At 40.5% G+C, this 119230-nt stretch overlaps 1 protein-coding gene across 2 annotated transcripts; it reads right to left on the bottom strand.

Annotated features, from left to right (window-relative positions):
* Positions 1-14365: 14365 nt before the first annotated feature.
* EPSTI1 (epithelial stromal interaction 1) lies at positions 14366-112751 on the bottom strand. 2 transcript variants are annotated; one of them, XM_030311438.1, is made up of 13 exons: positions 112451-112751; positions 95807-95865; positions 93751-93834; positions 91448-91521; positions 90727-90810; position 90100; positions 80320-80392; positions 60691-60784; positions 52634-52666; positions 50215-50298; positions 27675-27748; positions 21172-21311; positions 14366-14882 (listed from the first exon to the last, which is right to left on the bottom strand). In XM_030311438.1, the coding sequence occupies exons 1-13, from the start codon at positions 112627-112629 to the stop codon at positions 14755-14757; spliced, it is 1107 nt and encodes a 368-aa protein (XP_030167298.1). In that variant the 5' UTR covers positions 112630-112751; the 3' UTR covers positions 14366-14754. The 2 variants fall into 2 exon arrangements, with proteins under 2 accessions (XP_030167298.1, XP_030167308.1); XM_030311448.1 differs by lacking the exon at positions 52634-52666 and having other exon boundaries at positions 14366-14892; positions 21212-21311; positions 112451-112747.
* Positions 112752-119230: the final 6479 nt, after the last annotated feature.

The raw sequence follows: 119230 nt of genomic DNA, 5'->3' as shown, positions 1-119230 counted from the left end.
CTATTAACAGAATGACTGGTCCGGAAGCAAACCGAGCACTGACTGCACAGCTGCCGAACAACCAGGGAAAGAACATCAGGAGACACAGAGACGTGGTAAGTAACTTACCTTACCGGAAGCCCCACCTCAGCCCCGCCCCCTGACACTGCGAAGGGCAGTGGGGAAGGAAGGAAAGCAAGGGAGGGATCAGAAACAGGTCCTTCTGGGCACAGGAAAAAAGTTGGGTTTAAAAGAGGAACTAGTACAGAAAAGAGTGCTAGAACTCGGCCAAGCGGTAGGGGAGTGATGGGAAAGCTCTCCAGGTACACCCTTCATGGTCCTCCCTTACCTTACAAGCCTAGACCAGAGCACGATGGGGACCCCCCAAGGGGTGCGTCCGGTCCTCTCGGTGAGCTTGCAACCGTAGCAAGCCCAGGGTCCATAACCCCACATCAGCCCACCTCTACAATAGGGCACAGAAAAAGCAGGTGGTGGGGTTAAAAGAGCTCGGGAGCTGTAGGAACACCCTCTCCCCTGTCGCTTTAAAAGCCCAAACTGATGCAATAAGGAGGGGGTCTCAACACCGTAACTGATGGGTCAGATCTCACAAAAAGCTTGCAAACCTCCGCAAGCCCAGGCATTGCAGGCCCACACCAGCCCAGGTTGTACTGGGACACCGGAAAAGGCCAAGGTTTCAAAGGGCCAAGGAATTGCTACAACGCTCTCTCCCCCTCCCCCTTAAAAGCCCCAACTGGAGCCGGGTCTGGCTGCCATGGGGCTTTCTAACCCTTCTAACCTGCACTTTTTAACCCTCACAGGGAGCTTGCCACCTCGGCAAGAACAGGGCCCTCAAGCCTACACCAGCCCCAGTCGCGCGTGCGCCAGCGCTGGAGAACCGCAGAGGTGGGAAGCCGCAGTTTAAAAGGGGCGAAGAACCCCGGGACTGTTCTCGCCTCTTGCGCCTTAAAGGGCCAGACCAGAGCAGGGTCCAGCACAGGGTGAGCTGTGAGCTTGCAACCTCAGACAAGCCCACACCAGCCACCCTGTAGTGCGAGGGCACAAAAACAAGTGGTGATCTTGTGGGGGGTTTACATTTTTACTTTATTTTACTTTTAAAAAGTTTTTTTTTTTTATTTTGGGGTTTTTTTTTGGGGGGGGAGGGGTTGTTCTTTCTTGTTCTGTTTTTCTTTTCTTTTATTTTTTAATTCTCCCTGTAAAAAGTCACAGTTTAAAAGAGTAACTAGTACACACAGTCACAGCTCCAGCCAGCCAGCAGTCACAAAGCACACAGTCTGCAGGAGGGACATCATCCACAAGACCACTCCTTCAACTTTAGGTGGAGAAGCCATTTTGTCTAATCCATAGAACCAAACACAGAAAGACAAGCAAAATGGGGAGGAAGAGATATATATTTCAACAGAAAGAACAAGAAAAAAAAAAGCTCAGAAAAAGAACTAAATGAAACAGAGATAACCAATAATGCCTGATAAACAATTTAATAACTGTAAAGATACTGCACTAGAGAAAAGAATGGGAGAACTCAGTGAAACCTTCAATAAAAAGATAGAAAATATTTAAAAGAATCAGAATTGAATGCAGTAACTGAAATTAAAAAACACACTAGAAAGAACCAACAGATTAGAGGATGCAGAAGAATGTATCAGTGATCTGGAAGACAGGGAATTGGAAAGCACATAAGCTGAGTGGCAACAAGAAGAGAAAAAAAGAGGAACGTTAAAAAATGAAGGCAGATTAAGAGATCTCTTAGACAACATCAAGTGAATACATCACAGGGGTCCCAGAAAAAGAAGAGAGAGAGAAAGGTGTAGAAAACTTATTTGAAGAAACCATAACTGAAAACTTCCCTAACCTAGGGAAGGAAATAGACCTCCAAACCCAAGAATCTCAGAGTTCCAAGTAAGATGAACCCAAGGAGGTCTTCTGTGTCTCCCTCTCTCTCTGCCCCTCCCCCACTCACACCCTGTCTCTCTCTCTCTCAAAAATAAATTAAAAAAACATTAAAAAATGATCATGACACAGAAGAAAAATATGAAAAAAGGATGTAAAATGATAACATACACATAAAATGTGAAGGGAGTAGAAAGGGAAGAGAACTAGAATAACCATTCTTTTTTTTTTCTTTTTTGAATGTGTTTGAATTTAAATGACCATCAAATTAATATGGACTATTATTTACTTAGGATGCCATTTATAAACCTCATGGTAAACACAAACCCAAAACCCATGATAGATGCACAAAGAATAAAGAAACCCAAACAAAACACTAGATACTCATCTATCACAGAGAAAGACAGCAAGAAGAAAGGAACAAAGAATTATAAAAACAATCAGAAAAAAAATTTTTAATGCCAATAAGTATATACCTATCAATAATTACTTTAAATTTAAATTGCCTAAATGATCCAATCAAAAGACAGAGTAGCAGAATGGATAAGAAAACAAGACCCATATATATGTTGCCTACAAGAGACTCACCTCAGACCTAAAGATGAATATACAGACTGAAAGTGAATGAACAGAAAAACATTCATCATGCAAAGGTATGTGAGAAAAAATCCAGGGTAGCAATACTTATGTTAAACAAAATAGACTTTAAAACACTGTAATAAGAATCAAAGAAAGGCATTACATCATGATACAGGGGTAAATCCAACAATAGGATAAAACAATTGTAAATATCTATGCACCCAACACTGAAGCACCTAAATACAAAGCACTTAAAGCAAATATTAACAGACATGAAGAGAGAAACTGATGGTAATACAATATCAGTAGGGGACTTTACCACTCCTCTTACATCAATGGATACATCATCCAGACAGAAAATCAAGAAGGAAACAATGTCTTTGATTGATACAATGGACCAGATGGACATAACAGATATATACAGAACATTCTATCCAAAACCAACAGAATGCACATTCTTTTCAAGTGCACATGAAATGTTTTCCAGAATAGATCACATATGATGCCATAAAAAATACCCCAATAAATTTAGAAGATTGAGATCATACCATGCATCTTTTCTGACCATGACGGTATGAAACTAGAAACAAATCATGAGAAAAAAAATAACTAGAAAAAACACAAACATGCAGAGACTAAACAACATGATACTAAACAACCAATGGGTCAAGGAAACAATCAAAGAAGAAATTTTTAAAACACATAGGGACAAATGAGAATGAAAACTCAGTGATTCAAGATCTCTGGGACACAGTAGCAATGCAGGCCTACCTCAAGAAATCAGAAAAATTCAATCTAATCTTCTAAAAGAACTAGGAAAAGAAGAACAAAGCCCAAGGTGAGTAGAAGAAATGAAATAATGAAGATCAAAGCAGAAATAAATGACATAGACACTAAAAACACAATAGAAAAAAAAAAATCAGTGAAACCAAGAGCTGGTTCTTTGATAAGATAAAATTGACAAGCCTTTAGCCAGACTAATCAAGAAAAAAAGAGAAAGGATACAAATAAGTAAAATCTGAAATGACAGAGAAGTAAAAACTGATACCACAGAAATGCAAAGGATTATAATACTATGAAAAAGTGTATGCCAACAAACTGGACAACCTAGAAGTTTGGATTAATTCCTAGAAGCATACAATATTCCAAAACTGAATCAGAAAGAAATATAAAATCTGAACAGAATGATTGCAAGTAACAAAATTTAAATGGTAATCAAAGACCTACCAAAAAATAAAAGTCCAGGACCAGATGGGTTCACAAGTGAAATCTATCAGACATTTAAAGAAGAATTAAAACCTATTATCTTCAAACTATTCCAGAAAGTAGAAGTGGAAGGAAAATTTCCAAATACATTCTATGAGGCCAGCATTATCCTGATACCAGAACCAGACAAAGACACCACAAAAAAAGAAAACTACAGGCCAATATCCCTGGTGAACACAGATGCAAAAATCCTTAACAAAATATTAGCAAACTGCATACAACAATACCTTAAAAAGATAATTCACCACCATCAGGTGGTATTTACTCCTGGGATGCCAGGATGGTTCCCTATTCATATATCAATCAGGTGATAAACCACAACCACAAAACAAAGTATAAACATTATATGATATCTCAATAGATGCAGAAGAAGCATTTTAGAAGATTCAATATCCATTCAGGATAAAAACTGTCAATGAAATGGAATTAGAGGGAATATACCTGAAAATAATGAAGGCCATATATGAAAAACCACAACTAACATCATCCTTAATGGTGAAAAACTGACAGCTTTCCCTCTAAGGTAAGGAATAAGGCAAGTATGCCCACTCTCACCATTTTTATTCAACATAGAAGAAGTGATAGCCACAGCAATCCGAAAAGAAAAAGAAATAAGAAGCACCCATATTGGTAAAGAAGTTAAACTGTTACTATTTGCAGAAAACAGGATAGTATACATAGAAAATTCTAAATATTCTACCAAAAAACTACTAGAGTAATAAACAAACTCAGTAGAATGGCAGGATACAAAATTAATACCCAGAAATTTGCAGCATTTTTATATCTTAACAACAAAGTTGCAGAAAAAGAAATTTTAAAAAACACATTTATAATTGCACCAAAAAGAATAAAATACCTAGGAATAAACTTAACCAAAGAGGTGAAAGACCTGTACTCTGAAAAATATAAGACACTGATGAAGGAAATTGAAGATGACACAAATGGAAAGATATTCCATGCTCACAAATTAGAAAAATTAATATTGTCAAAATGTCCATATTACCCAAATCAATCTACAGATTCAGTGCAATCCCTATCAAAATACCAACAACAGTTTTTCACAAAACTAGAATAATACTACAATGTGTATGCAACCACAGTAGACCCTGAATAGACCAAAGTAATTCTGAGAAACAAGAGCCAAGCTGGAGATTGCAGATTTCAAGATATACTACAAATTCCAGATTTCAAGATATACTACAAAGTTGTAGTAATCAAAACAGATGGAACAAAAATAGACACATAGATCAACAGAACAGAATAGAGGGCCCAGAAATAAATCCATATTCATATGGTCAATTAATCTATGACAAAAGAGGCAAGAATATACTAAACGGTGCTGTGAAAACTGGATGTACAAAAATGAAACCGGACTACTTTCTAACACTGTACACAAAAATAAACTCAAAATGGATTAAAGACCTTAACATAACATCTGAAACCATAAAAATTCTAGAAGCAAACACAGGTAGTAATTTCCCTGACTTCAGCTACAGCAACATTTTTCTAGATAGGTCTCCCAAGACAAGAGAAACAAAAGCAAAACTAAACTATTGGGACCACATCAAGATAAATTTTTTTGCATAGTAAAAGATCTGAAACCATAAAAATTCTAGAAGCAAACACAGGTAGTAATTTCCCTGACATTAGCCACAGCAACATTTTTCTAGATAGGTCTCCTGAGACAAGGGAAACGAAAGCAAAACTAAACTACTGGACCACATCAAAATAAAAAGTTTTTGCACGGTAAAGGAAACCCTCAACAAAACAAAGAGACAACCTACTGAATGAGAGAAGACATTTGCAAATGACATTTCTGCTAAGGGGTTAGTATAGAAAATATATAAAGAACTTATACAACTCAATACACACACACACACACACACACACACACACACACACACACACACAGAGCAATCTGATTAAATATTGGGCAGAGGACCTGAATAGACATTTTTCCAAAGTAGATATATACAGATGGCCAATAGATACATGAAAAGATGCTCAACATCAGTATCAGAGAAATGCAAATCAAAACCCCAATGAGATATCACCTCACACCTATTAGAATGGCTAGAATAAAAAATACAGGAAACAACAAGTGTTGGTGGGGGATATAGAGAAAAAGGACCTCTTGTGCACTGTTGGTGGGAATGTAAATTGGTACAGCTACTGTGGAATACAGTATCAAGTTTCCTCAAAAAAAAATTAAAAATAGAAATATCATATGATCCAATAATTCCATTATTGGGAATATACCCAGGGAAAACAAAAATGCTAACGTGGAAAGATATATGCACTTCTGTTATTTACCATAGCCAAGACATAGAAGCAAACTAAGTGTCCACTAATAGACAAATAGATAAGGAAAACGGTGTGTCTGTATATGTGTGTGTATCCATACATGTATGTATATACGTATACACACACATACACATACTATGTGATATTACACAACTACAAAAAAAGAAGGAGATCATGCCAGTTGAGACAACAAGGATGGACCTAGAGGGTATAATGCTAAGTGAAAGAAGTCAGACTGAGAAAGTCAAATACCATAGGATTCCATTCATAAATGGAAGCTAAAAAAATGAACAAAAAGCAGAATCAGAACTATAAATATAGACAGAAAATGGATGGTTGCCCAAGGGTAAGGGTATGGATGCAGGGCAAGGGTGAAGGCGAGAGGGAGACACAGACCTCCAGTTATGGAATGAGTAAGTGACAGGAATAAAAAGCAAAGCATAGGAGCGCCTGGGTGGCTCAGTCGGTTGAGCGTCCGACTTCGCTCAGGTCACGATCTCACGGTCCGTGAGTTCGAGCCCCGCATCAGGCTCTGTGCTGACAGCTCAGAGCCTGGAGCCTGCTTCAGATTCTGTGTCTCCCTCTCTCTCTGGCCCTCCCCCCGTTCATGCTCTGTCTCTCTCTGTCTCAAAAATAAATAAATGTTAAAAAAAATTAAAAAAAAAAAGCAAAGCATAAGGAACAGGGTCAATTATATTGTAATAGTGTAATGAGACAGATGGTAGCTATACCTGTGTTGAACACAGCATAATACATAAACTTGTCAAGTCATTAAGTTGTACACCTGAAGCTAATGCAACATTGTGCGTCAACTATAATCAAATAAAAAAATTAAAATTAAAAAAAAATCTATCAACATAAGACCAAGAGGAAACCACAAAGGAAAAAAGACTGATATATCCAAAGACATAAATATTTAAAACTCAATACTAAGTCAAATAATGCTGTATTAAAAGATCCATAAAAATTAGAATATTTACAAGACAGTATCATTACATAGATCTTTGATAAATCAACTATACACAGGGGCACCTGGGTGGCTCAGTTAGTTAAACATCCAACTTCAGCTCAGGTCACAATCTGATGGTTCAGGAAGGAGAGCCCTGCATTGCGCTCTGTGCTGACATCTCGGAGCCTGGTGTCGGCTTCAGATTCTGTGTCTCCCTCTCTCTCTCTGCCCCTCCCCCACTCACACCGTCTTTCTTAAAAATAAAAACATTAAACAAAAATCAACTGTACACACACACACACACACACACACACACACACACAGAAGATAAAGAATGACCAGTAAACCTGTGGAAAATAGAACGGTTAAGCTCTCCAAATGATGTGGGGTTTTTTTGTTTTTTTTTTTTGTTTTTTTTTGCCTAGGATATAAGCAACGACTTACAAACCACTAACAGTATTAGCTATAGGGCATGCCTCTGGTGGTAATAAATATTTGTGCCACCTTTTGAGAAAGTAATTTGACTACCTACATTAAAACCTCTATAAATGCGGATTACTTTAAACCACCAATTCTAATTAAGGTGTTTGTCCTTATCCAATCTTCAGACAAGTATCTGCAAGGATTTTTATTGCAGGGATTTTGATATACAATCATACAGAAAAGTATCTGAAAGGGTGCATGCCAAAATAATAACTGTGGTTATTTACAAATAACCTGAAAAAATCACTAGTTTTTTGCTTTTTATTACTCCTCCATATGTCTACAGTTTCTGTAACAAACACCTCTTTTGTAACAATTTGTCTCATTTTTATTCTCTTTTTCAGAAGAAGAAAGCACTTCAAAAGCATAGAAATTGTGATGAGAACTTTGAGATTCCTTTCCAAAGTTATCCACAAGTCAAAATTTTATTCAAATTGATTCAACAGGGCAGATTAAATGTGAAAAGCTGATGGGAGGCTCCCTTACACAGCAACTCGTGTGTCTTTTCTGCTTCCTTCCACCTACAGAGAGAATTGTTCAAGGAAGATGTTTACAACCCCATACATATTCTAGATAATTTTGGCCACGAAGTCACAATTTTCCCTACCTGCACAATGGCACAATGGTTTTTTTCTTTTTTTAGTGAGACCAAAGACCTGAACAAAATCTTCACTTGGGGAGGCAGGATACAGCAGGCAGGGGAAGAGAAATTCATGCCAACTGTCCTGAGGTCCACTAACGTGAGAAGGCATCGCTTTCCCCTACATCAACTCCTGATTACATACTGGAAAATAGCAGCAAGTGAAGAATGTTGGCCCTAGACGCAAACACCAGAACATGACTATGGACTCTGAGGTAGCCAGGCTGGCAGGTGTAGGGCTTAAATGGCGGCATGCCACAGCAGTAAAATGCCTGCAACATTCACACATTTACAGTCGTTTTGGCGATGCTTCCAGCCCAGGCTGAGGGATTTCGTTTTCCCCATATTAGGCAATGACAAAGACTTCAAATGGACCAAACATTTTATATTAGCGTCAACAGCACTAACGCAGCTTCAGCTGGCAGAAGAGAGGAAAACCAAGCGTATCTACCTTATTTACTCCAGAGAAGCTAGCTGAGCGCCATCTGTTCTCAGCCCCCACCACCCCCAATGCAGCCCTTTATATACTATACCTTTGTCCTGCTTCGATGAGCCCCCTCAGTCTTGGCCTTAGAACCTGAAGTCCCCACGCTTCCCTGGATACACATTTGGAAAGTCAATTTGAAGAGTGATTGGCAGCACAGGAGATCTCTTAATGCTACGAAGTATTAGTTTTGGGGAGATTTCCACAAGATGGTGGCATAGGAAGATCCTGAACTCACTTCCTCCCAAGGACTCACCAAATCTACAGCTACATACGGATCATGTTTTTTCTTTGATAAAGATCTGAAAACTAGATGAACTGGTTCTCCACAAAAAGGATAAAAAGACCAACATTGAGATGGGTAGCAAAGTACAGGCACAGTCTCACCAAAAGACCCCACCCCCAGCTTGGGACCTACAATAGGGATCTCACCAGTCTGGCACTTCTGCTGGAGTGAGGGGTTGGTACCCAAACCCCTGGGATCTGCACCAGAGAGATGAACACCCGCCTCCACCAAACATCTGACTTAGAAAATCAACAGGGCTGACATTCAAGGGACTCAAAGTACTGTAGGAGACTGAGATTTTCCATGTAAAGGGCTCAATACGGTGTCATTTGTCCCATGACCCAGCAGGAATAAACAGCAGTTTGAAAAGCACCTAGACTATATGTGAAAGAGATACATTTACTAACCTAAACATAGCTGCTGGAGGGGTAGGAGACAGCTGAAACGCCCCCCAGAGATGGAGGTATTGGCAGATGTCATTTTTGGACCCTCTGTCTAGCCCGCTGGCACAGATGGGTGAGCCTGGACACAGAACCCTCCCAGCACTTTGCTAAGACAGCCAGAAGCCAGTGGTCACAGCACTATCTTACCGCCTTGCTGACGCCAGAGAGCACAGGTGGCCATAGCATTCCCCTAGTCCCTGGCTGGAACCGGCAAATTTGAACAGTGGCAGCATTCTCCTGTTCCCCAGCTAAAGTCTATGAAGTGTGGAAGGTTGCAATACTCCCCCAATCCTTGGCTGGGGCTAACAAGTGTAGCAGTCATGGCATTCTGCTCCCAGCCTAAAGCTGGTACATGCACACAGACAAGGCACTCTGTCGCTGCATTTCTGAAGCCCCTGGGGCACATTCAGTCAAGACATTTTCTGAAGCCAGAGAGCATTCCCCACCCCACTTTCCACTGCCTAGCTAAAGCCAACAGGGACACACAGGAATTCCCCTTAATCACTTGGCCCTGGTGGCCAAGGAGGCTAGCATTGTGAGCTTCCCAGGAATAGAACAATAAGAAAGACAGTTCTTGGAAGCCCATCACCCCCAGGGTACTGTACAGATGGCAGACTGAAAAACAACCCAGTCTTCCTATGAAAAGGCTTATTTACTTAGCTTGGAGCTTCAGCCTGAGGGACAGGCTTCCAAAAAAAATTGAAGACAATGCTTTCAAACTCATTTTATAAGCACTACCCTGACACCAAAACCAGACAAGGCCATCACAAAAAAAGCAAAATTACAGGCCAACATCCCTAGTGAACACAAATGTAAAAATGCTCACCAAATTTTAGCAAACCAAATCCAACAACACTAAAAGGATCATATACCACAATTAAGTGGGATTTATTGCAGCGATGCAAGGATGGTTCAACACCCACAAATCAATTGCAATATACCACATTAATAAAATGTAAGATAAAAATATGATCATCACAGTAGGTGCAGAAAAAGCATTTGATGCAATTCAACATCCATTCTTGATAAAACCTCAATAAAGTGAGTATAGAGGGAACATTCATAACCCACAGCTAATATTAGAGTCAATGGTGAAAAGCTGAAAGCTTTTCTTCTAAGATCGAAAACAAGAAAAGGATGCTCACTCCCCCCGCCTTTTATTCAACATAATATTAGAAATCCTAGCCAGAGCAATTAGTCAAGAAAAAGAAATAAAATGCATCCAAATTGTAAAGGAACAAGTAAAACTGTTACTATTTGCAGATGATTTGATACTATATATGGAAAACCCTAAAGACTCTACCAAAAAAAAAAAAACTATTAGAATAAATGAATTCAGTAAAGTTGCAGGATACAAAATTAATATATAAAAATCTGTGGCATTTCTATGCACTAATAATGAACAATAAGAAATTTTAAAAATGATTCTATTTACAATCACATCCAAAAAATAAAATAGCTAGGAATAAATTTAACCAAGGAGGTGAAAGACCCATACACTGAAAGATGTAGGACACTGATGAAAGAAACTGAAGACAACACAAATAATGGAAAGTATTTTGTGCTCATATGTTAGAAGGAAGAATTAACATTGTTAAAATGTCCACACTACCCAAAGCAATCTACAGATTCAATGCAATCCCTATAAAAATTCCCATGGCATTTTTCACAGAACTAAAACAAATAATTCTAAAATTTATATGGAACCACAAAAGACTCCAACTATCCAAAACAATCTTGAGAAAGAACAAGCCAGAGGTATCAGGCTCCCTGATTTCAAACTATAATACAAAGATGTAGTAGAGAAAGACAGATACCATATGTTTTCACTCTTATGTGGATCCTGAGAAACTTAACAGAAACCCATGGAGGAGGGGAAGGAAAAAAAAAAAAAAAGAGGTTAGAGTGGGAGAGAGCCAAAGCATAAGAGACTCTTAAAAACTGAGAACAAACTGAGGGTTGATGGGGGGTGGGAGGGAGGGGAGGGTGGGTGATGGGTATTGAGGAGGGCACCTTTTGGGATGAGCACTGGGTGTTGTATGGAAACCAATTTGACAATAAATTTCATATATTGAAAAATAAATAAATAAAAAATAATAATAAAAAAATACAAAGCTGTAGTAATCAAAACAGTATGGTATTAGCATAGAACCAGACACATAGATCAATGGAACAGAACAGAGAGCCCAGAAATAAGCCCGTGCATATATGACCAATTAATTTATGACAAAGGCAAAAATACACAATGGGTAAATGACTGTTCAACAAATGGCGCCAGGAAAACTGGAGAGCTACATGCAAATAATAATAATGAAACTAGACCATTATTTTATACAATAAACAAAAATTAATCCCAAATCAATTAAAGCCTTGAATATAAGACGTGAGACCACAAAACTCCTAAAGGAAAACTTCTTTACAGTAAGCTCCTTGACATCAGTCTTAGGGATATTTTTTCTGACTCCAAAGGCAAGGGAAACAAAAGCAAAAATAAACAAATGAGACTACATCAAGCTTCTGAATAGTGAAGGAAACCAACAGAATGAAAAGGCAACCTACTGAATAGAAGAAGGTATTTGCAAATCATGTATTTAGTAAGGGTTTAATATCCAAAATATATAAAGAATTCCTACAACTCAGTAACAAAACAAAACGAAAAGCTCAAATAAGAAATGGGCAAAAGAGTTGAACAGACATTTTTTTTTTTTTTCAACGTTTATTTATTTTTGGGACAGAGAGAGACAGAGCATGAACGGGGGAGGGGCAGAGAGAGAGGGAGACACAGAATCAGAAACAGGCTCCAGGCTCTGAGCCATCAGCCCAGAGCCTGACGCGGGGCTCGAACTCACGGACCGCGAGATCGTGACCTGGCTGAAGTCGGACGCTTAACCGACTGCGCCACCCAGGCGCCCCATGAACAGACATTTTTTCAATGAAGACATAAAGATGGCCAACAGGCAAATGAAAAGATGCTGAACATCATTAATCACCAGGGAAAGGCTAATCAAAACAACAGGAGATATCATTTTACATCTGTCAGATGGCTACTACCAAAAGACAAGAATTCAGTGTTGGCAAGGATGTGAGAAAAAGGGAAACTTCGTGCATTGTTGGTAGTGATATAAATTAGCTCAGCCACAATGCAAAACAGTATGGAGTTTCCTCAAAAATTTATAAATAAAACCACCATATGATCCAGCAATTCCATTACTGGATATCTATCTGAAGAAAATGAAAACACTAATTGGAGAAGATGTATGTACCCCTATGTTCATTGCCACATTATTCACAGTTGCCAAGATATGAAAACAGGGACACCTGGGTGGCTTATTTGGTTAAGTGTCTGACTTCAGCTCAGGTCATGATCTCATGGTTCATGAGTTTGAGTCCTGTGTCAGGTTCTGTGCTGACAGCACGGAGATTGGAAGCCTGCTTCGAGTTCTGTGTCTCCATCCCTGCCCCTCCCCTGCTCACAGTCTCTCTCTCTCTCTCCCTCTCTCAAAAACAAACATTAAAAAAATTTTTTTAAGGTATGAAAAGAATGCTTAAATGCCCATCAATGAATGAATGGATAGGGGCACCTGGGTGGCTCAGTTGGTTGAGTGTCCGACTTCGGCTCAGGTCACAATCTAGCGGTTTGTGAGCTCGAGCCCCGCGTCGGGCTCTGTGCTGACAGCTCAGAACCTGGAGCCTGCTTCCAATTCTGTGTCTCCCTCTCTCTCTCTACTCCTCCCCCACTCACACTCTGTGTCTCTCACCTTCAAAAATAAATAAACATTAAAAAAATTCTTTAAAAAAATGAATGAATGGGGGCGCCTGGGTGGCGCAGTCGGTTAAGCGTCCGACTTCAGCCAGGTCACGATCTCGCGGTCCGTGAGTTCGAGCCCCGCGTCGGGCTCTGGGCTGATGGCTCAGAGCCTGGAGCCTGTTTCCGATTCTGTGTCTCCCTCTCTCTCTGCCCCTCCCCCGTTCATGCTCTGTCTCTCTCTGTCCCAAAAATAAATAAAAAAAAAAAAAAAAAAAAAAATGAATGAATGGATAAAGACAATGTGGTAGATATATATAACAGAATACTACTCAGCCATAAAAAAGAATGAAATCTTGTCATTTGTGACAACATATGGACCTTGAAGGCATTATTCTAAGTGAAATAAGTCAGAGAAAGACAAATACTGCATTATTTCACTTGTATGTGGAACCTAAAAACAAAACAAATAAACAAAACAAACAAACCCAAACACACAGATACAGAGAACAGATTAGAAGTTGTCAGAGGAGTTTTGGAGAAATGGGGGAGTGGATGAAAGGGATCAAGAAACACAAACTGCCAATTATAAAATAAGTAAGTCATGGAGATAGAATGTACAACATGGAGAATATACTGAATTATATTGTATTAACTTTGTGAGATGATAGAGGGTAACTAGACTAATTGTGGTGATCAGTTTGCAATGTATACAAATGTCAAATCACTAAACTATACACACGAAACTAATGTAACATTGTATGTCAACTACCCGTCATTAAAAAAAACAGTATTAATTGCCCACCTGCAAAAATTATTTGCTCTTCCAACTTTCATTCTAAGACTAAATGCAATGCTTTCCTATATACCATGGAGTGGGGTGGAGCATAAAGCATGGAAAACCAATATTCTTACACTCTAAGGTTTTTTAACTTGGTTAAAGGTCATAAAAGTAGAATAGAGAAGCCTACTGAATTAGCTATCATAAATAATAAATAGGTTGCATAGAGAAAAGACAGGATTCCCAAACACCTATAAAGCACACTTTGTATCTACATTTGTATCTAGTTGATTTTCATATAAACAACATCCTTTCAGGGAATTAACTGAACCGCTATGAAAAAGCAGAGGAACAGTATTAGTAAGTAAATCAAGACCAAAGGCATATCCGATAGTGATTAAGGTCTTACAATTAATCTATATGAACTACGAAGAATATAAAAATGAGACCCATCAAGAGAGAAAAACTCAAGAGCCTTTCATTAAAAATAAAACAAACCATTTACACAGAAGTATTTCAAAATTTATTTAAAAGTGTGTTCAAAAGAATATAAAAGATTTATTTTTTATCTTTTTCTCAAGTTTGTACCCTGGATTAAGTAGAGCTTAAAATCCAAAAAAATGCCCAAGATTCCCCAAACCTGATCTGAGAATTACGTAAGAGTTAGCTACTCAAAGAGATAAGCCTGTAGCACCCGTATAGCTCTTATACACCTGAAAGCAGCAAATGATTCCCTCCTTTTTCATCTTACTAACATGGCTGTAATTATACTTCCAATAAGATGTGAAACCAATGAGAAAAACAGTGCAACATTTCACTGGAAGTAGAAATTAAGTATGAGCTCAGCAATCAGCTCCTGCAAGCATGTGTAAATAATGACAGGGGAAAACGGGTCATTCCCACGTGTTCAGCTGAGTGAGTGGGCAGTTGAAGTCAAGGTGAAAACAGTAAGGATAAACAAAGCAGCATGAAGGAAAAGCATTGAGTGATGTTCTTCAAGGTCCGTTGACAAAGGACAGATGTAAGTAAATATTTCTCATACATCCTGGAAGCAAAAGAAAACAAAAATTAGTACAAGCAGCAAAACAAAATTCAAAACCTTTTAAAGTCCAATCTGAAGCTCCTTCAAAGAATACTCTTACTATATTGAGTTTAATGCCTATTTTTTTAATGATTTAATGTCCCAGTGACATGTTTTAATTTTCAAGTCCCATTGCATTGGATTCACAAAATAGTCTCTGTCAACAATGTAATGGCTTGTTGAATGACAGCTCATCAGCTGTGTTCTTAGAGATAGGCTAACATAGGTCACAAATAATAGTGTTCACAAATATCGTCACCCACCTCCATAGTTACAGCAAGGACAGGACAAGCACAGTGTGAAGCAGAACAATTTAAATGGAAATGTATGGAGTAGAATGGCGCCATATTATACAGCAGAAAGCTGACTTCTAAGGGGACCTTGAGTTAGGGAGATGGACTAAATGAGTTCCTTCTGCCCCCTACCATGTGCAAACGATCAAGAATTCTCCATCAGGCCTCCAGAATGCTGGGGCCAAGTTACACTTGGCATCCAGACTATCGCTGTTCTAACATTCTGGGAAACTAAAATCTCAGGTTGCCTCATAGGTCATGGCAAATGCTCAAATGCCCTTGAAGACATAGGATTTAGGGTTCCACAGCATTTCAAAGGGTCTCACCTACTGACATCAAAGAGAATTTGAAGTGATTCTTTCAACATCCTACCCTACGTACATCATGAAAAGTAGAGGGGTCGAGAAAACCAAAATTGTTTTAAATGTAACAGCAATTTTAAATTATCAAAGAAAAAAATACATATATATAAAGCAATATGAGAAGAATGTGACTTAAATGTTAAAGATTTAAAGATAAAGATCAATCTCATTTGTCTACCCAAAATATACTTATTAAAGGCCTGCTACTTAAGTGCTTATATGATGTTTCAAAAATCAAGTTTTTCTCTCTTTGGCTTTCATTATTGTTTTGTCATATTTTCTGCCTTCTTCCTTTTCTTCTTTTTGAACCTTTTACCGATTCCAGTATTTCCTCCAAGCCCTATCTGTGAGCTCCTCTCGATCATTCCCAGGGTAGCTCAGGTGTCAGCAACCAACTTCTAAATAACTGACAGAGTCTAAACACCTCTGTATACTAACATTTTGTCCACTTATTTAAAAAATCTTCATATGTGACTTCTTTCTTTTGTACGGTGTCCTTTGATGAACAGATGTTTCATTTTAATGCATATTTATCATTAGTTTTTGGTTTATACCTGGGGTCTTACAAAATCCTCAATTTTGTAGTCTATTCTAAAATCTAAAAAGTCTTCATTTCTACTTATAAGCCTTAATCCACCTGGAATTAACTGGTTACAATGCCATGTGGGTTCTCAATTTGTCCCGCCAGCAATTTGTTAAAGAGTTCATCTTCCCCCAATGATGTGCTCTGCCTTCTGTCATACATCAGAATTCCAGAAATGGCTGGGTCCACCTGGGCCAATTCCAGACCATATTAAATATTTAACTAAATCCCCGTACATATTTCTTTATCTTTAGGAGTGAATTGGCTATTCTTGGTTCTTTGCTTTGATTAGGATTTAATGAAATCTATAGATAATTTGAGAGCTCGTTCCTATTTCTACCCATTAAACAAGGTATAACTTCTTCATTCATTTGTTCCTTAGGGTCTTTCTATAAAAAATTTATATATATTTTTAAAGGTTATGTGCATTTTTGGTTTTATCTTTTTATTAAATTTTTTGTTTATTCACAATGTATAAAAATGAAGTGAGTTTTTACATACTGATCCTGCATCTACCAACATTGTTGGCTCCTCGTTTATTCTAATAACTTAAATATCAATTCCTTCAGATTTTCTGAGTAAATGATTGTATCATCTATTAATTATAAATGTTTCTTTTCCTTTCAACCTTTATATATGATTTAAAGGAAATGCTTTTGATGTATTTTTATTATACAATTTCGATCAGTTTATTAGCTAAAGAAATGTAATTTCTCTTCCTCCTTTGTTAGCAATTTTTACCACAAATGAGTATGGATATTTATCAAGTTGTTTCTTTTTCCTGTATCTATTGAGATGATCATATGGTATTTTTCCTATAATTTATGAGATAAACCATCTCAGTTTTTTTTGTTTTTTAATTTGTGATAAATCTGTCAAAATTTGTGATATTTTCAATCTGTTTATGAGTGAGCTTACATACATATATTTTTTTCTGTATAGTGTTTGTGTAATTTTGATTCAAGTTATATTCACTTGCTTAATCCTTTGAGAGAAAATTTTCTCTTTTTTCATTTATCTGGAAAACTTTCTAGACATTTGAAATTATCTGTTCCTTCAACGTTTCGTACAACTTTTCTGCAATATGTCTAGGTCTGGTTTTTATTTTATGAAAAGACAGTGACAAATTAATTTAGATAGTGTTTACATCATTTTGAATTCTCACCAACAGTGTGTGAATGAACCTTTATCCCCACAGCCTTGCCAACAGAGTATATTGCCAAACTTTTGTTCTTTTGCCAAAATAATAGATGAGAAATGGTATTTTGATTTAGTTCCTAATTCGAATTCCTTTTATTGTGATGAGTTCATTGAGTGCTTTAATTCCAAAGATTAAATTTCTTTATTCCTAGAAGTTCTATTTTGTCCTTTTTTCAAATCTTTTTGTTTGTCTTTGTCTCTTGTTTTCCCTTATTGTCTCAAATCCAAAATTTGGTCCATTGAATGTTTTATACATAGCTATTTTCAATTTGGTATCTAAGCATTTTGGTATATCAAATCATTTGGTCCTAAATCTTTGTTGTTTGGCCAACCTTCAATCACAGCCACCTGTTTCCTTGTGTCTGTGCTAAGTTCCAATTACTGTTTTATGCTTGGGATAGATCAGTGAGCAAAACAATCAAAGGACCCTGATTGACACAATACGGAACATGCATTATCACAGGGAGAGACTGAGAGTAAACAGTCAACAATATATATAAGCAAATAATATTAGAAAGATGTAAGAAATTGCAGAGTGCCAGAGAAAAGGAAGTGGAGGTTGGAAAACGTATGGCTAGAGCCAGGGATGAGGGCACAGGTGGCAGCATTAAATAAATGGCCAAGGAAACCTCAATGGGGTGGAATTCTACAAAATGCTTGGAGAATAAATCATATGGAGAAAGGTACAGAAGGAGCAGTCAGTGCAAAGGCCTTAAGGTGAAAGCATCCAGGTCCTTAAGTTTTCAAAGAGAAGCAAGAAAACTAGCATGGCTGAGAGGAATGAGAAAGAAGGGCAGTGGCAGGAGAGCACCAGCGGGGTAAAGTGGGGTCTAGATCAGGTAGCACCCCGTAGGTGACTATATGGACTTTGGCTTTCACTCCATTGGATTTAGAGAGTCATGGGAGCCACTGGGGGATTTTAAGCAGGAAAGTGACAGGATCTGGCTTCTGTTCCAAAGGGATCACTCTTATATTGAGAATAGGTTCTAAGTGGCTAAGTGTGGAAGCAATGAAACCATCTTGGAGACTTTTTCGAGAATCTAGATAAACACAATGGAGGTTAGAAGCAGGGTAATAGTGGTGGAAGTGGTGAGAAGCTACTGGATTGTATATATTTTGAAGGAAAAGAAAAAAAAAAGATCTGTTGATGGATCAGTTATGAGATGTGAGATGGGTTGTACCATTATATAAACAGCAAAGAGTACAGATGGAGCCTTTGGGTAGAGCGGATCAAAGGTTTCTTTAGTAGGACAATCATGTCCTACCAAGTTTTAGACATGTGAAGGCTGAAATGTCCATTAGACATACAAGTAGAGATGTTGTGTGGACAAATCGATAATGCAAGTCTGGAGTCAAGGAAGAGGTAGAGGCTGGAATTGGAAATGTGAGAGTATTAAGGGGTGCCTGGGTGGCTCATTCGGCTAAGTGTCTGACTTCAGCCTAGGTCATAATCTCGTGGTTCTCGAGTTCGAGCCCCGCGTCGGGCTCTGTGCTGACAGCTCAGAGCCTGGAGCCTGCTTCAGATTCTGTGTCTCCTGCTCTCTCTGCTCCTCCCCTGCTCATGTGCTTGCTCTCTCTCTCAAAAATAAACATTAAAAAATTAAAAAAAAAAAAGAAACACGGGAGTAATAAGCACAAAAATTGTATTTAACGTAATGATAACCAATAAGGCCACCAAGGTATTAAGTGAACATAAAATTCAGAAGGCGGTCCAAGGTGGATCTCTGAGTGCTCCAATGGTGAGAGGACAAGATGCAGGGGATTCAGCAAAGGAGAATGAAAAGGAGTAGCCACTGAGGTTGGTGGAAACTCACGACAGACTAGTGCCCCAGAAGCCAAGTAAACAGTTTCAGAGAGGAGGGAATGACTCGCCATGACAAATGATGCTGGTACATCAAAAGACGAAGATTGAAAAATAACCACCGGACTTTGTAATGTGGACATTGTAAGTGACCGTGACAAGAGCATTATGGTTGGATGGATAAGGTCTAAATTCTGATTTCAATAAGTGTAAGAGAAATGGGAACAAAGAAATTAGAAAAGCTGAAGGACAGATACCTCTTGGAGTTCTGCTTGAAAGAGGAACAAAGAAATAGAACAGTAGCAAGAGGGAGGGGGATATCAATATAATTTGTATCTCTATTTTATGCTGATGGGAATTTTCTAGTTGAGATGAATATTTGATGATTCAGAAGAGAGGGGAGTGTCATTAGAGCAAAGTCCCTCAGTAGGTGGAGGAGTAAGAATCTGGTCTCCAAGGAAAAATAGGCATATAGGTAAGGATGTCTATAGGGAGGTGGAGTCGGGAGCCTGAAGAAACTCTCATCTTTGTCACAGCTTCCTTCAAGTAAGGGAAGAGCCGATAACCACTTTGGACTTGGTTCTGATTGTCCTACTAAGGAAACTTTAATAGCCTTCACTCCTATCATGAGAAAATGGTGTTCCTTTCTTTTTACCCATGAAGAATCTAAGCAGAGATTCATAGCTCACTTCCATAAGGCCTACCAATGGTCAGTGGTGAACCAGATTCCTAAATTCTCATTCCCTTAACAGCAGTCCATGTGGTATTCATTTACTCTCTCCCATTATCCTCCCCTCAATCCCAGGTATTTTTCTAAGTAGTTTCTAAATTTTGAGAGTTGGTAGGTAGAGGAGAGAACCTGCAGACAGTTCCCAAGTCCTGTCCAAAATCAAACTTCCAGTCGTGTTTCACAACATACAAATTCCACGAATTTGGATAACGTCTCAAACTCACTCACAATGCCCCATTTTCCACATGACTCCTACTCATATATTCTTACAAGGAAGTCAATAATTTGTAAATTGTAATTCATGATGGAAAGATACTGTGTTTTGATTCTTTTCTTGTTCTTCCATCTTGTCCCTATTCTCAATGCCACAGTGATACACATGGGCACGCATTATGGAAAGACATGCCCAGTGTATACGCTGAAAACTGTTAGATCTATCCATCAATTTTAACTACTAAATGCCTTTCAAGAAAACATCCATAAGATTTCCAACAGATTGTCTTCTCAAAAATTATCTTTTGTCCATCAAATATTTATTAAAGGGTGATCTCTAGAGTTTCTGGGCCAGCAAGCACTTGTTTTGTTGTATTTTACCAGTTTAAAGATCTCTACCTGTTCCATTTCTTTTAGTAGGTACATATGTACTTGGCTTAAATTAAATTATAAAACCTACTATAGTTAGTTTTGATTCTGTACGCGTTGCAAACCCTGCAATCATACATTCAGAAGATCTGGTGTGGGTTCGATGATATATTGTGCACGCAAAACACATTAAACACATATTACAACACAGTTGCAATGTTTTCTTCACAGAAATCCAGAAAGACATTTCATTTTCAGAAAGTGCCTTTTGCTGTAGGGTTTTTTAAAAATCATTTTGTAGTGAAAAATTAAATACTGGTTTCTTTGATGTGGTAGTTTCACCGAAAGACTATATTACTAGAGAATGCTTACTATTTTTATAACCATATTGCACTTAAAGTCTTCTTGAAAACATTTTTTTTCATTTGTTTTTGTTGTAGCGTCTGGGAAAGGGGTGATAAAAAAAAATCCTTACAGTCCAGGCAATTACCCTGAGAGCAAAGGGCAGGTGTCATTTTTTATTGTGATTGGCCAGAGCTGAAACCTGGACTTTCTCCTTCTCTCTAGAAACTATTGTGGAATTTACAGTAATCACCCTGGCTGAATGCCCATCACACAGCTGAATAGCACACCAAAAAAATAATATCTTGGGAGAAGGCCCAACATATTTTTAAAATTCTCATTGTTTTTACTTTTCAAAGATTTTTTTTTAAGAGACAAGAAAAAACTCACCCAGCTGTTACCACTATTCATATTCCAATGGCCTCCAAAGTGCTCGAAGCCACCTGGTTGACTTTTGCCTTGGAGTCGGTCCAGAAAAGCATTATTTACCCTTTAAAACAATGAAAAATGTGTGTAAGTGGAAAGCGTGCTACAGGGCTGAGAGATTTTTGAGAACCTAAGGTGCTGTAAGAACTGACTGTGGGGATTGCTTTCCCCTACCCCCACCGCTTAGAAGAAATCTACAGAAACTTCTTCTCACATTAACCATATGACAATATGACAGGCTGTTACGAGCCATCGGCTGGAGCTGGTGCCAGATGTGGGCAGAGGGGGAACAGTTTTGAACTTCAGAGCTTCATTCCCTCATCTTCTACCAGTTCAACAAGAGCTTTGTTCCCGAGCAACTGTCTCCTTGCGGGCCATGCCAGGTGTGAGCTCCGGAGGCTGAAGGAAGACAGAAGCTTCAGCAAGACCTAAAACGTGAAGGGGAACCCGAAGTAGCTCTGTGGCATTGCTGCTGCAACACAGATGTCCCTCCCGTATGCCCTGTACCCCACTGTCAGTCTCGCTAAAGTAAATCCTGTAAGTGAAGAGTAGAAGGAAAATGGGAAGAGAGCATAAGAAAGGGGAAATATCAGAAAAGGGAAACTCGACCTTTCAAAAGAAAGAATGGGCAGAGCTTTCCCTCGTGTTTGGTGATGCTTGCAGCAACTGATTTCAAAAATTAAATTTAACACATAGGAGTTGACACCTTAAGGAAAGGCAAGAAAATGATTATCATAAAGGTCAGAATACAACCGATGGTTGTATTCTACTTCTAGAGCTGGCTACTTAGAGGCTCCCCCCATAATTAATCCATGGACTTTCCTGTGTGTTACATATTACAACTTTTGAATTAAAAAATGTAAATTAGGGGCGCCTGGGTGGCTCAGTCGGTTAAGCATCCAGCTCTTGGTTTTGGCTAAGGTCATGATCTCATGATTCATGAGCTCGGACCCCACATTGGGTTCTGTGCTGGCCGCATGGAGTCTGCTTGGGATTCTCCCTCCCTCTCTCTTCCCTCCCCCACTCATACTGTGTCTATCTCAAAATAAACAAACAAACTTAAAAAAAAAGTAAATTAGGGGCGCCTGGGTGGCGCAGTCGGTTAAGCGTCCGACTTCAGCCAGGTCACGATCTCGCGGTCCGTGAGTTTGAGCCCCGCGTCGGGCTCTGGGCTCATGGCTCGGAGCCTGGAGCCTGTTTCCGATTCTGTGTCTCCCTCTCTCTCTGCCCCTCCCCCGTTCATGCTCTGTCTCTGTCCCAAAAATAAATAAACGTTGAAAAAAAAAATTAAAAAAAAAAAAAGTAAATTAAAGGCAACACCATGCTCTCAGTTGCCCATGTATTGTTGAGTCAGGGACGTGGAAGCTGAAGAAACAATGCTGTAATAGGTACCCTATGATGTCAACTGATTCTTAAGGAATAGCATCATTAAGACCGTAAGCTTCTTGGCAGAAACAGGTCTGGCGCACCTGGGCGGCTCAGTCAGTTGAGCACCCGACTTCAGCTCAAGTCATGACCTCGCAGTTCGTAAGTTCAAGCCCCATATCTGGCTCACTGCTGTCAGCCTGTCAGTGCAGACCCAGCTTCAGATCCTCTGTCCCCTCTCTCTGCCCCTTCCCCACTTGTGCTCTCCCCAAAATAATAAAATATTTTAAAAGAAAAGAAACACAGTGCCTGATGCATAGCAGCAGATCAGTATATGTTTACGGAAGGAAGGGTAGGCAGGCCCCATTCACAGCCTCCTTTTCAGTCATGAAGATTAACAGAAAGTAGTCATGGTAGGTGGCTATAAGTCAATGACTGGGGAATTTGGGAACCTTGAGGATAATGACTGCTGGGTGGCAAAGCCAGAGGCTGAGTTTGTTTTGTGCCTAGCTGAAATGTTCAGTGCTAGCTAAAATGCCAACTGCACGTTGACCCAGAATGCTCTCTCTGGCTTACTGGGCTGCTATTTTCTCAACAACTTCAAGACCTATCAGGTGGTAGTCACATCTTAGCTGCTAGAAAGGTTTTTCTTTTTTCCTCTCTCACCATAAAGTATACCCAAGTGCCATATTCTAGTCAGCCTGGTTCACTGAAGAGTATGATATTTATGTCCCCTTTTCTAGACTTCTCAGCATGCAGATTGAACAGTATGTTACTGAGTTAGAGACCTGAATATTAAGAGAAATACGACCGTTAAAAGTAGATCTACCCCCTATGATCAGTAATTGTGCTACTGGGTATTCACCCAAAGAATACAAAAACACTAATTCAAAGGGAAACATGAACCCCTATGTTTATTGAAGTATTATCTACAATAGCCAAACTATGGAAGCAGCCCAAGTGTCCATTGATAGATGAATGGACATACATACACACACAAGGGAATATTATTCAGCCATCAAAAAGAATGAAATCTTGCCATTTGCAACAACACGGATGGAGGTAGAGTTATAGTGCCGAGAGAAATAAATCAGAGAAAGACAAATATCATGTGATTTCACTCATATGTGGAATTTAAGAAACAAAACAAGCAAAGGGAAAAAGAACGAGAGAGAGAGAGAGAGAGAGAGAGAGAGGAAAACCAAGGAACAAGCTCTTAACTATCACGAATAAACATGGTTACCACAGGGGAGGTGGGTGGGGTATGGATAAAATAGATGATAGAGATTAAAGAGTACACTTATCATGATGAAAAAGAAAAGAGAGAAAACTGATCCTCATCCTCCTTAACCACACAACCAAGGGTATTCTGGATTGCCCATGTACCTGGGACTGTTTTCATCTAGTATTTTTGTCAGCAAAGATGGGCTTTCCTTCAATATCCCCCATCCACCCCACATCCAAACCACTAGAAGTTTTGTTGACTCTACCTGCTAAACACATCCTGAATTCACCCATTTCTTTCCATGGCCATCATTCTAGTCCAAATCATTATCCTCTCAGGCCTGGCTTTTGCTTCCACTCCCACCCTCTATGATTTGGTCTCCACACAACCACCTGACTAAATTATAAAAGAGATCATGCCTTCCTTTTGCTTAAAACCCTCCTGTGATTTCCCATTAGTCTTAGAATAAAATCACTGGCTTCCAAAACCTTGTACTTCCTGGCTCCCACCAACCTCATTTCACCGTATTCTCTTCCTCACCATCTACAATCCAATCACTAAAGACTCAAACTCCAAAGTCACTCCCACTTTAGGGCCTTTGCATTTTCTCCCATACCAGATGACAGGGGACATCTAAGTGTATACTTTGGACCCCAATCTCTATGTGATGGTCTCTTGTCCTTTCATGTTACCTCTTCATGGAGGAACTATGACCTCCCATCTCTCCCTTAATCTCACCCCGGATGTGTTCCTCACAGTACATATCATTGTCTGAAATACCACTGCTATCAACTTGTTGACTTCTATTTCTTGTCTCCAGATTGTAATTTCCATGCAGTCAGGGATGTTCTCTATTTTACGCCTGTTCCCAGTGCCTAGAACAAAGCCTTCACACAGTGTGCCTTGATACGTAAAAGGTGAATAAATGAATCATGCAGGTGCGTGGTCCCCACATCTGTCTGCTTCTGTGACTGCAGTTGCATCATGAAACCCCCAAAGGTGGTGAGTACCGGCTGAAGAACAGCCCGTCATCCACTGCTCTCAGTTTGCTCACACACTGGGAGGACTGATGGCTTGTCATGTACGCAAGTGGTATGATTCACTTTTGAGCACCAGTTACTAAGAGGACATCACTTACTAAAAAGATTGAATTCTCAATAGGAATCAAGAAAAACAAACAAAAGAAAAAGTACCTGTTTATATAGTTTTGTTTACTAGCGTTAGAAAGTGCATGCCCTTTACTGCAGTACTCTGGATTTTCTTCTAAGGGTTAATGTCGACAAAAACTGGGGCACCTGGGTGGCTCAGTCGGTTGAGCGTCTGACTTCGGCTTAGGTCATGGTCTCACGGTTCGTGAGTTCAAGCCCTGCGTCAGGCTCTGTGCTGCCAGCTCAGGGCCTGGAGCCTGCTTTGAATTCTGTCTCTCCCTCTCTCTCTGCTCCTCCCCTGCTCACACTCTCTCTCTCAAAAGTGAATAAAGATTTAAAAAATATATATATATGGATAAAAACTACTTAAGGATGGTTCAAGTTTCAATAAATTGATTCAATTCACTCCAGTTTGCAGCTCATGGCCCAGATCCTTTCAAGTCCTTGACCCTCATGCTCTGTCTTTTCTTTCTGAGGTTTCAACTTTCTTCTCTTACTCAAAAAGTTATGATGGGTCAGGTCAGGTGCAGCCAAGCTCAGTCAGTATTGGATACACTGAAAAACTTGTGAGGAATACCATAAACTTTCTCTTATAAAACTCACCTCTAAACAGTAGAAAGCACATTGTCTTTTTGACTCCAATAAAATTATGTCCCTGGAGAAAATCTAACTTACGTCTCACACACACACACACACACACACACACACACACACACAGTTGGTGTTGCTGCCCTCAGCAGAAATGGTCACAGCATTTTATTCATTATAAGACTACTAAATGAGTATTTTCATATAATATGGGAAAGCTCACTATAAACTCTAAAGCCCAATACAAACACACACTGCCTTCAAAAACTGATTGAGAACATAAAATATGTGTGTAAAACCTTGATCAGTTATCTCAAAACTGGTTACTGAGTTTATTGCCCAGAGAGATTTCCTATTAAATTTGTATCTATATTTAACTAGAATCCATAAAAAGAGAAAATAAAGTATAGAAAATAAATAGTCCCCCCCCCCCAATATTTAGGTATGCAGCAGTATGGAAATACACTTAAAGAATGAGGACCAAGTTTCCTATAACAAGAAAGTAATCCTTTCCACCTCTGATCAAATAACTTGCATTTTTATTGGAGGCCCATTGAAGATGAATTTCTTAGCAACAGGGCCTATTAATGTGACATATCACACTATCTTTAAGATGTTTAAAGCTTTACAATCCAATCAGTCCTCAGAAATAAAGAGAAATGGGGGGGGGGGAGAAATAAAGAAAAATAACTGGCTACCACTAACAACCGGTGTTAAAGAAATACACTATTTAGCTTTTTTAAATTTTTTTAACATTTATTTATTTATTATCGAGACACAGAGAGAAACAGAGCATGAGCATGGGAGGGGCACAGAAAGGAGGAGACCCAGAATCCGAAGCAGGCTCCAGGCTCTGAGCTGTCAGCACAGAGCCCGACACAGGGCTCAAGCTCACAAACCGTGAGATCATGACCTGAGCCGAAGTCGGATGCTTAACCGACTGAGCCACCCAGGCGCCCCTATTTAGTTTTTTTTAATAGAAAGAATTTTAAACAGAAAATGAGAAAAACCAATAAGAGACTAAGCTAGTTTATAACCTATTTTATTAAAATAAAAACAAAAACAAAGGTAGCAGTAACCGTTACCCCTTACCTAACAAAATAGCCTAACCAGTGTCTCAGAGTTTTGATGTTTTCTTTTAATTGGAAAAAAAACATATAAATTCACATTTGACATTTTAAAACTATTTTGACTGGATTATGGAAGCACAATAATAATCCAGTCAAAAGAATATGAGTACCATCCATAGTTCACAGCTCCAGCAGAATTGGGAGCTTCCGTGAACACTTTTTAAAGTCTCAATTACAAAATGAAAGCACCACAATTTAAAACCACACATTAGCAACAGTGGGAAGGTTAAACCTGTAAGTGAAAGCACTCGGTTTTAGAAAAAGAATTTGCTCCTTTAGATCACGAGAGCCTCTACATTAAATACTTCTGAGATCTTCAACCACACTGCAATAAACTAGGATAACCCAAGTGCTCCCAGGAGAATCCTAGAATAAGGACAGATATGGCAGGTATCTATCATATCAGTATACCAATGTGAGTCAGTATACCAGGCCAATATCAGTATGATATTTTACTGGGTGTTAGGAATAAGACAGAGAGTACTTGAAATTTGCTTAGTGGTTCTATTTTAAGCTATTTTCCCCAATATTAGTCAATATAAGATAGTTCTTGTCTGAGCTTTCGTATGAGTATCTCATCATCTGGATGAGTTCAATTATTCTAAAATGGTCTACAAACAGTAAAGGATCATCTCAAAGTATTAAAATGCTTTGTTCCCTGGGAGGCAAATTAAGTATAACCCAAATAAATAGCTTGAGAGCATGATTCTGTTTTCTAGTGTGAATTTATGCCACCTATCCAGAAAAACTGGATTGTGTGTGTGTGTGTGTGTGTGTGTGCGCGCGCGCGCCCACGCGTGTAACAGTGGGCATCCTCATATACATATAATACCCAATAATATAAAGATTAAAAAGGTAATACAGGTTCTAAAACACATTCAATATAACTATAGTGATGTCTTAAAACAACTGCAGAAACTTTATAAGCAATTGTTTTAACCAAAGATGCTAATTTTATTAGCCATTTATACCTCTTGTGTTCAGCCTGGTGGGTTCTGGTTCTCTCTTCCTCCTGTTGCTGCCGGTTAAATTCCAGTAATTCACTCTAAGAACAATAAAAGTTTTAAAATATGGCTTTCGAGTAACATGGTTGTACAGAAGATACCCAAATCAATTACATATTTAACCTTAGCTGGTATAATATTTCATTTTGAAACTTTTACTTAAGTACCATTTCCATGTGAATTTTCTTACATAAGTAGGTAGCAAAAATGATTGTGCCTCAGTCAAACAATAGCTCTGTGAGTGTAAAATCGTAAGATTAAAAAGCCAGTGTGCATGCTCAAGATATTAGACTAATAGGTGCAACATACACAGAGGAAAATGCAATGTGAGTCAAACTCACCTGTGTCTTACAAAGAAAAATCAAATTGGTTCTTGAAGAAATGCCACACAGTACTATTTCCGGGTATTTCTCTAGCATTTCTTTCCCCCCAAATTTATAGTAACTTGCAAATAAATGTTGGACTCAATTTTGTAGTACAATTCCATTGGTAAAACATCCTTCATCCTGGAAAATAACCAACTTACCGATTATTGACTCGTTACTTCTAATACCAGCAGAACTCAGGACTCCCTGGAGGGGTACTTTGCTTCAGGTAGGAGATCATGTTACTACAACTAGATCTCTGCTTCTGACATTCCAATTATTCTCTTAGAAGAGGCAACTTCCAAACTTTGTTACTCTGTTTCTGATATTAAACCAAAGAACTAGGTGCCAGGATTTCTCCAGTACTCAACTGCCTTCCTTGAGGCAGACTGATTTTTAACCTCTTCTCAAAAACAGAAAAAGGCAAAGGGAAGAGCGTGATCAGGACTGTGTCATAAATTAATGCCTGAGTCAGAGAATTTTCTGGTAGAGAAAATACTGACATGTCTTGATAAAAACATACCAACACATGTATTTTTAACCCTAAAACTTCCTTAATTAAAAGTATAAAGTAAATCCAAAGTCCAGACTGACATTTTGTGTTTTTTTTAACTTTATTCAAAGGCCTTCTGACATGCTATAGTCCTCAAAATAAAGAGACTGGTTTTATATACTGTGATATTCCACATATATTACTTGTCAATCCATAAAGCACACTATTTAATTCTAATTCCTATCTAGCACCATCAACAAGGGAAAAAGAGTTTTCTGAATAATATTCACTTAACTATTCTATAGGCATTTATGCAAGCCTTGTGCTAGAGACTCACTTTTCTACAATGGCATGAAGTCATTTATTTCATTTTATTTTTTGTCACTATAATACATGTACCTAGTTTTAAAAGTCTACCAAGCAACGTGCTAGTTATTAATACTACCAAGGCTTATACAAAAATAAAAGGGGGCACATGGGTGGCTCAGTCAGATAAGCGACCCACTAATTTTGACTCAGGTCATGATCTCACAGTTCTTGAGTTCAAGCCCCGCATTGGGCGCTGCACTGGCAACCCAGAGCCTGCTTAGGATTCTCTCTCTCCCCCTGCTGTCTCTGCCACTCCCCCACACACCCTGTCTCTGTCTCTCTTAAAATAAATGAATAAACTTAAAAAAAAAAAAAAAAGAAGCTCCTGTCCTCCCCATCAACCACAGAATCACTTTCTTTCTTTCTCTTTTTTTTTTTTAACATTTATTTATTTTTGAGAGACAGAGTGAGGCAGAGTGCGAGTGCAGGAGGGGCAGAGGGGGGTGGCGCACAGAATCCGAAGCAGGCTCCAGGCTCTGAGCTGTCAGCACAGAGTCCGATGTGGGGCTCAAACCCACAGACCACGAGACTGTGATCTGAGCCGGAGTCAGACGCTAAACCAACTGAGCCTCCCCGGCGCCCCTCCCACAGAATCACTTTCAATTCCTGTGTGTCGTTTCACCTCTCAATTGCCTCCTTCTTAATAGCATGCAAAGTCTTCTGTGTCTTAACTTTTAAAAAACATATTATCTTTTGACTTCCTGCTATAGGAGAAGATTTATGTCTCTATTACTACCCCCATCCCAGTCCCAACTTCCCGTCCCAAGTACATCACCTTCCTCAGCCCTCATCTTTACCATGTTTTCCAACATTCACTGTGGCAAGGGAGGGGCTCCTGGGGTCCTACAGGTCCTCATTTAGACTTTCAATTCATCATCATCTTTTCAACCCCAGCTCTGGACGCACCATGCCTCCAATTCCAGAATGTCACTGGGACTGCTTCAACTGGCACCTCACTACATCTTGCAAATGAGTTTTGGCTTTTTCTGCTCTACTTTTCAGCTCCCGAAATTCTGCCGATTTCTTTTCTTTGCTGCAATTGCGGGCCTGTTTTTTGTTTTTGTTTTTTTTTTTTTTTTTCTCTTCCTGGCTTATGGCTTTAATTTTTTTTTTCCTTTATCATCTTTTCGATGGGATTTGGGGAGAGGGGGACCGGAGGTAAGCAAATGAAAAGTTTTTCAAGGAACAATGCTTAACCAGGACTTAACATTTTCAGACAAAAATGTTACCAGAATTCTGTTATTTGTTCCTTACAGTAACTCCCAAAGGTAGGCAGAAAAATAAGGTATTATCTGATGAGTGAATGAATTGAGTGCAGATTATGCTCGTTTTACAGATGAGGGAACAAGATCAGAAACTCAGTTTAACTTATCAAGAGCTAAATGGCTCATTAGTAGCAAAAGAAAGACTAAAGTTTAGGCTTTTTTTTGTATCTAGTGTCTCTTGCAAGATGCATCCAAAACAGGAAGTTAAGATTAAGGATAACTCGTCAGTAGTTCATCACACTCAAGTATAAACGCCACATCCAGAAATATAGCACCCACTGACACTCAAAAGTTCTAACAGAGCATATCCAGCCTAAATCAAAATCCCTCTTGCCAAAGGATGCTAACTCTTCTCACATGCATTTCTCCAGCAAGCAACTTCTGATATCCAGCCCATCCTAAGTTTAATAACATGAATTCTGAACAAATTAAATTCTCATCAGCTCAAAACATGAGACAAAAACTATACAAGGCATATATTCTGAGTATATGTGAATACTATTATGCATTGCTTTAAAATATTTTTTCAGCCTTGGCAAAATGATTCTGAAATTCATCTGGAAAAAAGCTAATAGGCAATCATACCAAGAAAAACAGAAAAGAAAGGAGAGAGATCAGCTTCGCCAAACATGAAAACATATCATGAAACTGCGGCAATTAAAACAATCTGACTGAGGCCAGAAACCCATGGAAATGTAGTTTACCATAAAGTTGTATGCTAAATGCATGCAGGAGAGCCAATTCAACGAGTGACAAGGAACTAGCCAACTGTTGTGAGAAAAATTAAAACTAGATTTTTAAAATATCAAAATAAATTGTATAGACGTCTAACACTTGAACTTAGAAGATGGAGCCACAGAGTCTTTAAAGGAGGCAGAGGTAAATTTATTTATAAATGTGGAACAAGGAAGTTTCTGAAATCATCAAGGAAAATTATTGATAAATGTGGTTGCATAAACACTTCAAAGCTGCCACTGGGAAAAATTCCACAAACAAAATTAGGAAACAAACAAAAAATTTTTATAACCCATGTAGGCTAATTCAATTCTTCTTTCATTCACTCAACAACACCTGAATGCTTATCATGAGCCAGGTGTGCATCTATGTGATGGGGATACAATAATGAACAAGACAGATGAGATCCATGATTAAGAGTCTCTACTCTAGAAAAAGAGAAACCCACAAACAAGTGGGAAAGATATCCAGTTGTAATCCTATGCAGAGGATTAAACACACTGAGGTGAGACTCAGTTACAATTTTAGATCAAGGCTCAAGAAAGGTCTGAGGAGGTTGATAAGACTTCATCTAAACTAATGAGAAAAAACAAAAACAAAAACAAAAAACAACCAAACAGAAAAAGAACCAAAGGATGGGAAGAGAATATTCACAAATAAAGTACAGATTGCTTATAAATTCAAAATGGTCCTCATCTTCACACACAATCCAAGAAATATTGGAACAAGGAGAGAAAACTTTTCTATCATACTGGCAAAAACTAGAAAAGATTGACAGGGAATCAAGTACACTCAAGCACTTTGCTGGTACATCTAAATTAGTGAAAACCAATTTAGTTTTTGAAGGACAATTTAGCAACAACAATCAACATGGAAAACATGCACATCCTTTGCAGAACTGTTCAAAGATATACGTACAGGGATAGTCACAGTTGTATTACTGAAACAGTAAAAGTTCAAGAGAAGTCTCTGCCCATTAATAAGGAACTGGACCAGAAAGTTAAACCATCTACATAATGTAATACTATGCAGGAGATACAAAGAATAAGGTAGATGGGAGAGAAGGAGAGGTACCTATGGAGGGATCTCTAAGATACATTAAGTAATAAAAGGTTTAGAGAACAAACTGATGGTTGCCAGAGCGGAGGGGTTTGGGGTTGGGGAAAATGGGTGAAGGCTCCCGGTTATGGAATGAACAAGTCATGGGAATAAAAAGTACAACATAAAAATACAGTCAATGATATTTTTTTTAAATTTTTTAATGTTTATTTATTATTGAGAGACAGAGAGAGACAGAGCGTGAGCAGGGGAGGGGCAGAGAGAGAGAGGGAGACACAGAATCCAAAGCAGGCTCCGGGCTCTGAGTTGTCAGCACAGAGCCCTACGTGGGGCTTGAACTCACACGCCGCGAGATCATGACCTGAGCCGAAGTCAGACGCTTAACCAACTGAGACACCCAGGCGCCCCCAGTCAATGATATTTTAATAGTGATGTACTGGGACAGAGGGTAGCCACACTTGTAATGTATAACGTACAACATTATAAACTTATCAATTTACTAAGTTGTGCACCTAAAACTAATGTAACATTGTGTGTCAAGTACTCAAAATTTTTTATGGGACAAATAAATAAAATAAATAGAAAAAAAGGTAGGTTCAGAGCACTTTTCTTGGGACTGTTCCGCGTAAATAGAGAAGATATACATATATCATTTCAACTTTTATCTATAGATGTGTATCATATTTAAAACAATTTTATAAAAAAAACATACACCAAAATGTTAACTGTGATTATTGCTGGGGAGAGAAGCGTGGAGTGCATGGGCAGGGTAGGAAGCTTTAACATCGTATATAATTTTTGCTTTCTGACTTTTAATCCATGTGCATATATTACTTTCTCATACCAACCACAGAGGTTTATCTGTGTGGGAGACCATTTCCGGTTCTGTAGGTTTTCCTCTATTTAAAAATCCTAATGAGGGCCACCTGAGCAGTTCAGTCAGTTGAGTCCAACTTTGGCTCAGGTCATGATCTCGTGGTTTGTGGGTTCGAGCCCCACATCGGGCTGTGCACTCCTTGGCATTCTCTCTCTTCTCTCTCTCTCTCTCTCTGCCCTTCCTGCAGCTCTCTCCCTAAAAATAAATAAACGAATTTTAAAAAGAATCCTCATCAATTCATACAGTTTTTAATACATGAAGGTGCAAAAAAGGAAAAACACTACATTACGAAGCCAAGAACTGCCAGGCAGGAAGAAAAGAGGATGGGAAGAGAGTGACATGCATCATCCTATGACAGAGCAAGGCCAGGGAGAGGAGAAAACCCAGAGCAGGCGGGAAACCAGGGCAGAGCTGATGAGGCATCACCATGCAAGAACATTGCTCCAGATGGCAGCGGGGAGGCTCTGGCGTCACCACACTCAGGGTTATTATTCTATATCTAGCAAAGCGTATTTACTAGGAAGAGGCTGGTTCTCCTTTGGTACCACGAAGGATAATTTCGACTAATTCATTTGTTCTGCTGAATTGATAGCCACTGCAGATGCATCTGCATGCCTTATAAACACATCCTTGGTTCATTTACTGGCTTCTCATACAGAAGTGCAATATCTAGTTGGACAGATACAAATAAGTGGTTCTTGTTCCAAGGGCTGAGCTTTGGACGTTAAGGAAATCAAAATGCTTTAAGCAGGAGGAATGTGACACACGGCATCTGAGACGCTGTCAAGTCCTGTCCCGCTCCACACCGATTTGCTAAGCAGCGAGCATTTTCCAGACACCCGGATTCATGCTGAAGGTACAGATGCAAACAGACACAGCTCCACCCTGAAGGACACCAAAGTGCAGTGAGGGAGACAGACCCAGAAGCAACGATGAGACAGAGCCCAAAGAAATGTATTGCTGAACACCAGTTCAAGCAATAGGGCCTGGGGCTACACAGGAAGGGATGCCGAGAAACAAGGAGTAAATGGTGCTGGATGTGGCTCAACAATGCAAGCATGTCGTGAAGACTCCCAGAGGAAAGAGACCATGTCTCCCCACGCTTCCCACGTCTCCCTACGTTAACAGAGCTCCATGTTAAGAGGGCACTAAAGAAATAGGATAAATAAAATACCATTTTGGAGATGCTAACAGCAGAATCTGCTGTGAACATTGGCCAAAGTGGTGGGAGGAAATTCAGACAACACAGCCATCCATGCCTCTCCCTTTGCTCACGCTTCCAGGGTGTGTGTTGGGCGGGGGGGGGGGGGGGGGGGTGTTGCTCTCGCCAGAGGATGGGCTACAGGGCTGGGGAGCTCTAAGGATCAGTGCCGGGGCCCAAGCTAACAGCAATAAGTAGAGGGCTCACCACTTCCTGCCAGAGGTTGTAGAAATCACTTCTCTGTGGTCCATTGAACCAAAGGGTCAACCACACAACAGCTAGGTGTGTGCAAGTTGGACGCTGGAGAAACCTGATGAGGCCAGAAGGACAGGGATACTCCAGAGGAAGGCTCTTGTGCAGTAACTTAAGACGAAGATAGGGTCATTTTGAAATCATGTCTGAATCCCAGTGAGGCGCGTTCCGACATGGTTCAGCTTGACCGCTTTATGTAAACATTGAAGTGCCATCGCCTGGCCAGGACAAACTTTTCCCAGAAGAGGATGTTCTCTCAACTCAAGAGGAAGAGGACAGTGGAAGCAGGAGAGGTGATGTCATGAATGTTAAAGAGCCCCTTCCTTTGAATGTTTTTTAATAGAAGAGACAGAGTTCCAGGGGGAGGGGGCAGTTCAGAGAACTCCTGCTTTTGGGGTCCCCCACGGGAATACCTTTGCCCAGAAGGGCAAAGATGGCCTTCACTGGGGAACAAAGTGGAAACTACTTCAAGAAATTAAGAGGAGATAACCAAATCAGAGGAAGTAAATATTAATGGGTAAAGTAGGGGAGTCAAAAAATAGCAATAATGTGCATTCCCCTTTTACCTATTATTGTTAGTTCTAGCATTTTAATCTAAAGACATATGGACTTCCAGCTACTAGTAATCATTGAATCACACAGCTCTCTCTCAGCCCAGAAATATTGCCTGTCAACTTTCTTCTTTTAAAAAAATATTTCTCATAAAAGTTACTTATTCATTGTAGAAAGCGTAGAAAGTACAGAAGCGATAAAGCCAGACATAATAATCACTCATAAAATCTCTCTACTGATAACATGTCAGTGTATTTCCTTCATCTCTTGATTTATATACACAGATTATAACTTCCTATCAGCACCCCAGGTCGCATTATCACGTGCTTATCACGTGCCAGGCATTAAGATAAACTTTCTACAAGCTTTCTCTCCGCTGACCCTAGAAACAGTATCACGGGGCAAATAACTCTCGTACATAATAAAGCTTAGGGGGATGAAATAATCTGCACAAAATACAAGAAGAGGCAGTCTTCAAAATTCACCCAGAGTCTATTTTTAATAAAACTTATTTGTTTCATTTTTATATGGGTGATCACATTCCCATGTCATTTAAACACAGCAGTTGCGGGAGGGGAAGGAAAAAAAAAAAAGAGGTTAGAGTGGAAGAGAGCCAAAGCATAAGAGACTCTTAACTGAGAACAAACTGAGGGTTGATGGGGGGTGAGAGGGAGGGGAGGGTAGGTGATGGGCATTGAAGAGGGCACCTTGTGGGATGAGCACTGGGTGTTGTATGGAAACCAATTTGACAATAAACTTCATATATTGAAAAAAAAATTTTTTTAATTTAAAAAAATTTAAAAAAAAAACCACAGCAGTTGCGCCGTGGTATTCCGAACGTCAAAGTCCTCAAATCCTCTCTTACCTCTTGAGCAAATGGTTTCAAACTTTCCAGTAATATCATTTTGAAAATAAACAACACTGTATGTACACCTTGCGTTCATCTCTGACCTCTGATTGTTTCCACACAACAAACTTACACCTTTTATACCTAATACTTTCACATTTAGGAAACTATAATTTGATATTGTCAAAGAGCCCTTCAGTTCACCTCTTATGCACAGCAGTACAAGGGAGTTTCAGATATTTTTAAACAGCTAATACCTTAAGCTCTCCTTGCCCCAGCACACACACAAATTATTATCCATATTCTGTAAAGCTTCTTGTTTAGTCTTGTGATTATTCTCATGGTTGAAATGTAGAAACAGTCTTTTCAAACCACCTCATTCCCCTGAAAATTTTATTGGAGTTGCACTAACCTCACAAATTAACTTGAACAGAACTATAGTTATGACAATATTGAATTTTACCACTTGGAACCATCACCCATCTCTATATTATTCAAACTGACATGATCATAGGAAAGTTCTGGGGTTTTTTCTTGGCTTACTCACTTTTTTTTTTTTTGGAAGGGAGGGAATGGAGTAATTTCTTTACATAGTTGCTTTTTGATAAGGACTTTTTATTCTATTTTCTAATTAATGTTTGCTGCTATTTGAGAAAGTTGTTGATTCCTCTATTTTATAACCAATTCTTTTATTTCATTTGCTCTAATCATTTTTCAGTAGACTCTCTTAGGCTGTACAGGCAAATTGCTCTCACCCAAAAATAAGAACTTATTTCCAATAATGAGAAAAGGTCCGTTTTGTATTTTTGCCTTATCAAGTTAGCTAAAACAATTCCCAAACTTTGTTCCATGCTATGTTAAGAGTTTTCAGCTTTAGGGGCGCCTGGGTGGCGCAGTCGGTTAAGCGTCCGACTTCAGCCAGGTCACGATCTCGTGGTCCGGGAGTTCGAGCCCCGCGTCAGGCTCTGGGCTGATGGCTCAGAGCCTGGAGCCTGTTTCCGATTCTGTGTCTCCCTCTCTCTCTGCCCCTCCCCTGTTCATGCTCTGTCTCTCTCTGTCCCAAAAATAAATAAACGTTGAAAAAAAAATTTTTTAAAAAAGAGTTTTCAGCTTTAAAAAAAATTTTTTTTCCATCAAATAACTTTAACCCATGAAGCACTAGGTTAGAATTTCCAGAACAATACTGGTTGGTAGTAGGTGTTGCAGATATCCTGATACTGTGTAGTGCTCTAATATTTCACCATTGAATTAATGTTGGTTATTGGTTTGGAAAACTATATGTATGTTAACACAATCTTTTAAATATCTAGTTCATGATAATTGTTTTTTTGTTGTTAATTAGTAGTAAAGATTAAAATTTATCAATGCATTTTTTTGTTGTTGTTGCTAAAATCCAATGGATTTTCTTTCATAACCTACCCTACCGGAGGAAAAAGATATAAAAAGTTATAACATATAGCTAGTCATCTTTATGTTCTTAGAATAAACCTTACTTTGCCTTGGTAAACGATCTAAGAGAAAAAAATATCATTAAAGTTTTCTTTCAAATGTTAATTTCTACAAGTTTCCATGTTTGTGCTCCCTTTATCAGGCTGTGACATATAGAGATTCGAGTTCAATATTAATTCTACATTAATCTCTTTCCTTGCTCAAAAACCATTTGTAAAGCATAGGAAAAAAACCCTGTTCCTTGAAAATTCCAATGAACTTGCCTGTAAAATTTTCCAAGTTTAGCTTGTTGAGGGAGAGTAATTCTCATAAAACTTTACAAATCACATGCATTTGCAATTGTCTTTATGTATTTTAACTCTGAGTCATTTTAGAGTTTTATATTTTCCTATAAAATCTTTCACTTAATCCACATATTCAAATTATTAGCATAGCATTATCTCTAGTAATATAAGCTTAATCTTTTCCAAATGTACGGTCCTGGCTCCTCATTTCTAATGTTGCGTATTTGCATTTTTACTCATCTCTTCTTGATTGGACTTGCCATAGATTTGTTCATTTTGTGACCTTATCAAAAAACAAACTGTTGGATTTTTATAACAGCTGTTTCTTGAAGTTGTTATTAATTTATGTTTCTTATCTTAATTACTTCCTTCAGTGTCGTTTATTGTTCTTGTTCTAAATTCTTAGATTGGGTGCTTAATTCATTTCTTTTTTAGTACTGATTGGATTTAAAAGTTACGATTTTTCCTTTCTGAGTACAACATCTCAAAATACAACTTTGCAAGCACGCCCCATAAAATGCTCTCATAATTTTTTGATATATTCTACAATAATTTTCTCTGCCACCCAATTATTTCAGTGTTTTCTTACTTTTCGGCTTGTTTTTACTTTCCAAATGGCTACATAGAAGTCAATAAACATGCAAAATAGGTACGTGCAACTGGCCTATCAGAAGTTTAAGTTCCTGAATGGTAGGAAGGAGGCAGGATAACTTACACAGGGAAACAAGTGTGTAGGATAAACTGGACTGAGTTAGCTGTGCTTCTGAAAGAGCTCCAGGAGGGAATACTGAGGTGGTCATTAAGAGGATGAGTTGGAGAAGTGCAGTGAGAGCAGCTGGGAACTGGGCCCTTTCTCCTCCCACACTTGCACTACACAGGAGACAGCATGGACATGGCCCACTGGCTAACCAGTGAATAGAGGAGGGGTGTCCGGGCTCAGAGAAATGGGATGATGTCCCTGACGCCTACTGACTGTAGGAGGAAAAGAGGCTACTCCTCCCAGAAGCTGAGCTCCCACATACCCCACTTGACAGCACGCCCAAAGAAAGAAGATAACCAAGAATCATACATTTAAGAAAGAAAACCACAGGAGATAAAACTTAAAATGGAAAGGAAAAGAGTACAGCTAAAATAGTAAATTGAAAACTTCAATGTTGGTGTAATTACCCTCAATGAAGAGACTAGAAAGAATATGGCACTGTTAAAACATAACGTGGTCATGAACAAATCAGCAATCTTGGTAAAGAAACAAATTCAATACATGTGCCAAATAAGCAGAATGGAAACTTATGAAATAAATTAGTGAGCTGGATGATCTAATCAAAGATTTCTCCCAGAACACAATGAAAAAGGCCAAACGGACAGAAAGTATCAGGAAAACAATTAAGAGATATAAAGAACAGATTTCCAAAATCCATTTGATACACATCCCAATAATAAAGAACAGAGACGATATAGTAGAATAAACATAAGAGAAATTTCCCTAAAGTGAGATATATATTTTGAAATTAAATGGGTCAAAAGTCATACAAGATTAAAAATAAAAACACTGAGGTGGAGGGGCCAAGATAGCAGAACATCATGGAAGGTTTTTTTTTTGCGCCTCTCATCCCTGAAATACAGCCAGATCAACACTAAACCATCCTGCACACCTAGAAAACTGATTTGAGGATAAACACAACAATCCGCACAACCTGAACCACAGAACTCTGCAGGTACCAGCAGCATGGAGAGGTGAACCAGGGGAGACAGCTGCAGAGGGCAGGGACCTGTTTTTGCTTGCAGAGAGAGGACAGAGAGAGGGGAGAGCATGGAAAGCACCCCCCTCGCCACCCCCCGCCCCTCACCCGAAAGCAGCTAGAGAGAAAAGAAAGAATACACAAGGGACTGGAAAAAAAAAAGGGAGAAAGGAGAAAGGAGTTTAAATCCCATTAAGACTCTATAAACAGGGAGTGCAGAGTCTGAAACTCTGCAGCTCGATACTGGTGGTGCTCTGGTGGGAAGGGCAAATCTCCAGGAGCAGAGAGCCAGGTCCGAGGGGTCCTCAGGCCACACGGGCAGAGGCAGTTGCCCTGCTGGGAGGGTATCTGGTAGAGGCTATTCAGCATCCTCACAGGCAAAGGTCCCAGTGAACCCCAGAGAACAGCCACATTACCTGGAGATGGAACAAGGACATTAAGGGGGAAACCTGGCACCAGATGTGTGTTGAGATTTTCCATAACCCCCGAAACGCCGCTGCTACATGATCTTGGAACTTTTTCTTGAGTGGGCTAGCACCCAGCCGCAGTCTCTGGACATCAGCAGCGCGGTCTCCCAAATGTTCCTGGGGGTTGGCTGGTACTCGGCTATTGCTTAGTGAGACCCTCCCATAGAGGGACTGAGCACGTCAAAGCCACAGTCCCTCAGAGGTGAGGGGTTGGGAAACTCAGCCGCAGCTGAAATAAAACTTAGGAGGGAAGTGCCGCCTGGCAGCCTAACAGATTGGTCACAGACAGTGTAGAAGCGGGGAGTGGATGGAAGCCAGAGACAAAAGAGCATGATTGCTGGTTGGGGAGAGCAAAGAGTTCTAATACTAGAGACTGGGTAGCTGGGTGATGCCATTTTCCCCCTCCCACACATGCGCATACACATCTTACAGGTGCCACAACAATCCACCCCAGTAAGCTGAGCAGCACCATCTAGTGGAGAATGGAGCCATTACACTAAGCCCTGCCCAACTTGGACAATCTTGCTCTTCAGGAACAACACAAGTCTCTCCACCCTGCTTAGTTTATGGACTACAAAGTGCTTCATAGTTCGACTTCTACGGGAAATTGATGTAATTTCAATTGTACTTCAGTTTGTTTGCTGGTCCATCTATTCAATTTTTTTTTCTTTTCTTTTCTTATACTTGAATACAGAAAGAGAAAAAATTTATTTTTTATTTCCATTTCTACTAAAAATATTTTTCTTTAATTTTTTTTCCACTAAATGTTTTCCTTTTTTGTAAATATTTCAAATTCTATTTTTATACTGCCACAATTTCATTTTATTCTATTACATTGTATTCATTTTTTCAAATTTTCAAACATTTTCCTTTTTTTTTCTTTTCTTATCTTTCCCTTTATTCTCTAATCTATCAAGCTCCTTTCAACAACCAGACCATAACACACCTAAGATCAAGCATCCTTTATTTGATTTATTTTGTGTTGTTTTTAATTTTTTAATTTTAAATTTTTTTTACCTTATTAATTCCTTTTCTTCCTTCAAAATGACAAAATGAAGGAATTCACTCCAAAAAAAAGAATAGGAAGAAGCAATGACAGCCAAGGACTTAATCAACACAGATACAAGAAAGATGTCTGAAACAGAATTTAGAATCACAATAATAAGAATACTAGCTGGGGTTGAAAACAGATTAGAATCCCTTTCTGTGGAGATAAAAGAAGTAAAAGCTAATCAAGATGAAATAAAACATGCTATAACTGAGCTGCAATCTCCATGGATGCTGCAGCGGCAAGGATGGATAAGGCAGAGCAGCGAATCAGTGATATAGAGGACAAACTCATGGAGAACAATAAAGCAGAAAAAAAGAGGGAGACTAAGGCAAAACAGCATGGTTTAAGAATTAGAGAAATCAGGGGCGCCTGGGTGGCGCAGTCGGTTAAGCGTACGACTTCAGCCAGGTCACGATCTCGCGGTCCGTGAGTTCGAGCCCCGCGTCGGGCTCTGGGCTGATGGCTCAGAGCCTGGAGCCTGTTTCCGATTCTGTGTCTCCCTCTCTCTCTGCCCCTCCCCTGTTCATGCTCTGTCTCTCTCTGTCCCAAAAATAGATAAAACGTTGAAAAAAAAAATTAAAAAAAAAAAAAAAAAAGAATTAGAGAAATCAGTGACATTAAAAAGGAACAACATCAGAATCATAGGAGCCCCAGAAAATGAAGAGAGAGAAAAAGGGGTAGAAGGGAAAATCATAGAGGAAAATTTTCCTAACCTGGGTAAAGACACAGACATCAAAATCCAGGAAGCACAGAGGACTCCCATTAGATCCAACAAAAACCAAACATCAACAAGGCATATCACTGGCAAATTCACAAAATACTCAGTCAAGGAAAGAATCATGAAAGCAGCAAGGGAAAAACAGTCCTTAACCTACAAGGGAAGACAGATGAGGTTCAGAGCAGGCCTATCCACAGAAACCTGGCAGGCCAGAAAGGAGTGGCAGGATATACTCAAATGTGCTGAATCAGAAAAATATGCAGCCAAGAATTCTTTACCCAGCAAGGCTGTCATTCAAAATAGAGGGGGAGATTAAATGGTTCCCAGACAAACAAAAATTAAAGGAGTTCGTAGCCACTAAACCAGCCCTGCAAGAGATGTTAAGGGGGACTCTCTGAAGGGAGAAAAGACTGGGGGTGGGGGGACGGTGGGAAGCAACAAAGACTAGAAAGGACCAGAGACCACCACCAGAAACTCCAACTCTACAGGCAACATAATGGCAATAAATTCATATCTTTCAGTACTCACTCTAAATGTCAATGGACTAAATGTTCCAATCAAAAGACACAGGGTAACAGAATGGATAAGGAAACAAGATCCATTTATGTGCTGTTTACAAGAGACCCACTTTAGACCTAAAGACACTTTCAGATTGAAAGTAAGGGGATGAAGAACCATCTATCATGCTAATGGTCACCAAAAGAAAGCCAGACTAGCCGTACTTATATCAGACAATCTAGACTTTAAAATAAAGACTGTAAAAAGAGATGAAGAAGGGCATTATATCATAATTAAGGGGTCTATCCTCCAAGAAGACCTAACAATTGTAAACATTTATGCTCCAAATGTGTGAAAGCACCCAAATATATAATTAATCACAAACGTAAAGAAACTCATTGATAATAATACCATCATAGTAGGGGACTTCAACACCCCCCTTACAACAATGGACAAATCATCTAAACAGAAAATCAACAAGGAAACAATGGCTTTGAATGACACACTGGGCCAGATGGACTTAACAGATATGTTCAGAACTCTTCTTCCTAAAGCAGTGGAATACACATTCTTCTCCAGTGCCCTTGGAACATTCTCCAGAATAGATCACATACTGGGACACAAAGCAGCCCTCAACAAGTACAAAAAGATTGAGATCATACCATGCATATTTTCAGACCACAATGCTATGAAACTCAAAATCAACCACAAGAAAAAGTGTGGAAAGGTAACAAATACTTGGCAACTAAAGACCAACCTACTAAGAAATGAATGGTCTAACCAAGAAGTTAAAGAAGAAATGAAAAAGTACATAGACCCAATTAAAATGATAACACCACAGCCCAAAACCTCTGGGACACAGCAAAGGCAGTTATAAGAGGGAAGTTTTGGGGCGCCTGGGTGGCGCAGTCGGTTGAGCGTCTGACTTCAGCCAGGTCACGATCTCGCGGTCCGTGAGTTCGAGCCCCGCGTCAGGCTCTGGGCTGATGGCTCGGAGCCTGGAGCCTGTTTCCGATGCTGTGTCTCCCTCTCTCTCTGCCCCTTCCCCGCGTTCATGCTCTGTCTCTCTCTGTCCCAAAAATAAAAATAAAAAACGTTGAAAAAAAAAATTTAAAAAAAATAAGAGGGAAGTTTACAGCAATCCAGGCCTTCCTACAGAAGGAAGAAAGGTCATAGATACACAACTAACCTTACACCTTAAAAAGCTGGAAAAAGAATAGCAAATAAAACCCCAAACCAGCAGAAGACAGGAAATAATAAAGATTAGAGCAGAAATCAATGCTACCAAAACCAAAAAAAAAAAAAAAATGATAGAACATATCAATGAAACCAGGAGCTGGTTCTTTCAAAGAATTAACAAAATTGATAAACCCCTAGCCAGTATGATCAGAAAGAAAAAGGAAAGGACCCTAATAAATAAAAAGCAAGATTTAAAGAGGAGAGATCACAGCCAACACAGCAGAAATACAAACAATAACAAGAGAATATTATGAGCAATTATACGCCAATAAAATGGACAATCTGGAAGAAATGGACAAATTCCTAGAAACATATACACTACCAAAACTGAAACAGGAAGAAATAGAAAATTTGAACAGACCCATAACCAGTAAGGAAATCAAATTAGTAATCAAAAATCTGCCAAAAAACAAGAGTCCAGGGCCAGATGGCTTTCCAGGGGAATTCTACCAAACATTTAAAGAAGAGTTAACACCTATTCCCTTGAAGCTGTTCCAAAAAATAGAAATGAAAGGAAAACTTCAAAACTCTTTCTATGAAGCCAGCATTACCTTGATTCCAAAACCAGACAAAGACCTCACTAAAAAGGAGAACTATAGACTAATTTTCCTGATGAACATGGATGCAAAAACCCTCAACAAGATACTAGCCAACTGCATTCAACAATACATTAAAAAAATTATTCACCACGACCAAGTGGAATTTATACCTGGGATGCAGGGCTGGTTCAATATCTGCAAAACAATTACTGTGATTCATCACATCAATAAAAGAAAGGACAGTGCTTACTTCGGCAGCACATATACTAAAATAAAAGAAAGGACAAGAACCACATTATCCTCTCAATAGATGCAGAAAAAGCATTTGACAAAATACAGCATCCTTTCTTGATACAAATCCTCAAGAAAGTAGGGATAGAAGGATCATACCTCGAGATCATAAAAGCCAAATATGGAAGACCCACTGCTAATACCATCCTCAATGGGGAAAAACTAAGAGCTTAAGGTCTCAGTTCCATAAGGTCAGGAACAAGACAGGGATGCCCACTCTCACCACTGTTATTCAACATAGTATTGGAAGCCTTAGCCTCAGCAATCAGACAACACAAAGAAATAAAAGGCATCCAAATCGGCCAGGAGGAGGTCAAACTTTCACTCTTCGCAGATGACATGATACTCAATATGAAAAACCCAAAAGATGTCACAAAAAAACTGCTAGAACTGATCCATTAATCCAGCAAAGTTTCAGGATATAAAATCAATGCACAAATCTGTTGCATTCCTATACACCATTAATGCAGCAACAGAAAGAGAAACCAAGGAATTGATCCCATTTACAATTGCACCAAAACCCACAAAATATCTAGGAATAAATCTAACCAAAGAGGTGAAAAATCTACACACTAAAAACTATAGAAAGCTTATGAAAGAAATTGAAGAAGACACACACACACACACACACACACACACACACAAGGAAAAATATCCATGCTCCTGGATAGGAAGAACAAATATTGTTAAAATGTCAATACTACCCAAAGCAATCTACATATTCAATGCAATCCCTATCAAAATAACAGCAGCATTCTTCACAGAGCTAGTACAAACAATCCTAAAATTTGTATGGAACCAGAAAAGACCCTGAATAGCCAAAGAGATCTTGAAAAAGAAAACCAAAGCTGGAGGTGTCACAATCCCAGACTTCAAACTGTATTACAAAGCTGTAATCATCAAGACAGTATTGTACTGGCACAAAAACAGACGCTCAGATCAATGGAACAGAATAGAGAACCCAGAAATGGACCCACAAACGTATGGCCAACTCATCTTTGACAAAGCAGGAAAGAATATCCAATGGAGTAAAGACAGTCCCTTTAGCAAGTGGTGCTGGGAAAACTAGACAGAGACATGCAGAATAATGAACCTGGACCACTTTCTTACACCATACACAAAAATAAACTCAAAATGGATGAAAGACCTAAATGTAAGATAGGAATCCATCAAAATCCTCGAGGAGAAACCAGGCAAAAACCTCTTTGACCCCGGCTGTAGCAACTTCTTATTCAATATGTCTCCAGAGGCAAGGGGAACCAAAGCAAAAATGAACTACTAGGACTTCATCAAAATAAAAAGCTTCCACAAAGCCAAGGAAGCAATCAGCAAAACTAAAAGGCAACTTACAGAATGGGAGAAGATATTTGCAAAGGACATATCAGATAAAGGGTTAGTATCCAAAATCTATAGAGAAGTCATTAAACTCAACACCCAAAAAACAAACAATCCAGGGAAGAAATAGGCAAAAGACACAAATAGACACTTCTCCACAGAAGACGTCCAGATGGCCAACCGACACATGAAAAAATGCTCAACATCACTCATCATCAGGGAAATACAAATCAAAACCACAATGAGATGCCACCTCACACCTGTCAGAATGGCTAACATTAACAAGTTAGGCAACAACAGATGTTGGGGAGGATGCGGAGAAAGAGGATCTCTTTTGCACTGCTGGTGGGAATGCAAGCTGGTGCAGACACTCTGGAAAACAGTATGGAGTTTCCTCAAAAAATTAAAAATAGAACCACCCTACAACCCAGCAATTGCACTACAAGGTATTTATCCAAGGGATACAGGTATGCTGTTTCGAAGGGGCACATACACCCCCATGTTTATAGCAGAAATATCAACAATAGCCAAGGTATGGAAAGAGCCCAAATATCCATCAATGTATGAATGGATAAAGAAGATGTGGTATGTATATGTGTGTGTGTGTATGTGTGGAGTATTACTTGGCAATCAAAAAGAATGAAATCTTGCCATTTGCAACTACGTGGATGGAACTAGAAGGTATTATGCTAAGAGAAATTAGTCAGAAAAGGACAAATATCATATGACTTCACTCATATGAGAACTTTAAGATACAAAACAGATGAACATAAGGGAAGGGAAGCAAAAATAATATAAAAACAGGGAGGAAGACAAAAGATAAGAGACTCTTAAATATAGAGAACAAACAGAGGGTTGCTGGAGGGGTTGTGTGTGGGGGGGGGGAGTGGGCTAAATGGGTAATGGGCTTAAGGAATCTACTCCTGAAATCATTGTTGCACCATGTGCTAACTAACTTGGATGTAAATTATAAAAAATAAATAAGTTATAGAAAGTAAAAAATAAAATAATAAAACACTGAAATTTCTTACTACTGGGGAAGGGAGCCAGGGGAAAGGAAGGAGGAGAGGAAAGAAAAGAGGAAAGGTAAATAAATGGAACAGAGAAAATTCAAAGAGTCAAAAAAAAAAAATAACAGAAAACAAGAAAATATAGCTACAAAGTAAATTATGTACCAAGAATATGTGCAAAAGCACTAGTAATCACAATAAATGAGAATATACTAAATTAAAAGAGACTATGATACTGGGTAAGAAGAAAACCAGCCACTTTTTATCACTAGAAATATAATTTAAACCAAATGACACAGAGAGGTTCAAATTAAGTGATAGAAAAAGATATCGCCAAATTCTGACAAAAAAGCTAGCAGAGAAAATATTAGAATCAGACAAAATAAAAAGACAAAAAAAGAAATAAAGCTGAAAACCACCGAATAGGAAGACTAGTCCATTTCATATTGATAAAAATCTGAACTAAATGACAGGTTCCCTGTAAGTCTCATTGTTTGGAACTATTTCCTATGTCCATAGCTGAACCAGTCACGTTGAGGAGAATGGAACTCCCAGGAGCAGTTAGACCCTTTGGGATTGGATCCCTGGAACCGGGAAGTGCCTACCTTCTCTGAAACATGGCCCATGCCAAGTAAAATGTATACTGAGGAAAAAAAATCAGTGTTTTAAGAGAAAGGCAGGCAATAGATAGCATTCAATACATCACCCTGAAGTTATCACAACACACAATTTATCCCTTCACAGCATTAATTACTACAAAGTGATTGATCACTATAAATTTAAAAATATAGTGTTTTATTTCTCTGTCTCCTTTTAATTGTCTATCTCCTCCATTAAAAAGTAAACTTTGGGAGGTTAGGGTTCTGGTCTATCCTGCTCTAGCATCCTACAAAAGACTCCAAATATAATAGGAGCTCAATACATGTTTGTTGATTGGCTGGCTGGCTGGCTGAATACTGGGATAGATTACTCTGAGGTAGATCCACCAGAGTAATAGAGTGAAAAAAAAAAAGCCAGAAAAGGAAAGCTTTAAAGTGGTATTAGGGGCGCCTGGGTGGCGCAGTCGGTTAAGCGTCCGACTTCAGCCAGGTCACGATCTCGCGGTCCGTGAGTTCGAGCCCCGCGTCGGGCTCTGGGCTGATGGCTCAGAGCCTGGAGCCTGTTTCCGATTCTGTGTCTCCCTCTCTCTCTGCCCCTCCCCCGTTCATGCTCTGTCTCTCTCTGTCCCAAAAATAAATAAACGTTGGAAAAAAATAATAAATAAATAAAGTGGTATTAAATACTGTTACAGAGTTAGAGAGGGAGACAGGGATTGCAAAAGACCACTGAATTGAATGGTCAGAAGGGATTTACCTTTGGAGAGCAGTTTCAGTATGATCATTACTAAATGTAAACCAGAACATAAGGAACAAAGGGCAAAATGGCTAATAAATATGTGATTACAGGAAGATTACCTTTGTCTTTGTCTTTTTTTTTCTGGTAGAAACAGAAAAGATAGTATCTCTGAGGATAGCAGAATTAAGGAAGGGGTTATTTTAGAAAGGCAGGAGTAAGTGTAACTGTTCACACACACACACACACACACACACACACACACAAAGTAGTGAAAAGAGAAGAACATATTGAGTGTATAGGGGGAAAGGGAAATTATAAAAAAATTTCTAGAAGAAACTGAAACCTTAAGGAAGAACCTACTGTTCCCAGAGTAATGAAAGAATATGAAAGAGACACAGAACAAAATAAATGTGCTATCATCTCAACCTAACCTAGATTATTTGCTGATGACTCACTTCATGGCGGGAATTCACTAAATATTTGTTGAATGAATGAAAAGAACAAACACATGAATAGATGTGATGTTATACATGTTTTTTTTTTCCTGTATCTTCTTACCATAAACATGATCCTTATTTTTTTAAGCTAAATCATTGAAGTGATACGGAATGAGACTCTACCAATCAAGAAATGCCCTTCTGTGGACATGTAAATAATAGAGTGGAAAAAAGTAGAGAAATAAAAATAAGGTAAATACCCTCATATATTCTACTGATACTGAAAACTCTAATGATGGAATTATGTGTATGTCAAAGTTATTCATTTTACTGAAAGCTACAGTAAGTAAAGGGAAATAATTTATGCAAAAGAAACATACGCTCAGTCAATAACCAGAAAATATGTATGTATCAATATTTGTCTAACTCTAGAAGAAAAACAAGATTAAGAAATAAAAAGCTTAATTCTCACTGTTTAAAATAACTGCTCAACCTGAAAATTAAATCCCAGATCTGATTTTCTAATCTGTTGAGCATTCTCTTTGTGAAATGTTCTACTTTTAATGGTTTTCACGTTCCAAATATGCTCCCAAACTTTATAAAGTACTATTTAAAATTCACTAGAAGTTATTTTTATATAAATCATATCCTACGCTGACTTCACAACATTCTCCTCAGTATCTAAACACCTCAGGATTTGATACTGACTTCAAAGGTCACAGAAACAGACTAACATTTACATATCCCTTGACAGACATTATTGAAAATACACCACGAGTATATACCAGACTTAGCTTCTATGTGCTAATTACTGCTGACTGTTACTATAATATTATTTAATTGTGCTTTCATTATGAGGTCTTTGTCAAAACAAAGATATTAAAAAAACACCAAGGAATAAAAATGTTTTCTGGTTTCTTCCTTTTTTACATAGTAACTTAATAACTAAATACACAACTTACATTATTTCCTTCAATGATTTAATTATTACCTCCTATGCACAAAGCAGTTGAGTGACACAGTCATTTAGACTGCATGCTGGCAGAAACAACAAACAAGGAAGGGGGGGACCACTGTTGGAAGGAGGGTAGCACTTAGAAGGGTCAAATTATAGCAGTGACGATACATACAGCCTATTTCATAAAACGATTTTACACACAGTTGCTATAATAAATTATGTTGTGCAGCAAAGGCATAAGGAAAATAATTTGAACTGAATCAAGGAAATCAAATGGGAGTTAGAAGTCAAGTTAATTGTACAAATGAAGAAATGGCTTTGAGAGAGATTCTGGACAAAAGGACAGGATTTATCAGCCACCAATATGGCAAGTTGGAAAATAATGGTGGGGAAGGTAATGGTGTCCAACTAGCTGAATAGTCTATTTTGCTTCTTTAAAGGATCTGGAATGAGGTGGTGCCTTGGAGCTAACCACTGATCATCATCTGATCCCTTGCTGAGGAGCCGCTGGCCCCATCTGAGCAGATGTAGGAAAGGCAGGTATGACCATCAAGTCACGACATTGAATGTTTTCAGTCAACATACCAGAAGTTTTAGATTCTAACGAGAATTACCCTTTAAGCGCTCTTCTTACGAAGCTCTGCCTTCATTTCCCTGATTTCTGTTGCTCAGAATAATTTGGAATACCTCACAAATTCATATATATGTGTGGAGTATCTTTCGTTGTATAACAGGTGTATTTTTAGGTGAACATTTAAGCCAGTTTCATAACTTTGTATGGATATCTATTATTCATTATTCTATGGACATGATTTGTAATTTCATACATCTTTGGTTTGAAAAAACGGCAGTGACAGTGATTGCATTTTGCAAATCAGAACTTCTCTGCAAACTGCTGGCCTCCCTCCAGCACACATACTAGATGGCAAACCCCATGAGGCTAAGTGTCATGAGAGTTTTGACCCAAAGTTTTGACCACACCCCACCATACTCTTAAAACACACCAAAATCTCACCTTTTATATTTCATGGGTTTTTTTTCACAATTTTCATATATGTAAGTATTTCTGTTCAGAAAACTTTAAAAATTATCTAGTATTACAAGCAAACAATTAGCAGTGACCAATAAGGTCTTGTGACTACCTTCTGACGTTGTTCCTCCTTCATCTTTTGCAATTTCTTATTTTCTCCTTCCTTTAGAGAATCCTTATAAGCCCAGCTTCTGGCCTGTGAATGTACAGGAAAAAAAAACCCATAGGAAAAAACATCACCACCACAATTTACTAGTCTCCCTACCATGGGACTGGTTCTAATAACTCAACCTCTGTACTAAGCATACACTAAGCTCTCCATACACACTTGCTTACTGAGTGATTTATGCATATCATCTGAAGATGTCCCTGGGGATATATAAAAAGAAGGCTAGTATAAGCATAATCATCCAGCACATTTTAAAGGATGATCTAAATGTTTGTTTAATTAAGCTTAAAAAAAATGTCCCCTCAGAGATAATCAACATGGTTTATTCTTCTAGTGATAAGGATTGAAACAGAGGAAAGTTAAATATGTTTTTCAAGGATATTCCAACTAACTGGCAACAATTCTAACTAGACTCTGGTAAGGAGAGAGCACAGAGATCCAACTGGACTCAGAATAAGCTAACCAAGAAAGAGGAGACTTTACATCGCTTACGGCAGTGTCAATGCATTAAACTGCCAGGCATTTTATTTCTATTATTTTATTTAACCTTTAAATTCTATGAAGTAGATATTATCCTCATGTTGTGAATAAGGAAATGGACTTGGATACGTGAAATAACTTGACAAGATCATGAGGCGAAGATGGATCTAAAACTCCTGTTTATCTGACGCTGAAGCCCCAAATCCACTGTTCTCATCCTTGCCTGGAATGTCCTTCCTTCAGCCCTTCGTACTGCTTTGCTGCTCAGCTAAAATGCTGCTGCATCCAACATACAGAGAACTCAAACAATGCCTCACACGTGTAGATTCTGGAAGGTGGGCCTTGCCCAGCAAAGGTATATTCTTCTGTATGTGTGTGTGTGTGTATGTGTGTGTATGTGTGTGTGTGTGTAATATATATATATATATATATATATATATATATATATATATATATTCCAAGTAGCTGATCAGTTAATATCAGAGATAAGCAATAGAGACAGTGACTTTAGAATCACTGACATGCCTACTGCTCATTAATGGTACCCTACTAAATAGCTTGTCAACTGGTGACTGATACCATAGAATTCCAGAGACGCATTTCTTTCCAAGTCTGTGCCTCCCTAAGCAGTACCTGAAGCTTATTTTTATTTCTGAGAAGAAAAACAAAGGCTGTTCAGGAACACAGGAGTCATTACTTCTGGCTGAATTAGAGTCTCAAGGGGCGGTCTTAGGAAGACCAGTACATGCAGTAAGGTGTCCTTCAGCCCCACTGACCCACCATGGCGGGGTTTCACACACTGGCAAAGTGACCATGCATTCTGGAATTTATGAGATTCCAAGTAGTTTGTCTGTTCATTTGTCATATGCTTTCTCTGCTCACAGTGATTTGTAGCCCACCCTCTGCGGGCAGCCTGATAAGCTAATACGTAGGAAATTCCACTGTTGTCATAAAACTACCAGCAGGCATCATGGCAGCAGACCACATATTTCAGGCCTAGTTCTTCACACTAATAATCCATAAAGCTTATGAAGGCTGGTTCCCGCCTTTTTCCTTACTATAATTTTTCTCAAGCACTTCTTAATTCATTCCCCCATTTATGTCACTGTAAAAACCCATATTCCATCAAATAATAGGCACTTGCCAGAAAGAGGGGAGGCTTTTGGAATGGGATCATCTACAGCACTACCAACTGGAATGTTGGAACTCCAGCTGTGTTCAGAAAGTCCTCACACATTCAAACCCTGCTTCATGGGACAGACAAACATATCCTCGGATTTTCTCTTATCTAAGTCCTAAACACAGGAGGACTGTGATAAGACACTGAAAGCGGAGAGTGGTTCTCCGGTGACCTCTTCGCTTTACACTAGAGAGAGCTAGTCTTTGCCACAAATACTCCATATACGACCTCAAAGAGGAAAATGGACCAGGGGACACAACTTCTGCTCAAGAGGTGAGAACCTAAATTCTATTTGCATACCTTCCTTTTAAACTTAACCACTTAGGGACCCCTGGGTGGCTCAGTCAGTTGAGCATCTGATTTCCGCTCAGGTCATGATCTCACAGTTCATGGGTTCGAGCCCTGTGTCAGGCTCTGTGCTGACAGCTCGGAGCCTGGAGCCTGCTTCGGATTCTGTGTCTCCCTCTTTCTCTGACCCTCCCCTGCTCGCACTCTGTCTCTCAACAATGAATAAACGAAATGAATGAAAAAATTAAAAACAAAAAATTTAACCACTTAATTGGTCTTTTATCAGAATATGGGTGCTAGTTTTTGACTCAGAAGAAAAAAGGAGGGATTAGACACAAAATGTCATTTAAAAGGGCAGTCACATGGCACATCAACTATGAAGAGTTCAAAGTTACTTGCTATCTTAAGGCTTACCGAGGTAGGATTCCCAGGCAGGACAGGAAGTTTCTGTTCAAAAATAACAGGGAGGAAAAAAAACCTTTGATCACTATTTTTCTCAGTTCTAAATCCCAGAAATTTCTGTCATTGTGTTCACGTACACTAAGTATTACTGTGCTGAAAACATTGTATTCACTACCACTAAGTATTAGTATAATACTAATACTAAATTTTTGTTATTCAATTAAAATACACGTTTTTACTTGCTTTACCCCAAAAGCTATGCTTATAATATGTCCAGTCAACAAGTAACATTTAAGCCTCTATGTGCAGGCACTGTCATAAGACATGATCTCTCAGACAGCAAGTCACTAATAGCCTAGTGTGGAAGGCTGATGCGAGGACTGAGGATTGAAACACAGCGTGATGGGTATTATGCCAGAAGATGCTAAAAAGGACATTTAATTAAACGGGATCAAGAACACCTCCTCAAAGTGGGTGACACTGAGTTGTGTTTTAAAGAGTGAATAGGAAACAGACTGAGCAGGGGGAGGGGCAGTGTGTGAACAAAGGAAAAATAGCATTGCAGTAGTTTGTTAAGGGTTGCCGTGAAGTACCACAGTCCAGGAGGCTTAAAAAACAAAAATTTATCGTCTCGCAGTTCTAGAGGCTTGGAGTCCAAAATCAAGGTATCTGTGCTGTTGGTTCCTGCTGAGGGCTGTGAGGAAAGGGTCTAGGCCTCTCTCCTTGGCGTGTAGATGGCCACCTTCTCCCTGTGTCTTCACATCATCTTCCCTCTATGCATGTCCTGTCCCAAATTTCCCCTTTTTATAAAGACATCTTTCCTGTTGGATTACAGCCCCCTTCTAATGACCTCATTAGAGGTTGATTACCTCTATAAAGACCCAATCTCCTAGAAAGATCACATTCTGAGGTAGTGAGGGTTAGGACTTCAACATATGAATTCTGAGATGGCCTGGGAGATCACAGATCAATCCCTGACAAACATTAAGTCCCCACTTCAAGACGGTGGAGTAAAAATGTTTCTGCACCATCCTTCTCTCAAAAATTATGCTAAATTTAGGGCACCTGGGTGGCTCAGTAGGTTAAGCGTCTGACTTCAGCTCAGGTCATCATGATCTCACGGTTCGTGAGTTCAAGCCCTGCGTCGGGCTCTGTGCTGACAGCTTAGAGCCTGGAACCTACTTCAGATTCTGTTTCTCCCTCTCTCTCTGCCCCCCTTCTCAAAAATAAACATTAAAAAATTTTTTTAATTATGCTAAACAGAAGAGAAAATGAAACAAGCTCTACATTCAGAAACCAAGAGACATCTGTATTCTCAGACAAAAATCTATGAAGACAAAGTAGATGAAGAAATGGTAAGTGACTAAGAGGAAAAGAGCAAAACAGAAGGTGTTCTGGTAGGGATGTAGGATACCCACAAGAAGCCAATATTCTCCACAGAGCAACATGAGGGTCCAAGACATGCATGTAACAGCTATCAAGGATGACAGATGGATGATAGGAAAGTACCTAAGCCAGCTCCCACCCTGAGAATTCAGGTGCTAATTCTCCCAACCCAGACAGTAAATCAGAAGTGTATTCTCTGGATAAACTAAATCGGACACACCTAGCACAGAAGGTCACAGTGGTTAAACCCAGGTTGAGAATGAAAGGCCTGTATAAAATGCTGTATACTAAGTGGTGAGCCTCTGGGCCCCCTTCTCTGAAGTCGTCTTCTGTTCCCTGCACGGTTCCTTCCGAGAGCTAGAAGGGGATATTGCATCCATGAAACAAAAACAGGTTGCTATTTTTTACAAAGCAACAGAGAAAAAAGAAGTTCTTGGAAAATAAAAAGATCTTCCCTCCCCTCACAAAAATGTGACCAGTAAAATATTTAGGAGATACTCAAGAAAATGTGTGAGAAAACAGAAAAAAATATACATGTATGTACACACACACACACACACACACACACACACACACACACGTCTCCACCCCAGTTCCTGGAACATAGCTCCTCAAACTTTTGTGATTTCCTAAGCCATCAGGGCAGTAGGAGCATCTTTTGTTCGAATGAGGCTCACTGGGTGGGCTCCTGAATGGGAACTGGTCACCAGAAAGACTAAGCCACAATTAGAAGCTTGGAATTTCCAGACCCAACCATCCCCTCCAATCCTCCAGAGAGGGGAAAGGGGATGGATATGGAGTTAATAATTGATCTTGCCTGTGTGAAGAAGCCTTCACAAAATCCCAAAAGTACTTGAGGGTGGGGAATTTCCAGGTAAGTGAATACATTCACACTGCGAGGGTCACCATATCCCAACTCACAGGGACAGAAGCGCCTGCATTCAGGACACTCCCAGACCTTGCTCTAGGTATCTCTTCATCTTGCTGTTCATTTGTATCCTTTATCATATCCTCTAGTAAACTGGTAAATGTAAAAGTTTCCCCAAGTTCTGTGAGTCACTCTAGCAAATTAATGGAACCCAGGAGGGGGTCATGGGAACCCCCAACTTGTAGCCATATTAGACAGAAGTTGTGGGTAACCTGGGGACCTACTACTTGCAATTTGGCATCTTAAGGGGAAGGCAGGGTTGTGGGTCCCTTTACCTTGGGAACCTCCAGATAGACAGTGTCAGAACTGAATTAAATTGTAGGATCCCCAGCTGGTGTCACAGAATTACTCGGGGTAAAGCAAGTCCCCCCACATCTGCTGTCAGAAGTGTGCGTGTGGTAGTCATGTGAGAAGAAAGGAGACACTCAGTGGGGAAAGGACTGGGTTTTTTTTTCTAACCCAATATGCCAAGAAGTAGAAAAAAAATGTCAGAGATAAATTAAAGGAGAAAAAAAATTTTTTTTCACAAAAATGAAGATAAATCCAGGAGGCCTAGGATTTCAGTAAGAATTCCTTAGAGAAAATGAAGAGAAATAAATCAAAGAAATAACACAAGAAAATCACCTAGAACTAGAAATGAGTTTCCAGACTGAAAATGAATATTAATGACCCTCATACCAAGGCATATCATTATGAAATTACAGAATACCAGAAAAAAGAAGAAGATAACTAAAATATTTCCAGGGGAAGCAAGGAAAAGCCCTTATATATAAGGACTGAAATTCAGAGGGCCTTGGATTTCTCAAGAACAAATACTCAAAAGTAGAATAGAAAGGCCTTCAAAATTCTGAAGGAAAAGGATTCCCAATTTGGATTACTTACCAGCAAATTACAAGCTAAGTGTGTGGGCTGAATAAAGATACCTTCAGATATGCAATGACCTGACCATACATCTTCTCCTGGGAAGCTAGTAAATAATATGCTCCATCAAAACAAGGAAATAAAACAAGAAAATAGAAGACAGGAGGCCTAGAAATCAGGGGACCCAACACAGGAAAGCAGTAAGAACAATTCCCCAGATGACTTTAAAACAATGATTCTCATCCTAAGCTGCACATTAGAATTACCGGGGGAGCTTTAAAAGCCCTGAAGCCCAGGCCACAATACAGCAGGATCTCTGGGGGTACGACCCAGGCGTCAGTGAATTTTAAAGTCCCCCAGATGATTCCGATGTGTAGAGGAGGTTGAAAACCATTCTGTGAAAGCAAAGTCCCAGAACAACCGCTGTGTAGGAGGCCAAATGAACCACCAGCCACGTTAAGGCAGAAGAGGGATGTTTCCAGAAGGGAAAGAAATCCGAAACTGACAAGTTACCTGACAGACACAAAACGGAAAACTGTATGGAAATCTGCATCAGAGACACTTTGTGGAACGGTCGCAAAATCTGAAGGAAGCCAGTCAAACGTTCAGAGGAAACCAAGCAAATGTTAAAGCAAAAATTTTAAGAAGTCCAAACAGAAAGAAACTGTGAAGTATACTAACTGGCTTGGCAGTGAGAAAAAAATTCATGTAGTCATTACAGTAAGAGAAAGCCTGAAATACTGAATAATTAGGGGAATGGAGGGGAGGGGATAAATTAACAAGATCTGAACTTGGTTAGCCAAGCAACAGCAATACCTACGTTGAAAGGTACGTGGATCCACATAACAAAGAAACCGCTTAGGCGAGTGTGGTGGGAGGAATAATGGCCCCCCCAAAGATGCCCACTTCCCAATCCCTGGAAGCTGTGAACGTCACCTTATCTAGCAAAGGTGACTTTGCAGAAATTGAGGATTCTGAGATGGAAAAGGACCCTGGATGATCCGGGTGGAATCACAAGGGTCCTTGTAAGAGGAAGGCAAGAAAGCCAAAGAGCAGGAAGAAGGCGGCATGAGGAGGAGGGCAGAGGTTGGACGCAGCCACATGCCAGGGGGGCGAGAGTGCCCGCAGCCAAGGAGAGCTAGGAGAGGCAAGGGACAGGTTCCTCTCTAGAGTCTCCAGAAGAAGCCAGCCTTGCTGACACCTTGATTTTACCCCCTTCATACTCATTCCTGACTTCTGACCTCCAGATCTGTAAGACAATACATCTGTGCTGTGTTGAGCCACTAAGTCCTTAGCAATTTGTTACACCAGCGATGGAAAATTTTTTTATTGAGCCATAACTGACATGACATTATATTAGTTTCAGGTGTACAACGTAATGATTCAACGTTTGTGTGTGCTGCAAAATGATCACGGCAATAAGTCTAGTTAGTATCCGTCACCACACGTAGTTACAAAAGTGTTTTTCTTGTGACGGACCTTTTAAGATCTCTCTTAGCAACTTCCAAATACGCAGTACGGTATTGTTAACTGTGGCCACAGGCTGTGCATTACATCGCCAGGCCTTATTTTATAAGCAATAGGAAATTAATACACAGAGGTTTTTTTTTTTAATTTTTTTTTCAACGTTTATTTATTTTTGGGACAGAGAGAGACAGAGCATGAACGGGGGAGGGGCAGAGAGAGAGGGAGACACAGAATCGGAAACAGGCTCCAGGCTCCGAGCCATCAGCCCAGAGCCTGACGTGGGGCTCGAACTCAGGGACCGCGAGATCGTGACCTGGCTGAAGTCGGACGCTTAACTGACTGTGCCACCCAGGCGCCCCAATACACAGAGTTTAAAATACTGGGAGCGGGAGTGAGATTAAAGGAGTGCAAGGGACACAGGCCTTCAAGTGTTGGCTTTTTTTGAAAACACATGTGGCACGTGGATAAAAATTAAACCATCCGCACGAGGAGTTCCAAGCAGAAGTGAGAGGAAATGGCTGGAAAGGCACAAGCTACAGAGCAGCGCTCCGCAGACATTAATGTGTGCACAAGTCGCCACAGACCGTGTTAAAATTCAGCTTCATATTCAGGACTGGAGTGGCGCCTGAGCTTCATCTACACCCTTCGAGGCTCCCGGGTGACGCCCACGCTACTGGTCCATGGACCCTACTTAGAGTAGCCAAGACCTAGATTCTACGTACAGAAAGGAGTCGTGAGGGAAGGGAGGAAGGCAGAGGGCTCTGTGCTCAAGCTAAGGCATTCTGACTTTATCCTTGAAGACACAGGGAGCCACGGGCAGTGGAACAACCGGATGAGATGTTTTTAAACGACTATTCGCTGTAGAGGAGGCGGCGAGAGGCAACAAAGCAGACTGGAAACCATTTAGTGTACAACCAGAAATATTCAATGATTATGATTGAGGAAGGCGGCATATTTTCTGGCACTTCTCACAACGGTACAGAGAACTGTATCAACCCATGTGTAAGTAAACACTGTAAGTATCTTTGGTCTGAAGTTCTCTTACGTATCGCTTAAAGGAACATTCTTGTCGTCTTTTCCACTGATGTAATTATAGAGTATGTATTAAATTCCCAGCTGCCCATGGAAGATCCACACGTAAATAAATGTAATGAGAACAACTTTCTCTGAAAAGGTACATTATGTGAGAATTAAATTTTTTTAAAAAAACTTGAAAGCTTGTAGCTTATCACACCCCCATAGAAATGGGGGTCACACAGCGCTGACATTCTATACATCGACCACAGTTAAGGCAAACTACAGGTGTCTTCCTCCCATGTTACAAAAGTGCACTGTAAAGGCGTGTCATTCCTAAAGCATTAGAAATGGTTCTGCAAAGCATTCTCAGAGGAATTCTACGCAGATGGATTAGACAGAAGAAGAGTACAATATTGGTAAAAAAAAAAAAAAAGCCACTTAAATATATTGAACACCAACAAATTATTAATAGTTTGCTGTCGAAATGGGAGCAGCTATTGAATGCAGTTCATAAAGAATCATCCTGGGTCCAATGCTGCTCCATATTTTCTATTAATAGCTCTGAGGATCTTGTGACTAATGCACTAATCAATCCACAGAAAACGCAGTCCTGGGAGACATCACTCATGTCATGGACAACAGTATTAAAATTCAGGATGATCTTGTTAACTTGAAGAAACAAACCAAAATCAATAGGCCAGGCACACACAATTCTGCCGGGTGTTTCATAGGATTCGGGAAGCCTTCAAACAGGGTCAAGACCATCCTGGCAGCCAAGCACCCAGTTGATAAAGTTATCCAATTCCTGTCTTCTCTCCCTCCCTCACGGCCACAGGGTATCTGGACAGACGTCAAGGACTGTCCCTACACAGGATTTAGCTCTCTACCTACAGTTTTCAAGTCTGTCCTTTCATGCCCTGCAGTGAGAGGAGAGAGGACAGATGTGACAGGACCCGTGGCAAATCTTAGACTTTGGAGCACCACCTTAGAAGCGGGGGATGAGGGTGGGGGGAGGAACATTTAAACATTTGTAAGTAAGAGTACAATGAACTTATCCTAAGGAGTGTCATAATAGCTTCTCAACATTTTAAATCATGGTCACTGAAGCGCACACTTTTAAAAACTTAAACCCATCCTTTCTTTCAACTACAACCATTTCCAGAGGCATCCTGAATTATACTTACTTTGTTGTACCCAGTTAACCAGTCAATAACCAAGGCCCTGCCAACTTCACCTTTTATTTTTTTTAATATAATTTATTGTCAAATTGGTTTCCATTCAATACCCAGCGCTCACCCAACAGGTGCCCTCCTCAATGCCCATCACCCACTTTCCCCTCTCCCCCAGCCCCCATCTCCCCTTAGTTGGTTCTCAGTCCTTAAGAGTCTCTTATGGTTTGCCTCCCTCCAACTTTTTTCCCCCCTTCCCCTCCCCCATGGTCTTCTGTTAAGTTTCTCAAGATCCACATATGAGTGAAAACATATGGTATCTGTCTTTCCCTGACTGACTTATTTCACTTAGCATAATACCCTCCAGTTCCATCCACATTGCTGCAAATGGCCAGATTTCATTCTTTCTCATTGCCAAGTAGTATTCCATTGTATACATAAACCACATCTACTTTATCCATCCGTCAGTTGATGGACATGTAGGCTCTTTCCACTCACCTTTTAAACGGTTCTCTGACCTGTGCTCTCATCTCCATCCTCCCATCCACTGCCCTATTTCATGTCTTTATCATTCCTTACCTGGATTAACGCAGAGCCTCTCAGAGGCCTCTCTGCCTCTCCATTCCCTTAGAGCCATCCTTCACATGGTTACCAGTGTGATCCCACTAAAACACAAACCTGACCTTGAACCTTCCCTGTTTGAAAATTTTTAGTGCCTTCAGCACTCACAGAATGAGGTCCAAGATCTCCACTGCAGCATACAAATTTCTGCAGTGGTATTCTGCTGGCCTCCCATGTGAGGTATTTCTGGATGTCTTGATGTCTGGGGGACACCTCTAGCATGTTGTGCCCACATCCTACAGTACCCACGGCAGCCCATACAATGAACTATCCCACCCAAATTACAGTCCTTCCAGGCAGAAACTGTATGCACTTGGTAGACCTTACGTAACCTTACGTAAACATAAAATTTGGAGGATAAATGGATGGATGACTGGATGAGATCAAAGGCTTTTCAAAGGGTGGTGTTTAGTCCAGGTGCCCGTAATGTAGATAACCAAGTGCAAGCATTGTTTTATAGCTCAAGGAAGCAACAGCTGAAGTTAAGTTTCAGATCAGGTCCATCTGCCTTTAGTTCCAGCCATCTATTATACACAGCTCACTCTGTGCCCTTAGCCTTCATTCACCAAATGCCTCTTTATAAAGTACCAGACAGCAACCCTGCATGGCCTCCCACTTACCCAAGTTGAAGACTGTGAGTCATGAAGAGCCTTTTGACAGGTACTTCTATCTGGCGACTCTGTGTCCAGTCTGCTCAGGAACTCCGCAGTTTTGCTAGCAGGGACACAAACGGGTGTTAGGGCCTTCATAAAAACAGAAATATCATTACTCATCGTGCCTCTGGATACTAGCCAAGACATTCATTGGGTGATGACTTAAAGTGTCCTGGGTAGAACAAAAGGTTAGTGTGAGAACAAGGTCGCGTAGAAAACCAAAATAAAACGCTACCGTAAGACCGCCTTGTTGAAGAACATTCATCTGAAAAGTATAAAATTAGGTTTGTGGCATGTGAAACTGGGATTTCATTTTTATCTCCTTGACATGGAGAGAAATGCTCCCTCAGATTCTACAGTGTGGGGTCCTAACTTCCCGTCTCAGTATTTAAAGCCTGACATTCAGACCGCACGATAGAGCCGTGGCACGTTGGGTCCCCTGTGAGACCGCATTCCACGCTGGTTTCCTGTGGCCCTTCGCCCGCTTCCTCCTCTCGCTGCCCTCATGGCTTTGGCTGCTCTTGGGATACAGGCCCTCCAATCCTGTAACTCTTAACCACATATGGATCGTGGAGCCCCTATGGGATTCTGAAAGCAGTTATGGCCCCTTACACAGACACATGCACACAGACACACCTTCGCATTTGATTTGTACCTTCCATGGAAGGTAAGAAATGCTGCTGGTTCTGGCCTGCATTTCCGACATCTCTTGTTAGCTCACAAAGATTGGCCGAGAAATAGCCTCAGTTTTAAGAAGGTCTTTGTTTTTCCCTTAAAAACCCCAAACCATCACCCCAATTTCTCCTCTCACCTATGTCAAGCAGAGAACACTAGCATTGTTCCCTAGACCTCATTTCAGTGACTTCCCCATTTGGCCTACCACTGATCTCCGTTTCTTTGTCCTTTCCCCATGTAATTTGTGGGATTTTTCCCCCCTTATTTCCGATGCACAACCAAATACTTCATTCATGGAGGCCTAATGCATATTGCACCAGCCTCTTGCAGCCCTCTCACTGCCTGCCTCCTTCCCTCAGTTATGCCCCTTCTTCCCCCCTGATATTTTAGTCCTCAACTTGTCAAGCACTTAAGATACGGACACCCAAAAACGCATCAATGGTCTGGTAAAAATAAATGGTATCCAGTGGAGGAAAATCAAAACAAGGAATTCAAAACTAAACAGGGATGCCAACATCACTTCAAATAATTACTTAGATAGAACATGGCATTTGAACAAGGTCAGAAGCTTGAGCTGGGAAAGGAAGAGCAAAAAGGTAAGCGACGTACATCACCCTGAGAAACATAAGGCTTCGGCACTGGAGACAAACAGCCTCTCCATTTGTCTAGGATTGCTTATCTTGCCCAGAATAGACAAGGAGACTAATGAAGTCTCAGAGCCTGGAAGCTGCCCCACTGTCTGGGGCTTTATGAAGTCATCAGTCAAAAGTGTGAAAAGAAGAGAGTTGCCAGAAGTTTGGATGAGATTGCTGAATATCCTGAGTTCAGACCTAGGAAAAGTGGCGAAAAAGAAACACTGCGATAAACAAGGAAAGAACCTCAGACCAAGTTGACGGGCAGCCCCACGTTGTGTTCTGACAGTGGCTTCTTACCTGCTGGTGCCAAGGACAAAACTGCCTGCGTTGCCAACCACTAGCCATGGCCCTTCTACCAATTATCACTGCCCCACTTATGCCACAGGATTAAATCATAATGACAGGGCCACAGGACTGCCACAGGAATTCAAGTACGGGTCTGTGGAGAATGTGGATTATTCCCAAAGATGAACCATATTGACAAGCCACGTTCCAAGTTACTAAACTAACTGACTGGTATTTCTCAACTGTTAGTATAGGCCTAGGTATAGAATGTAATTTCCATGTATTGACTAAACTGACCTGGGATACTTGTAGGCAATTATGGTCACATTTAATAAAAATAAAATACAGAAGAACCTTCTTGAGGGCAAAAGTGGGAGAATCTCAGAGTGCCTGGGTGGCTCAGTCGGTGAAGCATCCTACTTCAGCTCAGGTCATGATCTCATGGTCGGTGAGTTCGAGCCCCGCGTCGGGCTCTGTGCTGACCGCTCAGAGCCTAGAGCTTGCTTCAGATTCTGTGTCTCCCTCTCTCTCTCTTCCCCTCCCCCCAGGAGAATCTCCTGGTGGGAAGTCCAACAAGACTGAGAACCCTGACTGCAGCACTAGGTCACCTTTCCCTTGGGAGTTTCTTGCTCTTTGTCATCCCTGTGACTCTGCCACCTGTAGAAGGGATGACCCTCTTTCGTTCATCATTTTGACATAAGCATAAATACAGGACTCCTTCCTTTACTCTCCACAGAGTGGATGAACCAATTAAGTCAGACTTGGTTTAGAAGATTTAGTTCGCTCACATCCAACTTAAGATCTTCAAGGGTACTTTGTGTTTGTTGTTAGGGTGATTCCCATAGCTTATCCTAACCTCACTTCAATACAATTCAGATGCAGCAGGGACTGCTACATGTCCATCAAATTCATGTTCTCTTATTCTAGTGACACAACTTGACTACATACCCTGGCCTCCCTTGCAGTGAAGGTTGGCCATGGGGTTGAGTCTTGACCAATAGACTGTGAAAGGAAGTGATGCACACCCCTTCCAGGACTAATTACAAACTTCTTACACATCCATATGTTTTTCTCTTTCTGGCTGGCTGGAGTAAAGACAATCCCCAGCACAAACCCAAAAGTTGTATATTGAAGGTAGGAGAGCCCATATGGCTTGGTGCCTGAATATCTGAGTGGAGAGGGCCTCCACCCAAACTTGTTCACCCATTCCTTAAATGAGCAAGAAAAAAACAACATAGTATTCAAACTATTCTATACTTTAAAGTCTGTCACAACCCCTAGACTACCCTAATAACACAACATAAGAAATATGTACAACACAGCGAAGGAAACAATCAGCAAAACTAAAAGGCAACCGACAGAACGGGAGAAGATATTTGCAAAGGACATATCAGATAAAGGGTTAGTATCCAAAATCTATAAAGAACTTATCAAACTCAACACCCCAAAGACAAATAATCCAGTGAAGAAATGGGCAAAAGACATGAATAGACACTTCTCCAAAGACATCCAGATGGCCAACCGACACATGAAAAAAAATGCTCCACATCACTCATCATCGGGGAAATACAAGTCAAAACCACAATGAGATACCAACTCACTCCTGTCAGAATAGCTAACATTAACAAGTCAGGCAACAACAGATGTTGGGGAGGATGCGGAGGAAAAGGATCTCTTTTGCATTGTTGGTGGGAATGCAAGCTGGTGCAGCCACTATGGAAAACAGTATGGAGGTTCCTTAAAAAACTAAAATAGAACTACCCTATGACCCAGCAATTGCACTACTAGGTATTTATCCAAGGGATACAAGTGTGCTGTTTTGAAGGACACATGCATCCCAATGTTTATAGCAGCACTATCAACAATGGTCAAAGTATGGAAAGAGCCCAAATGTCCATTGATGGATGAATGGATAAGGAAGATGTGGTGTGTGTGTGTGTGTGTGTGTGTGTGTGTGTGTGTATGTGTATATATATATATATATATATATATATATATATATAGTAATACTCCATTGTGTATATGTGTGTATATGTGTGTGTGTGTGTATGTGTGTGTGTGTACACACATATATACACACATATACACAATGGAGTATTACCCAGCAATCAAAATAAATGAAATCCTGCCATTTTCAACTACGTGGATGGAACTGGAGGGTATTTTGCTAAGTGAAATTAGTCAGTCAGAGAAAGACAAATATCATATGATTTCACTCATATGAGGACTTTAAGAGACAAAACAGATGAACATAAGGGAAGGGAAACAAAAATAATATAAAAACAGGGAGGGGGACAAAACAGAAGAGACTCATAAATATGGAGAACACACTGAGGGGTTTGGAGGGGTTGTGGGAGGGGGGGCTGGGCTAAATGGGTAAGGGGCACTAAGGAATCTACTCCTGAAATCATTGTTACACTATATGCTAATTTGGATGTAAATTAAAAACAAAAAGAAAGAAAAGAAATATGTACAAGAGAATCATTTCTCAATTAAGTGATCAATTCCAAAAGTGTAAGAGGCAGCCAAGAAGAGTTGAGGAAGATGAGAAACAAGGATTCTCAAGGATTCAGCTAAGCAGATATTTCAGAACCTTAGTCAGGGGAGGGGAAGGTGGGAAAGGGGCTTCATTCTGGAGCTGTCTTCCTGTTAGGCCTAGGAGCTACCTAGGCTCAGAGCATAAAAAAGCATGAACCTTCCAAATACTGGGGAGGGTGTCTTACAAAACTGGTCCTCTTATAAATTGCTAATGGAAGGGAAAATTGGTGTTACCACTTCAGGGAGTAATTTGACAATGCTTAGTAGAGATGAATATGTGCATAATGCCTAGGTACCAACTCTAGAGAAACTCTTGCATAGGTATTTAAAGACACCGGAACAAGGTAATTTAATCCAGCACTGCTATAAGAGTCCCAGAGATAGAATTTAAAAAAGGGGGGTGGGGGGCAGCGCCTCGGTGGCTCAGTCAGTTAAGCGTCTGACTTGGGCTCAGGTCCTGATCTCACAGCCCCGTATCAGGCTCTGTGCTAACAACTCAGAGCCTGGAGTCTGCTTAGGATTCTGTGTCTCCCTCCCTTTCTGCCCCCTTCCCCGCTAGTGCTCTGTCCCTCATTCTCAAAGATAAATAAAACATTAAAAAAAAGAGAGAGAGAGAGAGTCCCAGAGATAAAAAGAAGATGTGGAGTGGGGGTGAGGGGAAGATGAGAATGTAAAGGAAGAAGAGAATGAACTAGATCTACATCAAGAATCGATATGGTGAAATCTCAAAAAACAGTATCCAGTCGGGGCGCGGGGGGGTGAGGGGAGGAGTTGTAAAGGTATGATACAGTGATCAAAGTATCTGAAGGACATAAAACAACAGTCTGTACCTTGTGTGGATTCACATATATGTAATAAAATTGAAACAATGTACATGATGAGAAAAAGAAAAGCAGCCCAAGATATTTAGGAACTGTTCTGACACATCTTAATCTCAATGTTATTACAAACTAATCCGACGTTTACAGCTAAGCCATGTTGTTCTACTGATGGACATAAATGGTCCCACAGAATATCCACTTTACCCAAGTAGACCTCACAAATTACCAAATATCTCCCATCTTGCTAAATGAATGCAGATTCCTTACCAATTACAGTGTCATACTCATCTAGGCTGTCCTCCCTAAAGGTAACATTTAGTGAGACATCCAATCACAGAACTGTCCCCACATGCTGACAACACACAATCTAGAGCAATCTCCTGCTTCTTTAGACCCTTCCCCAAATTACCTAACTGAAACCTAAATCCTCATCAGTTATTTCTAACACTCTGAGATATCCCTCCATTTCTTACAGTGTGTGTTTTCCCTATTTTCTTTTTTAGTTGTTTGTTTTTGAGAGAGAGAGAACACAGGTAGAAGAGGGGCAGAGAGAGAGAGAGAGAGAGAGGAAGACACAGAATCCAAAGCAGGCTCCAGGCTCTGAGCTGTCAGCACAGAGCCAGACGTGGGGCTTGAACCCATGAGACATGAGATCATGACTTGAGCCGAAGTCTGACACTTAACCGACTGAGCCACCCAGGTGTCCCATGTTTTCCTTTTTTGTAATAAACCCATAATGTTCAACTACAGGTATGTCCCTGGTGGTCTTCTGCTGAAGGGCACTGACAAATGTTACACACCAGAACACTGTTGCTGTTAGAGAAAAAATGGAGGGAAGGGATGAGAGTGAAAGGGTAACTAACACTTTAGCCATCACTATGCCATTTAATTTCTTTTTTTAAAATGAAACAAATGTAGGCAAAATCGTAAGTGTGACCTTAGTGATTGATACATATTTTCTGTGATTTTGCAATGCTTCTCAAGGAGAGAAAAAGCATACACACTATTGTGGTGCTTATGGGGAAAAGTTTTGCAGATGCCATTCTGGATTCCTTAGAGCAATAATTTCCAAAATGCCACCAGGAAGACCCACGTGTGGCTGACACCATAAGAATCATCTATGCTGCTTCTTGTTAAGCCCTGGACTCAAGACTTAAACTTTCCAATTCAGCATGTCTGGTATTGGATCCGGGAACCCGTGTTTCTCAAAAGCACCCCTGGTGATCTTGGGATCTACTATAGAGGTACCGATGGATATTTAACATGCGTAATTCTCTGAGGTCCAAATGATTCTGACTTAATGATTAAATCATGCTATCACATACATTTGGAAACACAATCTTAGCGTGTCTTAGAAATCCTTCTCTAGGAGGACTAACAATACATTCTTCCTGTCTTTCACAATAGCTTCACAAACCTGAACTTGGCCACTGTGAGGTTTAGGTGAGCAAGTAATCATTCTTACGTTCACATACGCATTTGCGCCAGCAACAAATTCTTCCTCAGTCTCTGCTTTGTGCTTAGTAATATGGGTTATCGAATAAACTAAACAGAGATGGTTTTGACTGAGTCAGTTTCATATAAGTGGGTGTGAACAAAAAACATTCATATACTTATAAGCACTCAAAGCTAAAATCAGTGGGGAAAAGTTTGAGGATAACAGGATATTAGAATAGTCTTAAAGTATTTCCCCCAACTACAAAATATCAATTACAAAGGGAAGAAAACAATTAACTTTACAGTGGAGACCACCCTGACCAAATAATGAAAGTTAGTATCACCAGTAATGAGGACATCAACATCATATACCCTCTTGATAGGATGCTCCAAGGACACAGGATCACCTCTTAGTATTCTGAAAATTAAAACCTCAATCTTATCATAATAAAATATCAGATAAACCCAAATTAGAGGTACATTCTACAAAGTAACTAACCAGTACTGACTGAAAGTGTCAAGGTCATGAAACATAAGGCAAAAATGAGGCACTGTCACAGACTAGAGGAAACTAAATAGTCATGACCACTAATTATATTATGTGATCCTGAATCAGATCCTAAAATAGAAAAAAGAACATTGAGGAGAAACTGGTGAAATTCTAATAAAGCCTGTAGTTTATTGTGTCAATCTTAATTGCCTAGTTTGATAAATGCACTATGGTTTATACAAGATCTTAACATTAAGGGAAGCTAAAAAGTCTCAGTGCAAAACTCTGTACTATTTTTGTAACCTTTCTCTAAGCTGAAAATTATTTCAAAAGAAAAAAAAAAGGAATCTCCCTCAGCTCTCTTCCTTACCTGAAACCAAGAGAAGACAAAACCTAAAGACAGCATTTGCCTCCGAGTTCCCTAAATGGAGGCATCTTATTTCTCATACATTTTCCTCAGTGCCTGGAGGGCAGGGGTGGGGGGGAACACAGGCCTCTTCTTTGCTCCTCACGTTACTTCAGACAATTACTTCTCCCTCCATCACTTGCAAAAAAAAAAAAAAAAAAAAAGTCTGTTCCGGTTAGTGCCCTTGACATCAGTATACCCTACGTTCTTCTCCCCTCTTTGCTATTACACACTCCAAACCTTCTGGTCCGAAGCATCTCTCATTCATCACGACCAGGCTTCCTCCCTATCTCAACTACTGTTGGAGACATGGATGTCCCGGATCTCCTCCTTGCCTTCCAGTTCCCAGGCTTCACTTTTTATTTTCTCATCTCCAACACCTCTTCAGTCTGCCTCAGCCACACTCCTAGAGTCCTACCCTAAACTCTACCGTCATGAACAAGTATCCTCCCTCCAACAGAAGAACTGACAAACACCACTCTTGGACAGAACTTTCCATCATTCCGTGTTCTTGGCACAAACATCGTCACTACAACAATTTTCTCCCCGGTTTGGGATTTCCAAGCCATCATTCCTCCCTTTTTCTCACCATCAGTTCCTACCCATCTCTATTTATTGTGCAGCTTAGAGCCCACAGTGCATTTTTACAATCTTTCCTTTACAAATGTCTTTGACTCTCTAAGATAAAGTCGACCATCTGCTTTCTCTGCATGGGCACCAGAGCAAGTGAATCAAACTTGGGGAAAAATAACCTATCAGGTGTTTGGGGATGGTAGACATGGAGGAGGATGGGGGCAGGGGTGTAGACAGGCTTCACATGAAATTCATGAACACGGACATCACTCTGATCAGAGCCAACACCAACTCCTGCCTGGACTACCGCCGTAACGTTGTCTCTAGCTTCTCCATTTCCATTCTTGCCTCCTCAAATCTATTCTTGACACAGCAAGCAGTAATCACTTCTTTAAAAACAATAAAACAGCTTCTGAAGGTTTGCTCCTGTAGCTTAAATAGAACCCAAACTATGTGCCATGGCTTGCATGATCTCTCTGGCTCCTATCAATCTTGTCAACTTCATGATCTCTCTTCCCCCACTTCAACCCAAATATATCAGCTTCCTTTCCGAATATACTGGGTGCTGCTCCCGCAGCCTAGGACCCACTTCCCTGGTTCTCAGCAGGACTCGTTCCTTTCTCATCCCTCCACTCAACTGTCATTTTCTCAGAGATGCAGGTCTTCCCTACATTCTCCCCTCCCAGTTTCAGTATTCTTGATCACTGGTAGAGATCATTATCTTCCCCTATGTTCTCTCATAGGAATTATAGTCTATTATCCTGTATACTCCTTGGTCATCTGGTTTATTATCTGAATTTCCACACTTGGTCATGGGGCTAGATTTGCTTTATTCATCATACGTGTCTAGAACCTAGTAACCTAGTATAGTGCTTGATCTATACCAGGTGCTCACAGTTGAATACATGAAAGCCCATTGCCTAATGCTAGATACTATCAATACATTTACATTTTGGCCAGTTTCAAAATAAAATGTTTTATGTTTCTCCGATCATCAGTGAGGCCAAATATTTTTATCGATTTTATATCTCTTGTCTTTGAACTGCTAGTTCAAGCCATTTGTCAATTTTTCTAGAGTTGTCTTTTTCTTACTAATTTATAAGAGTTCTTTGTGAAATTAAGCCTTTGTCCATTACTCTTGAGGCAAATATTTTCTCCTAGACTCACTTGTAATACTGTTGACTGTTGTCACCTACCACAATTTCTTCCTGCAGTCAAATCTGTATTTTTCCTTATGGCTTCTGAGTTATGTGTGTGACTTATGATTTAGGGGGTAGAATCTCCTTTCCAAAAACATTCTTCATCATATTCTAATTGTGTTGGCTCAGTACAATTTGTCAAATTGTCTTTTTGACACTGATTTGAAAGGATACTTTTATCAATAGCTGAAGTCCTAAATACCAAATGCCCTTATATTCATGGGCCTGCTTCTAGATTCTTTCACTGAATAGATTTATTATAATGCCAATAACACTTTATTACTACCATACTTTTATATTAATACACGTGATACATGGTACAACAAGCCTCTCCCAACTCCATTCAATTTCTCTCTTTCAAGTGTATCTGTTTTTTTAGTATTTTCTCTTTAAACTTGATTTATCAAATTCCACAAAAGGTCCTGTTCAGGAGAACTATCTTTATAATACTGACTTTTTTTTTCCTTCTAGAGTTAATGGTCTACATTTATTTTCATCTTCTTTTAGGTATCTTATGTAGGATCTATCTATTCGACTCACCTGTTTTACAGTGGATGATTATTTTAAGTGGGCTTTTTCTTTAATTATATTTTTTAATGAGCTTTTGATGGTATAGAAGATAGACAAATATTTGCATATTGGCTTTAGATTCATTCATGTTAGTTGAACTGTTAGTATTAGGTCCAGTAATTTTTTGGTTGATCCCTTCGGGATGGTTTAGACGGATAATCAGAGACACTGATCTCTTTCTTTGCAATATTTAGATTATTTCTTTGTTAAAAATAGAAACAGTCTCTAGTTACAGGGCAGTAATAACAAGCATTCTCATCACCCTGTTCCAGACTTCACTGGAAAAGCTGGCTTCTTTCTTAAGATTTCAAATGAAATCTAACATCTTCCTTGAAGGTTTAGTAGAACTCACTGAAAAAACAAAACCAGAACAAAACAAAAACCCAATTGGGCTTTTTTTTCTAGGTAAAAACCAAACTGTATTTTCTCTTCCACTTCTAGTTATTACTCTATTCAGGCTTCAAGTCTAGTCATGTATATTTTCCCCAGGAAATAAATGAGGAAATCTGGGTGACAAAAAATTAACAATTAGAAGTAGGATAATTAGGAGTCTTTTGCTCTTCCAGAATTCTGGTTGTACTTCCTTTCTTATCCTTGGGGCTCTTCTTTATTTTTAAATCAGACAAGTTCAAAATCGGCCTGAAATTTTATAAGAATTTTTTTAAAAAAGCAAAAAACTAGTTTTGGGGTTAATTTACAGATGATAAATTTGTTTTCTACATCATTTAAACAAATTTGGGGGGTGGGGGTGCCTCGGTGGCTCAGTCAGTTAAGCATCTGACTCTTGATTTCAGCTCGGGTCATGATCTCATAGTTCCTGAGACTGAGCCCCGCGTAGGGTTCTGTGCTGACAGCACGGAACCTGCTTGGGATTCCCTTTCCCTCTCTTTCTGCCCCTTCCCTACTTGCACATGTGCTCTCTCTCAAAATAAATAAACATTTTAAAACTTTTTTTCCTGTATTATCCTTCCTTCTACCTATTTGTACTTATTTTATTGTTCTATTACTATGTTAATACGATGTTTAGTTTGTTTCTATTTTTACTAAATGCTTTTAAAACTATTTTCTAAATAATTTTATAGCCACATTCTATAGATTTATATAATATGGGATACTTTAAAACTTGTATTCTTTTATCCCCAAGTAATTTGTAATTTCAGTTTTGGTTTCAACTTGTACCCTAACAGTCATTCAGAAAAGTGATTAGAAAAACATTTATGTGAATAGACATGAAATTTCTTTTTTTTGCTTATTTGAGTAATCCCTATACCCAATATGGGTCTCAAACTCCTGACCCCGAGATCAAGAGTCACATGTTCCTCCAGCTGAGCCAGCCAGACGCCCCTGACATTAACATTTCTTATTGCTTAATTTATGATTTTATTACATTTTCCTTAGGAATGGTGGTTCTCTAGGATTTGGGAGTACTGGGGGGATTTTCTGAGAAACTCTGAAACCTTAGTGAAGGCCAATTGTAGTTACGTCAATATTTGTAAAGATTTTGTATTTTCATAAACTAGGTACAACACTTTATAACTGTCTATATAATCATACTGATTATTATTCAAATCTTCTATTCCTTATATCATTTTTTGGTTCACATGATCTGCTAATTTCAATGGAGAATTAGTTAAAAAGGAAAATTTGAGGCGCTTCGGTGGCTCAGCCAGTTAAGCGTCCAACTCTTGATTTCGGCTCAGGTCATGATTTTGCGGTTCATGAGTTCAGGCCCTGCATCGGGCTCTGTGGGCTCAGCACAGAGCCTGCTTGGGATTCTCTGTCTCCTCGCTCTCTGCCCCTCCCCCGCTTATGTTTGCTCACTCTCAAAAATAAACTTAAAAAAAAAGAGAGAAGGTGACAAATCCATTATCTATATTACAGACTTTAGCAGTTTGTTTTATAGGTTTCAAATTGATAAAGACCCATTATTCACATTATCTTTTGGCTGACATATTTTATCTCTATAAAATACTCTTCATCCTGTTGAATGCTTTTCACCTTGAATTTAATTTTGTCTCCTATTAACAGTGATATTAATTAATCTGCCTTCTATTGTTAGCATTTATGGTTATACTTTCCATTCCTTTATTTTCATCTCTTTTGTTTTATGGCATCTCTTATAGTAGCAGATAGCTAGAATTTCATCTTTTTATGCCACCCGAGAGTGTTTCTTTTAATAAGGAGATTTGGCATGTATACCTTTTCTGTGATTGCTGACTTGTTCATAGTTCTTCCTCTTTTCTGCCTTATGTTACAATGATCAAATTTTCGTTGTATTCATTGTATTTCACTGTATTTTTCACCTGTTTTTATGTTATATTTCCTATATCCCATATAATGAAACACATAAAACACAAATTAGTCTTCTATCAACATGCGGAATTCACAAGACTTCACTCGTACAAAGAAAAAAACACTCAACGTTACTTCCTATCTCCTCTTCCTTGTGCCTCTTCTAGCACTAAAATCCTCTATATTAATTTGATCATGCTTATTCTTAATTTTTAGAAAAGAGAAAAGTCTATCACATACCTGACTATACATGTCACTATATTCTTTGTTCACAACTGTTCTAATACCTACTCCCTTCCTTTTTCTTGGATTCATTCTTTGTTTGGTCGGAGTTCATTTGGTGTTAATTTTTTTTTCCAGTAAGGATCTTAGAACTCACACAGAAGTGATAAAGTTGGCTCTGCAGCCAGCTTTTCTGAAGGGTGGAGGGAAGGTGCACACATATCCCCCCAGGTATACCAGGTCACAGTGATGAGATAACTAAGGGAAACTAGTTTATAAAAAAGACATTAGTCAACTCTCACCTTTTACTAATTATTAATTACATATTGCGAAAGCTAGAAGCTGTCCCTGACATGCAGGAGCTAGTCTAGCACTCAGAGCTAGGCCTTGGTGTTCTCCTGGTGAAAGCAATTCACACAGTATCAACATCAAAAGAGTCACCCTGGGGCTGTGATGGATATTGACAAAAATAAGACCCCCTCATTAACATGTCTGAGCAAAAAAAGATACACGAACCTGTCTAAACCACCGAAGTGACCAAACACCCCCAAATTTCTACCTGATTTGTGTGACAGTGCTTCTTTATCAATTACATTACAATTGCAATTAACCACTCAGGTCTTCCCTCCTTTTAAATAAAATAAAGATACCTAATCACAATCACCCCTGCCTCCTGATAACGTTCAACCCAGAATGAAGCCCCGTTTCCGCAAAGTCTCCTGCAGTCACCTGACACAGGCCCAAATCTTAGCATGTTCTGACATCTTCTTACCAAGGTGGCCCACAGTTCCCCCAAGATGCAGCTAAGAAGTTTAGAATTCATTTTATAAGCAATGGGAAATAATACCCTTTTAGAATAGGGTAGTGACATGATGAAAGCCGTGCTTTAGAAAATGAAATCCAACAAAACATGTAAGATAACTGACAGAAAAGACAGTTGGTGAAGACAGAAATGAAGCCATTCAAGTATGCCAGGGGATGACAAGGAGACAGAAGCCATAAGGCAAGTGGAATGTGAGGAATACCTATCGGAAGGTGGTGGCAGTGGGAATGAAAAAGTTAATGTGTGCTGGGACATCCACAGGAAGAACGGACAGTGATAGAAATATTGATACCATCAGCATGATTTAACATTCAGTAGGCAAGGATTCTCTCAGATCAGATTTCCCATAAAATATTCGGTCTTATTCTGAACAAAATAGATAGGGGATTTTTGTATCCATAAGTTCGCTTCATTAGCATAAGATAGAAAGTTATGAATAGGATGACTTTCAATTCACCTTACTTGGATTATAAAATGTGAAGTTGGATTTAAGCCTACCATATGGATAAGGGATCGATTTAGCCCTTAAGTGTCTTTTGCAAGCTCCCATGAAGGGCATTAGAAGTTTTGTGAGCACATTAGAAGGCAAACTTGGGGCCTAAGTGTGCATATTCAGCAGACCTGCCTAGATCCTCCATTCTTAGAAAACTAAAATAGATGAAGATGTGCCTCTTAGGACCTAATCACACTATTATTCAAATGGAAATAAAAGAGATGCACGGTTCCGATGGTGGAAGTGAAGTAAACTTCCCAACATTTCAATCGACAGGCTGAGCTCAAGGTAGTGCTTGGCAGTTGAGGAATAGGAAGGTCCTGTTTTGGAATAAGCTTGGTTCCAAGAGTTTTTTCAACTAGTTTTTTAAAGAACTAAGCATCCCCCCACCCCCGCCCCATCCCCTAGAAATATCGGAAACAGTACGTAGGAGCAGAGCACTGCCTGGAAAGATCACAAAAACCCACATACCCTACAGTAGGTTTAAGTGTGGTACTAACCCAGTGTTGGGACTGGAAAAGGATAGCATTCATCTACAATGAAAATCAGAGAAAGTCAACTTATTTCCTCAGTTTTTCTTTCACCTACCCTAGGCAAAATGTACATCTTGGTAGAAGGAAACAGAAGTCAACACTGGCCAAATCTTGCTCTCTGAACTGAACTTTACCCCCCCCCTTAACTCCAGGGCTTATCACCCCCCACCCTAGCCAGATATTCCTGACCTTCCAACTAGATCATGCCTCTCAATGACCTATTTTCCCCAGCCCCCCTGGACTCCCAAATCTCAAGACCAAGATTTGGCTGCATCACTTATGGTCTTAGGGACTTCAGGAAATTTACTCAACCCTCCATCTGTAAAATGAGGAGGATATACCCTTCATAGGGCTGATCTGAAAGTTAGATTAAAAAATGCATATAGGGGCGCCTGGGTGGCGCAGTCGGTTAAGCGTCCGACTTCAACCAGGTCACGATCTCGCGGTCCGTGAGTTCGAGCCCCGCGTCGGGCTCTGGGCTGATGGCTCAGAGCCTGGAGCCTGTTTCCGATTCTGTGTCTCCCTCTCTCTCTGCCCCTCCCCCATTCATGCTCTGTCTCTCTCTGTCCCAAAAATAAATAAACGTTGAAAAAAAAAATTAAAAAAAAATGCATATAATAGGGGCGCCTGGGTGGCTCAGTCGGTTAAGCGTCCGACTTCGGCTCAGGTCACGATCTCGTGGTCCGTGAGTTCGAGCCCCGCGTCGGGCTCTGTGCTGACTGCTCAGAGCCTGGAGCCTGCTTCCGATTCTGTGTCTCCCTCTCTCTCTGCCCCTCCCCCGTTCATGCTCTGTCTCTCTCTGTCTCAAAAATAAATAAACGGGGGCGCCTGGGTGGCGCAGTCGGTTAAGCGTCCGACTTCAGCCAGGTCACGATCTCGCGGTCCGTGAGTTCGAGCCCCGCGTCAGGCTCTGGGCTGATGGCTCGGAGCCTGGAGCCTGTTTCCGATTCTGTGTCTCCCTCTCTCTCTGCCCCTCCCCCGTTCATGCTCTGTCTCTCTCTGTCCCAAAAATAAAATAAAAAACGTTGAAAAAAAAATATTTAAAAAAAATTAAAAAAAAAATAATAAACGTTAAAAAAAATTAAAAAATAAATAAATAAAAAATAAAAAATGCATATAATATACCTAATACTCCGGATACTCCAGAGGCTCTCAGCAATACAGCAGCTTTTATTATTATTTTGCTTATTTCAAAGAGCCAAGCATTTTGTATTTAAAAAAAAAAAACTGTGCAAATGTATAATCGATTACATTAAATGGTTATTAGATATGAATTAACATTTCAAATGTTTGGAAGATACCCAATTGTTAGCTCTCCAGCATATCCTTAAGAGATCCTTGTTTTTTCCTAAGACCCACACACAAAATGTATCCCATTGCTCCCACCCTATGTGAGCCCCCACCACTGGTTAAATAGGCTCAAAATTCAAACTTGTCTCTATATCTATGTAAAAAACACAATTAGAAAAACGACTAGAACCCCCCAAATCAGCTACTCTTCAAATTTTTAAATGTGGAGATGTATTTACTCTGTGTTTTAAATCACCTATATCCCAACGTCCTCCCTTTGATATTTTTTAAAAAGCACAATCAAAAGTTTATTAACTATCACCTCAAACCCTCAAATCCACCAGTAATAATGATTAATAGAAAAGGCCTTCCTGAAAAGTGCCACATTTGACTTTTTATAGGTAGTTACAGACAGTAAAAATAATGGGGGAAACTACACCAAGGTTAGATGCCTATTTTGCCCTTTGCTTTTCATGCTCAAGAATCCTAGAACTAATTCTAAATTGTGAAATGAATCTGTCCCCAGCCAGAGTAGCAGACCTAATGCACCATTAATCTGGTCTGCTCTCAGCTGCCAATTGAAATAGTCACAGTCCTTCGATTTTTAAGGAAAAGACAGTACTGCAGAAGTACATTCCAGAGGTCTTTTCACAAAAGCCATCCTGTGTGCTCCATCTGCACACGCAATCTGCTTGTGTATTTCCAGCCAGCTTGCATGGGCAGATTAATGCGTACAATTAGAAAGCAACCTCACAGGCATTCAATAAACTGCCTTCATTATTACACTCAGGAGAGTCCCTTTGGATGTCAATAAAAGCCTAGTTTTCTGCCTGTTAGCTAAATAATTGACAACACTAAAAATAATCAGAAGCAAATGAACGAAGTCAGGAATAAGGTGTTAAGAAAGAGCACATTAAGATTCTCATGGTGGTGCCCCAGGATACTATCGTGAGCTTTTTCTCCAGCAGCTTAGATTTATAGTCTGCTCAAGTCCATGGATGCACTCCTCTACAACACACACACACACACATACACACACACATACCACCGTTCCTGGTCTGCTATTTGAACCACATATCACAGCATGCTGAAACTAGCAAGGACATGAGGTATTGACGGGTTTCAAAGAATTTTAGCTGTGTTCTATTTTGTGTTCCTTGGTTTTTTTTTTTTTTTAATTTTTTTTCAACGTTTATTATTTATTTTTGGGACAGAGAGAGACAGAGCATGAACGGGGGAGGGGCAGAGAGAGAGGGAGACACAGAATCGGAAACAGGCTCCAGGCTCTGAGCCATCAGCCCAGAGCCCGACGCGGGGCTCGAACTCACCGACCGCGAGATCGTGACCTGGCTGAAGTCGGACGCTTAACCGACTGCGCCACCCAGGCGCCCTGTGTTCCTTGGTTTGACAGCTTCAGGATAATGTAAAATTTTTGGTGGGGGAAGGGCGCATTGGGGAACGGAGAGTAGCCTGGTTGGTCTGGTGAAATCTTTGTGCTATTAAAATTCTAACAGTTTGGGGCACCTGGGTGGCTCAGACGGCTGAGCGTTCAACTTCGGCTCAAGTCATGACCTCACAGTTCGTGGGTTTGAGCCCCACCTCAGGCTCTGTGCTGACAGCTCAGAGCCTGGAGCCTGCTTCAGATTCTGTGTCTCCCTCTTTCTGCCCCTCTCCCGCTCACGCTCTGTCTCACTCTGTTTCTCAAAAATAAATAATAAATGTAAAAAAAAATTTAAAAAACAATCCTAACAGTTCTCCTAGGCAATTTTTGTACCATAAAAAATCGATTATAAGAAGGTATGATAAAGGCTTGTTATACAGAGGGTCCATGTTTTCCAAGGAGTCCCTTTCATATTTCTAGCTATATAATGATCATTCATTTCATGAGCTATTAGTCTTTTAATTTCAAAAGTAGTTCAAAACAAAATACTCTTCAAAAAAAAAACCCCTCACATATATTTTTTATGTTTCTCAATACGCTTTAAAAATCAATTTGAGATACTTCTCATTTTTACTCAACTCCTTTTGCCTGGTTAACTGGGACTTTCATGATAAGCAGAAGAAAGAGCAAGAGTGAAATGTGCGTGTAATTGAATTCAGCTCCACTGATGGTATAGGAGGCGGCTAAGGGTAAAACTTTTTTCTTCAGAGAAAAAGGGTGATTGATCTCCAGTGTTTAGTAAAACACACCTCAAGAAGCTGGAAGACAGGGCGTCTGGGTGGCTCAATCAGTTAAGCGTCCGACTTCAGCTCGGGTCATGATCTCACAGTTCGTGAGTTTGAGCCCCGCACGGGTATCTCTGCTGCCAGGGCAGAACCTGCTTTGGATCCTTTGTCTCCCTCTCTCTGCCCCTCCCCTGTGCACACATGAGGTGGGGGGGAGGGGGGTTCTCTCTCTCTCCCCCCCTTGCCCTCTCCCTCTTTCCACCTCTCTGTCTCTCAAAAATAAAAAATAAAAAAAGCTGGACTATGAAAGAAAGGTGACTGAGTATCACAACCTCCCATGTCCTTTCAGACTCTGAGAACCTCTTATTCTCCACTTTACCATGTTTAAAACTCTCCAGAGAATGGGTTTGTTCAACTTCCTTGTCCTGTACTTAAGACCCCTCGTTGACAAGCAGGCCTTCCCTTCTCCAACCTAAAACTAGAATGACACGGGGATAAATACATTTGTTCTTATTGTGTCTCTAGGCTACAACTGTACCCTTATTTCCTTCAACTCCTCTGGTTGGCCTAGAAATACACTCATCCATCCTCTAAGCAATGAAGGGAAAGGCAATAATATACCCTTAATCTATTGCCTCCCTCCTGCCAGCTCTAAGACAGTTCATCTTTCCTGGTGTTTAGCTTCCCACCAGCTCCCTCACCCCCATGCCTATCTTAGAAGAACAGCGGGGAAAGACACGCTATGGAATCAATGACTCAGATGAGGGCAATGCCTATTTTAACTTTAAAAAGATGACGTTACTCATTGGCACTTGTACCCAACCCACCCCATCTCCCATTTTGTGGCCTGGGTAGCAGACGCCAAGTAACCTAATTTGCCAAGAAGCAAAGTAAAGCGCTGAGAAACTTCTTCCCACCCCTCTCTCTGAGACTCAAAGCAAGGAGGAGCTGCTTAGGATAGAGGCAGGATAATTGTGGCGGAAGGAGAAAAACAGAGGACCCTGTACTTAGAAGAGCAACACGCATTAGGGCGTCACATATGCTCACCTCCACATTAGAATGATCTGAAATTCTGAAAATGAGGTACAATAACGGGAAGAGAGAACAGGAGGGAGTCAGATGATAATCCATCTGAAAGTGGAAGCCAATTGCTAATTCTGGGTGGGACCAGAATCACTATCCAGTTTCTACAAAATATAAGTTGGCTGATCCATTCAACAAGGACTCCTGTAAGTTTCATTTCTGTCTCCATAGAATTCAGGCACTTTTAAGCCATTTATGTAAACTATTTTATTTCATCCTTACAAATGGCTTATGGGAGAGATACTGGCATCCCTATTTTTTTTATTTTTTTTTTATTTTTTTTTATTTTAATATATGAAATTTATTGTCAAATTGGTTTCCATACAACACCCAGTGCTCATCCCAAAAGACACCCTCTTCAATGCCCATCACCTACCCTCCCCTCCTTCATACCCCCCATCAACCCTTAGTTTGTTCTCAGTTTTTAAGAGTCTCTTATGCTTTGGCTCTCTCCCACTCTAACCTCTTTTTTTTTTCCTTCCCCTCCCCCATGGGTTTCTGTTAAGTTTCTCAGGATCCACATAAGAGTGAAAACATATGGTATCTGTCCTTCTCTGTATGGCTTATTTCACTTAGCATAACACTCTCCAGTTCCATCCACGTTGCTACAAAGGGCCATATTTCATTCTTTCTCATTGCCACGTAGTACTCCATTGTGTATATAAATCACAATTTCTTTATCCATTCATCAGTTGATGGACATTTAGACTTTTCCCACAATTTGGCTACTGTTGAGAGTGCTTCTTTTCAAATATTATCTTCCTTATATCAGTGTTTTGAAAGTCAACATAATCAGATGTACCTTGGATTGCCAAAGAATCAGCCCTCCAAGTTATTTAGAATCAAGGATTTCTCAAATTTAGCAGTATTATTTCAAATCGATGACGAATACTCTGGTGAGTACAGAGGTATCCAACCTCAAACCTTACATAATGACAGAGTTCAATGACATAATTAATATAACAGCCCATAATCCAATACCAGAGGTCTTGGAAAGTTACCTAGAATTCAAAAGCAGAGTAAACAATGTCTTAAAGGTACAAAGTTCTGAAGATACAAACTTACTACTGCTGGTGCTCTCTAAATGCTTCTCTTCTGAGGTTTTCTTGAAGTCTTTTTTTCTCCTCTAGTTTTATTGCTCTGAAATTGCAAGTATCAAAATGCAATCTATTAGGGAACTTGAGGCAGAATCGTGGTATTAAAGTTATCCAAGGTCCCAAATCCTTAGGTTCAAGTGGCCTCAGTTATTCAATTTGGTACCTACCAGGGCTTCCAAGGTGTGCCCTTTCTTTTTCTTTTTCTTTTTTTTAATGTGAAATTTATTGTCAAATTGGTTTCCATACAGCACCCAGTGCTCATCCCCACAGGTGCCCTCCTCCACACCTATCACCCACTTTCCCCCCCCCCCCCCCCCTCTTCCCCCATCAACCCTCAGTTTATTCTCAGTTTTTAAGAGTCTCTTATGGTTTGCTCCCAGATGTGCTCTTTCAACCCACGGTCACTATTTACTGAAAGTGAGGAGTCCCAAGTTCCTTCCATGGTTCCCCTCTCCCAACTTGATTGGTATAATCGCAGAATCAGTATTCACATTTTTATTCTTTACTTCAAATGATAGCAACATTTATATTTTAAGAAGTGTTTTCAAGATGTTTTAAGGGAAACATGAAATTTCCACACCAAGTATGTTAAATGAAAATTATAAGCAATGGTTAAGTAGTTCATAAAAAATTTATACATATAAACCCACATCCCACTAAAGCATTCGGAAAAAGATTTTCAGTAAGCCAACTCAAGTCCCTTCTGACTCAGAATCATATACTTAAAGCTGTTGAGAGACTGAACAGCAAATGTCATAAAAAAATGGAATGGAAAAGAGTTCTTTTTTTTAATTAGTTGTTTGGAGAATCTAGAAACAAAGGACTTCATATTTGAGATTACAGTCACCAAGGCTCTGGCATATTTTAATCCAATTTAAATAATCCTGGAGCTTTTTGTTCACTATGACATAAACTGTTGTGTTTTTGTTTTTTAAAACTTGCCTATGAAAAACAAGTAAAGTTCTTAGAAAACAAGCTTAATGGGGAGTTGAAACAAATTCTACAACACAGGAGAGACTTGAAGTTTTAAATGAATCCAAGGGAGACAGCAAGCAGCTGGGTTTACTTTAATAAAAGGAATTGGATTTTCCTGGCAGAAAGACCTGTGAAAAGGGAATAATGGAACTCATCATTTCTAAACCCTGACATTAGTTTGGCTCCCATCTTTCAAAGAGGGGGGGGAAACAGTTCATATTGTTCATTTCCATGAAAGTCTTCATTCACACAGAACCATTTACTGGTTCCATTTTGAAAGGTGAAACAGAGGATTTCACTTTCAGGAAAAAAAAAAAAACATAAAGGAAATTTACTGCCAAAGGAACCAATTAGAATACAAAGCAATTGGATTATTAATTAAACAAGTTCTAGGAAGCAAACAAATAGAGAATTGTGAAAATAAATGAACAGGATCTCAACCTAGAAAAAAATCCTGACTCATGAGACCAAAATGGTGGACTGTGAGGAGCCCCTACATCTCTGGAAAAAGTGGGGGGCGGTAAAGACAGTAAGCACGCAGTAGGTATTCATTAGACTACTGTTAGAAATGCTACTTCAAAAATGGCAAGAAAACCACACAAGGATCTGGAGACCGGGGCTCCTTTAGCAAGGTCACAAAATGGAAACCCAGTTTTAATCTTGTCACTAATAGATTAGCATTGAATTCAACTCATGAATAACTGATAACTTTTAACTCATGAGTTATTCAGTAGCTAAATTCTGTCCAACAAAGGTCTGTTTATCTCTCAGAGGTTGATGGAGAAGTACTGCAAAATACCAGAGTATCTGCAAAAAAAAATTATATTCAATACCTAACAACGTAGGAGCTGTTTTAGTATAATAGCCAAATACTTAAGTTTAGTCATACTGTTTAGGTCTCTTCATTTGCACAGAGTTAAGAAGTCATCCAACCATACTTATACATATATACACAAGTATAAAATGTCTAGAAGCATGGGGTCTAAAAGAAAAAATTTTGTAACCAGCTCTAGATCCATCCTCACCGAGTGACCTGAAACAATCATTTAATATTACCAAATCTCATTTGCTCAACATTTCAAATGCCTATTATATGCTTGGTCCTATGTTAGATGTTGAGAATACATATGAGCAGAGTAGTGCCTCCTCTGGAAAATTTCAGAGGCTAGCTGGGAACACAGACAAGGAACCAATGATGACAGTCTGTAAAATACGTTGGGGGATTAGAGGTTTGCAAGTAATATGAACAGAGAAAAAGCACGGAAGTAGGTACTCTTTCAACAGTTCCATGAACATTCATTCAGCGTCTACTAAGTGGCAGACCCCACCCTGGGCACAGGAGCCAAGCTGAGTGACATTCAGAATGTAGTTTCTAACCCCTGGGTTCATGACGAACTCTGTTAAGAGTATGCTCATTTCTACAGAGAGTGGGCTCATCCATAGCTTTGTTCAGATTCACCAAGGGGTTAATGACCAAATTAAAGGATACGAACCATGGTCTAACGAGAGGTAGAAATTCTAGACAAATCTAAGCAAGTTTTCCAGGAGGAGGAAGAGGTGATGGGAACAGGGCTTAACTTAACTCCATTGTACAGGTTGCTCACTACCCATGGGGCCGGCAAAGGGATTGGGGAGGCTAAAGGAGGGCTGGCATTCAGCTCACCAAACCCTAGATCCCAGCACAGGGTGCTTCACGCAGCACAAGTATCTTTTTCTATGTTCCACAAAAGTACTATCAATCACCAACCTGAAGCACCCACAGAACTGACCACCTGGATGAAGAATCTGCTTGTAATTTGCACAAAGGCAATGATGGGCTAGTGGTGGCCCTGGAGAGGGAAGGGATATTCCCATAACTTACAATTTTTTCAATACACAAAGGCATGAGAGAATTAGCCAATTTAAGGAAGCCTGGAGCAGCTCATGGATAAATTAAAAGGTGTTTGTAGTGACACGGTGGATGAGAAGGTTGAGGAAAAGGGAAGGGGTAGTTACAAAAGAATTTATATGCCAAGTGAAGGAGTTTGGGCTTCAGTAAAGGCAATGATGAGCCATTATGTTATTTTAAGCAGGACAGTAAGCAGCTCACTCTGGAAGCAGTGTAGACAGTGAGCTGCAGAAAGCACCACAAACATAAAAACCAATGGAGCGGTTCTCACGGTAATCGGCCCATAAATTAGGAGTCCCAAATTACGGCAACAGGGACAGAGAAGGACGGGCAAATTCAGAAACATTCAGGGCCAGATATAATAGGACAGGGGGAAAAATAAGAGGAGGAGGACTACATCCATAGAGATGGGTGAGGCAAGGGGGAATGGTACAGGGTGGCCATTAAGAGCATCAGAATGAACAGAAGTTTCATTTTGAACTTACTGGATTGAGCTCTACTTGGGGAACATCTGGAAAGAACTATCGAGCATACGGTATAATACATGGTTCTGGGACTCAGGAATATGGGCTAGAGATACGGGTTCCAAAAATCGCCAGCACAAGCAATAACTAATCCTTAAATGTGGAAAAGTGAGGACTTTCACCTAAGACTATGGTGGCACAGGCACAGGGATGAGAGACGACCCCACAGGTGGCACCTGGATAGAACATCAGTAGCAGAAAAACATGAGGGAAACGGATCTGGAAATCCAGAGGGGTAGAATTCGAAGGACAGAGTACTTAACAGTTATGATATTACGAAGAGTTTAAGTAAGGTAGGAATTAAAGAGTCTCCATTGTTGTTGGTGGTGGTGGTTTTTTTCAATTAAGAGCACCTCTGGTGTTCTTAGCTAGATCAGTACTGTGGAGTACTAGAGACAGAAGTCAAACTCAGTCCACCAAGGAACAATTAGAGGGGAGAACACAAAGACAGCAGGTTCCTAGGCCAGCTGCGCTCAGCATCACCTAAGGGACATTTTTTTTTAAAACAAGAGATTCTTTGGTTCAGGTGATTGCTAGAAGTCAGTTCACAGACTGGCACTTGGGAACCAAATGTGGTAGAAAGGCCTTCAAGCAGCTGAACCACGATGCGTGGCACAGAGGAGTTGAAAGGAAACCAGAACAGGGAGAGATCCTTTGTTTTTAAAAGAAGAGATTTGAGCAGGATTTTACACCAAGAAACTGAGGGAGTGGGGGTGGGACAGGGACAAAACAGGACAAAAGGAGGCTTAACCGATGGGGCAGCAAGGTTCCTGAGGAGATGAAAGAGGAGAAAACAAACACAGGTGGAAGCATCTATCGTAGCAATGAAGAAAACCCTTTCTTATTTCTCCTGAGATGGGATAGGAGTAAAAACAGCGAAGGAAGAGTAAAGGAAACAGAGAGATAAAGGTGCTTATGCTTGATGGACTTTTTGCCTAGCAAGTGAGAGAGGAGATCGTGAGCTGAAAATGAAGAAGACAGTAAGAAGAACATGAGGAGAGGAAGATCTTGGTACTTAGGGGTGGGCCAGGAATGCAGAGTAGGTATTGTTAGAGACCCAGCTGAGCGGGAAGCCCACAAATCTGGTGGGGCAAAATTACAACACACACACACACACACACACACACACACACACACACACATGCGCGCGCGCGCGCCATGTGTGTTTGTTTCTCGCCAGCAACCTCGTTCATGTAGGTTTAGTAAAAATGAAAAAATGGAACCAATTCATATGTAACACAAGAATAATTCTTTGCCTTCCACAAAACAGCTTGATACAACAGACTCAAATGAGATAGTGTTAAAGCACTTCTTTTCCTTTACAATGAGTTAGGTTAAGGAACCCCTAGTCGGTGATCACTACGTACTAGGCATTGTACTAAGGGCTTTGCACATACTGTATCCTCTAAGCCTTCCGGTCCATTGTATTATTACTGTACCCATTTTGCAGATAAGGGAAGTGAGGCATAGAGAAGCTAACAGCTTACCTTCTTAGTACTACCTCTATATTTCAAAGACAGACATCCCAACGTTAGGGGATTAACGGGATCCTACTAGATTTTAACAATAGGCGCTAACTGCCCACACTAATTCATCCACCATGAAATGCAAAACATAGGGACCATATTTCTGGGAAATACTAGTGTTCCTTGAGATGTCAGAAATGGACATTTTTCCTAATTTATAAAGACAATATTGAAAGTGGTTCCTCAGTGTGGCTTTACCCTGCAATCTGTCTTAAACTGTTAGCCCTTGCTATTACACGCTTGCTAGAAATAGTGACACACGATTCCTTAAAAATATGTATAAGTATGCATCTCTGGATCTACTTATTTTCTACTCGTTGGTTCCCACTTCAGTTTACAGCATGAAAATTAACTAACAAGGCTTCTCGGGGCCTGCATAAAACCCAGTGACTCCCGGTGCTCCAATAACTATCAGCTTTATGACTTTGGTTTAGCGGAAAAAAAACAAGGAGAGTCATCAGGTGCCACTCAGATCTCGGGCTGGCTTCTGCCCTTTCTGACGTGATGAGACCCCAGGAGGGTCTGTGTATTAAGTGAAAGTATTTACAAACTAGATGCCACTGTGTAATATTATTTCAAACAGAAGTAGAACAAAGGCAGAATCAGAGTAATCCGGGAGGTAGGGAGGCTCTTTAACACGGAACCGGAAGGTTTTCATTTTGCAAGTTTGTGGGTATTATGAAAGCGGGGGGGGGGGGGGGGGGGGGGTTGGAGGAGGAATGAAAGTATTACCTAATTCATCAATAGGATTATGGGGGGAAACCGCAGTGGAGGTCTGCTCCCACAGTGCAGAATTGCAGGTAAAAGGCTTTCTGGGAGGATTATGAAAATCTGTCTACTTATGCTGCAGGATCCAGTGGCAAAGAAAATACTTGTACCCCTGTATGTGCAGTCGTATGTACAAAGTACTCGTACACTGCTTTTATGTAACGACTTCCTTTCACTCTGACGTTCTAACTTTCGAAGTATTCTCTGTTTCATGGAATTCCAGGAAGAGAAATGAATACATCATTATGAAGCCGCATTTGCCAAAACTTAGTGGCTTCAAAAAACACGAGTTTAGGGGCGCCTGGGTGGCGCAGTCGGTTAAGCGTCCGACTTCAGCCAGGTCACGATCTCGCGGTCCGTGAGTTCGAGCCCCGCATCAGGCTCTGGGCTGACTGCTCAGAGCCTGGAGCCTGTTTCCGATTCTGTGTCTCCCTCTCTCTCTGCCCCTCCCCCATTCATGCTCTGTCTCTCTCTGTCCCAAAAATAAATAAACGTTGAAAAAAAAAAATTTAACAAAAAACACGAGTTTACTAATAATCTTACAGCTCTGGAGATCAGAAGTCCAAGGTGGTCTCACTGGGTTAAAATCAAGGCGTCAGCGGGACTGCTTTCCTTCTGGAGGCTCCAGGGGAGAATCTCTGTCCTTGCCTCTTCTAGCTTCTTGGGGCCATCTACATTCCTTGGCTCGTGGTCCCTTCCCTCTATCTCAAAGCCAGCAGCGGCAGGCCAAATCTCCCCCTGCTAACATCTCTTCACGCTCTCAATCTCCTGCCCCCCTCTTCCAAGTTAAGGACCCTTGTGATTACCCTGGACCCACCTGGAGAGTGCAGAGCTCCAACTGAAGGTAAGTTGATTAGCAACCTTAATTCCACCTGCAAATGTAATCCCTCCACTTTGCCACGTAACGTAACATAGTCCTAGGTTCCAGGGATTAGAACGGAGGGGCAGGGGAGGGGTCATTACTCTGCCTACCATATGGGCTATAATCTAGTTTTAAGTCAATAAGTACCAGACATATAATATGCCAGATACTTCACAAAACTGTTGCCCTCCTTAGCCCCCAGGCACTTGGCTTTGGAATGTGTGTGGTGGGGGGAGGTGAGCGAGGCCCTCTCTCGCTTAGGGCCAAGCAGGGGTATACTGATAAACTCAGCAACCTCCTCTAGCAAAGAGGAGGAGGGGGAGGTTGATTTGCAGCGTTTACTGATTTCCGTGGTGAAAAGACTCCCAACAGGGAGGGTTTCAAGCTACCACAGTGAGGTCAACTAGTTTACAAAAATCCTGAAAACGTAACAATCCACTCTCACAGGTGGATTTGAGCAGGCTCTCGTACACCAGGGGAAGAATACATAACATCAACCTAGTCTAGGACCGGGAATAAAAGTTTGACTAACGTATCCTAGTGCCCTTTCCAAATTTCCCCCTCACGTATAGGGCTAACTCTTCCTGAACCCATTGACAAGACCGGATACTAAAGGGTTGGCTGCCTTTCACAACCTTCTGCTTACTAAAGATCAAAGAACACCCCCATGTGCTAGCAGAGAATAGTCTACTTGACCCTCACTCACACACAGGTGGTAAGCAATTAGAGGCCCAGGGTTGGGGGGGAGGTGACCCCTCTTGGGAGAGGGGAAAACTGAAGGGCAACAGGGTTAAGACAAGAGACCAAGCTAGGGGTTCTCGGGTGGCAACAGGCTGCTCAGCTTCTATTTGACTCGGTGTTCCTGGACAGTAGCCATTCGCCTGGGGAGGAGGGCGGTATTTTGCAGGCTGGTGTCCATATGTGTGTTTGCCGTGCATTTTAAAGAATAAATGCTCCATAAGCACAGCCATTATTGCTTCCCTTGGCCATTTCACACTGGCAATGTGAAGTATGCCATTTCTAGATGGCTAATGTCCATTTTTCTTTTATCTGACACATGCTACAAAATAGGCTCACATTTACTACGAAAAGCACAGATTTATGTACAATAAGAACAGCTAGGTCACGGTGGCAGTGCAGGGCAATTAACCAAAGAAATCAGGTCCGTAGAAGGACCAGGGAGGCTGCTCCTTATCTTGTTATGTAATTACATTAATGCTCCTCGATTTTATATGCACAAGAATAAACTGGGAAGCTTATTAAAATGCAGGTTCTGGTTCAAAGGTTTGGGGATCTCAAGATTCTGCATTTCTAACAAGTGATGCCCATGGGGCTGGTTCAAGGAACATCTTTTGAATGGGAAGGATCAACATATCAACTTTCTCTCCCCATCTCTCATTTTTTGGACAAAATTATACCAATAATCATTACAATTATCACATTAGAAAAGCAAATCCAATTAAGATTTCTGTAGTTAATGATTGTTATACACCTAGTGTTATAGTACAACTTGGAAGAGGAAATGCTGCTTTACTCAGTGTTAAATAGACCATTTCAGGGGCACTTGGGTGGCTCAGTTGGGTAAGACTCTGATTCTTTTTTTAAGTTTATTTATGTATTGAGAGAGAGAGAGAGAGAGAGAGAGAGAGAGAGAGAACCAGCAGGGGAGGGGCAGAGCGAGAGGTGGGGACATAAGTCTGACAGCAGAGAGCCTGATGCTGGGCTTGAACTCATCATGACCTGAGCCAAAGTCTGACGCTTAACCAACTGAGCCACCCAAGCATCTATCTAACTCTTGATCTCAGCTCAGGTCATGAATTCCCGGCTCCTGAGTTCAGGCCCCTCATTGGGCTGTGTGCTGACAGTGTGGAGCCTGCTTAGGATTCTGTCTCTCCCTCTCTCTGCCCCCTTTCTCTCCCCCACCCCCCCCTCAAAATAAATAAATAAACAAGCTTAAAAAAAATGAAGACCATTTTGGCCACTAACATTTCTGAATAGTATACATTATTTGATCCCATGAAGAAATGAGCTATAAATAACCCACAAGTCAGCTAATTATGGGTATTAAATGACAACTAATAAATGGCTTTTAGAATAAGAAGTTGCAACACAGTAGTTCTTCAGGATCTACAAGACTCTTAATTCAATTCCTGGTGATGATCTGACGATTTTCTTAGTTCCAACTGAAATGCAGAAGGACTATGTAAAGGGGCCATCTCCTCTACAATCACAAGACCAAAGTGTGAACTTCCCTTTGAAGAAAAATTGGGAGGGGGCGGTTGGATGAAAAAGAATGGGGAACAGAGAGGTAGAAAGACGAAATCATGTTTTTGAAGATTAAAAACAAATTAGTGTCACAAAAATCTTTTCAGTGAAGGTGTAATAGCTGATCAATTGGAAACAGACTGCCAAATCAAATTTTGCGAGCAAAGTTCCTATATTCTTTTGTCTTACACCTCCAGCATTTCATTACAGTTCCGCATGCAGAAGTCCAGTCTTATCTCTACCCTAGAGCCCACATCTCTGCACTTGACAGATGTTCCCGGAGCCATGAGGGAAGAAGAGGAGGTGGGGCTTAGTGTAGAGGCATGGCAGAAGAGCTGCCCGAGATCATACAACAAGACACCTTATAAAGAAAGACTGTCTGCTCACCAGCCAGGTAAACAGCAGGTAAGGCTCATATACTCTCATGTGTTTTACAGGCCATCACCTTTCGGCTTCATTAACTGTGACTGGTAAAAATATCCATTGCTTGGTAACCAGGCTTAAATTTTGACCAACCCTCAATCTTGAAAAGAAAAAACGAGAGAGAAGGAGGGAGGGAGAAAGAGCTGCACAGACAGACAGGCAGGAGGACAGCAAGAATAGGAAGTGTGTTTCCATGACTTATACTTGAGCAGGTGCCATACTTGGTGGTCAGTATCATGAGCCAACCCCTCGCCCCCATACCTCCAATACTTAAAACGTACTACAGCTTAGGACCTTGTGGGAATGGGAGGAGGAAGAAGAGTGGGGGTAGAACAACACTACATTCTTCCTTCTTCTGTAGCAGAAAAGCATGTTTTAAGAGAGATTTTTTGCCAAGCTCCAGAAAGAGTTATCAAAACTAAACACATCACTGTGAGCTTCATCACGTCACTAATACTGAAATGCAAATGCACACTTTTTCTTGCACCGGTAAGAGAGGCATGTTCACCTATCTAACACTCACCCTGGAAAAGGCAGTGCACCGTGAATTGCTGGTGTTACTAACCGCTTTGCCTTCTGGTCAAATACACAGCCACTACTTGATCACTTGCCTGGGAGGTGAGATTGTGTGGTCACTAAGAACTCCAGCTCTGAGGGGCACCTGGGCGGCTCAGTCGGTTAAGTATCCAACTCGTGATTTCGGCTCAAGTCACGATGTCACAGTTCCCTGCGTTTGAGCTGTGCCTGTGCGTCGGGCTCTGCACCCAGAGCACAGAGCCTGCTTGGGATTCACCATCTCCCTCTCCCTCTGTCTCCCTCTCTCCTTCTCTCTCAAAAGAACTAAACAAACACAGGAAAAACAAAAAAAAAAAAAAAAAAAAAACAAAAACCTAGCGCTGAGGCCAGTCTGCCTGTATTTGAATCCTACTTCTCCTATCTACTGGCCGTGAGCCCTTGGGCAAGTTACCTACCCTCTCTGTGTCGGTTTCCTCATTTGTAAATGCAAGTAATAAGAATAATCTATACTCGTAAGGCTGTTTCGAGAATTGAACGAATTTGCATATGGGCGGTGTGCAGAAGACAGCCTGGCATACACAGGGAGCCTTCGGTCAGTGGTAGCTCAGCATCCTTGCCACTATCTTACCTTCTGTCTCTGAACTGCCTTCATCTGTTGTATTCTGGCCTCTTCCACTTGCTTCTTGATTCTTACAGATTCTTCTCTTTTTAGCTAAATTGTATTGAAATTACAGAGGACAAAAAACAGTTACTATCTTTCAGTCTGAACCTCTGGAACACGAAATTATGATGAGAGACAAATTACAGTATTGTTTGTGTTCTACCTCGCCATGATGATAGGCTGCATTTCCCACTACTAAGATCACAGAGAATTGTGGCTGCATCTCCTGTCCATGACATTTCTCTCATGGTCTTCCTTGGTCTCTGTCTCTCTGTCCTCCCACCCCACCCACCCAGGTTGGGGAGGAGAGACAGCAGATGATATTCCTTATTATAAAACTCACATGCCTCATTATTTTTAAAAAGTCACTGGCATCTTCAATCTTTTCTGTACTACTTTTGTGCACACCCATGTTCTTGGTGCAAAAACCTTCAAAACGTGGCAGGGGTTGAACTATAAAAATAAATCCCTTTGTGAAGGGTCCTGCTGACTGATGTACGGCTTGGATAAGAAGTCTAGAGAGTCGTCTCCTTCATTTCTTACTTCCTGACTTCTTTGATTTGAGAGTTTCCTTTTGTAATTGGTTTCAAGGTTTTATGCTTTTGGTAAATGTATTATTTCATGGCGACTGAAAGTGCCAGTACTCAAATTCCTTGCCAAAACTGAACTAAAAGAGACGGATTCTGACCTTTTGTTGGTATTTCGATTGCATCAGTTGGAGTTGTTGTTTCTGCCTGACTTCAGCTTCCGATTGGCTTCCACCTACGGGGAAAAAAGTCACAAAGGTGAAACATGAATATTAAGCTGAAATGTCAGCCATCAGAGACTAATTAATACATGATAAGTCTACGCCAGGAGTTTCTTTAACATTTTCATGCCCCTGGAAATGAGGATATAAACAGTTTTCTTAACAAGACATTAGAGAATGGGAATTTCTTAAAAGAGAAACATGCTCTGGACAGAGCATGGTACCATATGCCTAAAAGGAGAGGAGAATCCTACAAAGGTTTTCAGTCATGTGGGTAGTCACGTCTTCACTTAGACTGAATTTACACCTGAAGGTACATGCTAAATAGTGCCGGTCTTAAATACTCTAGAACACTCCTCCTACTTGAGGATGGCCATTCCTTAGCCTACTCAGGCTGATGATGCTTTGCTTTGCTTGTCTTGTCTTCTCCTGACCCTACTGCCTCATTCTTTAGTAGCATAGTGTAGGAAATCCTCAGGGGTCTTGCCACCAGAAAATTACATAGTCTTTATAACCAGGTTTTTAAAACTACTAATATTTTAGTTAGTGACTGTCAATCCATACCCCTTAGTTTTCTTTCTTGAGGTATTCAAGAGAAAAATATGGAAGTGAGATTATTTGCCTATTCTCTCTTAAACCTAAAATAATTCGGGGACAGAAATCCTTGCAGCTTGCCAATCATCTAAGAATTGCTGTTTAGGGATTTCTTGGTGTTTATGCAAGCTTGGTATGTGTATTATAAAGATTCCTTTGAAATGATTCTCTGGTGCTTTGGTCACTAAAAGTGTCAGTTCTCTGAAAGATTCATTCGCACAGAAGATGCATTAAAACAATTTGCATTCACTGTAGTTTTTGTAATTGAACTGATAAACACACCACAGAGACATTATTCTGAGTCCCCAAAAGATATATAAGGCCTAGTTGGTTGTGGCCCTTCGGTCTCTGTTGTGGGGAACTGGGGAAAGGGAAAGAAACAGTGAGGAATATGGAAGCTATTATCTAATGTTACAGCCACTGTCAGTATCTCCTGGAACTATTCCAATATTTTAAAGGGTAGATGAACAGGGGGAGGAGGGGAGAGTTAAAACAAATAAAGAAAGGGGCTCTTAGGTGGCTCAGTTGAGATCCAGACTTCAGCTCAGGTCATGATCTCACAGTTTTGCGAGTTCAAGCCCCACGTGGGGCTTGCTGCTGTTAGCACAAAGCCTGCTTCAGATCCTCTGCCCCCCACCTCTCTGCCCCTCCCCCACTCATGCTCTCATGCATGTGCTCGCTCTGTGTCTCTCTCAAAATAAATAAAACATTTAAAAAAAGAAATAATGAAAGTCAGATGTCTAAGAATGTGAAGGCTTTGTTCCAAACTCATCTCAAAGTTTCATATATTCTAGGATTTTCTTCTTTACCTCCTAGACGCTCGTGAAATACAGTGGAATGATAGTGACAATACCATTACGTTCACCCATTAAATCATTTCCGAATTAGCTTATTTTTACCTTTGTCCTGGAAAAAATACTTTCCTAAAACTATTGTGACAGTAAGTAACCCCTGACTCTAATGCATTTGTTGTTAACGAAATCTGTGGGAACCGTGTATCCAGTCTTTTCAGTTCCCAGCTGCTGCTGGAGAAAGGAAAACCGAAGAAAGGATGTGAATGATTCCCATTAGGTGGCATCCCTGTTGAATGATTCAAACACCAGGCACAGGCAGCCCACACAATTCATCACACTGGCATGTGCTCTGGGGGCCCAAAGGTCTCTATCTGTAGAATGAAAACACAGGTGAAGTTCTCTTTATACCCACCACCGTGTCCCCAGCTCACTCTCATCTTCGTTTTAGAATTGAATCTCCGTTTTTTTTTTTTTCCCATTAGCATTCAATACTGCCAGGATTAATATGCTTGTGATAGCTTTTACTCCCATCCTGTCGAGTGCTATGACAAGGCATATGCAGCATCCCAGGTACTTTCTTCAGAAGTGATCCTCTAAGAGACTCTAAATTATTCAGCAATTAAGCCATCACTTTATTCCCACATAACTGGGGCATCATGCATTTGCTTCTCGCAGAAGATCCAAAACAACATACCTGCATACCTGAGAGTTTCAAGTTTAAATGCACTGTATTCCAAGCAGCACAATGACCCCCAAACCAATAACACACGTTCAAAGACAGATGCAGGCAAGGCGCTAACAGGATCCCTGGGTGGCCCTGTCTCCCCCAATCCAGGACCTGGTTTACTGGCTTACCTAAGCGCCTTGGGACCAGGGTAACAGGCTTCGCTCGCTGTTGTTCTTTCCACTTCTCAAGATTTTCCAGCTCTTTCTCAGCAACTAAGCCAGGTGAGAAATGTCAAATCATCAATTATTGGAATGTGAAAAGAAAACAGTTCCGTTGATAGCACAAGAAACAAGCATCAGAGGGCAATTAACTCCATGCAAGCATGAGTGCACAAAATAGCCAGGAAAGGAAGGCACCCTTTGGGGCAACGCTGCGCCCACCCCTGAGGCTCTCTCTCTCCAAGAGTGTGAACTGAAAGTCCAAATTTGGAAAATCCTGACCTCTTACTAAAATAAGGAGTTTTGTTTTTCCTCTCATTCTGGCATTTTTAAAACCCTAGATCCAATTAGCTTTTTTAATTTTCTATAGAGAGCGTGTATAAAACTAGAATATTCGTATGTCAGTAAGAACTCTTTGCACACAGTAAACAAAGCCCCAGAGAATTCTGATGCCCACAGCACTGTGTTTCAAACGTCCCCCAAGCTTACCGCAACTAGGGGTGAGGGCTCCAGCCCCTTGCACTCCATACCACCAGGCAGGAAAGCCTCCTCTAGGTGGAGCAGTGCTCACTGCCCAAATACACGCTCTGCATGACAGCAGGGGGCGCCCGAGATACTAACTCTGTTCTTCAGTGCGCATCCAGATCTCCCCCACCTTAGACCCCATTGTTTCAAACGTCCATATGTAGTATTTTTAATTAGAGGGGGGGAAAAAAAACTTCTGAAACATACCCCAAATCCAGACCACACTAAGGCATAAATTCCTGGAAAGTATTTAAATCACAAGCTCGTAAAATGCCAGAACCTTTGGGACTCAGTTGGGTCGCTGGTTCAGTTGCTGGCAATACCCACAGTCTCTGCATAGCTGTGACCGTCATACTCTGCATTGATGCAGGTGTACCATCCTGGGTGCAACATGTCTGGTGGAGACTCAAGTCTCTAATTTAGACAACTGCTTCCCTGTTGTGCCTGTATGTCCATTCTTAGTCACAATACTAAATTTCCTATCAAGATCTAATAAAGGAGAGGGACACCTGGATGGCTCAGTCAGTTACGCGTCTGACTTCGGCTCAGGTCACGATCTCACGGCCTGTGGGTTTGCGCCCCGTGTTGGCCTCTTGTGCTGACTGCTCAGAGCCTGGATCCTGCTTTAGATTCTGTGTCTCCTTCTCTTTCTGTCCCTACCCTACTCTCTCTCTCTCTCTCTCTCTCTCTCTCTCAAAAATAAACATTTAAAAAAATTTTTTTTAATTAAAAAAAAAAGATCTAATACACGAGAGCACAGAATGTCAGGGCTAGCCCCACAGCTTGAATTGAACAGGCCTCATAACTTCTTTGTAAACTGGTTGAACTTGAGTTCTCCATCTACCTCTAAGTTATAATGCTGTAATTTAAATGGCAGCATTTATTTTACGGTACAACTTCAAATAGGCTATGCACCCACTAGGTACAAGGAGGGCAAAAATGAGTAAAGTGTAGTCCCTGCCCTCAAAGAGGTTGTAATCTAGAACAAGGAAATGGACGCTCTCAGATAAAAACAGCTGAGGGCAGACTCTGATACTTACAAAATTATGGGAGCACAGAGGTTAAAGAAAAATTCCATTAAGAAGGGATGGACAGGACAGATCAAGAAGGGGACAGATTATGTCATGATCTGTTTCATATATAACTCATCTGCTCTGCAAGTATTCATAGTCCTGTAAAAATATCTGCAGTCAACCCAATTTCATGGGAACTAGATAATTTATTGGCAATAGATGTGAAATTGTTTAAGTCCAACAGAAATCTGAGATTTGCCATTGTGCTATGAGTTCTGCTATTAACATAGAGAAACTAATTTAGAAGGATTAACAATAGAATAATTTTAAAAGCTATAATTAAAGCTGCTAAAGTGAAAAAAAGAAAAAACTCTGTAAGATGTGGTGAGTCTATTCGTACCAGAAAATAAAACTATAAACCAAAGTAAATCAATCCTACTCTATAAGATGAGAAGCATTCTGAATGTTAAATGAATAAATATACATACTCCTCTGTATCTGATTTCTTCGGTTTTCATTTGGTGTTATCAAGGTATATGCGCCTGTGCTGGAATAAAGAGGAAAAAAATTGGTTATCATGAGAAACTAATACATATAACTTCCAGACACTCTTGCTGCTAATATACTGTATTTATGATCATCACCATCAAATAGGTACTGTGGAAGATAATCTTCTTAAGACCCAGCTCTGTTCTCTGGGAGGTTACAATCCAGTTGTCAAGTAAAACGAGTACACGTGGCCAAATATGGAAACATAAAGCAACCGATCAAGACCGACAAGGGACTGCTTCACAGTTCGCTCTAGTAAACTGTCTTTGTAGGGATCCACCGTTCCTCCAGGTGGCACTCAGGGGCAAGTCCCTTTGAGATGGCGTTAGCCGGGCATTCTCTTCCATCATGACCCACGTTGGGAGTACAGAAAACATTCATGCATTCTTGGGTCCTACAAACTGGAAATCCATGCCACTTGCAACACAGCCACCTTCTCTTCATGACCCATCTGAGTGGCCATGTGGCCACATCTTGTGCTTCCAGGCTCTGACTCTCCTAGGCATGGATCTACTAGGTCTCCTCTTCTCCTGGGGACACAGACAGAACATAATCAGGAGCTCAAAGAAGCATCCTTGAAGCATTTTAATTCATGGGGTGCGGATCTGGGAAGATGGCATTTAACCAAATATACACAGCACTGAGATTCCAGGAGGCTGTTAAAATACTGTGAGCTTTTGAGGGCTGGAACTTGACTGATCTGTACCCACCCAGCCTCTGGCACAATGCCTGGCACAGGGTACCTGCTGGAGGACTGTGGGCTGAACTGAAATGAAATGATGCCACAGACCCAGTCTGTAAATCTGTTTGGCAGGGGAGAGAGGCTCTTCTTGAGATGATGGATGTGGCCCCACAAGAGCACCAATACCTCACAGAGCAACAGACTGCAGCATATGTGTGGGCACAATTTTAGGGGGAATGCTATGAATACACACAATCAGCTTGTAAGTGAAGGTTGTTTTTTTAAAAAACCCCAGATACTCTTAGAATTCTCTCTCTTCAACACAGAATGTACAATTTCAAAGGACAAATTAGCAAAGATTGAACAGTAGAGGCCAAAAGTGCTGATTAACAGAAGTCATTTCTTCCTTATCTTGTTATTTTCCTAGCAGTGAGACTTCAGCCTGCTTCAAACTGGGCTTTAATTTTAGACTTGTAAATGGGAAGTGTACAATCACCTTTGCATGCAAATGGGGCTGCAAGATGCCCAATTACCTAACATATATCAGCAGACATTGCATTTGTAGCCTCACATGCATACAACGTTATGAATACAAAATGAGGAGGCTGCTACTGAAAATTAATCCCTTGTCCATTGCACATTCTTTGTTCACCCTAAGAAAGATTTTTCACTCCTCAATTCACAGGAGCTTGGGAGCTGCAATTCTGTGGGTAATGGCTACACACTTGAATATGATGCAATGGTGAGCCATTGTACAGAGCCTTAAAGATGAAACGCAAGGTACTGGATTTAAATGCTCGCCGTGACACGATTGCACAATCCTTCAAGTCTAGCAACATCGTGGCACAGAGATTCTCGCCATCCCAGGGATTTGACTCTACACTGATCAGCAGTTCTCAAACTTTAGCACGCATCGGAATCACCTGGAGGGTCAGTTAAAGCGCAGAGTTCCTGATTCAGTAGGTCTGGGGGTGGGGCGAGGGGTGAGAACTGGCATTTTTAACAGTTCCCAGGTAATGTTGATGTTCTTTTTTTTTTTTTTTAACATCCATTTATTTTTGAGACAGAGAGAGACAGAGCACGAACGGGGGACGGTCATAGAGAGAGGGAGACACAGAATCTGAAGCAGGCTCCAGGCTCTGAGCTGTCAGCACAGAGCCCGACGCAGGGTTCGAACTCACGGACCACGAGATCATGACCTGGGCCGAAGTCGGATGCTTAACCGACTGAGCCACCCAGGCGCCCCAATGTTGATGTTCTTGATCTAGGGACCACACTATGAGAACCACTGCTGTAGATCAATCAAGTTATATTTGAACATTTAGACTTATGGGAATATCTTGATAAATATATAGATACAGATACACACCAAAGGTCACAAGGTTCATTAAGCAATGGTACTCAGACTCAAATGCAGGACTTTTGTTTTGTTTTGTTGGGTGTTTGCAGCTAACCCTTCAGCTTGACACAGAGAGTAGAAGATATGATCGTCACTCATTCCCAGCCTCTTGATAGACTTCCAAAGTAACCTACTTTACTGAGCACCTATTTATGGACTCACATTAAGGGGTTGATGAAGAATGAAGGGAGATATGAAAAAGCAGACCAATCACTTTAATGGAACTTATATTTTAGTTAGGAACAATTTCTGAAGCCTCTGGAGCATACCACAAGAATATCCAAACAAATGTCGAAGTAAGAGGACATTAAGTAGAAATTCAAGGTGGGGGACGGTCACAGAGGGATAGAAATGAGAAGCATAGCCAGCTGAGGTTTAAAAGACAGGGTCTGAAATGGCCAAAGAAGGGTTCCTTTGCTAGGGCTTTACCAAGAGCAGCTTCACAGAGAATTTTCCAAGTCCCATGGGCCTCCCTTATGCCCAAAATTTAAATTTCGTTAAAGATCTGGAAAGAAAAATCATTCTATAGGTAAAAGATCTTATTCCACAATATCTAATCTGAATATGTTCAAGTCTGATAACATCACAGTAGCATCTTTAGTTTTAGGAATAGAACTGCGGTCAATCTATTGCAATTTGTGTAGCCTACACGTACCCAGACATAGTGTGGGGCCATGAAAAGAGGGAAAGAATTCTCCAACCCTAAATTCAAAGCCTTTTAACTTGAAAGCCTTTTAACATAACCCCAGGCTCAAGGAGAGGTCCCAGTAATAAATGTTTCATGTTAGAGAATTCCTTAGTAACCTTCTTAGTAACATTTTCTCGGCTGAAATTGCCAAATCTGACACATAATATTCAGAAGAAAGCATGGCAAGTATTTGGGCTTCGAGTCCTCTGACTTGCTATGGAAAGAGGAGCCTACTTCTAAGGATCTGCTTTTTAGGTTTTTTGTTATCATGTGGCAGAGAGTAATGCCTTGATAGATACAAATATCCGTCCCTTCTCTCCTCCCTTTTTCTTGACATGAATAACAAGTATAACTTATTCATGTTTTCAGCCAATTAATTTCCACCCACAGCAAGGGCCTCTGCTGTTTTAACCTGCACGTCTTCCCTTTCAACAGCCTGACTCTCAAAGATACTGATCCAGACAGCCCAACCTGCCTATGTTTAGTATTCTGGGCATCTCCCGATTAAGCAACATTCAAGCCACCGAAGTAAATGTATATCTTTGAAAATGAGTTTCCTTAATTACCTCATTGAAACTTAATGAAATCTCGCAATTTGTAAGATTATTTTCACTTTCCAACAGCACACATCCAGGAGACATACTGAGGGAGAACATAGAAAGAAGAGCAGAAGACAAAGAGAAAATGTGTTCCTGCACCATACAAAAAAAAATAGAGAGAAGAAAACTATATTTAAGAAACGTTTTTCTTGCAAGGTCTCTCCTGAGCTACACAATTGCTTCTCTCGTGTCCATTCTTGCACAATTTTTATAACATCTCATCAATAAGCGCCCTATGAAAATGTTATGCTGAAGTTATGAAAAATATCTTGGCTGGCTAAAAGTATTACATAAATATATCCCCTGGTGTGTACAAACTGCAGCAGATGTAATTTAAATTTCTAATTAGGAACAACACTGGTTTGACTGAAAAAGAAACATAGGAGCAAAAATTCAGAAACAGAAGATTAAGTAACAAACAGATCTTTTCAAGCAGTACAGGAGACATGTAAAGTCTACCATTCTTCAAAAAACTAGTTTGAGGTTTTCTTAGTTCAAGAAAACCTTAACCTTGCATGAACTTGAAAAAAAAAAAGATTTTTGGTTAATCAAAGGCACTGGATTTTTCTTGCTATGGCTTTCCATATTGGTTTTTGTTATATGACCTTCAATATAGGCATCTGAAGCTTACTGTTTTTAGCCAACATGTGTCAAAACTTGAAGCATTCAGGTTTCCAAAAGTTTAATAAACAGACCATATTCCCAAGAAAAACAAAAAATAACAAGATCCGGCTGAGTAAATCATATTTAACCACTACACCTGTTACACCAACCCTGATCCAGCACTCCACAACTCCAGTGAGGAAGGGCTCATGAATTCTTTGACCTCAAAATCTGCAGAGCCCAAAACATTGTCTACACATCCAAGAAGCTGATGTGAAGCAAATTAGTTCTTGAACTCACAGCTTCTGGTGGACAATTGAATAGATACCCAGAGGGCAGAACAGACACCCAGAGGGAAAAGATACGCAAGAGATCACAGGTCATCAGCACCTTTGTGCATAGAATAACTTTATGGAAAGTCGAAAAGGTATACACACACACACACACACACACACACACACACACCCACACCCTCCATCCCAGCATTCCTATGTAGGCTCGTGGTTTAGTGGGATATGGTAAATTTATGCAAATGAGAAAAAAGTGCTCCTTCTTTCAGGTAGAGGTAACCCTACACTAGGGTGCATGGTTTGGTATGTATTTCAGCTCCAAATTACTACCTTCGCCAGACAAGTTTGTGTAGTTACCAACCTGCACAACCATACAGGGTAGACCCGAAAGATGTCACATTTCATCACTTAAAACACATACACAGACATAAATGATAAGGGCTTTGAGAAAAGCAAGAAGGATTCACTCTAAAGATACAAAGAATATATATGAAACATAGTATTATTGAGACTCACCATCTTTAAGAGGCCAAAAACTAATGATGGGAGTGGAGATGGGGACCAACTGTTAGGTATACTTGCAAAATGTATGAAATTGAATTCATATTTTCAGAACATAGAGATGTTGGATCTGGGACTTGATTTGAGCCTACTTGCAAACTACTTGCTTAACCTAACAAGCTAACCTTAGCCATGTTACTGTTTCATAGATACTGGCAAAAGCCACGAGACTCCTGGGTCAGAGATAAATGCAAGGCGTGAGGGATTTTTATCTAAATCTCTGCATAAAACATTTAAAAACAAAATTCATCTTTTATTTCTGATTTTGAAAGACATATGCTTATAGAAGAAAATCACAAAATATATTTTTTTTTTTTTTTTTTTTTTTTTTTCAACATTTATTTTTGGGACAGAGAGAGACAGAGCATGAACGGGGGAGGGGCAGAGAGAGAGGGAGACACAGAATCGGAAACAGGCTCCAGGCTCTGAGCCATTAGCCCAGAGCCCGACGCGGGGCTCGAACTCACAGACCGCGAGATCGTGACCTGGCTGAAGTCGGACGCTTAACCGACTGCGCCACCCAGGCGCCCCACAAAATATATTTTTAAGTATTTAAAAGGCACTCATAATCCCACGCCTCAGAGATCACAATTAGTTTCATTTGAGTGAATTTCAGTCCAATCTATATTCTGTACATATTATTACACCATTGCAAACATATCTTAAGTCCAATTTTATGTCTTACTTTCACTTGTAGGTGCTTTCCCAACTATTCATGTAACAAGCTTAATATTAGATGGCTACATAGTATTCATAACATGGATGCATCATAATGTAGCCACTCAACTATGTCAGGTGTTTCAATTGTTCACAGTTTTAAACAATACTGCACCATGTACAAAGCATAAAAATACAGCTTTGCACAGAATATTAACCAGAACAAAACTCTAAAACAATAAATAAACAATAGTCCTCAAAAATCAATACTTTGAACAGGAATGTGGACATTTAAATTTTTCTTCCTTAGCTATCTCATTTGCATTTCCAAAATCCCAGAAACAGTATGATCAAATGATTAATTTCTGTTCTGGTGCCTGACTCTCCTCAATTCTTAAACTAGGAAAGATGCTGGCCCTACCCAACCATTGATTTTTCACCTCCTTCTTATTAAATGGCACCTTTGTATTATTCAGCTTCACAAAGTACCCAATTAAAAGACTACAGTCCACAACCTTTTTTATAGCTAGGTGTGACCACGCTATTAAGTTTGGGAAACCTGAAATGTAAGGGGAAGCTATTGAGAAAGGTTTCTAGGAAAGCTCCTTTAAATGGAAACAGGCAGGAAAAGCTTTTTTTGTTGCTTTCTCCTACCTGGAAGGCTGAAGTGGTAGCTGGTGCTCAGACAGGTATCTTGGTCAACAAGGCAACTTGAATATGGAAGATATGCATCAGAAATGGCAGAAATGGGGCGCCTGGGTGGCTCAACTAGTTAAGCATCTGACTCTTGACTTCAGCTCCGGTCATGATCTCACAGTTCCTGAGTTTGAGCCCCACATCAGCACAGAGCCTGTTTGGGATTCTGTCTCCCTCGCTCTCTGCCCCTCCCCCACTCGCTCTCTATTATCTCTATCAAAATAAATAAAAATAAATGAAAAAAAAAGAAAAGAGGGGCGCCTGGGTGGCGCAGTCGGTTAAGCGTCCGACTTCAGCCAGGTCACGATCTCGCGGTCCGGGAGTTCGAGCCCCGCGTCAGGCTCTGGGCTGACGGCTCAGAGCCTGGAGCCTGTTTCCGATTCTGTGTCTCCCTCTCTCTCTGCCCGTCCCCCGTTCATGCTCTGTCTCTCTCTGTCCCAAAAAAAAAATAAATGTTGAAAAAAAAAAATTAAAAAAAAAAAAAAAGAAAAAAAAAGAAAAGAAATGGTAGAACTGAGGGGCACCTGAGTGGCTCAGTCAATGAAGCATCCAACTCTTGATTTTGGCTCAGGTCATGATCTCACGGTTTGGGAGTTCCAGCCCAGTGTCGGGCTCTGCACGGACAGTGCAGACCTGTTTGAGATTCTCTCCCTCTCTTTCTGCCCTTCCCCCACGTGTGCATGCACGTGCTCGCGCTCTCTCTCTCTCTCTCTCTCTCTCTCAAAATAGATAAACATTTTTAAAAATTGCAGAACAGAAAGACAAAAGCAATCTGGTGCTCTGGGACTATAAAACCTCCACATTAGTGGTAATCTATTGCCAAACTACCTGGCTTGAAACCCTAATTCCGTTACGTTCTAACTACAACTTTGGGCAAATTACTAAGTTTTTCTATTTTTTTCACCTGTGAAATGGGGCTATCCACTACCTACTTCTTAGAGTACAGACATAAAGTACTTGGGACAATGCTAGAAAATATATGTTCTATTATGGCTTCCTGTTATTTGTACTACATCACCCATAGGCTAGCTACCTTCAGACCTCTCTCATAGGCGAGAAACAAATAGACAAAGCCATCTCTGCTCAAGACACCTAATTGGAGATATTGTATTATACGTAATTGTAATATAATAATTACATATAACCTATGTGTAATATGACACCTCCTTTACCATATGTAATAAAACCTAGTCCTGAATCATATGCTGCGATTCCATTTCTTTGCCCCATCTTCTTCAACAATGTATGTGAGTTAGTTTTTCTGTCTTTTTACTTCCTGGTTCTGGCATTTGCCACTCACATCTATATCCTAGTTCCTGATTCTTTCCTTTCATCCATGTCTTAGGAGTCATAAGAACCACTACATGAAACAAAGTAGTGTTGATAAATCTCTCGTTAAAGATTAGTATATAGTCTTCTGTAGAAGACAGCATGGTTCTGAGCCCAGGTTTTTTGCTAATTTATTTATTGAGATATAATATTTTTAGGCAAACTGCACAAATCTTAAGTATACAGCTCCATGACAAACTTCCTTTTAATTTATCCAGATTCCAAAAGAATAAAGGAAAAAAGAGAGAGGCATAAAAAACTTTAGAATATCACCTGAAATTATTTTTGTACCTTAAATTTTAAGCCTATAAGCAAAATTAAAATATTAGTAAAATGAGAACCCATATACTATTTACCTATATTTACCGATTGCTCACGTTTGGCCATATTTCTTTCACTCCCTTCATGTTTATTTTTTCTGAACGATATAAAAGCAAGCTGCAGAGTCATTAATGCATAACCCTGAATACTTTAACCTGTGTCTCTCAAGAACAAAGACATTCCCCTACTTACACATTAAAAACTATCACACCCAAGGAAATTAATATTACTATGTAGTCTCTGTACAAATTTCTAAACTGTTCCAATTTTTTAAGTATTCTTCCCTACCCCCACCACACCTTGGATCCAATCATGGATTACACACGCCTGTTTTTTGACAAGTCTCTATAGACTCCTATAATCCTGGACTGTTTCCTTGACTTTTTTTCTTCCTTTCGTGACTAACAATTCTGAAGAGTCCAGGTGTGATGGTTAACGTTGTGTGTCAACTTGACCTGGCAACAGGATACCCCCGTGTCTGGCTAAACGTTATTTCTGGGTTGTCCATGAGGGTGTTTCTGAAAAATGTAAGCATCTGAATCCATGGTCTGAGTAAAGCAGATGGCCCTTCCTCTTTGGGGGGGGGGGGCATCATCCAGTCCCTGGAGGGCCTCAACAGAACAAGGAAGGCAGAGGAAGGTGGAAACCAATCTCAACCTGACTGCTGAGCTGAGACATTGATCTCCTGCCCTTGGTACTCCTGGTTCCCAGGCCTTCACACTTAGAGGGGAATGTACACCATGGCTCTCTCGGTTTTAGAACTTCCAACTACACAGTGGCTTTCCTGGGTCTCCAACTTGCAGATGACAGATCGTGGGACCTCTCAGCCTTCATAATTATGTGAGCCAATACCTTATAACCTTATAATAAATTTCTTTATATATATGAAATAATAATCTCTTAATACAAACATATACAATATATAAGCATATTACATATATAATACATATTATATATGTAATAAATATTATATATTTATAATGATAATCTATATAATATATAGTACATATATGTAATCTATTAGTTCTGTTTCTCTAGAGAACCCTAATACACCAGGTAAACTGTCTAATAGAATTTATAGAATGCCTCACAATCTGAATGTGAAACATTGATGACTTCCTCATGATTACATAGTCAGGTGAAACGTGGGGGAAGAGTACTACATAAAAGATATTATCCAAGATTCCATTGTTAGAACAAGGGCTGTTTCCTTGCACAACTAAATAATAAATCAATGTGAGAATAGAATCTGCCTGTAAGTTAGCAGGCAATCACATTTTAAAATAAAGATTAGAAAGAGAACATATCTTCTCCTGCCTGTCACCTTCTATTGGCAATAGAAATCAGAAGGCATAATGGCTCTAAGACTTTCTACTTGGCCTAAAGAGTCAAAAAGCACAGCCTACACTTTAAAAATAAATATGTCTTGGGGCACCTGGGTGGCTCAATTGGTTAAGCATCTGACTTCGGCTCAGGTCATGATCTCACGGTCCATGGGTTCAAGCCCCGCACCAGGCTCTGTGCTGACAGCTCAGAGCCTGGAGCCTGCTTCAGATTCTGTGTCTCCTCTCTCTGTTCCTCCCCCACTCATGCGCTCTCTCTCTCTCAAAAATAAACATTAAAATTAATTAATTAATTAAAATGTCATCATATCAAACCATTTGAAGTGTTTATTTCTAAGGATTAGAATTGCAGGGAACTTTCACTTTGTATATTATTTTTGTAATGTTTGAGTTCTTATAATAAGCAGATATAACTTTACTTTTACAATCAGGGGAAACACTCCAAAAAAAAAAAAGAATTTTTCAATGAGGAAATATTTAAAATTAAGACTTCAAGCAGGGGCTCAGATTTGCTTACAAGATTAGGTCGCATAGGATTTCCACTCTCTGGAGCACCAGTAAAATATACACTGGGCAATACTAGCCCTTGAGTGTTAATGATGATAAACGTCGTTAGGTTTTCTATCGGATTTTAACAGACTGCCTTTTAAGTTTCATATTTGGGGGGAAAATTATGAACATTACAGAACAAAGGAAGATCGTCATTAGCTGATTCTCTGATACAGAACAGACCCTTCAAAAGCAGTCTTCATCTTTGATGATTTTTTTTTTCCTGTTAAGCTTTTGTTTCAGATTCAAATAGATTCTGAATAGACGCAATTAACCTTAACAATATGTATAACCTTACAGCATTCTACTGACTTTGAGTTAAGTAACCTTACTGTGTAATTGAACTAAGTTTCTTTTTTCTCATTTCTGCTATGCGTCTACTGATTATTGCAGGTATTATGTATTTTCAGGCTTTCATCATCCTGTTGATTTATTGCTTCACTGTTTTAGCTGTCAAAGACTTTTTGAGAAATGCCCACTCATTTTTGATATTGTATTTGAGCAAAAGTGATTGCGCCCCAAGACTTGGCGGACTGCCAAATGTATTCCATACCGAGGGGTGAAATCCAGTGCAGAAAAGTTGGAAATTCCTTCTAAACACAACCATAATTTCGATCCTCCTGTCTAAACAGGAAGAGAAAGTGGACCTAAGCAAACCAGACTGTCTCTCCTTTCCATCCACTCCAGCAATCTCTTCTGCCACGCACAGAACCATGCTTTTCACACTATACAGGTAACCCACTAATGGGTCATGAAACCAATTTAACGGGCTTATTTTTAACAAATGAGTGTAGAAAAGGTCAGTGTTCATCACATAGAAGAAAGGTGAGAGTTGTTTTGTGAAGACTTTTTCAGTTATATATGAACTCCTACCTACCCACACCTGTACCAGATCATGAACGTCAGATGCATTGCATACACTAGCCTTTGGTCAGAAGTCTGAAAGATCACTGGAAGGCAGGATGCTGTTTAGGTTGCTCATAAACAGAAACAGTAAGAGAATTATTTTAATGCAAGCCCACCAAGCTGTCATTTAAGAAAAGCAGCAGAGACAAGAGAACCCCCACAGAAACTTCATTCTTGCAAACGACTTCTTTGTCCAAATAATTTTAAAGCTGTACATAAAGGTCACATTACCGTTTGTACAATGCCACTCCCTTTAGCCTACAGAGTTTCTATTTTCTTGATGTGAAAATATGACAATTGATGGAAGCTTAGCTAGCTGCACTCCCACTCCTTCCTCCAGCTCCGTATCATGTTCGGGATCTAGACTTAGGTAGATAGACTCAGGTTTGAGTGCTGCTTCTTTTACTAAAAAAAAAAAAAAAAGCCACGAGACTCCGGGACATCATTTAATCTCCAAAGACTCAGTTTCCTCAACTGTAAAGTGGCAAAGTGTTTACTGTATCAAGAAAAAGCAATTATAGGACATGCATAGTACGAGGTCTAGCACATGGTTAAGAGTTCAAGACATAAGAGTTCAAGCTATTGATTGTTATTTCAGTTTTATTCTCTCGGGGTGCCCACTTTGACTATTCTAGGTCACAAGTAATTTACTTTAAGCTACCACAGTATTGGAATGCTTTGCCATACAGCTCATTTCTAAAATAAGTCAGATAGGCAGAGTTCTACTGATTAGTTTGCTAGTAGAATATAGTAATCATTGAGACACCTAACAAGCTCATTGAGCCATATAATTATCATTAAGAGTTAAACACTGTTGTTTTACAAACTTTCTGAATGCTTATGAGCCTTGCCTGAAGATTGAGTTATAGTCCTCTAATGAATAGCCATCTATATTGAGCTGTCAAGAAGATTACTCATCGGAATCAATCATAGATTTTTCTCTTCCCATGTACTATTATTTCATAGCACTAAAAGGGCCTGGAGCTCTCCATCCCCAGGGAGGAATAATAACCTGATGCTTTCATGCCATTTAACATCTATAAACAAAAGCTTACTTTCTCAGAGTCATATGAGGATTCAGAAGAGAAATTTGGGGCATGGCGGTGAAGAAGAAATAGTGAAAGCAGTTCTTATAAGTTTGTAAAAACTTGTACTTAATTTAAGACTATTTTATGTAGCCAGTTCAGAATCAAGTGAGGTGAGTCAAGAACATAAGTTTTTGATGATCTGTCTTAGACCTAAGACATTATATTTCAGGATTCAGAATATACTCAACAATTATTCCAATAGTGATGCTCATAAAAATTGAACGCTATAACTTAATGACTATATGTTCCACTTTATACCCCATCCTATATCTATAAAATGCTTAATACTAACGTTTGACAGTGCTCTTTAAGGAGAAAAGAGAGAAAAATTGGGAAGTGGCCATTAATAAGTGGTCTTATCAAGCCATCCTTTATTTCCCTTCACTGTTCCTTGAGACTTTGAGGACAAAGGGAAAAGGACAAAGGGTATGAGTTACCAGGTTTATTTCCTTCCCTGGAGCACAGCAAACTGGGAAAAGTACTGAAGTTTTGAGTAAGGAAATGAGGGAACTAGAACTGCAAAGGGAGGAAATAAGAAAAAGGAGTGGGTTTCCCTAGTATACTTATATGGCACTTCAACAGCATCGAGTCTAAGCAGTTAGTAATCAGGGCTGTGGTGTATCTGAGAGGCTGTGTCAGCTTGGGTCCTCCAATTCAAAGACATCAGGACAGGATTAGACATGCAAGATGTTTTGGGGGAAAACGCTTAGGAAGGACCAAAGTGGAATGCGCGCGGGTAGGCAGTGAAAGCCTCAAGAACATGAGCAGGTCTGATACCTACGAAAGGAGAGAGGTGAGGCGGGGACTGAGCGGGAAGAACCTCAGACTGCTGTATAGTTCTGAGAAAATCTCGGAGAGTTCAGTGGGGACTCTTCTGGCAAAAGCTGCCCAATAGAGAAGTCCCACATAGGCCAGGAACACGCTTCCATGAGTACCCTGGAAAGTTCGGACACTGGCTGGAAGGGTGCAGAATAAGAGTGCTCTCAGAACAAAGGGCATAATGGACGGTGGCAGCTGGGGCTACCAGTTGACTATGCTCCCCACAGTAAGTTCTTTTGAAGGACATCTGAACACAAAGTTTCCCTGGCTGTCATAGGGGCCACATAAACTCCTGTGGTATAATAACAGATAAATACTTAGACCTTAACCCTGGTTCCCGGCACAGATCTCCAAAAATCCTTGGGATTCCACGTGATAAGAGTGTTGATTATATGCTAACGAGAGGACCCCAGAATGCTTCAGGATAGGAGTGATTTGCCAGGAAAACCAACCATGAGATTAGAGGATGATTTAATCGACTATGCCTGTGTAATGGAGCTGAATAAAAATTCTTGAATAAGGACTGAGGAGCTCCCAGAATGGTGAACACATCCAAGTGCGGAGAGGGTGGCCCACCTAAACAGGGCATGGAAGTTCTGTGCAATGCCCCACCCTCCTACCTTACCCTTGCATCTGTCCCATTTGGTTGTTCCTGAATTGTATCCTTAATAATAAAACTGTAATCGTAAGCACAACAGTTTCCATGATTTCTCTGATTCGTTCTAGAAAACTAGGGGAAGAGAGGTCACGGAAACCCCCACATCTGTAGTCAGCCAGGCAGAAGTGTGGGTAGTTTGGGGACCCCATTTGTGGCTGGTGTCTGAAACAGGAGTAGTTTTGTGAAACTGAGCTCTAACCTGTGGGGTCTGCACTAACTCTGGGTAGTGTCAGAACTGAATTGAACTGAAGCTGGTTGGTGCTGGAATAATGTGTTTGATGTCAGAAAAAAAACCACACGCCTCCTAACCAGCCTGTAGACTGCGGCGCAAACATCACTTCTTGGTAACGCTTCTCCTGCTCCCAAGACGAACTCAGACCCTGGCTTTCCTTTATACTGCATATACTGTTATTCCTATAATTATCTGATAACTGTGTACCCCATCAATTAGACTATAAGCCATATAAGGGCTTATCTCTTGTTGAGTAGTTATTTGTCCCTGAATTCATAATTAAATATCCAGAGCTAGAGATCCTCTCTTCTTACAGGATTGTTGTGAGGACTGAGTTCATATACATAACACACTTTCACATGTTAACTGTTACATATGTTATTTTATTGCTTATCTTTAACTCTCTTCAGTTCTCAGCATAAAGTAGGCCACAAATATGTTAATTTATATACAAATTCAGTTCACCTGATGTTAAAGTAAATTGTATAGCAAAATTCCACATTATAGGTTCATTTTGAGAATATCTTTTTATTTACTTTAAATGGCATCAAGCTAAAGGACTATTTCTGGGTATGACTATAGACAAGTACCTGAATTGAGGGAACCCTGTGTTGCTATCACAAGCAAGAGTCTATTGCCCAGAATTGGGTAAAGTCAGGTGATAAATCTCCTTCTTCATATATAAGATTAAACCCATGCTTTAATCATATACTTATCTAGAAATTATATAAGTGAGTGGGAGATATTTACAAAAAAGCAAAATATTGGGGCGCCTGGGTGGCCCAGTTGGTTGAGCATCCAACTTTAGCCCCAGTCATGATCTTGTAGTCTGTGGGTTCGAGCCCCATGTCAGGCTCTGGGCTGACACTCAGAGCCTGGAGACTGCTTTGGATTCTGTGTCTCCCTCTCCCTCTCCCTCTCTCTCTCTCTCTCTCTCTCTCTCTCTGACCCTCCCCTGCTAGTGCTCTCTCACTCTCTCTCAAAAATAAACAAACATTTAAAAAAATTTTTTTACAAAAGCAAAATATTGAAAGGGACAGTGAAGGTAAATTGTTACTTTGGATTCGAAGTATATATAAGCCTTTTTTCTCTTTAAATCTGTGTAAATTGCTTATGATACCTAGGGACAAGATAAAAATCACCAACTAAAAATAATTGGGAGGGGCGCCTGGGTGGCGCAGTCGGTTAAGCGTCCGACTTCAGCCAGGTCACGATCTCGCGGTCCCTGAGTTCGAGCCCCGCGTCAGGCTCTGGGCTGATGGCTCAGAGCCTGGAGCCTGTTTCCGATTCTGTGTCTCCCTCTCTCTCTGCCCCTCCCCCGTTCATGCTCTGTCTCTCTCTGTCCCAAAAATAAATAAACGTTGAAAAAAAAAAAAAATTTAAAAAAGAATTCGGAGTGGTCCAAACAGGATCTCCTCTACTGAACACCTAAAAGGGAATGACTCTTACAACACTCTACTTATTGCTGGGGCGCCTGGGTGGCTCAGTCGGTTAAGCGTCCGACTTCAGCTCACGTCACGATCTCACAGTCCGTGAGTTTGAGCCCCGCGTCAGGATCTGGGCTGATGGCTCAGAGCCTGGAGCCTGCTTCCGATTCTGTGTCTCCCTCTCTCTCTGCCCCTCCCCCGTTCATGCTCTGTCTCTCTCTGTCCCAAAAATAAATAAACGTTAAAAAAAATAAATAAATAACACTCTACTTATTGCAACCGGTTCGCATTTTTTAAAAATAAAAGAGCTCTGTGAAAGCCAACTCTCCCATGTACTCTCTAATGGTCTATCGGCAAATCTTAAAAATCACAAAATAGTATGCAGTGAGGTCTTCAGGTATTGAGGCCTGGACAATGAATTAGAAAACCGCCCCTTTCCGAGCAATTTGGTCCAGCAAGATTCTGGGGATGTTGACAGCCAAAAAAAAAAAAAAAAAAGAAAAGAAAAGAAAAGAAAAAAAGGAAAAGAAAAAACAGATAGACGCAAATGCTAATATTTATGAGATGATATGAGCTTGCAAATAAATGATTGTATCTAACTAGATGCTCTTTAACAACAAAAAGGCATGTAAAGGGCGTTCATCATCAACCTGAGACTGTATGCCCATGACCTCTGCTACATTAAATGCTACAGCTTACTGAGATTACTTGAATTTAATGAACCTCTACCATAGCAAGACACCTCTCATTCCGCAAAGGTGACAAATGCTGCAATCTCTAACTGCAACCACCCGGGTCACCCACCCCATCTAAGGGCAACCCTAAGTGGAATAATATCAAAAGCCCAGTACTCATGACTTCTTTCAAAGTTAAGGGATGAAAGAAAAGTTACTGTTTACGGGTCATATGGTGATACACTGTTCCTTGGCAACCAGCAGGTCTTTTGTGCGACTACAAGTTGATGGAAAGGGGGGAACTGAAAATGAAACTATTCAGAGGATTCCAATGCACAGAAGCAGCACTTCCGGAGCCCTGTGTAGCCATACTATCCTGTTAAAGAAGCTCCTTCCATTGGGAGGAAAGCGAGGATCACTGACGCGGCGTAACAAACGTTTTCAGGGTACCAACTGTAGACTCTGAACCAAAGACCAAGATCAAGGTTACCTATATGACAGGAAACCCTGCGGCCACTCTCGACCTCACCCGGTCCCACTCCTCTGGTCCTAAGAGGTCATTTATCTGGGAACTTGGTTGAGATGCAAGCGTGCTCCCAGAGCCAGCATTTGGAGCATCTACCCCATAACACATTCCCTCTCCGCCCTTGTCCCGGCAGCTGACGCGGAGACACCACTTAAGGGCATCGATGGTTTAAACCAGGAAGGAAAACAATAATTCATGCTAAAGAGTAGGAGTTCTGGAGACACCTGTAAAGTTCGTAGGAAGCTCAGGCGAGTTCTCCACACGTCTTTTCAATCCTGTAGCCAGCCACGAGAATCGGGGAAGCAATGTTCTTGAAAGGAACGAGAGCTGTTATTTAGCAAAGAACCGCAGACTGGCACACTCAATTTATAAGGTAATAATTCCTGAAAGCTTTTGGGTAGGCAAACGAGCCTGCACTCTCTCAGAAACCCCGTTACTGGGCCCCCGTGGTTTCAAACTCCGATGATCAAGAAAGTGCTCGCGAGTCTGTCTGAGGTCTGGGCTCCCGCCCCCAAGCCGGGTTGTTAAGTACTTACCACCGCTGGCCGGCGAGCCGTGGGCTCTCCTGCGAAGGGCTCTGGGGGGTCGCCTGCGAACCCGGTCTGGGACCTTGCAGCTGGCCCGGCCCCCGAGGCCGCCCGGAGGGGTCCCGGGCCGAGCGGGGGGCGGGGGGGGCGCCGAGCCCGGAGCCCACCACCGGAGTGCGGGTGAACATAGCTCTGAGTCCGCGGGTGCCCGGCCGCCGCTGCGGCGGGGACGCGGGCTGGGACGCCTCGGGAGTCTCGAGATGAGATTCGAAAGGGCAGGGGCAGCGGTTTCAAAAGCTTGAGTTTCGATTTCCCGCCAGCAGCGGCAGGTGCGCCCGCCCCCGGAGGACTTCCCCATTCGGGCTCCACTCGGGCGCCCTCTGACCTCAGCGCGGGTGAAGGCTCTCGCTGCGCCGCCCTGGCGGGGAGAAGTGAGCCTGCTCCGCCCCTACCCGTGGTGGTTCAAGGTCTCGCAGCCCCCTTAGAGGATAATGAAGAGACCTGTGATCAACCACGGACGCCTGATGAGGAGGTAGCCGCAAGGGGACTAGAACCCTCAAAGGTACTTTAGGGCTGTGTAATAGGTAAGCCCTAATTTGAGGTTACTGCTGGAAATTTAAGACCCTGAACAATAGATTAACCTTGGAACGCCAGAGATTAGGTGAATAAATAAAATCATCTGAACAAAATTTTGCCTTACGTTGGTTGTGCACATACTTTCAAGTTAAAGGAAATGTGAAGTGGAATCAAAAGCCAAAAGTGAAATCAAAAGCCAAAGAAAGCCCAAAAGAGGGGAAGCAAGCTCTTTTTATTTATGATGGCGGCATTAGCGTTTGTTTACGTGTCTCCTACCACATAGGTTATGGGAGGGAAGAGATTTCTCTCATTTTTGTATAGCCAGCATTAGGACAGCCATGATCAACCCCACTACACATCAGAATCGTCTGGGAGCTTTCTAAAAATATGGATGCTGAGACTCACCCCTCAGACCTACAGATACAGAGTCTTGCAAGTCCAAATTTGGAAGGAAAAAAATCTCCATTCCATAGTCGAATCATTGCCCAATGTCTTGCACACACCGGGTATGAAACTAATACTTCTTGAATGTTTGATCAATTACTGAGCAAGGCTGCCTGGAGAATCATTGCTGCCTAGCCCTCAGCTTGCCCAAGAATTTGCATTTCTAACAAGTTTCCTAGAGATACCCATGGGGCTGGTTTGGGACCACCTTTCGAGAACCCTGCTGTGGGCAACTTGGGAGGCACAGAAGGTTTTTCCCTAGGGCAGTTATGTAATAATATGTTTGAGAAAGTTCTATCAGCAATGTGAAAGACAGATTGAAAAACGAAGAGGCTGAAATCTGAGAGAGAAACTAAAAGCCTAGTTATTATAATCTAGGTGGGAAATCTGAGCTAAGGCAACAGCATGGGAAATAGGAAGGAGGGGACAAAACCGTGACGTTCCAAATGAAAGGTTAACATAGTCGGATTAAAAAAAAAACAAAAAACTAGATGCAGAAGGGACCTGAGCTCCAGAGGTAGCAAATGGGACAGATGGGGAGACAGTTTGTACAGTACTCTGAAACCCAGCTCTGCCACATACCGGCCCCATGACCAAGGACAAGTCACTCAATTCCCTAGAGGCCCAGTTTCCTGATCTGCATTATGTGGAATGAAGTTACAGTATGTACCTTGTGGGATACTGTGAGGAATAAAGAGACAATCCACATCAACGTTTCTCAAACGCAGTTGATTTTGCCTCCAGCAGACATTTGACGACGCCTGGAGACATTTTTTGTGAAGCCTAGAAGGGGGAGAGGGGTATGTCTACTGGCATCTAGTGGGTAGAGGCCAGGGATGCTGCTAAATATACTGTAATGGACTGGGCAGCCTTCCAGAACACAGAATCATCCTGCCCAAAAAGTCAATAGTGCTGAGGTTGGAAAATGCTGATCTAGGTAATATGCCTAGCTTAGAGTCCCAGTAACTTAATGGTTGCTGTTTGATGGTAACTGTAAGGTTTTAGCTTTGTGTATAGGAGGAAAGCGGAACCAAGAGGAGGGACAGGTTTCTGGCAAGGGTGAAAGACTTTGATTGGGGAACTTCCGGGTTGTAGGTGCCTGCAGGGCGAGAAAAGCAGTTCCAGAGTCCCCCCAAAAGTGGATCTGGGTGATCTTCCTGGAGGCAATTTTCTTCAAATTGTCAACTGCTGGGAAAATACCACTGGAACTTTTATTTCAGAGGATAAGAAAGAAGTTGTTTTGGTGATTGGATTCAATTCAAAGTTTGAATAAAGGAAAATCAGTTCTTCTAAAGGAACTAGTACGAGTAACGCTGACTTCAAGGAATACACTCGGTTGACCGTATTTATTTTAAAACCCAACCGCGTAGCACACCCAAGTTGCAAACATGAAATAGAAATAGAGGATAATAGGCAAAATCTAGATTGCTTATTCTGTTCATTTGTCATTTTGCTACATTCCTAAAGTGTTAAAAAATGTGAATGTGCTTTATTATTGCAGTAGACATTACAGGCTCCTTTAGGATACTTGAGAGTGGGTTATCTATTTGCATATCACATATCCTTTCACCTTATGTGTCTGTGTATTTGTGTGAAGATATGGGCTGGCCTTTTACTAGGGTTGCTCAGAGATGTGTGCCTCTGCAGCAATGGCTAGTGGAGAGAAATAGGGAGAGTGGAGAAGATTCTGGACCCCCACCCCTGCCTCAGCCCTTATCTCTTCTATTTACTGAATTGCTACCTGGTTTTGTTTGAGTAAGAGCTCCATGGCTTTGAAAGTTCAAGGAATCATTGTACTAGACAATTACATGTATATTTTAAGGGACAAGGGGGATTACCTGGAATCTAGGGAGATTGTTAAATGGCCTGAAATTTGGCCAATTAAAGATTCCCTTAGGAAATGGCTTTCTTTTAAAATGTAACTGCATCCGGGAAATAATCATTTATTCATTCCTTAGGTAAAGGAGTTTAATCTAAGCAAAAGATATTTTGGTTGGGGAAGAGGGAAGCTAAAGTGGAAAGAAAAAGAGGATTCAAAAGGATACACAAAGGAAAACGTTGTAAAATGAGACATTGATAGGAAATGGCAATTCAGGGCTACAATGAGCAGTTTTAGCCCAGCGTGCTGGGATAAGATTAAAGATAAGATGAAATCAAAAAGAAACTTCACCAATTTGGGCTTATGCTAACATATCCAAGTATGTCTTTTATCTTCCAAGGATCTAAATGAAGATACATATCTGGTTTTTAAATTAGTTGCCTTCGATTACTCTCTCATTAGTGTGAATAAATACAGACATAGATTCTCAGCTGTTTCTTGTCATAAAATGTCTCAGTGAAAATCTTAGTTTCTAGGGGTACCTGGGTGGTTCAGTTGGTTAAGCATTGGACTCTTGATCTCAGCTCAGGTCTTGATTTCAAGGTCCTGAGTTCAAGCTCTACACTGGGCTCTGTGTTGGGCATGAAGCCTACTGAAAGAAAGAAAGAAAGAAAGAAAGAAAGAAAGAAAGAAAGAAAGAAAGAAAGAAAGAAAGAAAGAAAGAAAAGAAAGAGAAAGAAAGAAAGAAAGAAAGAAAGAAAGAAAGAAAGAAAGAAAGAAAGAAAGAAAGAAAGAAAGAAAGAAAGAGAAAAATCTTAATTTCTGAAAATTCCAAAAAGTCATACTTCCTTAAATTTGATTCTGCAGTGAAAAGTTAGATTAATCCAGTAGGGTGAGGACAGCAGTTAAAGATTTGATTTCTCTCTTCCAACAAAGGATCTACGTGAATCAGTGACTACTTTACTAGGCACTCCTCATTTTGTGTGTGTGTGTGTGTGTGTGTGTTTGCATAAGAGCATATTTGTGGCAATATCACATTCTTTAGAAATTCTTTAAATTTATGCCATAAATCATGGAATGCTACAATTATAAGTCACCTTAAGTTCAGGTAGTAAATATTTATTAATAATAAGCACAGACCAGGGGCGCCTGGGTGGCGCAGTCGGTTAAGCGTCCGACTTCAGCCAGGTCACGATCTCGCGGTCCGTGAGTTCGAGCCCCGCGTCGGGCTCTGGGCTGATGGCTCAGAGCCTGGAGCCTGTTTCCGATTCTGTGTCTCCCTCTCTCTCTGCCCCTCCCCCGTTCATGCTCTGTCTCTCTCTGTCCCAAAAATAAATAAACTTTAAAAAAAAAATTTAAAAAAAAATAATAAGCACAGACCATTCACTCCATCAGACCCAGCAGCTACAGTGGGGAACAGACAGAACCTTCTTATGCTAACCCCTTGATTAAGATCACCTCATTTTAGACAGAAGGAAACAGAGACTTAGAGAAGTCAAGTGACTTCCAGTATTGTGTGACAACTTTGTGGCAGAACTGAATTTAGGTCTTCTGAGTCCACATAGAGCTTTCTACATTTTGGAAGATGATTGTGACAATATATATCTTTTGACAAAATCCAGAATTTGGAATGCTTTTCATTTGTTATAATTTCCCCACGAGCAGCTTTGTATTATTTCCCAGAACGGTTATGGCAAAGTCTGTAAACCTATTAGAATCAACATTAATAAAAACCGTTGCACTCCAACATTCATCCCTATAATTATGTGGTCAAATAATCTTTACAATAGACAGTGCTTTGTACAACATGTCAAATTTTTGTGAATAGAAAACATGCTAAATTTGGGTTAGAATTCCTCTTCTTTAACTGTGTTAAAATAGTGAGCTTCATAGTGTAGAAACGGAAAGATGTACATTTGTTCGCTCTGTTTTTCTGGTGACAATGAATACTGTCACTTGGGGAAATGAGGAGAAATGTGCTTTTAATAATATTTGCGATCTTCCGGAAGGTGGCTGCATTTCTTTGTTTATAAATTCATATCTGAGGAAAGCGTAATGGCTTCCATCTCTGAGTTGTCACACTGTATGGTAGCTGTCACCAGACCTCTGCTGGCTACAGGGATGAAAGAAATTTCCCTTCACTGGGGAAAGTTCTGAAGACTCTGTCAGTGGCATGGGAGAGAAATTCCCCTGAAGAGTTTCTTTAGCCATGATAAATGAACCAAACAGAAACTTTCCATAGCACTGCCCATTTTAAACCCCACCACTATGCCTTTTCCAAAAATGCCCTCTCTTAGGGAACTTCTGACTGTCCTGACGTCTTAACTCCAAGCCAACTCCTGTGGGTATTCACATCCTTTGTAAGTATAGCCAGGTATGTAACAGAGAGTATGGCATAGGGGCAAAGGGCAGAAAGACCTGAACTTGAGACCCGGCAGAGCCATTTAAGAATTCTGTGACCTCGGGCAAACACTGAAACTCTCTGAGCTTTGGTTGCTTCATTTGTAAGATGAAATATTAATCATAATAAGACCAGCTGTCCAATCTACCTTCGGGGCTTGGTGAAGGCCAAATGAAATAACATTTGTGGAAGTGGTTCGTAAATTGCACCTTGACGCCATATAAATGGAAGATCGTGTTGTGGCTTTTTTTGAGCTGTCCATGCAAGCACTTTATATATGTTTTCCAATAATACTTAAATTTGTCCTCAAAGAGTTCTTAACTTTGGTTCTACCAGCTCCCAGCTTTCAATTGCTAAAACCTCATAGGGCTATATCCTCAGTGTGTTTTATCTTGAAATCCCTTTCAGAATAGAAATAAAGCAGTATATAGTTTTACCTACCACTATATAAACGCCTGTCACAGAGTACAGTCCCCAGTGAAGCTGGAATTCCGTTGGCATAACTGGAAGGCCCTGAGCACTCTGTAGACATTCTGGGGCAGTATTCCATCCCAAATATCTTCTGGCAGCCAACTAGAGTTCCATTTCTATGGATAAAACTTAGGATCCTCCTATTTTGCTTTACTTGTAGAAAGGAGTCATGTTAGAAATTCCCTTGGCTTTGCAGGCTTCCAAGAGTGCGATGTGGGGTAGGAATTCCCTGCAGGCACACCACAGCGGCTAGAGTTCAAGACTCTCCTGAGTAGTCCTCAGCGGCCACCCAACTCTATGGCTTCTCTTTTGGGGCTCCAGTAAAACAAAGGGAGGGTGATGAAAATGGTTACAATAATGAAGTTTCATGCAGTCTGAAGAAAGGGAGTGAATCCCGTGTTATTCAACAAGGGTTCAGCATGCGCGCTTCAGGCTTTGTCAGATCGACCTGTGTTTAGATCTTGTCTCCACTACTTGTAACACGAGAGACTTTGGGTGAACCACTGAACATCTCAGGGCTTCAGTTTTTTTCAACTATAGAATGGAATGAGTTCTAAACCTACTGATGATAGTTGTCATACATGTTAGGTAAGCATAAATTGCTCAGTACCATGTATCCAACATGGTATCCTCAATAAATATAGTGATCAATACTATTTAAATTCTCAGGAGCACCTGGGTGGTTCAGTCAGTTAAGCCTCCAATTCTTGGTTTTGGTTCAGGTCATGATCTCTGGGTTCGTGGGTTCAAGCCCCACGTTGGGCCGTGCTGACAGCACAGAGCCTACTTGGAAGTAGGCTCTCTTTCTCTCTTTCTTTCTCTCTCTCTCTCTCTCTCTGCCCCTCCCCCCTCCTCAAAATAAGTAAATAAACTTCAAAAAAAAAGAAGACAGCCAAATGGCTAGTAAATATATGGATATGCAAACTGAAATTACAATGAGATACCTCTGTACACTCAACAGAATTACTAAAATGAAAAAAAAAAGCTACCATGCGTCAGGATGGGAAACTGAAATTCTGGTGCTCCACTAGAGGACTGGTAAATTAGTGCCTTTTTAGAAAATTGGCAGAACCTTCTA

This window comes from Lynx canadensis, chromosome A1 (assembly GCF_007474595.2).
Source record: "Lynx canadensis isolate LIC74 chromosome A1, mLynCan4.pri.v2, whole genome shotgun sequence".
Taxonomy (NCBI): Eukaryota; Metazoa; Chordata; class Mammalia; order Carnivora; family Felidae; genus Lynx; species Lynx canadensis.
The sequence above is the reverse complement of the archived record's forward strand: the minus strand, read 5'-3'. Positions and strand labels throughout refer to the sequence as shown.

Excerpts from the sequence above, each read along its gene's own strand:
- EPSTI1 (XM_030311438.1), bottom strand. The coding sequence starts at position 112,629 with ATGTTCACCCGCACTCCGGTGGTGGGCTCCGGGCTCGGCGCCCCCCCC. Across the intron at positions 27,749-50,214 it reads AGGAGGAACAACGTCAGAAG|AGTGAATTACTGGAATTTAA; the intron begins GTAGTCACAAGA and ends TATTGTTCTTAG. Across the intron at positions 14,883-21,171 it reads TAAAAAAAAATCTTTGAAAA|AAATATTTACTTACATCTGT; the intron begins GTAAAAACAATG and ends AGGATGTATGAG.